We start from the raw sequence: 144,179 nt of genomic DNA, 5'->3' as shown, positions 1-144,179 counted from the left end.
ACATAAAATAAATACTTTGTAAGTTTTGATTATAAAAAATAAAACACTGAGGTTGCTAGCAGTTTTGTGGGCAAATGTAAAAGTGTGTTCATTTTCTAATGTTTTATAACAAGTCAGTGCAAAGTCAGTGAGGCAAAATGCCCATGTAATATCTGAGAGTTTCTGTGGGTCAGAAATCCAGGCACAGTGTGTTGGGATTTTCCCCTCAGTGTTTCAAAAACTCGAAACCAAGATGTCTACCTTGTTCTCATCTGGAGCTTGGAGTCTACTTCCAGGCCTATTCAGGTTATTGAAAAACCCAACTCCTTGCAGTCGTGGTGATAAGATCATTGTTTTCTTGCTGGTTGCTGGTTAGGGATCTCTCTCAAACCCCAGAGGCTATCTTAGGTTCTAGATACTTGGCATCCTTGCAATATGGGAGCTTATTTCTTGAAAACTAGCATGAATCTCCTTTCAGTCTTCTGAAATGGAGTTTTATATAACAAGAGTGACCCTCTCATCACTTTTGTCTTATAACGTAATCAAGAGAGTGACTATCTCTTCATATTCAAGGTCTTGCCCACATTCCAAGGGAAGGATGTATACACCAGTGACTAGAATCTCAGTGGTCATGTTAGAAATCTACCCACTTACAAGAAAATATATATAGTTTGCTTGGAGACTCCAATTCCTTCTGAAAGTATAGAGACTCTATTTTTAATATATTCATATATTTATTCATTCCTTCAGTAAAGATTTGAAAGTGCCTTTGCAAGACTGCAATGCACTGCCAATGCTAAGTAGCTGGAGTTAATACAGACTCCACGGGTTAAATGCACAGTCCCCAAGATCACTGCCACCACTCAGACACCAGCCATAAGTTCTGGGGTCTCTGGGACACCCACACTGCTGATCAACTGGCTGGCTACAAATCTGGGCATTTCTACAATCCCATCATGTTTGATAATTTCCTAGAATGGCTGATAGAAGTTCGGAAAGTATTGGAATTATAATTACAGTTTTATTTTAAAGGATACATATGAGAATCAGAAACATGAGGAAACACACAAGGGAAAGTCTGAAAAGATCCCACATACAGAGCTTGAAGTCCTTTCCACTGTCACCCTTCCAGAACATGAATGTACTCATCAACCAGGGAGCTCCCCCAGTATGGATTTGTATTGGGGTTCCATTACCGAGGCATGACTGATGGAATCCTTGCCCATGTGATGTGGTTGAACTCAATCTCCAGCTTCCTTCTTTTTTGAAGTTAGGCCAATATCCCATGGCTCAATTCCTCAATTTACACTCACATCATTAGTCATTAGTCCTGTGACCAGCTTCCCTGCTGAGTCCTGCTTTTAGCATAAGGTCAGGTGTGGTCCAAGATTTCAGCAGGAATAACAAAGTCATGCCAATCACCTGGAAATCCCAGGGGTTTAGAAGCCTCCTCTCAGACACCCAGAAGAAAGATCAGAAAATCATTCTTGTTATAAAACCACCTCTTCTGTGCCTCTGGCAAGCACGGCAGAGACAGCTTTTGTCCTCATGAGGCTAAGACCTAAGAAAAGAATCACAAGAATGTTAAATTGTTTTACAAAGAAATGAGATAGATAGAATATAGGAAAAAAAAGGAAACTGTGAAAACATACATTAGGGAGAGTGGAACTCTCCAAGAGGAGAGAAAAGTCTTCCTTGAGAAGTGATATATAAGCTAAGGTTAAAAATAAATGGGTAGTAAAAGAGAATATATAAAAGGAGAATATTCCAGCAAAGAAAACACCCTGTGTAAATTTTCCATATAAAATAAAGCATGAAACATAAAGGAAAAATGAAACATCAGTGTCTGTTAAAAATATAGTTTGAAAGTTAGAGTGGTTATATCACAGGAAAGCGGTCCCGATCCAGACCCCAAGAGAGGGTTCTTGGATCTTGCACAAGAAAGAATTCAGGGCGAGTCCATAGAGTAAAGTGGAAACAAGTTTATTAGAAAAGTAAAAGAATGAAAGAATGGTTACTCCATAGTCAGAGCTCGTTGCCTATTTTTATGGTTATTTATTGATGAGATGCTAAACAAGGGGTGGATTTTTTATGCTTCTACTTTTTAAACCATATAGGGTAACTTCCTGGCATTGCCACAGGATTTGCAAACTGTTATAGTGCTGGTGGGACTGTAGCAGTGACGATGACCAGAGGTCACTCTAGTCGCCTTCTTGGTTTTGGTGGGATTTAGCCAGCTTCTTTACTGCAATCTGTAACCAGCAAGGTCTTTATGACCTGTATTTTATGCTGACCTCCTATCTCATCCTATAACTTAGAATGCCTTCACTGTCTAGCAATGCAGCTCAGTAGGTTTCAGCCTTATTTTATGTAGCTCCTATTCATGATGGTGTTGCTCTGGTTCAAACACCTCTGACAGTTAGATGTAGCCTGGATAGGCTGGAGGGCAAAAGGCCATGAAGCACTCTGTAAGACATTTAAGGCAATAAGAATTTAACCCAGAAAGTGGGAAGTAACTGAAGAATTTTGAATAATGGTTCGCCTGAGTCATATTGGGATGCTTCAGCCCTGGTGAGAAAGGATGTGGGCTGTGCTCTCTACAGGACGGGCAGCACGGATGAAAAGAGGCAACTATATCTGAAAGGTAGATAAGAAACACAATTCACATCTGGCCATTTTGAGTAGAATTATAGTTGTAGAAGGAAAAGGCAAATAAATGTGACTCCACTTTTCTGACCTGAGCGCTAGGAGGCAAAGAGGAGTACTGCAGGAGAAATTTAGGGAGAGGGAATAAAAATTCAAGTGGGAAACGTCGTTTCTAAGCTCACAGCAACTCCGAAACAAAGGGATTATGAACCTCTTTGGACAGAAAAGGAAATTGATAGTAACAGAGGTTTAGTAACTTCTCAACCTGAAAAGTAATTCCTGTCTTGTTTGTTAAGTGTCTGTGAACTATTCTTTGTGTCCCACTTGGAATTTTAAATGACTATGTACACGTAATTAATATTGCATCAAAATGGGACTATTAGTGTTTTAACTAACATAAAGAGAATTGAGGGTACTACATTATTTCTGTGTGATATCACAGCTTACACTCTGTTCATGCCTAGCATGCTAGTTTGCCTCAAGGAAAAAAATATTATATTGGAAAGTGTAGCTTCCAGTACCACAGTCATCACTTGGAGAAAACCAGTGGCTGGATACATGAACCCACACCGAATGCCACAAACCCATAACCCTTTTACTTGCCATGTTTTATTTTTTAAGCGAATTGTAAAAATTATTTTTCTAGTCATTTTGTGCTCATATTATAAATATGCCTGTGGATTTTCTTTAGGATATATATTAACCTCAATCATAAACTTTGTATTGGGTGTCATAATACAGCAGGATTCTCATTCCTACTGCTTCCTATTTATTTTAATGAAAAAGCACAAACTGACAAATTATAATAGACTAGGAATTGAAGTTGAATGTGCCATCAATTGTCATCAACGTGGAGATTGGCCTCATAAATTAAGAAAAAAAAATCAACACATGCTATTATATATATATGAGATCTTATTTTTGCTCAATATCTTTGCTTTAAAATATATTAATTTAAAAAAAATCTCTCTTGTATGTGAAAATACATATACATTATTTTGTCTAAAAAAAAGTCATTGATGTAATATGTCTATGTGCCATTTATAAATGATTCACCAGAGTGCCTATTATCTTAAAGGCAGCTAGGAAGATGCCGAGGTTCTTTTCTCTCCATGGGATAGGATTTATAGCTTGGATGTCCTAAAACTGTCAGAGAGATGCTTTGAGGGACATAACAAATAAGCTAGTGTCATTGGCATTTTGCCATATTATGCATAAAATTATAAATTTATCTACCTCAAGATCCAAATTTTAGTTCTATATGAACTGATATAAAAACTGGAGAATTTAAGGAATATGCTGTATGTGTAACTTCCTATTTATTCTAGACAATTCTCATTCTTCTTATTTATGTCACTTATCTGATCAGAGATGTTAAATGACTTAGTAGTTTCATAAGCAGCTGTTTACATGGCAAGCATCTTAGTAACACCACTGGTTTGTATTCATCAGCGGCATTTCCTTGGACACTGTTTTGACCATCTGTGCATAATGCCCTAATTATGTTATTTTATTTTCATGATATTTGAAGCTGCTTAACAGCTTATAGCTAACATTTGGAAAACATCTACATTTAACTCCGGCCAGTTGGAAGCATTGACAGAGGTAGGAATTGAAAGGCTGTGGAGCATGTTTCAAACCATGTAAGCAAGGAATTACTTTAGCTTGGTCAGACATACTGTTGTTTTAAAGGGAAACCAGCTAAGCATTACCAATGACCACCAGCAAAATGAATTGGCAAGTTATTCAACTCCAAAGGCGTTTGAGTCGAGGCACAAAGGCTATGCAAATTGTAATAGATATTATTTTAAAATACGATGAGATGAATAAGGAGAATTAGTCATCAAAGCATGATAGCAGATTTGTAGCCAGTTTCATTTCCTTTTTTGAGAAAAAATATTTAGATTAGAGAGAAAAGAAAAGAGTTTCTAGTTTGTCTTTAGAAAATTAAATACAGAATCATCAATTGAGACGGGGAGTTTTAAAAACATAGTCTTGTAATAGAAGTTTGAGGAAGATAAAGAGTTTTAGAAATACAAAACATATGTGTTCTATGACATAATGAGCTCAAATAAACTGATATGAAAATATTAGTGTTATAATTTCAAAAGAATGCCTATCTCAAAATTTGCTACTTGTTTCCATAGAAAGCATGACTATATGATATTTAGTACAGTCAAGAATCTGCCCCATAGACCACCCTCTTCATATTCAGACGTCATTTCTCCAAGGCTGCTTTGAGGTGCAGTCATCTCACAGAGCGTAGGCTACAATTTTTTGGGTTAAGGACAGTACTCTTGCTTTAACATGTAATCTTTATCTGTTTTGGGTCTTCCAGCCCAAGGCCTTGAAACAAGGATGCAATTGCCGTAGTTTATTTGAGAAGTGCAGATAACACCATTTGGAAAGTAAATGAGGATGCAATACCACAATATTCCAAATAAAATATAGCAATGATATTGAAAAATTTTAATCTATTATCTACATTTTCTCTACTTTGCTAAAGGGAAACTAAGACAATAGTATATACTACCCTATATGGGGGTGGTGGAATTGTTCCTAATTCACATTTTCATTGACTAAAATTGACCTTATATGACTTTGTTACTTACTTATTTCTAGCCTGTAGTTTATTATTCAGGTCATCTTTTTTCTGAAATTTTGTATCACACATTCCATAAAAATAATATACATTCTGAAAAAAGTGTACTTCAATTTTGGTCATCACAGAATAGAAGAAAATGTATAGTAGGAATTTTGGACATGTATAATAAATTTTTACTTCACCATTTAAGGCAATAAAATAAATAACGTCAAAACAAAAATACACCTTGAAGAAGAACAATTTTCCAGAGACTGGGTAAGTTTCTGTAGCTAAATAATTTCTAAGAATATTTTCATCTTTAAATGTGACTGTTTGCTGACAAATGTCTTCTTGGACATAACTCAATCATTACAATTACATATGAATATAATAATTTTTCTAATTATTTGTGGTTGACTGTGTTTTCACCAGCTAGACAATATTGAATATGTTACTATATTTTTAAACCTAGTCGTTACCTGCCATAAAATCAGAACTCAAAGAATATTTATGAAATGATTATTCATTATTGAACTCAGGTACATAATTTAGATTAATGCTAATCATTAGTTCAAGAAAATCTGCTATCTTTAGTTTATTTGTGCTTCTGTATGTATTGATTTTTCTATTTGTTCTGCTTTTTTTATTTGTCTTTATTAAAGATAATGGCACTTTGTATCTATGCCCAACTTATAAGCAGTACTTTGAAAAAATATTTATATCAACTTGCATATTTCTATGCATTCTCATTCCACTTCTTTTTCTTATGAGGAAGAAGAGAACCATAATCATAATTTTATGTGTGTATACATACATATATGTATACACACACACACATATAGTATTATACACACACCTACAAATTTACAAATTGCATTGCAGAAATTGTGGGGAGGAGAAGGCTTACCAGCCAGACACTGAGGCCCACCACACTGCATATCCACGACACATCAAAGTGATGAGTTTCTTTTAGCTGTGGGTCAAGCAGACCTCCACAGTTTGTCTCAGGGTAAACAGGAAGGTGATCTCTTGTGAAACTATGAGGAGGCGGTGAGACCTGGTGACTCAGCAGCAAGGGAGGGGAAAGCCGCTTATCATTGGATAGAAAACTTCCAAAAGGCCATTTAGAAGAAATAAGGAAGATACATATTTAAAGGAGATTCCAACATTTGTCCAATAAAACATTTAGGATCTCGTATTAGTCTGTTCTCATGCTGCTAATAAAGACAGACCCAGGACTGGGCAGTTTATTAAGGAAAGGGATTTAATTGACTCACAGTTCCACAGGGCTGGGGAGGGCTCACAATCATGGTGAAAAGCTAAGCAGGAGCAAATTCGCATCTTACATGGCCGCAGGCAAGAGGCCATGTGCAGGGGAACCACTCTTTATAAAACCATCAGATCTCATGAGACTTATTCACTATCACAAGAATAGCATGGGAAAAGCCCATGACTCAGTTACTTCCTACTGGGTCCCTAGCAGGACATGTGGGCATTATGACAATTCAAGGTGAGATTTGGGTGGGAACACAGACCCAAACCATATCAGATCTATAAAAGGGTTACGAAATTGTCCTAGGAATTTAAAACATTGGAATAACTGTAAAAGGAGTGTAGTGAGTGTGAAAGGGAGTAAAATGTTAAGAATCCCTTCACTAGTTTAGATAGTTCGTTTTTTTTAGATTATGCAACATCCATTTTTAACTGATTACCAAGAGACTGATTTCCTTAACAGTTTTCACCTCAATAATTAATATTCTCAATTTTCTATTTTCAATTATTTGATATATAAAAATACACACATATTCACATATATATGTGCATACACACCATATGTATATATATTAATATCTATTAAGCACAACTATGTGTTTAAATAATATGTAATTTTGTTTTAATTGCATTTAATTTTTATTAAAAGAATATTGTGGGAATTTTTGTTTGTTTCTTTTCTTCTGGCCTTTTTTTTTTTCAGTTAATACCATATTGTGGAAAGTTATTTGTCAATGTTGTTGTATGAAGAAGAAGATCATTCATTTGAGATGGAATGTGTTATTCTGTTGTATTGATTCTGTAAAATATAATTTAATAACATTTTGTACTGTTAATGAGCATTTGGAATGTTCCCAGTTTTTTGCTATTTTGAGTGTTTTGATGTATGCATTGTCTTATATCTGCTGCACATGTGCAATAATTTGTTTTGGATATCCACTTAAAAATGACATTGCTGTTTTATAGAGTGTGCATATTTCAACTTTAGAAGATAATGCCAAATAATTTCAAAAAGTCATGCATAAAGGATTTTATTAGTCCTCATTCTAATACATAATTTTAATAGACATGTTCATTTTTGCCATTTTTTATGAATGCAAAAGAGTGTTACATTATGCGTTTTATTTGCATTGACCTGCTTTAAAAAAACTTTTAAAAGTTGATTTTTTCTGAATAAGTCATAAATGTTGATGCTGTAAAGAAAATAAAAATAAGCATTTGACCTAATTATAATATAGGTAGTCTTCTCCTAACTGAGCAAGAAGTTATGATATCTGACATCTAGTAATACAGGTGAAAAGTAGATTTGGATTGGTCAAAATACAAATGCAGTTATGATAAATTTGTTTAGGATTGGAAGCGAGAAAACTGGAGTTTATATCCACTTGACTTCCATGTAACCGTAAAAATATTTCTTACTCTCATTTTAAAAATAAGATATTTTGTTCTTATTGTATCCATTATATCTTTTATTTTGTGATCTAAGTATCTACCAATGTATCAGTTTATGTTGTTATACTTTATAGATCTAAGATTATATTTCTATTTTTATTCTCTTGATAAATACAAAATATATATGGTATGATATATATTATATTACGTCTATTTATTATATTTATTTGTTTTATTTTTATGGAGCAGAGATTACTTTTTAAAGCTTATTCTCCTGAGAAGCATGGAGCTCTATGTTATACAGCATTAAGCATTTTATATTTATTCAGTGGAATTCGAGATTACCTTCTGCTGGACAGATGGTGAAGGGTTTATCAAGACCCATCTCCTGTAGTGAGGTCACACTGGTAGCATCATGGTTAAACAGACAGGAGAAATGCACTCAGCCTCACTGGGTGGCAAGCCTTATGGATTATTTACAGGCACATACTGAAAACAATAAAAAGATCCTCCATCTGTTCACTACAGCAGTAACTGAAAGAACAAATTCTCTAAAATTCCTGAATGCCCAACAATGGTGGCGATGTTTAGTATAGTAGCCTTTGTTTTAGATGAGATATTATTCTGTTTTTAAACTGAATAAACAATAAATAATTGAGGACTGTGGAAAATACATGTTTTGTTATACCAAACAAAAAGTAGAGTTGTATAAACATAGCTAAAAACCACAACAAATAGAAGAGCATAAAAGAATGAGTAGAAAAAAATGCATCTTAATAATTACATTGGGACAATGAGTCCATTGTTTTAATTTAAAAATCTAAATCGATTTTTTTCTATTTAAAAATCTAAGTGTTTATAAACTTTATCAGAGTAAATGAAATATGGGGAGTCAGGCCTGTAATCTATCCTCCAAGACCTTAACTGTGCCAAGTGACCCAAAACCACATTTAAATGCACACACCCACATTAGTAATTAGCAACACAGTGAGACCCTCGCTCAAAACTGAGACTTCAGATGTCTCTCCCAGATGGCTGAAACTGGTTTAGGGAGAGTTAGAGACTGGCGGAGGGTGAGAAATGGGCGTCACAGTAGGTTTAGGATTATGGAAGATTAATAGCAGCAATTTAGAGAGAAGGCACCTTTACTCCTGCTACTAACATCCCTGAAGACACTTGATCTTCTTTATCCTTCATTTACATTGACTATCTATTTATTCTCTTATTTCCTTATTCTGCAGCAGTATCTCCATATAACTTATAAACAGTATTTGTCTGCTAGGGCTATCACTAAAAATTACTGCAGACTGTGTGGCTTCAAAAACAGAAATCTATTTTCTCACAGTTTTGGAGGCTAGAAGTCTGAGGTCAAGGTGTTAGCAGGGTAGGTTTCCTCCGGGGTCTCTCTCGTTGGCTTACAGATGTATGTCTTCTCCGAGTGTCTACATGTGGTCTTCTTTCTCAATGTTTTTGTCTTAATCTCTTCTTATGAGGCCATCAGTCATATCAGAGTAGGATCCACCCTAGTAACCTCACTTTAACTTAAATACTTCTTTAAGGTCTTATCTCCAAATACTGTCACATTCTGAGGTACTAGGGGTAGGGACTTCAACACATGGACTTTGAGCTGACACCATTCAACCCAAAACACAAACTAAGTCATTTATCTGTTATAAAGGATACATATGTAATAATCAAAAGGGGAATATATTTTTGTTTTTAAAATCTCAGTATCAAGCAAGTATTCTAAATAAACATCAGTATAACGAGTAGCATCTAACATGATACTTAAATCCAACAGGAGTAAAATTACAAGTGGGAAGAAGTGAAGGCTATGTTCAGATATGCAATTCAGAACACAAAACACACACACACACACACACACACACACACAGCACTTTTAATTAAGTAGGATAAATGCACAAAAATGGCACAGAGAAAAGCCTCTGCAGAGGTTGGCAAATATATACTTGAGACTGATGAAGCTTCTCTCCTTTTCACTGAGGTATTATCTTAACAATCTAAATCCAATGTTTTTCATATTTCAACCCTTGATTTCTAAAAAAATTGTGGATTTCAAACTGTATTCCTAAGAAATAAAAAATTACAGATAAAATTTTATATGGTATTTGCTTATTTCTTCATAAGAATCAGTACATATCATTAATATGGAGAGCAGTTTTCTGGCTGATCCCCTAAGGAATTAGGTGACACCTATCCTCTATTGCATTGGTTAAAGACACATTACATCAACTGGATATTCCCATAATAATTATGTGATGTAAATTGTCACAGAATAATGTCAACTAAAGATATATATGGCCTATTTAGTTCTCCTCTTGAGAGAAATACAATTTTCCCTCAAACACGTAAGTACCTGAATGGATGGCTGTTGGGATATATTTTACAAATTCCATATCATAGTCAGACATACCTACAAGTTGATATGGTTTAGCTGTGTCCCCACCCAAATCTCATCTTGAATTGTAGTTCCCATAATCCCCACATGCCATAGGAGGGACCTGATGGGAGGTAATTAAATCAGGGGATGGTGTCCCCCATCCTGTTCTCATGATAGTGAGTGAGTTCTCACGAGATCTGATTATTTTATAAGTGGCTTCCCCCTTCATTGGGCACTCATTCTTCTCCTTCCTGCCACCATGCGAAGAAGAACATGTTTGCATCCCCTTCCACCATGATGGTAAGTTTCCTGAGGCCTCCCCAGGCATGCGGAACTGTGAGTCAATTAAATCGCTCTTCTTTATAAATTACCCAGTTTCGGGTATTTCTTCATAGCAGCATGTGAAGGAGCTAATACACAAGTATTGTACAATCTGTAACATCATTTACAGGAGATAAAGTAAGCATTTTTGACACTTATTATTTACTGATAATATGGAATTCACAAGCATCCCATATCTCATATAAAACAAGTGTATTGGATGTATGGTTTGAACACGGTAATTGAAATTCAATATTTACCTTTTCAAATCCTGAAAACTAAGAACAAAGGAGAAAGGAAAATGCAGCTCTAGTTTTAGCAAATGGGAATAATAGAAACTTCTTACATATAAAGTAAAGCTGTAGATGGGCTCAGGTGAGACGGACCATGCAGGGAGGAGATGAGCAGGTAGATATGTCACAGAGAGGGCTAATAGTAAGAGTAGTGTGCAGAGAATGAACCATCAGTCACACTTCCTAATGGAGAGAGGTCCAGTTCAGGGCAAAGATCTGCATCTATTGTTTGCAACAGGAGGCTCTAAAGCGCATGGCCAAAAATAATAATAATAAGCAAAATTCTATGGCCTAATAGCAAACTAGCACCAGCACTCATTTTCTGTGCCAAGGAGAACTAAGTTATATTTGTAGGAAGTAAAAGAAGGAATGAGAGAAGTTTTGCTTTGTGAACACCGGACAATCTGCGATGCTATTCGTGGGTTTTCCTCACCGTCCAGAAAACTCCTCCAAAGCTGGACCAGGAAAAATCCACTGCTTTAAAAATAAGTACAGTATTTAAAAAAAGCTGAAAGAGAATCCATGTAATAATGTCAAACAAAAGCACGGAGAGGGAAGAAAAAGTACAGGCAAATCTATCAACAGAACATATTCAGAAACAATTACTGAAGCAGATGAAAATTTAATCCAACCATTGAGTCTCCAATTTAATTATCGTAAGTCAATCATTCACATCTGTGAATACAACAACTAAACAGGTACAAAAATAATCAGGGAGTAATTACAAAACATCTGTATTTATGCAGTGGAACTGGTAGAACAGAGAAAAGTAAGGGAACGTTGATCGCCTATATTATGGCAAATGGGAAAAAATATAGGAAAATAAACATTACGAAATACTTAATAAAGGCAGTAAGTATGGATATGAGAAATGTATTAAAAGGAAAAAGAAATTTAAAGAGTATAGATAAAATGAAAGTCAGGTAAATTAGAGCCGGTATAAACATTTGGATTCTGTGAAGAAAAAGCCCACATTTTAAAGAATGGAATAAATATTAAATTATGCCACATATTTTTTAAACTTAAAGACATATAAATCTCCATAATGAAAGGTATATCCTATAGTGAGAGAAACATTCCAAGATTATTCACCATTGACTTTTTTCTGACAATTTAAATATAACAACAAAAATTACGCACAACATGAATGTGCAGCTCAGTGAACATAATGAACACTTGTGGGAATAACACTTAGACTGTGAGGTGAAACAGCCAGCACAAGTTCCTTCTCAATCATTCATCCTTTTTGGCTCTGTAAAGGAAATCACTTACTTTAAAATCAACTGAACTTGAACTTAGTTTTGCCTAAGTTTGGGTTTATGTATACGGTCAAGTAATATGTATTATTTTGTGTCTTGCATCTTGTCTTAACAGTGGCCATGAGATTCATGGTTATTGTTAAAAAGTGCTCTAATTTATTCATTGTTGTTGATGTATATTAATTCTATCAGTAACTCTATTGTAATTTATTTATCCATTCTTATTGGTGACAGCCACGTGGATAATTTTCAGTTATGCTATTATAACTATTGCAGCTGTGAAAATTATTGTACATAAATTCATCTACAAGAATACACAGGTGCACCAGGTTTTTTTGGTGATTTAAGTAGAAACAGAGTTGCCAAGTCATGTGAACATGGGTGTGTTCAAAGAGACATCCAATTCTTTAGGTACATACGAATAGTTTTCCAAAGTGGTTTTTACTCCCTCCAAAATATTATGAGAGGTCCATTTACTCCACAATTGATTCAATATGTTATATCATCAACTATATCATACTTGATATTGACAAAATTTTGTCAATATTTAGTATGATTTCTTTTTACATTTTAGCCATTGTTATACATTTTATTGTTATTTACACTCGTATTTTCCTGACTGAGAGTAGGTAGGTGCCTTTTTATATGTCTTTAGTCATTTGGGCATGCTGTTTTCTGATGTTTTAGCTCAGGTCTTTCATGAATTTATTTCTATTACATTGTCTGGTTCTTATTGACTTGAATGTTTGTTCTATATTTTACATGCAAGCCCTTTGTCTCCTTCAATTCTGTAACTTACCCTTTTTTCCTCTAAATAATATTTTTAATAGCTTAATTTTGATTTATACTTCTTTGTTTTTTTTCCACCATAACATTAGTGTGTTTGTACTTAAGGAATCTTTCCCTGCATTAAAAAAATAAAATATAATATTCATTATATTAACATAATAAAATATTATATGCAGCCCAAATTCCACCATTAAGCTTAATGGGATAATTATTAATGTTTTTACACTATGGTTAAAGATACTAAACAAACGACTCTTATTATCCCTATAATCAAACATTTTTCTGGAGATATTACTCAAACAACTAAGCAAAATAATAAGATTAACATATACAAATTGGAAATAAGAAAGTAAATTTATGACTATACAAATATTATGTTGGTTTATCAAAAATATTTAAGAGAAAAAACTTAAAAAAGTATTTCATATAATAACTGAATTAATAAGCAATTTGCAAAATTAATAGAAATTAATAGAAATATTTAGTAAACCAAAGACTCTATAGGACACCAAAATAATTATAAAATGCCAGTGTATAAATTTAATGAGCTAATGAGTTTAAAACTCTCAGGAACACTCTAACAGAGACCATTGTAGTATTTGTACATGAACACAGACCAATAAAAAAACCATAGACTGTGAATAGACACAAATAAATTTATGAGTTTAGAGTACAATATAGGTGACGTCTGAATCAATGCAAACAATTACACTCTTGCATAAGTTTACATAATTAAGAAGTATTTGGGAGACAAGAAACTTTGATGCAAGCCTCCCAATTTATTGAAAAAAAGTCAAATAAAGCAAATAAATCAATTATTTAAAAAAATACAATCATAAAAATGCTAGTTATTTTAAAACTGTTGAGAAAGAGGTTTATAGTTACAACCTAAATCAAAAATTTATAAATAAAAGATTGATTAATTTCTATTACCATAATAAATCTGCATTTAAAAAGTATCATAAAGCAAGTGGAAAAAGCAGACTAATCAAAAAAAACATAGACAATGCTATTATAGATAAATAGATATTTCCTTTTACCTTTTTCGCACCACCCTGGCTAATTTTTCTATTTTTTATAAGACGGGGTTTCACGTGGTCTCGATCCTCTGACCTCATGATCCGCCCCCCTCGGCCTCCCGTGAGCCACCGCGCCCGGCTACCTTTTTCATTTTTATTTAACTTTTAAGTTCAGGGGTACATGTGTAGGTTTGCTACATGGGTAAACTTGTGTCATGAGGGTTCATTGTACAGATTATGTCATCACCCAGGTTTTAAGCATAGTACCCATTCGTTATTTTTCCTGATCCTCTCCCTCCTCCCACCCTCCACCCTTCAATAGGCCACAGTCCGGGTTGTTCCTCTCTATGTGTCCTTGTGTTCTCATCATTTAGCTTCCACTTATAAGTGAGAACATGCGGTATTTGGTTTTCTGTTCCTGCATTAATTTGCTAAAGATAATGGCCTCCAGCTCCACCCATGTTCCTGTAAAGAACATAATCTCGTTCTTTTTCCGGGGTGTATATGTACCATATTTTTGTTATCCAGTCTACCATGATGGGCATTTTTTAGGCTGATTCCATGACTTTGCTATTGTGAATAGTGCTGCAGTGAACATAAGCATGCACACGTCTTGATAAGAGAATGATTTACATCCCTTTGAGTATTACACCCAGTAATGGGATTGCTGGGTTGAATGGTAGCTCTGTTTTCAGTTATTTGGGACATCTCCACACTGTCTTCCACAATGGTCGAACTGGTTTGCACTCCCACAAACAGTGTATAAGCATTCCTTTTTTTCCACAACCTTGCCAGCAACTGTTCTTTTTTAATAGCCATTCTGACTGGTGTGAGATGGTATCTCATTGTGTTTTTGATTTCCGTTTCTCTAATGATCAGTGGTGTGGAGCTTTTTTGTAAATATGCATTTTTGTCTGCATGAGTATCTTCTTTTGAAAAGTGTCTGTTCGTATCCTTTGCCCACTTTTTAATGGGGTTGTGTTTTTGTTTTGTGCTGTTTTGAGACAGGATCTCACCCTGTCTCCCAAACTGGAGTGTAGTGGTGTGATCTAGGCTCACTGCAGCCTCGACCACCTGGGCTCAAATGACCCTCCCACCTCAGCCTCCCAAGTAGCTGGGACCAGAGGCACACACCACCTTGCACAACTAATTTATTTTTGGTAGGGACAAGGTTTCACCATGTTGCCCAGGCTGGTGTTTTCCTTTAGTACATAATTACTTCTTCTCCTTAATTTGAAAAAACAAGCAAACAATAAAAATTGATAAATATATAAACAAGAAAGAAAGTTATGTTGCTATCATTTTTCCCCAATCATTGACAGAGACCAGAAAGCCTGACAATACCCTATGTTTGGACATGAGGGAAAAAAGTTGTGAACAGCGTATGTAGATGATGAGAATACACTTGGTACAATTTGTGTGCATAGTTACTTGTGAAAAGGTGTAAAAAGTCAAACCCAATAATTAAATTTCTAAAATGTATCTTCCAGACACATATACACATTTGCAAAATTATGTTAAAAGTAATCTACCTTAAAAGTAATTCATTACAACATTGCTGATAGCACCAAAAGTGTAGGCACAGCTTAAATGCCCTTTGGCAGGGGTCCAGCTCTAAGATACGTCAATAAAAAGGTATTTTATGCCTAAGTCAGAATTAGGAATCTCATTACACATAATAAGAAAATATAGGCAAGCTATTACTCTTTAGGAAAAGAAGTAAAGTACAGAATATTGCATATGGTATGCTATCACTTTTTGTAGAAAAAGAAAACACATACTATCTCTTTGAATTTCCTTGAACATGTGTAATATGTTTCTAGAAAGATAAATTATAAACAATTAACAGCAGTGGTTATTGTGCAGAAGGAACTTGTAATTACAGATGTATAAATCTTCATATTTTTTCTCTTGGAATAATGTGATATCAAAATATTAAATAACTGGTGTTAAAATAACTATGTATGTCAGATTGCAATCCTTAGTTTGTGCTAGCCTAATAAGTAATATTTCTTTAGATTCAGCAGTTTACTCATTAAGATATTCAGTGATGGCCATTCACCTGCAGAATTCTATGATTTCAGAATATGATTCCATGACCAGACACCCCAGAAAATCCACACAGGATTATTTAATTATTAGTCATAATGCTAGAAATGGAGTCCTGGCATCAATAGTGAATAACCCCAGGGCAGAAAGAAAGCAGAAGATGTCAAACAAAATCAATTTAACTTCATACGGAGAGCGCTGGTAATTTCAGAACTGAAAGGTCATTCTCTCAAATTTTTCGGCCCTTTAGTTTACAGACATACATTCTCTCATCATCCCATTTGATCATGTACAAAAGCAGAATGAGGAGCAGTAAGTCCAAAAGGACTTAGCGTGTGGGCAAACCTATCAGTGAGGAACGCAGAAGGTGGGATTCTGGATTGATCTAAGGCTCAGAGAATGCAAGTTAAAAAAACAGTTTTCTAATGAGAAAAATTGCATGTATTAATTATAACTTAATTCAGGAAATATAGAAAGATAAACGAGAAAAATAATATTCCTAAACCCACTGCCCATGAGTATTAAGTAAAAGTAATCTATATGTCAGAACTGTAAATTTATAAATTATGATGACATATCATATGTTTCCTTTTTACTTAAAATTATAAAACAAATAGGCCGGGCACGGTGGCTCACGCCTGTAATCCCAGCACTTTGGGAGTCCAAGGTGGGTGGGTCACGAGGTTAGGAGATCAAGACCATCCTGGCTAACACGGTGAAACCCCATCTGTACTAAAAATATATATATATATATATATATAAAAACAAATATTTTCTGATGTGACTAAATATTTTAAATAATGATGTTAATATTATTTTCCCATAAATGAATATCTGTAATTGAAATAATGTGTCTCTTAATTTTGGCACTCACACACTATTTAGTTTTTCTATCAAAATAAAGCTCCTTACAGCTGCATTTATATAAATATAACTGTTCAAATATTATGTTTCTAGTAATTTTGACATAAGGAGGATAAAAATGAATTTTAAATGAATTTATTATACACTTTTTAAGAGCAGTTTCAGGTTCTCAGCAAAATTAAGCAGAAAGTACAGTGTTCCCATATATTTCTGCTCACCCCACCACCCTCTCCTATTATCAATTTCACACACTATAGTGATACATTTGTAACAATCATTGAACCAATATTAACCCATTATTATCACCCAAAGTTCATAATTTAATTAGGGTTCACTCTTGATGTTGGTCATTCTATGGGTTAGAACAAACGTATAATGATGTGTTCACCATTATAGTATCATATGGAATAGTTTCAAAAATGTCCCCTGAATCCTCTGTGCTCTGCCTATGCATCCTTCTCTATATCCTGGCATTCACTGATCTTTTTACCATCTCCATAGATTTGCCTTTCCCAGAATGTCATAGAGTTGAAATCATACACTATGTAACCTTTGCAGATGGGCTTCTTTCACTGGTAATATGCATTGAAATTTCCTCCATGTCTTTTCATGGCTTGATATCTCATTTCTTTAACAATATTTCATTGTCTGAAGGTACCACAATTTATTTGTCCACTCACTTACTGAAGGATATCTTGGCTGCCCCCAAGTTTTGGCAATTATAAATACAGCTGCTATAAACATCTGTATACAAGCCTTTGTGTGGGCACAAGTTTTCAATTCATTTGGGTAAATACTAAGAATCACAATTTCTGGGTTGTGTGGCAAGATTATGTTTAGTTTTGTAAGGACTTGTCACTCTGTCTTCCAAAGTGACTGTGGCGTTTTCCATTCCTAGCAGCGCTGAATAAGAGAAGAGAATTCCTGTCGCTCCACAAAAGCTATCAGACCTTGTCAACACTTGATGTTTGTGTTTTGGATTTTGGCAATTCTGGTATATGTGTCATGATATTTCACTGTTGTTTTAATTTTCAACTTCATCATAATGACATATGATGTTGAACATCTTTTAATATGCTTGCCATTTAAACATCTTTGGTGAAGTGTCTGTTAAAATCATTTGCTGATTATTTAATCTGGTTGTTTACTTAGTGTGGACTAGATATAAACTTTGCAAATGTTTTCCCTGTGGCTTGTATTTTTATTCTTTTGACAAGGTCTTTCACAGGCCGGAGGTTTTAACTTTAGTGATGTCCAGCTTATCAATTATTTCCATCCCGAACTGTATCTTTAGTGTTGTATCTCAAGGGTCATCACCAAACCTAGGGTCATCTACATTTTCTCATATGTTTCTTCTAGGTGTTTTATTGTTTTTACTATTACTTTTAGGTCTATAATTCATTTTGAGTTAATTTTTGTTATAGTGTAAGATCTATATCTAGATTCATTTATTTGCATGTGTATTTCCAGTTATTTTAGTACCATTTGTTGAAAAGACTCTACATTCTCCATTACATTGCATTTGTTTCATTGTCAAATATCAGATTATTATATTTGGTGTGGGTTTATTTCTGGGCTCCATATTTAGTTCTGTTGATCTAATTGTTCTTTTTTCACTAACACCACACTGTCTTGAATAGCATAGCTTTAGAGTAAGTCTTGAAGTCAGGTAGTGTCAGTCCTCTGTATTTATTCTTCTTCAATACTGTTTTGACTATCTGGGTCTTTTTTCTTCAGTTTGTCAATAGCCACAAAAAAATTTCAATTTCAATTGAAATCCCAATTATATGAATATAAAGGTTAATTTAGGAAAAACTGACATCTTGGCAATATTTAGTCTTCAAATAATCAATATGAAATATCTCTCTAGTTCTTTGAATTCATTCATCTGAATTTCATAATTTCTCCCAAATCGACCTTGTACATATTTTGTTAGATTTATTTTGGGGGATACTAATGTAAATGATATTTAGTTTTTAATTTCAAATTCCACTTTTTTGTTGCTGGAGTATAGGAAAGTGATGAATTTTTCTCATTAATCTATCCTGCATCCATGCTATAAATCACTCAGAAGTTCCAAGAGTATTATTTTGTTGATTTCTTCAGATTTTTGTATAGAAAATCATTTCATCTGTGAAGAAATACAGTTTTATTTCTTTCCTCCCAATTTGGTTACCTTTTGTTTCCTTTTTTGGGGGGTCTTATTCATTAGCTAGGACTTTCAGGTTGATATTGAAAAGGAGTGGTGAGAGGGGACATCTTGCTTTGTTTCTGAGTGAAAGGGTTTTAATTTCTCAAAATTCTTGTTTACATTTGATACTAGTTTTTTAGAAATCCCTAGTTTCAGGCATAAGCATTTTTTAATCCATTCGCATTTTCTGAGTTACCAATGAAGTTAGGCATATCCATATATTTATAATTGCATTTCAGATTATGTGTTTTTGTGAATTGCCTTTTCATTTATCTCTCTATTTTTTAACAGCAGGCATTAGGCATTTTATGAATTGCTAAAAATAATTTTGAAAGCTAATATACATCCTATTTAAGAATTTTAATAAATACAGACACTTTTAAGGAGAACATATAAAAACTATAATTTTACTGCTCAAATTAACCACTTTAATATGTTGGTATCTGTCTACATACATCTATATGCCAATTTAAAATATTTATATCATATCATATATTTCATAGAACTGAATTTTATTTAAAAATATAAGACAACTAAACAATGTCAAATATTCATGTATCATTTAAATTTTAAATCAAGCAGAAAGACTTCAGCAATGTTATTAATTATATTATGGTAAATTTAATTATAATAAAAATATATTTTGCCATTTAAATTTACTGTTATAATTGATTTCATAGTTAGACGAGGAAAAAATTAATCTAAACATGAGTCATCTTGATCGATACTCAAACATAATATTCACCATCTACAATATTTCTAATAAAAAGTCCATGATAGACATGAAGTCGAAGAACACTTTATCAATTTAATAAATAATATCAATGTCAAAGAAAAATTCAAAATAAGGATTCTTAATGGCTGATACAAAGTCTGGCACATAACAGGCATTTGACAAATTGCCAATTGTTTGAATAAGCAATGAATTAATTTATAGAATGTTGTTAAATTCTCATTAAAATCCAGGCATAAGTGGCCTCTATCACCATACTGATAGAATTTATTTTAATACTCTACTAATGTAATAGTTTGAGAAAAGGTTAAGTATAAACATCAGGTGTTAGGAAGCAACATTATCACTATTTGCTTACGTTAAAATTGTTATTTGTAAAATAACCAACTGAAAAAGTATTAGAATTAATTATAGATCTCTGGATGTGACCTATTGATGCAAATACATTGATAAATAAGAAACTAACTGAATAGAGATTATGAAGAAAAATGAAAAAAATGGAACTAATATTATTTATGAAAATATAAAATACTTAAAGTTAACAAAGAAAAGCTACAGCCAATATGAGTCTTCTTTAACAAATGACTTGTAAAGGTACAGACATGTATAGATTCCTTTCTAGATATAGAGAAAACTGTTATGTGGGATTCTTTCAGAGGATCCTATTTACATATCTCTTTAAAAAAAAAATTTATTTATTTACTTTAAGACTGAGTCTCACTCTGTCGCCCAGGCTGGTGTGCAGTGGTGCGATTTCAGTTTACTGCAACCTCTGCCTCCCGTTTTCAGGTGATTCTCGTGCCTCAGCCTCCCCTGTAGCTGGGATTACAGGTGCGCACCACAACACTCACCTAAGTTTTGTATTTTTAGCAGAGATAGGGTTTCACCATGGTGTCCAGGCTGGTCTCGAAATCCTGACCTCAAGTGATCCACCTGCCTGGGCTTCCCAAAGTGCTGGGCTTAAAGGTGTGAGCCACCATGCCCGGCCCAAATTACATATCTCTGCATCAACTAATTCTGAATTATTACTCCCCTATCTTTCTTAAGACAGAGAGAAAGAGAGAATATATATATATATATTTATATATTATATATTATACATATATTTATTTTATATTATATTGTATATATTTTATATATATATAATGTATATACAGAGAAGGCAAGGCCCTAGAAATACTCCTCACTAGTTAGAGGCTTTCGCTCACAAAACAAAGAGTCCCCTTTGGACTATCAGTTGCACCTCTTTTGCCTGCACCATAAGGTGACATAAAATTTGTATCTTACGAATGTAGTCGGGTCAACATTCTATCCATCTTTCACCACCAAACTCGTACTGCATACCCACTGGTACTCGGATCACCAGGAAGGAAAACAATTCTTACAGGAACCCTGAAAGAGTGAGAGAGAGAGAAACTAGAGACAAAGCTCCACTGTAGCCTCTGAACTATAGTAGTATACTAACAGAACATTTCACGCTTCATCTACCATTCATTTAAAAAATCCCTTTTGTCCTTTTCATTCCTGTTCTCCTAATTGTAACATTTAAACTATGCCAATCTTTAATTTACTTTCATTGCTACCAGTTAGAAATCCACCCAAAAGTGTTGCTACTAAGCTGAAATCACACAAGGAAAGGGAGGCAATAATAACCCCACTTCCCTCTACCCGCAGAAAGAAGGGGTCAGTCTTTGTCAGGAAAGTAGTTCAAAGCATGTGATCTTGAATTTTAACTCCATGAAGGTATACACTAGACATTCAATAAATACCTTTTAAATAAAAAATAAATACATAACATGTTACATTGGGCACATTCATAAGGGTCACTGGTTCATTTCTCCTCTCTAGGGTAGACAATTGCATTCACACAATATGATTAACAATGACAGCTTTAAAATGAAGACACCCACAGGACCTGTTTTACATTGTTGTCATAAGGATTAAAGCAAGTATTATTATCATTATTAAGAAGAGGAAGAGATGTCCTCCTCCATCAGGAAACTATTCCCTGCAAAGGAAACTATTTGCTGCTTCTCCTGATAAGGAGGAGCAATGTCAAAAAGGAAGGGAGAAAAGAAATTTGGCTGTCAATATAAAAAAGGCAAAGGGCTGAAAATTACATAAAACAAAGAACTTCAAACTTTTTGTTTGGATTAAGACTCCAACAAAGGAGTGGTTTTTATGCCTTCATACATATAGGGAGAACAGGGAAGAAATGGAAAGCAATTGTACAATTACATATAATTTCAAAGATAAAGAGATGTCAAGATCTTGTATTATCAGAATAGCATTATCGAGCAAAGCAGCCAGTTAAAGACTTTTTAGACAGTCAAGATAATTGTGCAGGTAATAGCAACAATAGCTGCATCTTAAGAGATTCTTTCTATAAATAAAATTCCCAAGTATAATTTTACAGACACACAGAAGTGATAAGTATAGCTGTTAGTCTGAGGACCTATCATGGTTCTAAGATTCTCTCTCTCTAACAATGTGGTAGCTTTAATCACTTAATTTTTTAAAGAAATAATTTACATTAATTATTGGGAGTTTTTTTATTTTAGATTTAAAGTGTTTACATCAATAAATTAATTAAAAATAAATTACTTTAATTTAATTAGTATAAGTTCTAATTATACTTTTTATGCCTCTCAAGAATTTATCTCTAGAGGACCTTTATATTTCTTATTAAACTTCTTTCTGACACTTTTTTCCACCTGTGATCAGCGGTATTTTTTTTTCTTTTTAAATTACTGCCTAATCTTTCTGGTCATAGAAAAACTATTGGCTTTCATATATTAACTTTTCATTTAACCTTAATCACAGAAGGTTTTATATGTTTTATTACATTAAAAAACACTTATTTAGGGGATATAAGAAGACAATACTAGGCAAATTGACAAATAATTATGTGCTCTTTTTATGTCTGAACCTTGCTCCACTCAGGGAACTTTTTCTTTTTCTGGGTTGTTGAGTAATTTTGAAAAAAATAGAGTGAATCAGATAGTTTAAAACATCATTGTCTGGATATAGATGATCTCTATACCTTCTTCGCAATTTTTCTGTGAACCTAAAACAGATTTAAAAATATAAAGTTTTTAAAAAATCAGAGTAATCTTGCTTTATTGAATTAATTTCAATACCTTATTTTTTATTTGAGTTAATTTCAACACTTCATTTTCTATTTACTGAATTATTATGAAACCATAGAAATTACCTGTATCATTAAAAATGAAATTACAACAAGGTTGTTTTTAGAAACTTTAAAAAACTCTCTCATGACTTTTGGTCATTGACATGTTTCTAATGTCATTGATATAGGGGAATTGTGTCCCCTTAAGATTCATGTGTTGAAGCCCTAACCCCAGCACTTGAGATGTGACTGCATTTGAGATTGGGTTTTTAAAGAGGTGGTAAAGTTATAATGAGGCTCTTAGGTGTGCGTTAATCCAGTGTCACTGGTGCCTTTATGAGAACAGGAAATGTGGACACGCAGAGAGGCCAGATAGACCAGCACACAGACACAAGACCATACAAGGACACAGCAAGGAGGTGACCATCTGCAAACCAGGAGAGGTCTCAGAAGAAACCAACTGCACTGACATCTAAATCTGGGATTTCCAGCCACAGGAACAGTGAGAAAATGTATTTCTGTGGTTTAAGTAACCTCTCTTGTATATAGGAACGATAACTAACGAAGTCATATAATTGTTATATGTTCTTTTAAAGGTGTATCTCATACTACCTTTTAAATAATGATTTGTTTGTTGTTAATCCCATATTATCATACCAAGATGTAAATAAGAGTTTAACAATTCTAGTAAGCATGGTGATTGTATTCATAGTAATCGAATGACTTCATAATAATCACTGCGAGGACAAAGCCACTATTTACATATTTTAGTAATGTGAATCACTGAATAGACACAGAAATGTTCTCTCTTGCAAGGGGGTTCATCTTGAAGACCTCTTCATAAGTAGGAATTATTTGCTGCCCAGGCTAGAACTTCCACCATGAAGATGCTTCAAAGCCTCTTCTTACCGTGGGGGGCTCCAGATGCTGCAGATGTAAAGCACAAGAGAGCCCAGTCCACGGGTCGCCCCGATCCTGTCTCCTAAATCAGCCTTATACCTCGAGCTTTGTAATCCAAATCACCAAGGTCAGTGGGGCCTCTAGAACTTTCTACTCCTTAGATCCTGGGCTAGACTTTATTTTGTAGGCCAGGAAAACTGTTCTTTATTTTCACTACTGATTTTCTTTTTCTATTCATAGTTTTATTTTTACCCCTAAAATGAAAATTTAGAAAGCAATGAGCCAGAGTCAAGGTTTAAGTTATGACATTTAAGAATGTAAGGCTCTTATTTGTAATATTTTCTCCAAAAGAATGTCTAGCAGTCCTAAATGATGCTAACAGCAACAACATTTCTGACATTATTTTTGAATAATATTCCCAGAGTTTTATTTTTCTTTTATGTAGATTTTGTGAAATATTTTCCTTTCCACTTTTGCTATTTCATCTGATGTATGGTCTAGTTTATTTCTAGTATTACTTATTTTTGTTTTTCTATAACCTTGTTCCAAAAAGGAGCTTCACAATACTCTTTTATTATCTTAAAAGTAATAAATAAATACTAAATTTCTCATCCATCCTCTTTAACAAAAATAAGGTCCAAATTTGGTATTTTGACAAAAACCATACTTTATGCTGAAGCTTTAGAATGTTAACTTTTATTTTCACCTTTTCTATTTCATCTGCTTTAAATAACAAATTATGTGTTGTATCACATGTATGATCTGTCTGCTGTTACTTCTTTAATAAACAGAGAAAAAAAACACCTTGGAAATCAGTCTAAGGAGAAATGGAGGTGATGTCCTCTAAGGGAAGTTCAGAAGATTGTGTCTATTGGATTTGAAAGTGCAAGTATGTTCTTTGTTCATGATAAGAGTTTATTAAAATTCTCAATGCTACCATTCTTACTCATCAAAGTGTACCTGAGGCTGAGGCTGACATCAGTATGACCGACACGTTGATTTAAAACAATCAGAAATTGCCTTAGGAACCTGAATATGTGAAGCCAGTGCTATGTTTGAATTCTTTTCTTTAGGGAGATTTGGTTATAAACCATACACAGCCCAAAATTTGAATGTTTTGCAAATAGTTTCAAAACAAGGATAGGTAGATGCCCCAATTATTTAATGACTTTCACTCTACCATTTCACAGTAGAGATAGCCTCAAACATTTGCTTTTCCTCTACAGGAAGAATTTGCACTGGGACTGGAGTCTAAAAGTCATTGTATGTTTGTATGAATGTGTGTGTGTGTGTGTGTGTGTGTGTGTGTGTGTGTGTGTTATAGGTTGACTTAAACTCATTATGAGTCCTTTCAAAAGGAGTACTAATTTTATTACTAATTTTCTAATATTATATAATTTTATTTTAATAACAGTCAAAAAATAATAAAGTATGGTAAGGCGTGGTGGCTCATACTTGTAATCCCAGCAGCTTGGGAGGCTGAAGTGGAAGAATTGCTTGAGTCCAGGAGTTCAAAACCAGCCTGGGCAACATAATGAGACACTATCTCTACAAAAATCAGTTAGGCATAGTGGTGCATGCCTGTAGTCCCCAGATATTTGGGAGGCTGAGGTGGGGCAATCTCCTAAGCCAAGGAGGTGGAGGCTGCAGAGCTATGATTACACCACTGCACTCCAGCCTGGGTGACAGACGGAGACTCTGTCTCAAGAAGAAGAAGAGGAAGAAGAAGAAGAGGAAGAAGAAGAAGAGGAGTAAGAAGAAGAAGAAAAGATGAAGCAGAAGCAGAAGCGGAAGCAGAAGAGGAAGAGGAAGAAGAAAGAAAAGAAGAAGAAGAAGAAGAAAGAAAAGAAGAAGAAGAAGAAGAAAGAAGAAAGAAGAAAGAAGAAAGAAGAGGAAGAAGAAGAAGAAGAAGAAAAAATAATAATTATGGCATATTGTTAAGACAGTTCATGAGGACACATACTATTTTTAATAAGATACACAACATAACAGCCCAGTGGATGCTGTTCCATTAGTGATTTTCATTATTTACATGTTTAAACAAAGAAAACACAACAAAAGTTCTTGCAACTGGAACATGAGAGATATAATGATTTGTTTATAGGTGTTGCTATAGCCAGGCCTGTGGAAGTAATTAGGAGTGAAATAATTTTTAAATCATAGGGTTATCTAGGTCAGTTATTGCTATGACAACTTGCTGTTAAAATATCAAAACCTACTTAAAGATTCTAACTTGGTTCCTTTCAATCTCTGATTGTATAAAATGCCATTCTTTCCAATATAGATTTAAAGCAGCTGATTACAAAGCATCAATTTAAAATGCTACAGCTTTTTAAGACACTATATCTAATTCATTACAAATAAACCTTCATCTGTCCTAGCATTCAATGTATCCTCCTCTATTCCTGTATCCTAATCCTGTCTATTATAAAAAGCAATATTAATTGAAATATATTACCTATTAATAATTACAATATAAAACAGAAATGGTCATGTGTTTAAATTGAATAGGTCAGTATATATTGTTATTCTATGTACATTTTTAAAAATAATTATGTGTGTATATGCACACATGTGTGTATTTATATTATTTTCTTGTATAAAAATGGTATAGAATAAAGTGTATGCCCTAGATTTCAGTGCTAAGATTGATGTCCATTTGTACTTCTTAGTATCTGGGCTTTAGCTCTTTAGTTTCTTAGTCTTTGAGATGGGTGTAACTGCAGCTGCCTTACATTTTTCTCTGAGCTTGAGAGGTTATTATTGAGAATGTGTTTTCGAAGTTTAAATTTTAATTCAAATGCAGATAACATAATAAAATATCAGAATATTACTAAGTCAATACCATAAATGAGACTGGCGAGGTTGAAAAGCACTCGGCAGATTATACAGCTAGTTCATAATTTAACCAGCTTTTCTCCCTTCCTTGACAGTATATGTTTGTAGGAAGCATAGCAATATGACTTATGTTTATGATTCAAACAATATGTGCTATAAAGGTTTAGAATAGATAACATTGGCCATTTTTAAAGGCTAAATGGAGGTTTTTAAAACCTATTCTTTCAATGTTAAGATTATTTTCATATGAAAAACATTTACTGATTTTGTGTATAAAATGGTATATTTATATTTGGATTCAGTGAAAATTTCTGAATGCTGCAATAACTGAATTTTATAATACTATTACATACAGATAGAGAAAAAGACAAAGATGGATGCATATAAACACTACTGGGAGTTGTAGGACTCCAGCAGAGTTAAGAAATCTTGATAATGCTTCATGTGGAATCTAACCCTTAAGTAGCCAGTAATGTTATTGCAGCTTATCCAAAATTAATCAGCAAAATCCCAGCTGATGCCTGCTGATTCCTTTATAAATATTACCCAGTAATATGGTTCTTTGAATATAAAGAAATGAAAAAAATGCACTTTTAAACTTCTTGAAAATGTGGCAATTCTGGATAATTTGAACAAAGAATGCACTGGCTTCCACTGATGTATATTCAAGAAGGAACTTACTTTTCTGAACTAACTAAAATGGCATTTTGTTTCCGTTATTCTGTTACTCACAGCCTCAGTCCTATGGTTAGATGTTGACAGGAGATTTGAACTAGAAGTTTCCTTATTCTTCGTCATATCTCTTTATACTGTGCCATGCTACCACTTAAGTATGGATTTAACTAAACTTAATCAAAAGAGAAAAAATCAATAGTTTTTATGTTACAAACCTTTCCCTTTGGAAAGCTCAAGTCATTAATCAGTGGAGGGACAGTAAAGGGCACTTATTAAAGCATAGGCTTTGAAGTAAGATAGGATCAGAAGCTCATCTTAATGTCCACACTTTCTATCTATGCTGAATCACAAAAGTTTATAGTCTATCAGCCTCCATTTTTTATCTCCTCTGGAATGAGCCTTGTATGTTAATGTTATAATGAGCATGTTAAGGACTAAAGTATATAAGCAAATGAATTAACATAAGTTCTGGTGTATGGTAAGAACTCACTAAATGGCAGCTACCATTATTTTTATTGCTTTCAACATATTTTAAATTACCAATGATATAAGTAAAACTATATATTACATCATTAATTACCAGCTGCATTCTAATAATTAATTAAACATAGTCAAGAATCTTCTATTCATTCAAGTGACATATCATTTGAATGAGTACAACAAAACATTTTTAGGCAAAGTTAGATATGGAGTAAAGAAGTCTAGCAGAATAAGCATTCTGGATTAGCAGAATAAGGACATTCAAAAATCTATTCTTCCAAAAGAGCTATGAAAACGCTTGTAAAAATTGACAAAATAAAAATTTCAAACTCTCAAAATTAACTAAAGTTATATTCAAGAAAAATGGCAGGAGCTTGGTAAGAAAAGTGAGGGTTATAGCATTATAAACTTGGCGTATTCCTGTCCATCTTTCCTCAATTGTGTGGTAGCCTTGAAAGTCGGTAGCCTCCCCATCAGGACACTCAAGAGAACCAGCCGGCTAACAAGCTCTGTAGGGGTTGAATGGGTTTGGAGTCCTTGAAAGACAATTCTCAGATAATTTTCAGCATTTCACCTGGTTGTGAGATGCCTAGAACCACCTGTCACAGGGATTGGTTTTATTTGACCTGATCAACGTAAATGGATTTATCTTGGGTTTTGCTGAAAACAAAACAAAAACCAAACAAACAAACAAAAAACATGAGTCAACTGCAGTTTCCTCAGGTGACAATGACAACTGGGGTAAACCAGAAGTTTGTGAGTAGAATTAAAAGGAAAAGTAGAGGAGATAATTCAAAGACCATAGGAGATTTTGAAAATCTCCAAAATACTCCTGAGACTTAGAAAGCCTCACAAATATACACGGCTGTGTGGATGACAAGGAAAGATCAGAGAAGGGTCTACATTCTCACAGCTTACTAACCTTGTGGCTTAGCACAAACAGAAAATGATTCATTCGAGTTTTAAATGCCTGCAAAATCACTGGAGACGTGCCCAAAACACACATGCAGCCATTTGGCAAAGACTGAGGGACATAGGTTGTAGCTATTTAGAAAATCTCTGTCCCAATAAGCTAGCTAAGCAGAGATTGCAGTGGCGATATATAACAAAGAATACAGAATTTACAGATGTCATTCAGGTACTAAACAACAAGAACATCAGCACAACAACAGCAATAGTAACGTGCGGCAACAACATACATCTGAAACGAGGGAGTAAATAACAAACATCAGGAAAGAGGGAAAAATCTGACTTTCAAAACTGCCATGTTTTGTTATTTTTAAAGTCCAGTTTTCAACATATAAACAACAAAATTATTAGACATTCACGTAAGCAGAGAAGTTTGGCCAATGACTGTTCTTAAGGAAGCCCAGACATTGCTTACTAAACACAGGCTGTTATTCATCTATTACAACAAAGATGTTGAAAACTAAAGAAAACCATGTCTAAAAACTGAAGAAAAGTATGAAAACTAAATCTCACCAAATAGAGTATGAATAATAATTTGTAAATTATACAAATTACCAAAGAGCATTTTTTAATTGAAAAGTACAATGCATGAAATTTTTTAAAAAATTATCCACAGGAGATAAATAGCAGATTTAAGTTGGCAGAATAAATAATCAACAAACTTGCAGATAGTTTTGAGATTATCTAGTCTGAAAAAGAGAAAGAGATAAAGAAATATTAGCAGAGCCAGTCACACATGGAGAAACATCAAGCACATTAAGTTACACAAAATGGGAATCCTGGAGGAGTAAAGAGAAAGGTTCAGAGAGAAAATGGAAAGAAGTAATGACCAAATTATTCAAAATTGATAAAAATCAGTAATCTACTCATCTCAGAAATTCAACATATTCCAAATAGGACAAACTCAGAGATTTGTGCTTAGAAATATCATAATCCAACTCTTTGAAGCCAAAGATAAAGATACAATCTTTAAGCAGAAAGAGAAACAACAACTAGTCATATACAAGAAATAGTCAATAAGACTAACTGCTGAATTGTCATCAATAACTATGCAGTGCAGAAGTTAGTGGGAAAATATACTCAAACTGCTGAAATTGAAGATCCTCAACAAAGAATTTTATGAACTACAAAACTATCTTTCAGAAATGAAGATTAGTTAAGCCATTCTCAGATAAACATTAACTGAAATAAATAATTGCTAGCAGACGTGCTTACAAAAAATACTGGGGTCCTTCAGTTTTAAATGAAAGAACATGAGACAGTAATTCAAATTCAGTCAGAAAAATAGAGATCACTGGTGTGTGTAACTACATAGCTAAATGTAAGAGACAGTGTAAGTGTGTATTTATTTGTAATGCTTTCCTAAACTTACCTAATTTTAAAATAGTTGTATAATGCAATAATGATGATGTATTGGTGACTTTACAATACATAAAGGAAGGAGAAGAAAAAGAATTATATAGAACAATGTCCTGTATACCTTTAAAATTAAGTATTATTATTATTTTTTACTTTCAAACTGATTTATTTTTCCCAAGATATCTATTTATTTATTTACCTATAAACACAAGAACAACAAACCAAATACTGCACGTTTTCACTCATAAGTGGGAGTTGAACAATGAGAACACATGGATGCAGGGAGAGGAACATCACATACTGGGGCCTGTTGGTGGGTGGAGGGGTGGTGTGGGATAGCATTAGGAGAAATACCTAATGTAGATGATGGGTTGACGGGTGCAGAAAACCACCATGGCACATGTGTACCTATGTACAAAGCTGCATGTTCTGCACATGTACCCCAGGACTTAAAGTATAATAATAATAAAAGTTATTAAGTTTTATATATATTTGCATTTTCATATGCCTTTGAAGATTGTTATTAATCTAAATTTGACTGGTTTAGCTTAGTATATCAGTTGTAATCCCCAAGAAAACCACTAAGAAATTGAGTAAAAGTTTGTAGAGAAAGAAATAAAATGAGAATTAAAATAGCACAAAGAAAATATCTATTAAACACAGAAGAAGGAAATAGTAGAGGGATAAAAAAAGACGTAAGATGTATCAAAAATAAGTAGTAAAATGGTAGCTATAAGTCCACTAGTATCAGCAAGTGTACCAAAAACCCACAACAAGAGAACAGTTTATATTCCCTACTATTTCTATAGTTAGAAAAGAAATGGAAAATAATATGCGTTGGTGAGGATGTGGAGATGTTAGAACCTGCATACATTACTGGTGGTAATATTAAATAGTACATCCACTGCAGAAAACAATTTAAATATTCCTCAAAAGTTAAACAAAATTACACGTGATCCTGCAATTACACACATAATTATACCCAAAAGAACAAAAATGTGTTCAAACATAAACTTTACATGAATGTTCATAGCAACAATATTCACAATAACTGAAAAGAGAAAACAACTTAATATCTGTCACCTCATGTATGGATAAGCAAAATGTGGCATATCCATAAGTTGAAATATTATCCAGTCAAAAAAAGAAATGATGTACTGATAAGTGAAACAGCATGGATGAGCCTTAAATCATTAAGCCAAGAGAATAAGCCAGGTACTCACCACCTCAAGAAAAATGCCACATAAGATGTTATTTATACAAAAAAATTCAGAACAGGCAAATCTAGAGAGACAGAAAACAAATTAGTGGTGTCCAAGGGGTAGCAGAAGGAGAAATAAGTGACTACTTCATGGGTTTGGAGTTTGTTTTTTGGTGCTGAAAATGTTCTAGAACTAAAGAGCTGTAATAATTTAACAACATTGTGAATACACTAAATGCCACTGAAATATACACTTCAAGTGTTTAAAATGGTAAGCTTTATTACACACACATATAATATTACATATATATACATATGTCAATAAATTAAAAACTCTAACCAAAAGGCAGAGATTCTCAGAATAAATTAAACGTGATACAACTATATACTGTCTAAAGGAAATGTACATTAAAAAGATACAATATGTTGAAATCAAAAGAATGAGAAAAAATACACCATGCAAACAATAATCTAAGAAGTTGCTACACTAATATCAGACAAAATAAACTTGAAAAACACTTACTAGCAAGGAAATGAAGATTTCATAATGATAAAAAGTGGCTATCAAGGAGACATAAAAATATAAATATATATGCACCTAACAAGAGAGACTTAAAATACATAAAACAAAAATTAAACGAAAAGTAGACAAGAAAATATTAATAGTTGGGGATGACAATAGCTAAACTTCAGTAATGTATATAGAAAAACTAGGCAAAATATTAACAAGGAAACAGAAAATTTAAACAATAAATCACAATATGCCAACTTGACCTAAGAGATGTTTAGAAAATTCTTGTTCTAGAACAACAGAACACACATTTTTTACAAACACACATGAAACATTCTCTGATTAGACCAATACGTTAGGCCATGTAATATGTTTTCATGAATTGGAGAAGATTGAAATTATGTAAAGTATGTATTCCCAGTACAGGAGAATGAGATAAAAATATTAATAAATGTTAAAATTTGAAAAACTAACAAATATGTATGAATTAACAAATACACTTCTAAATCACCATTGAGTCAAATAAAAAATTACAAGAAAATACTGAAAATATTTTTATATGATTAGAATAAAAAACATAACACATAAAAATATATGAGATGCAACAAAAGGAGTGCTTAGAGTAATATTTATAGTAGCTAGTGCATTGAGACAAAACAAGGAAATGAAAACTATATAGATAAGAAGGCGAAATGAAGCTGTCTGTTTTCATAGATCACAATTGTTGGTGAAGAAAATCACAATGAATCAATAAATAAATTTCTGAAACCAATAATTATAGCAAGGATGCAAAATACAAGGTTGATACACAAATGTCATTGCTTTCACATAAAATCACAGTGAACAATTAGAATTTTGAATAAAACTCAATAGCATTTACACTAGCACCAAATTAGTAAATGATTGATATAAATTCTGAAAAACTATATACATGACCAAGTTGAAGAAAATTACAAAATTCTGATGAAAAATCAAAGAATATCTAAGTAAATGGAAAGATATTGCATGATCATGAATTAGAAGGTAAAATGTTAAGATGTCGATTATTGTCAACTTTATAAAATCAATGCAATCTTAAAATTCCAGCAAGTTATTTTATAGATATTGACAAATTAATTATAAAGTCTATATGGAATGTCTATATGGAATGTCTATATAAAGTCTATATGGAATGTCAAATGTCCTAAATTAACCAACACAATGCTGAAGAAGTACAAAGCTGGCTTTCTACCTTGTGTTAAGACCTGCTGTAAAGCTACAGTATTGAACACAATGGTGTAAAGAATAAACACGTAAATCTATAAACAAAATAGGGAGCTTGGGATTAAAGCCACACAAACCACTTATCTGTGACAAATGTGCAAAGTCAGTTAATTAACGGAAGTATAGTATTTACGACAAATAGTACTGGGATAATTGGACATCCACATGCAAAAAAATATGTAAATGAACCTAGACACAGAGCTTATGCCCTTCACAAAAATTAACCGAAAATGGATCATTGAAGTAAAAATAAAATGCAAAAGCATCAAACTTCTAGAGAAAACAGGAAAATATATATATGAGACTTTGGGTTAGGTAATGAATTTCACATAAAACACTAAAAGCATTACTCATGGAATAAGAAATTTTACGTTGGTCTTTATTGTGATTAAATATTTCTACAACACAATACACTGTTAAGAGAAGGTAAAGATAAGTTGCAGACTGAAAAAAGATATTTTCAAAATACGTATCTGGTAAAGGACTTGAATCTAAACTATTTACAGAGCTTTTCAAAGTTAATAATAATAAGGCAAAGAAATTTAAAAAATAGGAACACATTCTAAGCAGACACCTCACCAAAAGAAATATACATATGTCAAAGAAACCTATGAAATGATTCTCAGCCTCATTCGTCATTAAAGTACTGCAAAATTAAACAACGAGACACCTCTAGACAGTAGAATGGCTAAAATTAAAAAAATAGTAATTTCTTGCAAATATTCAGAGTAATAGGAACTCTCATTATTTGTAGAATGCAACATGGTACATCCACTTTGGAAGACAATTTAACAGTTTCTTACAAAGCTAAACATAAACTTACTGTGTGATCTATCAATTGTATTCCTATATACTCAATTGATACAAAAATTTGTGTTTGCACAAAAACCTGCCAGTGAATGTTTATGACAACTTTATTCTTAGTCACCAAAAACTGAAAACTAAGATGTCTTTCTAATATGAATAAATTGAACTTTAACACAATAATACAATGGAATTTTATTCAACAATAAAAATAAATGAGCTATCAAGCCATAATGGATGAATCTTAAATGCATATTGTTAAGTCAAAAAAGCCAGTCTGCTAGCGGTTCAGGAAGAGGACAGAAGGGTTGAAGAGGTGAAGTACAGGAGACTTTTTATTATTGTGAAACTATTCCATGTGGTACTTTAATGATAGATGCATGACAGTATGCATGTTTCAAAAACCATAGAAGTTTATAGAACAAAGAGTGAATTTTAATATATACAAACTAAAAAAAAATCATTTAAGAGGTTGGGGGATCCAGAATGGAATGCAAAATGTGACAACAATGTAATCATTTGTAACATCCTCAATGAAAAACATGGGTAAAAAGGGTGCTGTTCTAGAAACTTTTCAAATGAGTGTAGTCTGTAAGGTCAAAAGTGCATATGATCACTGCAGTCTAGTTGACAAAGTTCGCCAGACTCCATAGGAGTATAGGGTAACAATTCTAAAAACACTATATATCTACACTGATATTGAACATTTAAATAAGTAAATGGCAGATGGTGGGGGCCAGACTTCCTAAAGTTGTAGAGGGAGGTCATAGATTAGCAAGGAGATGCAGCTAGAACGATCTCTATGGCAATGAAATAGTGTTGGAGACAGCAGTATAAACTTTTCTGTAGCTTAGTATACATACACATAGCTACGTGTGGAAATATTTATGTGTAAGTGTATGGGTTAGAATACTCACATACATCTCCTTGCTCTGTTAGCAGAGACCGCTTACAAGCAACAAAGCCCCAGCAACAATGAGAACACCTTGGGCCCAGATATTGGTATCTAAAACCATTCTCCATAAAAAGTAACCTGGGCTCCTGAAAGATATACTTGATTCTAAGACTTGTGCAGGAAATACATAAAATGAGTCTGTATCACGTTGTGGTGCAAGAAAGTACTAAAGTGATTAAAAATCTTACAGCGAGTGTTGTATGTCAGAGGCACTCAGGAGCCTTCTGAAAGAGCTGTCATGACCGAGGCTGGAGCTATTTGAGCAACAAGACATATAAAGCAGTGATGAATTATAATCTATCATATGAAAGGGAAATATCCACATGTATTACTTGGAATTCTTCTGTGAAGGAGTTCTACATTTTCCCTCATTTTTATTTATCTCATTATTTACTTACAGAGACTCTATATATAAGTAAGCAATATGTGTGGATACTCCACTTTCAAGGTAGAGGATAATTTCTCACTCTTTAAGAGTGTGCTATGAGTAGTGACTGAATACCCCCCGAAGAGTTTAATATAGACAGAGGAGAAAAGAGTCAACCTTCCCCCATGGAAGCCTCACAAACACTCTTTCAATCAGGTGAAAGTGGTTAATGCCAACAGTGATGAGTCATGTGGTAGTATGCACCTTTCCTACGATGAGAGAAAAAGGCACTTTACCTCTGTGGTCTTCCCACCAAAAAGCCAACAACCCCAGTCTAATCATAAGGTAAACAGAGAAAAATTCCTATTGAAGAATATTCTACAAGATATCTGATAAGTAATCTTTAAACTTGTCAAGTTCATCAAAGAACAGTCATCTGAGAATCTGTCACATCCAAGAATTAGGGAGAGGTCACTACTAACTGTGATGCAGTATATCGAATGAGATACTGGAACCAAAAAATTAAGGTAAAATCTAAGGATTTTATCTGAATATCTGAATAAAGTATGAACTTTATTTAACAGCAATGGTTTGATTTTTTATTAATTGTATCAAATGTGCCATATTAATATAAAATGGTACTCATAGAGAAAACTGGTGTTGAGCAACATTGATGACTCCGGCCTTTCTCATATTGATGATCCACTCCTATAGTCTATGTTTCTAGGGCACATTCTCTACATAAAACTTATCTGTACTAACTTTCCAATTTTTCTGTAAGTCTGAAACTGTACTGAAATAAACACTTATTTAGGAACACAAACATATAATCCTTACTATGTAGACTCAACAGTGAGTTAGATGTATGTGAAGCCAGAATTAGGAAACGGGATGCTCTAGGGAATCATAATGTGTTTTATTGCCTGGAAACAAATTATGAGTGGTGTGATGGACATTAGAGGCACTCTCCAGTTTTCTCTTTGAGGATAAATTAATCCAACTGCTGGGAATGTGCTCAGAAGACAGACTGCAGCTGTCATCCTTTCAGGGATTGCCTCATCAGAGACTCAAGGTCTTCCTCAGATGACTCACCCACAATGACTGAGAGGAGTTACGAAGCTCTGACCATCCCGACTCCATTCAGGAAAACCGACTGCTCACTTAAGCTCCAAACTCCTCATTGTCATTGGCCAGTGCTGCTGGCAGGACCGAATCACAGGTTAGTTTCCCTCTCTGGCTACACCTGCTCTTTTCATCCCTTCTGCAGAGACAGATCCCAAAGACACAGTCATTCAAATGTCTTGCTTCTTAACCTCTGCCTTAGAGTGTGCTTTCTAGAATAGCCAACCTGTGGCAAGGGTTATGATTCACAGAAAGAGGAAGTTATTTTGGTTTTGGAGATGTCTACTGGGAAGGTAAGAATAATAGCCTGGAGATAGAAAGGAAATTTTGCCTGTAAAATTTGGTTCATCTTAGGTAGAAAATGAAGGGATGAGAATGAGTGAGATCAAAAGACAGTACAAACAGCTGAATAAAAAAACTTCGTTAAAATAGGAATCTTGGAAATATGAACATTTAAAATAGAGGAAGAGAAAGAGCTCTCCCAAAAGAACAAGGATGAGCATTGGAGGGCAGCTTCAAGAGATTCTGAAAAAGCAAAGGAAGAGAAAGACCAAAGCAGCTGCAAGCCATGTCTCATTCATTCATTCAATAATATTAATTACATTTAGCACTCAGTACCTCCTGAACACTTCAATGAGATATAAAATCAAATAGTACATAGAAATTATTTTAATGTATTTACAATCTTATTGGTGTCTAGTTAAGATGACTCAACACAGGGATATATTGGGGGCTATTAAGATAAGAAAAGCTAACATTTTACAATTAAACTGAGGGATTCATGGGAAGATCTCTAAATTTTTTAAGAAGCAAATTTTGAAGTAGGAGATTTCAAGATATGATTGTGAAAAGCGTCAGTGGCAAGATTTCTAGGTGGACACTATCCCCATACACATATGATAATATTGAAGAGGGGAAGTGAAGAGGAGGAAGAGGAACTATGGCCTCGGAGTCAAGAAGGACTGAAGAGCTAAGTTAGTGAAATTATGGACTGGGACAGCAAAATTTTTCCTGGAGTTCCAGTTGCTAGCCTGAAAATTGTTTTCTTCAGTCTTTATCAGTCATATCAATTACATAATTCAGATTAGTCAAAACCACATAGGACTCATATTCTTGCCTCTGTAAAATTATTTTAGGAAATCACCTAACTAAGAGAGTGGAAGTTGAAATAAAAAGCATAACAGTTGAGGCCGATTTGACCACAGTGATTATTTGAATTTTTAAATTGATGACATTTTCAAGAAATAGCAATAGTATCTACGGTAAAACTTTAACATTTTATTTTTCCAAAACTACAGGCTATATTTTATAAAAGAAAATGTAATTTGTTCATCCATTTAGAATATGTCCTAATATTTTTTATCAATGTTAGGAGATATGAGATATAAATTCTGATTAATGGCTATTCATTACCTTCTATCTAATAATGAATGCAAAGTGCATTTATTTTCCAGTGCCATATTAATTTTAGTACTACTAAAATATTTTATTCTAAAATGTTAGGAATAAATTGACGAGTTCCCCATAGCATTCTAAAAGTATATGTTGTCAGTGAAAGCATAAAGCCCTTGCCAAAAAGAAATTCCTAATAACAATTTTAACCTTTTCTTTGTTCACCGTACATGATGAACATATTATGCCTTTTCATACTGGTAGTCATAATTCTATTATAAATGTGTCATTTATTCTAAACATATAAATTAATATCTTTTAAAACTATCTGTTAATAAAATTTACTTTCACAGTCATTTCTTAAGGTATAATTCATTTTAGTGGAACATGAGATTTGGGAAATAACCTAAACTCTACATAACTGAAGATTCATTACCCTTTCCTAAAATCTCCCAAATATGGTCATTCAAATTAAGCTTAACAGTCACTAATTGCAATAATTCACTGCATCCTTATCATAATAAATATTATGTTTTGGCACCTTTTGCAGCATAGAAATTTGGGTATTATATCAAATGAATTACATAATTTAGATGTCCTTTTGTGGCTTTCATATGCTAATCATTTGGAATATGTATGGGCTTCTTGGACCACATTCATTTTGGTTGACTGTTTCTATATTTAATGATATTTACTGTTGCAAAATGAACATCGGAAGTTGATCTTCTTTTTACTGCTCTGCAATTAGCTTGATTTTGATGAGAATATTCAAAAAAATGTTTGATTTTTTTTAAGGAATTTCCAGGTGGTGATTTCTGAATCTTTGCCTAGAACATATGGATTACTCTCAATGTAAAATATCAGATTTTGTATTTAGTATTTTTCCATCTAATTATTGAAATTGTTCCACTATACCACTTGTAATAAGAACCCCATCTTAATTAAAACTGAACTGTGTTCCCTGGAATATTTCAGACACATCTTGGTCTGGGAGAGTTGGGAATATGAATTGAAGTGTTCAGCCTCCACTAGTGACCAAAGCTTATGGGGAAAAGTTAATACCAATGGCAAAGGGTAGGATGTAGATGAACCCATGTATTTAAAGTCAAAGAGAAGCAGAACAAGACATTTCTGAACACTGTATTAAATGTTTGAGATTCCCTTGTGGCATAATCACATTTATTTATGCCTACATCAGAGTGAGGTGTTTGAAATACAAACCAGGTGAAAATTAAAAGAACGTTGGACTCTAATTTTCACAGCCTTTGTTGCCACAAAAATTTGTTTTCAAAGACCTTATCTGCTTAGTTGGCCCCTTGCCTAGAGCCTATGACAGGGCTGGTGAATGCTAAATAATTATGTGTTGAGTACATTGATAACTAGTTGAATTAATTCGTTAATGAGTGATTACTTTTAGTATTTGGATAAGATGAAGGCACCTTCCAGGATCATTGAGTCTTGTGATGTGGACCTCGGGGGACAGCAGGAGCAGTGGGGCACTAGCTCCCAGCAGCAGCGCACCAGCTCTCGCCAACATCCCAGTCAGTGCCGTCACGGGACTCGCGAAGCCTCATTGCCCCTTTCAGTGTTGGTACTAAGAAGCAGCAAACCACTAACGGAATCAGGAGAGGAGGCAAAGCGGCTGATGCAATGCAGCAGTGAAGAGAGAGTTCAAGGAATGTCTCAGAATTTTCAGAATTGGGGAATGTGGTGATAGAACTAGGGGTCTTGCGAGAGAAAGCCCAGTTTCATGTTATGATTACCCTGCTTTTAATACCAAAATGCAGTTTTAGCATTTAGAACGCATGCGGTAGTCACACTAGTTGTCTTTTGGATAGTCTATTTTTTAGTTACTCTAAACACTTGTAAGTTGAATACTGTTACTCTCCCCGTGACGTCTCTAAATGTCTCACTCTCATTCTGTCCATGGGTTATTCTTTGTCCACTTATTCAATGTTTTACAAGTGTATCTTCCACTTCAAGTTTTCTTTAAGTTTGTCTTCAGCACTACAGATTTAACTTTTTGCTGCATAACTGATATTATAGACAGTTTTCATTTTGTTGAAATAGGAAAATAATAAATAGGTAAAACCTAATCTACACATTTTTTAGAATTGTTATTGTTGTACTAATATTTTTTCCTTTTGATTCGAATCATTCTCTGTGAATGAAAACTAAATAATAATACAATTAAATAATTTGTGGTAAGTTTTCTCCGTTTTCTTGAAAATAATGAACTGCACAGAGAGCATTTTTGTGTATTAACTAACTTCATATAATAATTGCTTTTAATAAGAATAATGTTTCAAAATTCCAGATTACTCTATTTTCCCCCAATCTCTTACTCTGCAGTTACTACATTTTATTATTTTTAGCTTTTCCTGACCCTTTTTTTCTCACTTTCAAAATAAGCTTTATTGAGCAATCATTTTGAGTGTAATGAACACAATTTGTTGGATGTGTTTTGATGAATGTAAATAATGATATAATTACCATTCCATTCAATATCTAGAAGCTGTCCATCACCACAAATAGCACCCTTATGCTCCTTTGCAGTCAACCTATCCCTCAGCCTTCTGCTGTAAGCAGCCACAGTTCTTCATTCTCTCACTCTGTATTCACTGCTTTCTGTTCTAGTCTCACATACATGAAGTTATACACTATGTACTCTTTTCTGCCCAGCTGTAGATTTTTCATAGATGCCCTTGATGAGGATGAAGCACACTACAAGGATTTATTTTCAATGCTAAATCTCCCTTGAACTCCTGCTATGGAACCAATTGGTTGTAATGTTTTATCATTTTATATTTTGCAGTATTCTATTTCCTAAATTTTAAGAGATCTTTGAAAATATGTTCATGAGGGATATTGCTCTATAGTTTTCTTATTTTGCATTTACTTCTTCTGACTTTAGGATGAGCATAATTCTTGCCTTATAATTGAGCTAGAAACTATTTCTATGTTCTTGAATCATGTATGTAGAATTGCTATTATTTTTTTCTGCTCCTATTTCTTTATAGAAGGACATTTGTGTGTCCTTCCAAATCTGCCCCACAAAAGTCAGGCAGATATCACTAATATCTGCCTGTCTTCTGTGTCTCCCATATCCAAACTATCACCCTGCTGTTTGTATATTACCTCTCATCTATACATGAAGTGGTCCTCTTTGCTCCATAAACCCCATCCAAAGCACAAATTGTTCCTAGCAGGACTAACGCAAAGCATTCCGTTATGCTCCTCACACGCATTCTGAAAACACAAGAATCACTAAAAATATAATAACATCTCTTTTCTGATTATATTACACTGGTTTAAAGAAGACATTTCTTACCATGGTCTACAAGGGCCTGCATATTCTCATTCCTACCTCTGTCTTGTCTACCTCCACTCTCTCTCCACCGTCTGTACTCCTTCACTCTAGCCATTTCTCAATTCCTTAAAAGTGCCATGCTTCGTCTCACATCAGGGAAATGGGGTCATGCTTTTTCCTCTATGTGAAATGTGTCACCTCATTTTAACTAAATAAATTCTATCCACATTTCAAGATCTCTGTAGTGTGACTTTTTTCTCAGCATGTCTTTACCTTCCTGCAGCATTGTGCATACGCTTGTGACATACTTAGCTGCCACTCTATACTCTTTACTCATAGCAGGAATGCAGTTCATTTATTTGGTATTCCTTCATCTGACTATTTGAATAATGTTCATTTTTCAATTTGACAATAAACCTCCTGAGAGAGGGATCATATATATTTGATAACTCTTTTTTTTCCTCTTGTAAGTGCCATAGGGCCTACCTGACATATAGTTGTCTTTTCTTAATATTTCACAAATGAAAAATAAAACCTGGTGTTATATTGATGTAATCACCACAAAGAGAGAGAATCATGGCTTAGACTGCTGCAATACCTGTGCAAAAGATGAAATAACTAAAATAAAAGAGGTCAAAAATATTGAAGCAATGAGACTCGGTGAGTCATTCACTCTTGGTTTTGAAAGTGAGAGGAGAGAAACTACAAGGCTTTTTGTTTGAATGACTAGGTCATGGATGCTGTCATTTTCTACTGCTTTATTTCTAGTACCATAGGTTAGCTTCACCTGTTCTTGAGCTTCAAGAAAATGATAAAATTAAACAAACACAACACCTATTTTCTTTTGTGCCGGGCTTCCTTTATTCAAAACAATAATTTTGAGATACATTTTTATTTTTTGCTTTTAAATTCTTTAAGTTTAATTTGCTATTTCTTCACTTACTAGAGTGAAAACAATTATAATTTAATTTAAAACTTAATTATTGATTTTAAACCGTCCTTCTTTCATAATACTTGCACTTAAATATGTATATTTCTCCTCCATGGTGCTTTGAAATGTAACTAATATTTTTTAATTTTCACTGAAAATTAAACTATGATCCATGAGTTATATTTAAAACACATTATAATTTTCAGATATTTAGATACTTTCCAGGTATTCTTATTGATTTCTATTTTAATTTCATTTGTACAGAGTACACACCATATTATTTTAACCCTTTGAAAGTTACTGAGATTTTCTTTATGACTCAGACTATTGTTATTTTAGTGAATATTTCATGAGCAATTGATAAATATGTATATTCTATAGTTATAAGGGTACTTTTTTCTATAAATGTCAGTTTCTTTTGATTCACTAATTATGTTATTCAGATGTTTCATATCTTTATGAAATTTTGTTTATTTGCCCTATCAACTATTAAGAGAGGAGCATTAAAAGTTTTGACTATGTTTAAAGATTTGTATATTCTTCATTTCTTCCATCATATTTTGCTTCATTTTGAAACTATTTATATTAGTTACATAGCTCATCATCCTGATGAATTGAACCTTTCATCATAAAATATTCCTATTTAACACTATTACTGATTTTGTCTCAAAGTCTCTGTCTTGCGTTAAAATAGTCCCCTACCAGCTTTCTTATTCTTACAATTTGTACGATATGTCTTTTATTTCTAACCTTTTACTTTTAATTATATCTGTTTCTTTACATTTGAAGTGAATTTCTTTTTGTTTGTTTGTTTGTTTTTTCATTTCAATAGCTTTAGGGTACAAGTACTTTTTGGTTACATAAATGAATTGTATAGTGGTAATGTTTGGGCATTTAGTGGCTCCTATTACCCAAATAGTGTACATGGTACTCACTAGGTAATTTTTCATTCCTCACTCCCCTCATGCCTTCCCCCAGCCTGAGTCTCCAATGTCTGTATACCACTTTGTATACCTTTGTGGATCCGTAGCTTACTCCCACTTTTATGTGAGAACATGTGGTATTTGCTTTTCCATTCCTGAGTTACTTTGCTTTGAATATGGCCTCCAGTTCCATCCAAGTTGCTGCAAAAGACATATTATCATTCATTTTTATGGCTGAGTAATATTTCATGCATATATGTACAACACTTTATGTAAAACACTCATTGGCTGATGGGCACTTAGGTTGATTCTACATCTTTTGATGTGCATTCCCTCTGCTCATATTTAGATCTTTTTAAATATGAGGTTTTTTTAAATCCTTTCTGACAATCTGTCTTGTGTTTAGAGTGTTTAGTTCACTTACATTTAATGTAATCATATATTACTGTGCGATTATCTTAAGACAACTATGTATAATTGAATTTAAGTATACCACTTTACTATTTATTTTCTATGTATCCCATTTCTTTTCTTTCAGTTTCAACTTTCTTACAGTGGTAACTAAATAATGTTCCTCTACCCTGATATGTCCACTTTAATATTGCTCAGAACCTATGAATGGCAAAGGTAATTTTGGAGATGTGAATAAGTTAAAGATACTGATATGAAGATATTATTCTGGTTTAACCATGTGGACCTATTGTGATGACAATTGTCAGTATGAGATGGACGTGGGAAGAGTCAGAGTCAGACGGCAAAACTTGTGATAACGGAAGCAGATACTGGAGTGATGCACCCATAAGCCAAGGAATGCTGCAGCCTCTAGAAGTTGGAAGTCAAGTAACAGATTCCTGGAATCTCCAGGAAAAACAGCCAGATACTTCAATTTTAAAAGCTTTTTGAGACTTTTTTTAGACTTCTGACCTCCAGAACTGTAAGATAAGTCTGTTGTGCTCTCGAAGCCCCTGAGTTTGTGGTAATTTGTTATTGCGGTGCTAGGAAACTAATGGACTTATCTTTATTTTAGTATTTTAATTCAATTAATTCCAGTATTTTAGTTATAATTTTTAAAAATTATTTTTAGTGTTGCTCTAAAAATTACAGTAGTTTTATTTAAAATATCATAGTCTACTTGGAGTTCATATTGTACCATCTCATATAAAATATGAGAAATTTACTACAGTGTAATTCTTCTTATCTCTTGCCTTACTGTTGAAATATATTTTATATATACATATGTTACGGATCCCACAACGTTACAATTATTTCTTTAACCTGTCCACTGTGTCTCTTTAAACTTTTAAGAGAATTTAAAGAAACTGTTATAGTTACTAATATATTTGTCATTTCATGTTTTCTTCATTTCTTTAGATCCAAGTCTTATCATATGTCATTCTAGTTATACTTGAATTCACTTATCAGATGAATTTTCTTGAATTATATTCACACAATTGTTTCTTTTAATGTAATGTATACTTTTCTTCTCTATTGACTTTTCAATTTTTCTGCATGATTGTTTTATAGAAATTTGACTGTGGTATAACTCGTGGACTCTCCTTTTTCCTACTTAGAGTTCACTGAGTTTCTTGAGTTTTTAGGTTGGTATATTTCACCAAGAAATACTTAGCCATTACTTCTCCACGTATTTTCTTTCCTGTTTTATTTTCTCACTCTCTGTACTCTGAGACTAAAATTACAGGCATGGAAACCTTTGTGAATACCTGCATAAATTTAGAATGAAGACGATTCTAAGAAAAGGGTTATATGGGTAGAGTAGATTTGATTGTCTGAATTAGTATTAAAATATGTTCTTACTATAAATAGATATATTTGTTTTACAGTAGTCATATTCAACAAAGATAAGTGCTGCTTAATAATTAAGAATGTCTTTGAGTATTTACTTTTTTGGCTCACCTTTGTGGTTGTGGCATTTGTTATTTGAAATTATTTTTGCCTGTTTCTTGACCTTGTTTTCTCTAGTAAGATATTGGATTAAAAGTGCAAAGAACACGTGTTCTAATATAATAACCATGTTAGGTAATATACATAAGAGATGTTTTCCAATTAGCAATGACATAAGGATCACAAACTATTGCAATGGGCATGAAGCATTGAGCCCTTGGGAGCATTTTTTAAATGCCGAATTTTACTTAATGCCCTTTCTATTTTAAAACAACTGTTAAATTTTTAATGTTTATTTTGAGTACTAATATGTTTTATGTCTATTTTGAGCATAGTTTTATCCTTAACTCCTTTCCACAGGTATTAATTCCAAGAACCTCCTCTAATAAAGACAAAATTCCAGTTGTATATTGTTGATCTTTGATACTGTCCTCATGGTGCTCAACATGTTCAAATCAAACCCATCACCATCCAATCATGCAAATAGTTCCATTTATTTATTCATTTTTACAAATCTATTGAACAACTAGAATCTGCAAGGTTGTGTGATATAGAAAAATGGTTAAGAAGACATGCGTTTTATTGCTTTCATAGTCTATAATGAAAAAGCTCAAAAGCGTTAGAACTTCATAAATAAATCAAGAGCTACCTATAAAATGTAAATTGCATTATTCTAATTCCAGTTTCACCATCATTCTGTGGTTTCTCATTCTTCACCCAATGAGATAAAAATCAAATTTCTTATGGGACATACATAGCATGTTCCATATCTCTCCAATCTCATCTACTGTCTCTTACTATTGTAGTCATTGAAAGTACTGGAAATTTCCAAATATATTAAATTCTCATTTTAGTCTTGGGCCTTTCCACAAGCAGACAGGAATTTTTTCCTCCTTATTTTTCACTTGACCAGCTAATCACAGTGTGGCAGATGCTGAGATGAGCCCATCACATATTCTCGCAGGAATGAACGACTCCCTTCCCCAGGTATGTGATACTTCCAGCAGAAAGCCTGTAGCTGTCACCCCTACAGAGACTGCCTGAGTTCAGGAGTCGTGCCTCACCCAGAGTCATGCCTTCTTACAGAATGACATTCATGGCCTGACTAAGCCATGTGGGAGTATAAAGTTCTACCTCCTTTGATTCAGCTCAGGGCTTCTCTTTACGACTCTGTATGCAGTTTGTTAAGGACTGTTTATGGCAGCATCACAGATCAGTTTTATCCTTAATTCCCTTCTGCAGGTGTTAATTCTAGGAACATCCTCTATTAAGCTTCCTAATGCTAATTTTCATCTTAGAATCAGCTTCTCAGAGCACACAAATTGCAACACATTGCATTACGAAAGTGCAATGTAATTTTTTCTTTACTTATTTGTCTTAACTCTGTGCTCTTGAATCTATGTGGTTTTGAAACTTAAGGTATTTGATGTATCTAGTATTTTCCAATTATTGTTACTTTAACCTTTTCCATTTCCAGCACAGAAAGACTGTAATCGATGAGATGAGATGGGACTGGAGATATGTAATAAAAATTAAAAAAAAAACTAAACTATAAAACTCATTACTTTGTGTTTGACATTGTGTGACATTGTGCAAATGTACTTCAGAAAAGAATCTCAGCCAGGTGCAGTGGCTCACGCCTGTAATCCTAGCACTATGGAAAGTGGAAGCAGACAAATCGTTTGAGCCCAGGAGTTTGAGACCATCCTTGGCAACATGGGGAAACCCTATCTCTACAAAAAATACAAATATTAGCTGGATGTGGTGGCATGCACCTGTAGCCCAGCTATTCAAGAGGCTGAGGCAGTAGGATCACTTGAGCCCAGGAGGTTGAGGCTGCAGTGAGCCATGATCCTCCCACTGCACTCCAGCCTGAGCAACAGAGAGAGACCTTGTATCAAAAACAAAACAAAAAAAGGAAAGGAGAATCTCTACTCTACTCCCAGCTATGTACAATTTAATTTGAATTGGTTGTTTAGGTGGAGTATACAGAGAGGCAGATTTTATAGTTTTCCTGATGTGCTACAATTGGGGACTGGAATTGATGGCACTAAAGGAATAAGCAAAGTGGGGGATATTATGTAGTTTAAAAGCAAAATAATTTGAAAATAGACTAAAAGTGAAGCAATGATTATCCCAGCCTCTTTATAGATGGTGTGAAGAAACGACACATTTAACTACTTAATTTGCAGCCGGGTTATCCTCCTGTTAATTTGAAACAAAATGCATTTTATTTTAGATGCAAATGTAAGATAGTAATTGTGTACGAATAAAAAATTGGTTCATAGTCTGTAGGATTTAGCTCATCTGAGTGTCTCCCAGCTATTTCTGAGAGTTTCTCAGACTTTTTAGTCATTTGTGAACTTCATAGAAGCCTTTGCCATTTCTTTCTTCTTACTGCCTGCCTCCTCTAATGTTCAGGTTGCTCACGATATTCTCATTCTCCTGACCACCAGAATGAGCTATTAAACAGCCGAAGCATGTGGTGGCCTAGAGAGGGGGCCATTCTTCTCCTTGCATCAGTTGTCCTTGTAGTTCTCTAGTAGAACTGAAAATATGGCCAACTCCTCCACACTCCCCTTTCTTGAGCTTGAAATTAGTCACTGCTAGTGCCTCTAAATGCTGGTTTGCTTGCCCTATTTTATGCTACAGAGGTTGGTTGAATCCTGATCAGCCCCCTAGTGTTATCGATGGAGGGTGTCCAGGGTCTTAGCTCTTAAACAAAGAATTAGACAAAATACACAAACAAGCAAGGAAAAAATGAAACAATAAAAGCAGACATTTACTGAAAATGAAAGTACACTCCACAGGGTGGGAGCAGGTCTGAGCACGGGGGCTCAAGAGCCCCCTCACAGAATTTTCTGGGTTTTAAATACCCTCCAGAGGTTTCCCATTGGTTACTCAGTGTACACCCTATGTAAATGATATAGTGGCCGGCAATCAGTCTTTTGGTTGTGAAAAGCAACCAGTCAGAGATACTTTGAATTTTCCGAAGTAGCCTCAAGTCCTTTTGTTACTTAGGTGTGGAAAGTCGGAGTTTTCCTTTTGATTTAGTTCTAGGAAGTCAGCATGAATCAGCCTTAGTATCCCTGCCTCCAGACCCTATTCTCCTGCCTCACAGGCAGCCATGGGCAACCCAACTCCACCAACTGAGCCCTCCTCTCAGTCACTGCAGATTGGACATGCTTCCCACCTAGATTGAAGGGACTGTCTCATTCTCTTACAATGGAGTAACGTTCTCTGGTTCTCTGAAAATTAATATGTGAAAGATGAAGAAATCTTGGGACCCCCCCAAATCACTGAGTCAAAGGGAAGTAAGGCTGGGAACTCCCTCAAGCAAATCTGCCCTCTATTTTATTCCTAAATAAGATAGCCACAACGATTAAAAACAAACAAACAAAACAAAAACTACATACCTCCCTTGCAATTTGCCACAAGAAAATTTCTTGTGGACAAAAGACAGACAGAACTCTGCTTGTATGAGACAAATGCACATCTGATTGCTTCTTCTGCCCTACTGTTTCACTAATCCAAACTAAGACATGTGATTATGCCTCTACCCTCCTCTCATACGTAAACCATGTATTCAGTGAAAGGCTGATCAAAGACAAAAGAATGCAACCTTTTGTCTCTAATCTACCTCAACCTGAAAGCCCCCACTTGGAGTTGCAGGGGCTTTCCTTTCCAGACCAAACTAATGTACATCTTACACATATTGATTGATGTCTCATGTCTCCCTAAAATGTATAAAACCAAGCATTGACCCAACTACGTTGGACACATGTCATTAGGACCTCCTGAGACTATGTCAGAGGGATGTCTTTAACCTTGGCAAAATAAACTTTCTAAATCGATGGAAATCTGTCTCACATACTTTTGGGTGCACAAATATATCCCCTATCCAGTAAAATAAATTTCAACCCAAGACCTAGCTAAGCAATCACAAACCAGTCAGATGTAGGGTCTGGCCTCTGTCCAGTATGATACGACTTTGATATAATTTGGTGTTTGAGGAAGGAGCAGTAAATGTGATTATCTTCATCATCTCTCTTCATGAAGCACACATACACACACACAGTTAGGGTGCTGAGGAAGCTGGGAGAGCCAATTTGACCTGGCCTTTATTTTGCACAAGAATAATTGAAGCTTCAAATACAATGTGTGTTACATAGGAACCAATTACGTATGTATGATTAACAAAGGTAGGAGACCTAAGGACATTTACATGAGGGCAAGAATAGTAACCTTTTGATCCAGAGAGATAATTTAACAAATAGTAAGTTGTTAACATATATAAATAATAAAGTTGGGGCTTCAAACATTTGAATTTGAAGGCTCTGAGTCATGGGATTAGCTTTGTACCCCAGGTCACAGGTAAAGTCTACCCTTGTGCATAAGTTATTGAGGAAGCTCACTGTCAGTAGTTCCTATAAAAACCGTCATAAAACCAATGAGAAAGCAATCTGCTCTTCCTGATAACTGAGTGCTGGCCTTTCTAAATGATGTCAGTGATTATTCTTTTCCCCAAAAATTCTGTATTAAGCTAAGTTTTGAACAATTACTATGATTATTGTTGAGTTTTATTAATATTCATTAAAGCTTTAAAATACCACATTTTTATTTCTTATCCTTTAATAAACATTGTGTGGAAATTAACATGGGGACCTCCCAGTTATTCTGCTAGCTCACTATAAATGCAGACTGAGCAGCAAATTTTGTTCAAGGTAGTAAGAGGAAACTGAAATATCCAGCTTTGCCTTCAGCCCCTGTGGGTACACGTGTGTGTGTGTGTGTGTGTATTTGTGTGTGTATGTATGTACATATATATGGTACAATTAATAATGATAGCAGACTAGTTACAAATACAATCCAAAATAACTCAAATTACACCAAATGCGTCATAGTATACAAAATGACTTGGCATTTTAATTTGTGTTTAAAATGTCCCGACTACGGAGGTATATGACACCTGCAATAATCTTCCCAGTAAAAAAAAGTAATGGGCAGTATCTCCATTTCTGGAATTTGTTGTGAAATTGTACTGTGTGAGCCCTTTACAAATGTATCCTTATGTTTAATACTTTTTCTAATATTTGCATATCTGTTGTTTTATGGAAAGAAAATATTAAAAATAAAAATGAATGAATGTAAAAGTGTTAATCAGCTAAGAAATAAACAATATTGCTAATTCTGACTATACTGTGTATAGAACAAGAAAACGCAAAAAAAAAAAAAAAAAAAAAGAAATCCTCAATTTTGCTAAGCCAGTAACACATTTCCAGAAGTTAAAATTTAACAGAAGTGGTAAATGTATTTTTCACTATTGTGACAAACCAAAAAAGTAGGTACACGTGGTTACTTTGTTTAAAATGCACTAATACAATTTAAATTATCAATTTATTCACTTTTGTATTATGTTTTATTGTTTTTATATTATTTATTTTAAATGGTTTTATTATATATATAAATTTCTATGAAATGAAAGATTCATTTGCAGTTTTTCTGTCCACTTGTATTATGCATTTCAAGATTACTTAAAATAATTTTGTTAAACGAAGTAGAAAGGTGTAAATATTACCTATGTCAGATCACAAATATGTAGATATGCTACTGGATTAAACAGAATTTCTTTCTTTCTTTCTTTCTTTCTTTCTTTCTTTCTTTCTTTCTTTCTTTCTTTCTTCTTTCTTTCAGATGTAGTCTTCTTCTGTCACCCAGGCTGGAGTGCAGTTATGTGATCTCGGCTCACTGCAACCTCCACCTTCCAGATTCAAGTGATTCTTCTGCCTCGGCCTCCCAAGTAGCTGGGATTACAGGCGTGTGCCACCACACCCAGCTAATTTTTTGTATACTTAGTAGAGACGGGGTTTCACCAGGTTAGCCAGAATGGTCTCCATCTCCTGACCTCATGATCCGCCCACCTTGGCCTCCCAAAGTGCTGAGATTACAGGCACGAGAATGAGCTGATGAGTAGAGGATATAGTAGAAAATCAATTTTAATACATTGACATTAGAAATGCAAAATAGCACATTTCTCATTAAAGAAACATCGTGCAAATATCTGGCATAACATGTATGTATTTGTCCTGACAATCCTTTTCCTAAATTTCTATTCTAAACATGAACTTGAAGAAATACAACTTTGGTACATGTACAGTATGATTAATTGTGGCATTGTCTATGATAGTTAAAGATTGGGGAAAAAAGAATATTTATGTTACATATATTTAGTCATAAAAACAAACAAGGAAGCTGCCTGTACCTAATACAGAGTGACTTCCAAGTTACATAGTTAAGTGAAACTCAGTGTGCATAGTATGCTTAATCTTGTGTAAGAAGGAGGAAAATAAACTATATATATATATGCATAAAATGTAAGTATTACATAAAGAGTTGTTACACTGTGTTTTATTTGTGTTATTTTTATTGTTGTATTGTTATTTTTTTTCAAATGTTTAGGTCTGTATTTGCTTAAATTCACAGATGTGGAACCCATGGATTTCCATGATTGACTGGATATTTCTCTCAGATACCATTACATAGCAGCAACACTGGTTCCTCGTGATAATCAAGGTTTATTGCCCCTCCTATCACACTGTTGTGGCTTTTTCTCTCCCATAGCTCTGCTAGCAGGAGCGAGTGTTAGAACTCTTTGACTCCCACCACCCGTAGCTCAGCAAGCAGGAGCTTTACAGCTCTTTTGCTTCTGCAGTTCAGTGAGTTCCGGGTTCTTGGCCCACGACCAAGAGGAATAGGGTATGCGAACACTGGAGAGTGAATAAGGAAGAGTAGAATTTTCCTGAGTGACAGAAAACTCTCAGTATTGAGAGAGGACCCAAACGTGGGTTGCTCTCAGTGAGACTGAGTCCAGGGTTTTAATGGGCTTAGACTGGGGGAATGTGTGCTGATTGGTCCATAGGTAGGCTTGGAAAAGGCACCATTCGATTGGTTAAAAGGCATCATTCAGAAGGAACCAATAGAGAGAGTGGATAAGATGGGGATGGAAGCTCTCATTCCAGTCATGGACTGTGCCCAGAACTGGCCTCTCAGTTTTTAGGCTTCAGACTATCCTTGGCTTGAAGATTGATCCCCACTAGGGACACATCCTTGTCTGCCCGGGAATCTATCTGTTTCTCATTGCCATCAATACTAAGTCTTTATTTAATTAAATTAATTTTTTTTTTTCTATGCCTGCTGGTCTACCATCATGCTAATACCAAATTAATCAGATAGTGGAAAATTTTCTAATTACCTTTATGCACATTTCCTCCTCTGGAGACTAATCCAGCAGAGATTAGAGTTGTGGAGAAGGAAAGCAAAAAATATGTCTTTAAGTCAGTCACTGGGATGATGCAGAGTTGAGAGGGGTCACTCGGACTTCCACTTCTTCATTTCTGGCCCCATGTATTTTTACCATGGAGACCCACATTAGGATATGGGGGCTGGCTGAATGCATGCGCCACATCCTGGAAGCACTGTTTCAACCTGTAAGGTGTCCTGTCACCTTAACAGAGCTTTCCATAGGCCTTTCCAATGCTCTGCGAAGTCAGCTGCTTCCTGTGAATGCAGTATAATAGGGCCAGTGGGTGTCATGATTATGTATAAAACACTCCACTTCCTTCAGCATAAAACCCATCTCGTGGACACAGGCAATATTATGTGGGATACCCCATCAGTATATTAGGTATCTTGCAGGCCTTCAGATAGTGGTAAAACCAGACAAAACTCAAACAGAACAACAACCACATATGTGGGCTAGTTGTGAATTTCATTCTGTGCAAACCCAGAGTTGAAGGGCTCCAATCTGCCACTTAGTGAATGTCTAGTGTCCTCAAGAGACAGTAGTAGTCAGGAACAGGCGGCCAAGGCCAGCCTTGGTAAGAGTGAACTTTTGATATAGGATCCAAGTGTTATCTCTGTCACCCCCATAGCTACTCTCTTTAAGGCCACATATCCAAGTGCTGGCAGACCAAGGATGGAGTCTGGCTGACATCCTCTGTACGGGATGATTACTTAATGGTTAAATTCCTGTTCTGCAGTGTTCTCCTAGAGGCCTTGCCTTGTGACCTCATAACTACACACTATGGACCTACTTTTTAGGTCTGTCATCAGGGCTCTTGCCTTTATCTCAGATCTTTTGGTCTAGTTCATTCCAGGACCAACTCTTGGCCACAGCTCAGAAGTCCATGTGTATATTTATCATAATACTTTTGTTGCCCCCTACAAAGTAGACAATCACTACATACCATTCACCATTTTACCCTCTGGGATTATTATTTCTCACCTTTAAACCTCCTCTTCTTTGACTGGGGATTAGTACATCAGCCCATAATCAGATCATTCAACTTATATTGAGCTGAACCATCTCTGAGCCAGATCTGGGTTTAGTTCTCAGTGTGCCTCCAAATACCTGATGCCAAAGGTGTGGCCTTGGTGTGTCTCCGTGGTGCAACAGAGGTAGGTGACATTGGACTGTGGGTCACATATCCACATAACTTAATGGTGGCTAGAAATAATGCCTCTAAGAATTATTCACATGGCCGGGCGCGGTGGCTCACGCTTGTAATCCCAGCACTTTGGGAGGCCGAGGCGGGTGGATCACGAGGTCAGGAGATCGAGACCACGGTGAAACCCCGTCTCTACTAAAAATACAAAAAATTAGCCGGGCATGTTGGCGGGCGCCTGTAGTCCCAGCTACTCGGAGAGGCTGAGGCAGGAGAATGGCATGAACCCGGGAGGCGGAGCTTGCAGTGAGCCGAGATTGCGCCACTGTACTCCAGCCTGGGCGACAGAGCGAGACTCCGTCTCAAAAAAAAAAAAAAAAAAAAAAGAATTATTCACATGAAGAAAAGGAGAATGAAGCAGCATTGTACTCAAGAGTGTTCCCTCCTCTAATTTTCAGACTATGTTTGTATGTCAGCTGAGCATGTTTCCAAGAAGGTTGGAGATGATTATTAGGAAAGAATGACAGTGACGTGGGATGCTTTCAGTCTGAGGCTGAGTTCTAGGAAACTGTTCCCCCTAGCTGCAGCTGAACTCAGCTGAGGAGATTTGACTCAGGGATTCAAAGCATGTGACATAATTTATCATTTATTACTCCTGGAAAATCTGTTAAAATTACAGTGCCTTGATAGATTCATGTGAATGGGTGACACTTGGAGTGTGGGACATCAGAACATTAAGGATTTGGGTCAATTTTAAGAAGAAAGACATGAGTGGAGATATACTAGGGAATTTAACCAGTATAGAATAAGGTGGGCACCTGAATGTCAAGAAGGAAGTGTGAATCCCACCAATCTGTAGGAGAAGCCCTGGAAAAGTCTGAAATTGGAAAGAATGGGAGTTACTGAAAAATGAAATTGTCCAACTTATCTGAAGGATGTTTGTGAGAACTATATTAGTCCATTCTCATGCTGCTCTGAAGAAATATCCAAGACTGGGTAATTTATAAAGAAAAGAGATTTAATTGATGCACAGTTCCAAGGTGCTGGGGAAGCCTCAGGAAACTTACAATCATGGCAGAATAAGAAGCCAACATGTCCTTCTTCACATGGCAGCAGCAAGGAGAAGTGCTGAGTACAAGAAGAGAAAGACCCTTATAAAAACATCAGATCTCACAAGAACTCACTATCACAAGAACAGCATGAGGGTAACCACCCCCATGATAAAATTACCTCCCACCAGGTCCCTCTCACAAAATGTAAGGATTATGAGAACTACAATTCAAGATGAGATTTGGGTGGGGCCATGGACAAACCATATCAATAATCCTGCCCCATATTTGTGTGAAGCAGTAAAATTTGTCTAAGGATTGAAAGCAAAGAAATACTATTTAAAATAATTTACTTATCTGTGTGGAAGAGTGCAGGGTTCTCATCTTAGAAGTTGATGCCAAGATTCCACATAATGTTGGATTTTGTTACTGTTATGAAGGCTCAAGTGTCCCTTTCTATAATTTTATTATTTTAACATTTGTTATTATCTTTTAATGTATCTGCTATGTATCTTAATTACTTCTAAATTAAAAGATGATTTAGTATAGTATTATCTTTATTGAGAGTTTTGGTCAACCTATGTTTGCCTTCTCATTTCATATTTTCATACTTCTGTAGACTGTAACTTCAGAAAGGATAGTGGTATTAAAATGATAGAAGAAGTTATATCTACATGAACTAAACTGTCCCAAGTCCAGTTACCTGATCCTGATTTGGATAAAATATTTGTAACTTGTTGATTGCTGTCACAGGCAGCACTCAAAGCAGCAAATGTTTTCTGGGGAAATGAATGTCAGAATAGTATTCTGTCCAGGAAAAAATCTCGGTGGATGTCTTATCAGTCACCACAGAGCTTGGAAGTCGGATTCGGGCTACTGAAGTGTAAGAGGAGTTTTATTTCAAGCAAAATGGAAATTTGAACAAAACTTCCTGCCTGGGGCAGCACATTTGACCTTGGCCTGTAAGTTAATGTATCATTTAATTTCCATGAATTAGTCCCAAGAGGTAATGTACCAAAAAGATGGTTGGGCACTTGAAATTTAATCAGTTAGTATTTCACAGGAAGTTACTGGGATGCATCCTGTCCAGACAAATTCTGGTTTATTTGCATTCATAGGAAACACCTAAGGACCTTTCAGCCTCAAAGATGAGGGTGGGAACAACAGAGAAGAACCTATTATTGGGCCACCTATCGAGCAAAAAGAAAATACAGCAATGTGAGTTAAAGGTTATTTTTTTAAATTAATTTTTGAAACAGACTCAACAAGCTAGAGTTTATCATACTAGTCAAATTGAAGACAACAACTTCCTTTATGTACCTGAATAACCTTTTAGAGACTTGAAGTAGCAAAAGCCATGGATCCAATTACTCTGTGCATTGTGTTATTATAGGATTACAAAATTAAGAAAACATAAGCATGTTGACAGAAAGAAACAGACTAGAATCACAGTATAAAAGTACCATAGATTTCTTGAGGATGTTTGGCTATAAAAGACTTTAAAAATACATGCTTAAACTCAAGCATGAAGGTACCTCACGTTTCTGATGCTTAACTATTTCTTTCTTTATAGAATCTATCCTTGCCTTAATTTTTTCAAAATTTCCTTTTATCTTTCCAAGCTTATCTGTATGAAAATCTTTCATTAAATGTAAACACAGATAGATATATGTAGCATTTATAGAAAAAATTCACACTTCCACGGTCATTAACTTGCTCCCTTTTAAAAAGGAGCTTAGAAGCTCCTTTTTAATGAATGTGTTTGACTTCTAGACAATACTTTCTATGTAATTTGTGGGGCCCACGGCAAAATGAAAAGCCAGGACACCAGCTGAGGAAGAGGATATTAGCATCCCTTCCCAGAGCCTACCTTCCCAATCCATGGGGAACAGGTGCCACCCAAGGCATTACAACCTCCCTGTAACCTCTCTACCTGATGTGCTCAGTACCTAAATTGTGGCTGGGTGAGAGACCATTGCAGATTTGTCCAGCAAAGGCACCATGATCTTGTAAGCCAAAAATGGGATGGTCACTGATTTGATCAGCACAGAGCTGCCCCAATCCTCCCCTGAGTTCAAGTCCTCACCAAGGAGCAGAGGGTGACAGCAGAATATACTCATCCACATCCACACCCCTAAGACTTCTTGTTAACTGTTTCAGTTGGGGGGTAGTTGTGGTTATGGAGCAGTGGCAGAGGGAGGGAGCTCAGTGGGCAAGGAGGCAGTGAGAGCTGGGACTGCGTGTGGCTGAAACACCAAGCCCCTCATACGTGTGTTATTGTTCTATCAGACATATCTTGTGAAGCACAAATTCAATGATAAAACTATTAAGAGTTTCAGAACAGCAACCACAGAACATTAAGCCCCTAGCACAAGGCTCTATGTGACTGTATTAGTGGCATCCTATGAAGCAGGTCCTGCTTCTAAATTTATATGCTTCCTTATCTTAGAAACTTTACGATACCCTCAGAAACAATCCCCAGAGTATGAAGATCATAATCGAATCATGGTGTCTCTGAGATGTCTTACTGCAAGCTTAACCACATGCTTGTTCTTATCCCTACTAATGCCGTCAGACAGACTCAGAATTGGGGGTATAAATATTGGTGTAGACCAACAACAGGTGCTGACACCATTTCTCCTGCATGCAGATTAAGATCTCACCATTACCCCTGGCAAAACTGAATTCAGGTTTTGAACAATATACGTGAGTCTCAAACCTTTTCAAGTGTCTTCAAAGTATTCATAATGCAGCACATTTTTGTGGAATCCTAATAAATCTTGCTACATGAATGAATTGCCTCTACATGATTCCTCCATGGTCAGCATGCAGCCTTGGATGTGCAGGATTCCCATCCTCCTAAGCTCTGACATTCTATGGGTAGACACTGCTGACTTTTAGAATGACTTCAGGGTACTCAAATGATTTTTTCTTCTTTATAACTTCTGCTGTCTAATCACGATGCTACACTGCGAAACCGCAAGTTATTGAAGTATTTAAGAAGAGTAAAATGTCTCCTTTATGTTAACATGCTCTATATTTACTATCTGAGAAAAAACAGTCAATTTATTTTACTAACAATTATTGGGTATCTTCTCTTTATCAATTTGTAAAGATAAAAATTATATACAAGAGGTACTTATCTCGATTTCAGTGAAATTAATAATATTGCCAGTTAAACAGACAATTCTTCAAACAAAACAAGTAAGATAAATGGACCCTGGGTGGGGTACCAGGAGCTCGAGAAACAGAGTGGGAAGAAGTGTCGAATCCATGCATCTGTAAATGCTACTCAGGGAAAAATGTCTGACTGTGACCCAGAGTGACCTAGAAGAGGTCAGAGGAGGAGACAGATATAACTGTAAAAATCAATTCTAATGGCAAATTAAAACATGACTTACCTAAAAACTAAACAGATATTTTGATCTATCTGGGCAATTTAAGCAGAGGATAAAGTGATTGGAGAAAACCTATGAAATAAAATGAAGCTGGACCTTGTAGATCATTATAAAACATTTCAACAAGTATGAATTTGACTTGAAGGTTAAAGAAAATCATTAAAGTGTCTTAAAACTAACCTGCTCATGTTTTGATTCGAGAGAGATCACTCTGGATGCATGGCGAACTGTGGCAGATGGAGAAAGGGTTGGAGGCCATGGGACCAACGCCTAGAGTTTTGAAGGAATGTAGGTAAGAGATAGCAGGATTTGTTCTCAAGGAAGAGCTGAGGGGAGCAAATAAAGTGAAGGGAGATGAGCATTTTTAAGATGCATAAATTTCAGGGCATGTTGGTGCTTGTGAAAAATAGAAGGGAAGAATTAAAGACAGTAAATATCCCTGATGCTAATTTGGGCTAATCTGTAGATTGTGACGCCTTTTGTTAAAATAAGGAATCTCAGAAGAGTAGAGTTTAAGGAGAAGGTGAGTTCAATTTTGAACAGGTTAAGGTGGATGTGAGTCATCCAAATATGAAAGTCTTCTAGGCAGCTGGGATACATAGGCCAGAAGCTCCAGGGAGACAGTGACTGTAAATATGTATTGGTGTGGGGGGAATTACTTACGGATAGTAATTGAAGCTGAAGACATTGGAGACACTGATTAAGGAGAAAACCAGTAAGAAAAGAAAAGCGCATTTGCCAGAGAGTGGAGGAACTGCTAAAATTTAAGGGACAAGTTGAAGAGAGTGGTGAAAAGAAGTTAGCACCAAAAATGTGTTGCAACAAGAGCTGGGGCTTCAGTCCACTTAGGAAGGTGTTAAATCCAGTCTAAAGACGGAAAGGATTAGTCTTGCATAAGAGATATGTCTATCAGTAACATAGGAGAAGGAGACATTTAAACATGCATTTGTAGGTGATAATGTAGTTTTGGAAGCTTGTGTGTGTGCGCGCGTGTCTGTGTGAGACAGGGTCTCCAGGCTGGAAGCTGGAGTGCAGTGGCACAATCACGGCTCACTGCAACCTTGACTTCCCTCGGCTAAAGCAATTTTCTTGCCTCAGGCTCCAAGTAGCTGGGACCACAGACGAGCACTACCACCTCCAGCTAATTTTTGTATTTTTTGTGAAGATGGGGTTTCTCCATTTTGCCCAGGCTGGTCTTGAACTCCTGGGCTCAAGTGATCCATCCACCTCAGGCTCCCAGAGTGCTAGAATTATAGGTGTGAACCACCATGCCTGGCCTAGTTTTAAAAGCTTTTGCTTAAAGATTCTGTTTTCATTGCAGAGAAATGAAGGTTATTGCCAAGTATAAAGAGGAAATGTTTCAATGTGAGGAATATAGAAGGTGTGTAGCACAGGGAGAAGACAGGAAGAAAACTGACTCCCAAAATAAAGGTTATTGAGTAACGGAGTGGCCCAGCTGAAATTGTCATCATAAATTTATAGTTGCATAACTATAGGCTTTTAAGTGAAATTCTCCCCAAAAAATCAGTGTCTTTGAGGAATACAGTCATATGCACCAGAATGGAAGTTTTGTCAAAACTCTACAGGAAAAATGATCAAAGGTCTTAAGTTAAAGAAAAAGATGAATCAGAAGTTTGGAATTTCCATGATTATTTGAATGGGGCAAAAAAATGAAACTATATGTCTGTATGTATATCTATCTATATCATGCTGTGCTAAGATTAGAGAATCTGAGTTTTATTTTTATTTGAGAATCAGAACGGTTCTGGTGAGTAAGAGATGTAGGGTGTATCCATGGTAGTGAGCAATTAAGGTGAAGTGCTGGTAATTAGGTTGCTAGGGTTTCAGGGGAAATTGATTATTGGGGAATAAATAATTGTTTCTATAGTCATTCACCAATGAGGCGATATAGCAACATGATCTGATTTTTTAATTAACAATATTTCTCTGTTTGTGGTGCTGAGGATAGATCGAAAGAGGTGAACAGATAGACAAATCCTCCCCCTGAGGGCTCGGTCTTAACTGGAGTAAGAAATGTTCAACCACCAATAACAAGAGAGAAGCTGGAATATGTGGGAACCCATCTAGGAAAATATAAGAAACAGCAATTTCCCAGTGAAACAGAAAGTAAGGGTTTCAACTGAGTATAAATGGGCAAAGCAGTCTTGTAGGTTAGAGAAAAATAGAAAAGATACAAAGTTTTGAGAAAGGGGTAGAGAAAGGTAGAATAATTGCTGGAGAGAATGAATGACTCCATTCAACACAGGGACTGGGAACTGAAAAGGGTATCTTTTAGCATGGTTACACATTTTTCTTTAGTCACAGTAGCTTCCAGGGCACAGGAAATGAGGTTGTCACGGTAGGAATTTAACCAGCGTTTTTACTGCCCTTTGAAGAGGTAAAGGTAGTCTTGATCACGAGCAAGGGAAAGGGTATAAGGAATGACCAGCTAATTTAAACTGGATAAACTAAGTGGAACGTACAAAATAAATAGGGTTGTTGTTGGTAAATTGTGGCAAGATTAGTACATCGAGGACTATGTATTTGGAGCCAAACTTTTGATAGATTTTCAGTACGTGAGAAGGTGATATGAAAAGGCAGGATTCACTAAGAAGACCATGAAATTTTAGAAATAATATTCGGGGAGGGGGACTTGAGTAGGTAATGATAAAGTCTCAGGGTGTAACTGCTGGAATGGGTGGCTAAAGCAGGGAGGAAGACAAGTTCCTTGGAGATGAGCTGAAGAACCTGGTAGGCTAGACCTCAAAATAATCCATCTGTATAGATACATAGATGATCAGCTGAGAACTGTGACTGGCATAATTTTAAAGAGAATAAGAGTGAGCCAGAAGGGGAAAACTCTTCTCTATGTTCATTTGAAAGCTGTGGAACTTTGAGTAAGGTATCCAGTTCTTAGAAATTACATATTTGCTGGATTGACAATTTGATTTAGAATGGGGTATGTTGGTTAATACAGGCCAAATCACACAATTTCCAACTCTAAGATGCATTCTCATTTACTGAGAACTCTGAGATTGAGACAGTGCACTCTCTAAATTTGAGATGCTAATCAGATGTGACTACCTATTGATTGTGAGTTACTGCTGTGCACTGAAAGTGCACGATTATAAAGAGACTGGCTGCTCATGTTGCTTGGAATTTCTTTCTGCACCAAAGACTGTAAATTAATTGTGTGTGATTAGTTGAGAAATCCACTAAATGAATTATCGCCAATGCAAACTAAGTTTCTAGAGGTCAGCTTCAAATTAGCATCAAATACTACATGCATTTTAGTTCATCAGTAAAACATAAACACCTGGAATGAAAGAACTCCTGACCCAAACACTCAATAAAGATGTAAAAGCTTGACCCAAGTTCTACTTAATAGGAGGTGTGTTTCAAGATTTCTAATTTAAAGCTAAAAGTAACCAACACATCGACTTAAATATGATAATTCAGAGCTATCACAGGTTACAAAAATATTGGAAATATAGAATTCAGAAAACTAGTTTCCTATCTGAAAATATTATGAAAATGTATGTCAAAGGAAAGAAGCGATAAGTGTTTGAGGTGATGAATATGCCAATTGCCCTGAATTGATCACTATTGATTGCATACGTGTATAGAAATATAATACTGTACCTTATTATGTATAATTATTATGTCAAAATTAATAATACAAAGACTGATTTTTATTCTATAAAAGTTGGTTGTGTCAAACAAAAACTTAGAAATATAACTGAAAAAAGGTATGAAAAATAGAAAACAATAATGTCCAAAAATTAACACGATTATAAATAAAGAGATTTAAATTTATTCTATTTGTATTTATTTCCTTTTAATATTATTATTCTTTCAATAGTTTTGCAGGAACAGGTTGTGTTTGGTTATATGCATAAGTTCTTTAGGTGTGATTTCTGAGATTTTGGTGCACCCATCACACAAGCAGTGTACACTGTACCCAATTTGTAGTCTTTTGTCCCTCGACCCTGAAGTCCCCATAGTCCATTATATCATTCTTATGTCTTTGCATACTCATAGCTTAGCTCTCACTTACAAGTGAGAACATGCAATGTTTGGTTTTCCATTCCTGAGTTACTTCATTTGGAATAATGGTGTCCAACTCCATCCAGGTTGCTGTGAATGCCATTATTTCATTTATTTTTATGACTGAGTAATATTCCATGGTATATCAAGCCACATGTAGGAGAATGAAACTGGATTTTCATATCTCACCTTATACGAAAGTCAACTCACGATGGATCAAAGGCTTAAATCTAAGACCTGAAACCATACAAATTCCATATGATAACATCAGAAAAATTTTTCTAGACATTGGCCTTGGCAAAGAGTTCATGACCACGAAGCCAAAAGCAAATGCAACAAAAACAAAAATAAATACATAGGACCTAATTAAACTAAAAAACTCTGCACAACACAAGAAATAATCAGCAGAGTAAATAGTCAAACCACAGAATGGGAGGAAATATTTACAAACTATGCATCTGACAAAGGACTAATATCCAGAATCTACAAGAAACTCAAACAAATCAGCATGATAAAAGCAAATAATTCCATCAAGGGTGCCGTGGCTCATGTCTGTAATCCCAGCACTTTGGGAGGCCAAGGCGGGCAGATCACAAGGTCAGGAGATCGAGACCATCCCGGCTAACAAGGTGAAACCCCGTCTCTACTAAAACTACAAAAAATTAGCCGGGCATGGTAGCGGGCGCCTGTAGTCCCAGCTATTTGGGAGGCTGAGGCAGAAGAATGGCTTGAACCTGGGAGGTGGAGCTTGCAGTGAGCCGAGATTGCACCACTGCACTCCAGCCTGGGTGAGAGCGAGAATCCATCTCAAAAAAAAAAAAACAAGAAGTGGGTAAAGGACATGAATAGACAATTGTTAAGAGAAGATATACGGATGGCCAACAAACATATGAAAAAGTTATCACTAATTATCAGGGAAATGCAAATTAAAACCACAATGAGATACTACCTTATTCCTGCATGAATTCCCATAATTAAAAAGTCAAAAAATAATAGATGTTGGTATGGATGTGGTAAAAAGGGATCACTTTCACACTGCTGGTGGGAATGTAAGCTAGTACAACCACTATGAAAAACAGTATGGCAATTCCTTAAAGAATTAAAAGTGGAACTACCATTTGATCCAGCCATGCCACTATTGGGCATCTACCCAGAGAAAAATAAGTCATTATATGAAAAAGACACTTGCAGACGCATGTTTATAGCAGCACAATTTGCAATTGTAAAAGTACAGAACCAGCCTAGATCTAAGTTCAATATTAATAATATTATTATCAAATTGGCAAAACGTTTTACAGACAGGATCTTATGCAGCTTTCAGCTGGTGCATGGGTATTGCTATCTCACTCACTATGCAACAAAGCAAATTAAGTTTCATTTAGAAAACAATAATATAATATTTACTATAAGTAAATATTGGAACACTAAAAAATAAGTAAAGTTGAGGAAACTGAAAAAACATATCAAGGGAAATAAACACAGAGAAATACATAGAGAGAAATGTCTATATTTCATATACTTTATTTATTTCATAATTTTTTGTTTCATATTTAAATCTAATATATACTCAATATAGAAAAGTTGTAAAATTAAAAATGGTCTTGAAAAATGTGTGTATGATCACTCAAACATCACTGCAATTTTTATCTAAATGCATTTTACTGACACTTGTGGCCATTCTCATTGTTATGACTGAGATAAAAGTGCACGTGTACTCACCTATCCTGCTGTATCCATTTAACATAAAATTACAAAGAGAAATTATATATACGTATTCAATATATGCACACACATATGCACATACATACATGTATATGTGCATCAAAAACAGATTTCTAGGCAGACATTTAAAAAGAATTATGTGTCTGGCATGGTGGTACATGCCTGTAGCCCCAGGTGCTCAAGAGGCTGAGGCAGGAGAATTGCTTGAGCCCAGAAGTTTAAAGCTATAGCACACTATGATCACAAAGTGAACAGCTACTGTATTCCAGCCTGAGCAACACCGTGAGACCCCATCTCTAAAATAGAAATAAATAAAATAATTTTTAAACAGTTATAAAGAATACATTGGATTTTGACAATGATACATTGCAAAGAAAAAATTCAGAAGAGTATGTATACATTATTTTGATAATAAAAATACAAATCACAATGTTCAACTAGGTTCACCATGACAAGTATGCTGTCCTTGAACAAAATAGGACAGGAAACCTGATTGATTAAATTTGGAAATAAATGGAATATGAAAGTAAGGCAAAAGACACTACATAGGCATTGTGTTTCCAATGATAAAGTTATTTCCAGGTCTATGGTTAGCAATTTTATTATTCCAATACATATATCCTGGAATTTTACAATGAAGTTAATAGGTGGCAAATAATGGTGTGGTTTCTCATTGTTGGAGAGGGATTTCATAGAGAAGAAGACAATGGAGATTAGAATGATCCTAGTGATAATCAATTAGTTAGAACTGATGACATCAGTATGAATTTATACTTAATCAAATATAGATACAGGTATTTACATACAAACATATGTATAGGTACATGTAAATGTGCAGGTTAGTGTACACTCAAACATTTTTTTTGCTCTGTCACCTGAGAGGGCTTAGCAGTTATGAAACCCCAGCAATGATGAGCTTATGCATCTAGGTCTCAGATCTAAAACCATTCTCCAATAAATAGAAATCAGTGTCCTCGGAGAAATGGTAGATTCTAGGGCTGAATAAGAAATATACAAGATAAGCCTGGAGCAGCCTATTCTGGCAGGGAGTAAAGAAGTGCTGGGTGCACACAGACATGCATACACAATAACAGAATATGTCAAATGGACACAAGAGCCCACTAAAAGTCCTAATGGTCAAAGCTGAAGCAACCCAAGCAATAACATGAAAAAAGTGCTAATGGGTTATTACTAAAGTTTGAAATAAATATTCATGAATTCACACTGACAGAAATAGAACATTGAATAAATTTTGAAAATGGGGAAAAAACAAAGAATCTCCCATGCAGAATAATTTTAAGTAATTTGTTTGGATACTTCATCTCAAGAAGGTGAAGCATAACTCTCCACGCCTTAAGTTCAGGCTGTGCAGACTGACTTCCTTCCAAGGAGTATACCATCCAAAAGCAAGTGGATTTTGGTGGAAAATAGGGCAAACATTACCTTCGCCATGTGATCAAGGTCAATATCAACCATGGAAGTCACATTGATAATTTGTGTATCTTTGATATCATGTGATCAAAATTGTACTTAATCTGTTATCTTCCTCCCCAAAACACATGACTAAATGGAATGTGGTGTCCCGAAATAGAAAAAAAGGGGGATGAAAAGGAAGGAAATCCCAATACAGAATGAATTTTAGTTACTAATGTATCAATTAAAAAAAAAATGAATGTCCAATACTAATGTACTCTTTTCATAATAGAGGGAACTGGGTGCAAGTTATAGGGAAACTATACGTTCTTTGCAAATATTCTATAAATCTAAAACTATTCTCAAAATAAAGTTTATTAAAATCTCGATTACCTACTTATCCATCTCAAAAGGTAAAAAAATAAACTAAAAACAAATAATAAATGTAAGAGCAAAAAGTGAGATTAAACAAGCATAATATAGAAAGTCACTATGTCCTGGGTTTGTCTTTTGAAATAAGAATAGGGAAATGGGAAAACTTATGGTGAAATTAGACAAATAACTAAACAAATAGAAAAAATAGTGAAACAATAATAAAAATAATAATGGGGACATAATCACAGACCATGTAGATATTCTGTAAATTATAAAAGTACAATGAACTACTTTATGTCAATAAACTTCAAAAATCACACAAATAGAAAAACAAACAAAAGGGATTTCTTAAGAAAGTTCAAAAACTGGTTAAAAAAAAATTTAAGGAAGCAAGTGATACCGAGGTAAGATAACAATGCGGAAAATATCATTAGGAACACATATTCAAGCTGTTGAAAAATATAAAATGAGAAAAATCTTGACAAGGACAAAAATTCTAAGTGAAATGACAATAGTATCAACAGCTCACTTCTCAAAAATAGAATGTTGTAAAAAAAATACATTGAATAATATCTTTAATGGAGATAAATAAACTGTTAATTTAGAGTCAATGTCCAGTAAAAACACCTCCCCCTGGAACTAACTAAAAACACATATTATAAAAATAAAAATATTTTTCAGATATTGGACATTCGGCAACTCTAGACAGTGATCCTTGAGATAAAGGGAAGAGACTGAGCTAAGATTTTCCCAGCTAACTTCTGGGAAAGTTTCAGGTCACTGACCATTAAGGACACACTCAAGTAGAGGCTGGTAGTCTCCCAGAATTGAAAGAATGGAGCCAGGAGGCCAGGAAAGTCAAGGCAGCTACAATTCACAGGGTTAATACCAGAGAGGGGTGAACTGCACAGTGATCAAGCTTCAGAGCTCTGGAGGGGCCCCATAAGCATCTAACCATGGGACAGATCAATCCATGTGCTGGCTTCCTGAGACCGGGGAAGGAACCACTCACAAGGAGGCAGAAGGAACACATCTGGGAGCTCATACAAATGTCATTGGTACTCCCTCAGCAGCATGGAAAGCTTTGTAAATAAAGCACACTCAGATAGATACTCAGAAGTGTATGGCCTTGAGATTGGTGAAAAATTATCCCTAGATGAAAGGTATCCCTTGTTCTGCCTAAATAGCTCCCAACAACTAAAATCCACAAGATCTGGAAACTGATTAAAAAATAAAGTCACTCAATAATGGCATAAAATATGACTCAGAATAAGAAGAAAAGTCAATCAACAGAAGCAGATACAGAATGACACAAATGATAGAAATAATAGAAAATGACTTTAAATATTTTGTATAATTTAATCCATACCTTCAAGAAGATAAAGATTGGGCATCTTAAGTAAAGATATGGAAAATATTTTAAAAGACCCTATATGGAAATTTTAGAAGTAAACAAATACAGTAGCCGAGATGAAAAATAAACTGCAGAAGAAAAACATGTATAGATATGAAGTCCTCACATCAGTGAGCTGTGCGAAAACTTCAAGTGGCCTAATATATGTGTCACTGGAGTCCTTAAAGAAGAGTCAGAGATAGAAAAAAAGTTGAAGAATAATTACCATTCAAAAAGGAATTGAGGTCAGGTGCAGTGGCTCACATCTGTAATCCCAGTGCTTTGGGAGACTGAGGCGGGAGGATCACTTGAAGTCGAGTTTGAGACCAGCCTGAGCAACACAGAGAGACCCTATACTTACAAAAAAATTTTTTTTTAAATTAGCTACATTCATGCCTGTAGTACCAGTTACTCAGGAGGCTGAAGCTGGAGGATTATTTGAGCCCTGGAGTTTGAGGTAAGAGTGAGCTCTTATCATGCCACCGCACCACAGCCCAGGTGACAGAGTGAAATCTTGTCTCTTAAAAAACAAACAAAAAACTTTTGAAAATTATGAACCCACAGATTCCAGATTCCAGAAGTTCCATGAACATCAGGCAAAAGAAACTACACCATGTGATACTGTACTCAAAATTCTTAAAACTATTGACAAAAAGAAAACTAAAAATCAGTCATATTTGAGAGAAGACAAATTCATTGTGTATTAGCAAACATGTTTCTCATCAGAAAAAAAAATGTAAACCAGAAAGATTATAGATAGTGGTTTAGGTATATTATAGGTAAACTAAGAAGAGTAAAATCTTTAACAAAGTGAAAGAAGGACCAAAAGCACCCTAGAATTGCATACAATAAAGTATAATACTTTGTTGAATATCTTTCAGAAACAGGCAAAAATAAGGACTATTTTAGCTTCACAGAAGCTGAAAGACATCATCAACAGCAAACCCACACTATAAGAAACTAAAGGAAGTCTTTGGGGGGAAGGAAAAATGTAATAGACATAAACCTAGATCTACAAAAAGAATAATGAACCCCAGAAATGGAACATGGGCAGGTGACATAATATTACTTGAAGGTTGATTGTTGTAGACTAAAGCTGTATATTATAAATCATAAGATAATCACTGTCTTAGGCCATCTGTGCCACTATAAAGACATTCCAGAGTGGGTGATTTATAAATGGTAGAAATTCATTTCTCACAGTTCTGGAGCTGGGAAGTCCATGGTCAAGCTGCCTGCTGGTTCAGTGTCCTGTGAGGGCTGCCTTCTGGTTTTAAGATACTGCATTACTGTTGTACCCTCTGGACAGGGGGAGCACTGTGTCATAACATGGCAGAAAGGAGGGATGGGCAGAAAGGGCAAATGCTTCTTCCCTCCAGCCCTTTTATAAGACTGCTAATCCCATTCATGAAGCCTTTGCCCCCATAATCTAATCACCTCCCAAAGGCCTTACTTCTTAATACAATCACAATGGCAATTAAATTTCAACAAATGAATTTTAGGGAACATATTTGGACTATATCAATTACTAAGTAAACAAGAAGGAGTTCAGCTAATATGTTTTGAAGAAGATAAAATGAAAATTAAAACTACTCAGTTTTTTATTAAATCTACAAAAATGCGTAGGCTTCTTTTCTAATTTGTGCAGCACTACTTATAGTATATAGGTTCGGACATAACTAAAATGTTCATAGACAGCAGATTTGTTGAATAAGCCCCCAACTGGGCCTATTAAACAGCTCTGAAATGCTAAGAAGAAACTATACACTGTTTTGGATTGAACTCAACAAATAAAAACAAATTGGACAGAAATGTATAGGTTATGTTACTTTTCATCGAAAAAGTAAAGAATATATGCATATACATACACGTTCATATTTAAACATGGAAGAATCAACCAAAATATTTTGAATAGTTATGAAAAGAGGAAGGGAACAGTATTGAGCAGTAAGGAACAGAAGTTCATCCTTTTCTAACATACCTTATTGAAATATAAAAAAAAAATACATATTTTTAAATCAAGCTATTAAAAACAAGTAAAAAATGAACTAAAAATGAACTAAAGTATATCTATTGGTGACAAAAACTTGCAGAGTGGAACTATTCCAAGTACTTTTAAAATACAACACATGGCTGGGCGCGGTGGCTCACGCTTGTAATCCCAGCGCTTTGGGAGGCCAAGGCAGGCGGATCACGAGGTCAGGAGATTGAGACCACGGTGAAACCCCGTCTCTACTAAAAATACAAAAAAAATTAGCCGGGCGTGGTGGCGGGCGCCTGTATTCCCAGCTACTCGGAGAGGCTGAGGCAGGAGAATGGCGTGAACCTGGGAGGCGGAGCTTGCAGTGAGCCGAGATTGCGCCACTGCACTCCAGCCTGGGCGACAGAGCGAGACTCCGTCTCAAAAAAATATATATATATTTATAAATAAAATAAAAAATAAAAATGAATAAAAAAATAAAGAAAAAATAAAAAAATAAAATGCAACACACGAAACGACAACTCAAACAATATGCAAGCTGAAAATAAAAGAACTACGAGAAAATCTAAAATTACCTCCTTTCAGTGATCATATTGGTGGTGGCACTTTTCATATAGTTGTTTTAATATTCTTAGATATAGGATAGATAATTATGTCGTGAACCAGAATTTTCAGTATGAGAGTGGAATTTATCAATCTAAGTTTGATTATTGGAAAAGTAAATGTATGCTGATACTCATTGGTGATGTATTTGGAAGAATCTATTTCATCTTATGTTGCGATTTTCAAATGTTCTTATTTTATCTTCATTTTTTCTTATCTTTACATCTTTTTATTTATTAGTGACTTTAAAATATATTGTTCTATTTCTCAAAATGCTTTTCTTCCTTAAGATTAGAAGCTATCCATCTTATATATGGCCAGTGAATGGTTGTTTTAGAATTTTTGCATGCCTTTTTAACATAACAAGTTATTGAATTCCTAATTTTCTTTTTTAATCCCTTATACAATAAATACTTTCTCATTTCTAATCTTATAAGTTATTATTGTTCAAACTTTAATTTTTATCTTGTTTTATATTAGCCAAATAAGGCCTTATTGATATTGTTTTTTATTCAAAGATTTTATTAAATTTTATGCTTTTGGGATTCAGATTTTATATGTCTGAATTGTGTTGATCATGATGTGATAAGAAATACTATACACACAGGCTTGTTCCTCAACAATAATATTTTGGTTATAGTCTGCCGAAAATAATGATACCAATTGACCAAGTCTCTTTAAACCAACTGTGCCCAGAGTGTTCCATTGGGAGCCACATATTGTCTCATTTAGTAAGAAACAGGGCAGAAGCCCAGGCAAACTATTATATAAATGATAATTAGAGAGGCAAGAGTTATAGACCTTTACTATGAAATGTGAGTGAGGTGCAAATAGAGTATCACTGATTAGCAACAACTTACTTAATCATCAAAACAGCCCACATATATATAATATATAATATATATATATATAATATATAATATATATATATTTTTTTCCCATTTTTTCCAAGGACGCCCAGGCCCTAGTCTGCATGGGCTACCATCACAAAGTACTACCTAGGTGTCTTAGACAACAGAATTATACCTTCTCACAGTCCCGGCGGCTGGAAGTTTGAGGTCAACGTGTTGGCTGGGTTGGTTCTTGGAGGCCTCTCTTCTGAACTTGCAGATGGCCACCTTCTTCCCGTTTACTCACATGGTCTTCCCTCTCTGTGTGTGTGTGTCCTTATCTCTTCTTATAAGGACACTAGTTGTATTGAATTAGGGCCTGCCCAAAGACTTCATTTTAAAGTAATCACTTCTTTAAGTACTCCATCTCCAAATACAGTCATATTATAAGGTACTGGGCATTAGAACTTCCACATATGAATTTGGTTGACACAGTTCAGCTGACAACAACTCATCTCAGGCTTATTGAAATAAGTAGCTTTCTAAAGTTGGACAAGCCTCAGTAAACTAGGTAGCCAGAATTCAAACCAAGCCTGTCATCAGAACCCGTGTATGTGTGATGAAAACTACCTACCAGTCAGGACTCTAAAATCTTAGAAAACCATTAGTAGTAAGCAGGTAGGATAGTATCATTAGAATACATTTTCATCTAAAATTCTAACCATTTCTTTGTATGTTTATGCTCTGAAATAAAAAGATATCATATTACTTCCAATGGCAAAATACTTACTAAAGTAAATATAAAAATAAAGGCAGAAAAGATTTTCCCAATATTCATTTTTTTTTTTTTTTTTTTTTTTTTGAGACGGAGTCTGGCTCTGTAGCCCAGGCTGGAGTGCAGTGGCGCGCTCTCGGCTCACTGCAAGCTCCGCCTCCTGGGTTCATGCCATTCTCCTGCCACCGTGTTAGCCAAGATGGTCTCGATCTCCTGACCTCGTGATCCGCCCGCCTCGGCCTCCCAAAGTGCTGGGATTACAGGCTTGAGCCACCGCGCCCGGCCCCAATATTCATTTTGTAGAAAAGATTGTTCTGTAGCTATTTCGTTTTCATATATGAAGTACACATTTGTACATATTACATAGCAAGTCAGAGACAAATTTGTTTTGAGAAACTAAATTTACCTAAAATCAAAATGGTTTGCATTTATGGGCATAATTTATTGCCACTAAGCATCACTTTGATGTGTCCTTATCCTTATTGATCAAAAATATATACATTTAATTTCCTCATTTAGGAATTTTTATGTAGCAGTTTTTCATGTCAACCCATTTATGGGCAAGCCTTCCTACAAGTCAAATCTGAACACACCAGGCTTACCTGCTGATACCTGTCATGCTTTCCATGACAGGTAAGAATATGGATTTAATGCTTTTCCTTTGCTTCAATTTCCAAGGCAGCAGACTTGCTCCATGTGCACTCTCACAGAGACAGCAGTATTGCCTTTAAATTTGTATCTATATATGTAGCAGGTTACTATTACACAGTCCAGAAATACACTAACATTATCTTAATTATCTTCTCAAATGAGGAATTCACATCAGATTTTATTCATTCTGATACTTCCATTACGAGTTTCATAAAATAATAGTATTGAGAAGATAGATTATTGAGGACATTGAAATTAAGAACCATTGATAAAATTAAAAATTGATATTTTTACAGAAACTCATATTCAAAATGGATAGACATTTATAAAACAGTGAAATAATCCTTTATTAAAACCGTTGCTATCTCAAAAAATAAAAAATAAAGCTCCCTTGAAAGTTGTCAGTGTTGGTGATAAGATTAACTTAGAAGGTAAGAAAATAGAGGCCATGGCTCAGGTTGAAAGATAAGATGGTTTCCCAAGTACTTTTATTCTTGCTGCTAGTGTTTTTGTTTGTCCCTGAGGAAAGCGTACAGACTTAGATTGTTGCCCTCTGAGTCTCTACGGAACAATTAAGAATACATGAACATGGATTGGCAACCTGTAGAGTCAATGCATTGAACTTCAAGGTCCTAATGGGTGAATATTGTTTATCCCTTATGCATTCCAGGTCTATCTAGTTGAGACAGGAGCTCTTAAACTCAGATAAGACTATCATTTATGAATGTTTTGGGCTTCATATCAGTAAATTTTTGTACATTTGAAAGGGTTGCCCAATTATAATTCAATTCCTTTTGAAAAAAAGTATTCTTCTACTAACAGTTTCTAGCAGGTTTTATTTAAAACAAATAAGAGAGGGGAGTGTGAATATTACTTCCAAAAGCTTATTGGATTCCTGAATCCAAGATATTCCTAGTTGTATTTTCCTTTAAATGTATATGAATTTTTACTCTAACTCTCTTCCATTTTCAAACTATCTCAACATATCTAGCACAATGCTCAGAGTATTGTTGCAAAATTTAAACTTTGTACATGTCATAAAGAGCATTTTAAGAATTACACAGTACAGGCAGGGCATGGTGGCTCACGCCTGTAATCCCAGCACTTTGAGAGGCCGAGGCAGACGGATAATGAGGTCAGGAGATGGAAACCATCCTGGCTAACATGGTGAAACCCTGTCTCTACTAAAAATACAAAAAATTAGCTGGCCGTGGTGGTGGGTGCCTGTAGTCCGAGCTACTCGGGAGGCTGAGGCAGGAGAATGGCGTGAACCCAGGAGGCAGAGCTTGCAGTGAGCTGAGATCGCACCACTGCACTCCAGCCTGGGCGATAGTGCAAGACTCTGTCTCAAAAAAAAAAAAGAAAAAAAAATTACACATTACAATGGAAGACTTCTAAATATTGGTTGAATGTATGTTTTTAAATGAATTCTGTCAATCATGGATATTTAGTGTGTTTCTCAATCAAAACTAAAATGCTTATATAGCAGAGCATTTCTTTTGTAAGTTTTTATTGATCTAACAAATAAATAAAGGACCTAAGATATTTCACCCAAATAAAATTTTCATAGGATACTGTGGAACTCCAGTTACGGGATAAGTCCTATGCATAGTCACAGGAAGACCCTTTGCCTGTAACCACCAATTTGGAGAAAGATCTTAGATGCCTAGACAATGCATAGGAACTACAATGGAGTCTGACATGTAGGGTAATATGTGACTATGACATATTCACTGGGGATAAATAGACTTCTAAGCGGCCCTGGATGATTTTCTAAATGATCCTAGACAATGTTTTATAAATGGACCTAAATGATTGTTGTAGTGTTATTTTAGTTTGAAACAACCAAGACACTACGACCTATGGATGAGATGAGTGATACTAAGCAATGAACAATATTTACTGGAATTCTACCAAATTACAGAAAGCTGTTGTAGCAAACACCCAAATCTCATGTTGAATCACAGTTTCCACAATTCCTACATCTCATGAGAGGGACTTGGTGGAAGGTAATTGAATCATGGGGGTGGATCTTTTCTATGCTGTTCTCATGATAGTGACTAAGCCTCAGGAAATCTGATGGTTTCAAAGGGGAGTGTCCCAGCAGAGGTTCTGTTATTCTCTCTTGTCTGCTGCCATGTAAGATGTACCTTTTGCCTTCTGCCACGATTGTGAGGCCTCCTCAGCCACGTGGAACTGTGAGTGCATTAAACCTCTTTTTCTTTATAAATTACACCGTCTCCTGTATGTCTTTATCAGCAGTGTGAAATGGACTAGTACATTAGTATACACCTCTGTGCACATGCCAGCACCCCTCATTTGTGTTAGTAGCTGCAGGTTATAAACAGGAAGGAGGAAGCCTCAACAACAATCCTGACACTGAACCAAATGATAGAGTGTATCCTTATCCAGAAGTGCACTGGAAACAGGAAAGAAAACAAGAACTCTCAGAAATACTAGTCTGAACCAAGTGGTAGAATGGGAGAACGTGATGTGGATGACTAGGAAGTCTTACACCCAGATGCTTCAGGAGCTAAAAGCTGGGGAGGGCCAGGCATGGTGGCTCATGCCTGTAATTCCAGCACATTGGGAGGCCAAGGCGGCTGGATGCCGTGAGGTCAGGAGTTTGAGATTAGCCTGACCAAAATGGTGAAACCCCGTCTCTACTAAAAAATTTAAAAAATTAGCCAGGTGTGGTGGTGTGGGCCTGTAGTCCCAGCTACTTGGGAGGCTTGAGGCACGAGAATCAATTGAACTCAGGAGGTGGAGGTTGCAGTGACCAAAGATCATGCCACTGCACTCTAGCCTGGGCGACAGAGAGAGATTCTGTCACAAAAATAAAAATAAATGAATAAATAAATAAATAAATAAATAAAAGCTGGGGAGCACAGTTGTCTCCACCCACTTCCAAGCGTCCAAGTCACTGAAATATAGATCACCTTTTCCAGCACGTAACAGGTTTTCACCTTTTCACCTTTTTCAAGTTCTTCATATTTTGTTCGTATTACTAAATACTTATCAAAGGACAACTTAAAAGATAGTATTCCCTTTTCAAGACAGTGAGGTAAGAGTGCATGCTGGTTACAAAAATTGCCAATTCACAAAAGTCATATTTTCTTAGTGTGTTCAATAAACTGACATACATTTATTATTCATCCTACTCTCATCGATTTTTTCTTTGTAAATGGTATTTCACCAAATGTTATTGCATATTTTGTAGACTGTTTTCTCATCACTCTCAGTTTTAAGGTATGCTAGATAGTCTTACAGTTACTGCATCACTATGATTCTGAGGCAGCTACATCCTTGGAAGGATATACTGTACATACTTAACAGTTTAGCCATATTCAAGAAATAAGGTCAAACTAAATTTTTAAAAGACACTGAATAAAATAAAGCATAAATTGAAATTTTAAAAGATTTGTTCCCCTTTTACACTGTTGGTGGGAGTGTAAACTAGTTCAACCATTGTGGAAGACAGTGTGGCGATTCCTCAAGGGTCTAGAACTAGAAATACCATTACCCAGCCATCCCATTACTGGGTATATACCCAAAGGATTATAAATCATACTGCTATAAAGACACATGCACATGTATGTTTATTGTGGTACTATTCACAATAGCAAAGACTTGGAGCCAACCCAAATGTCCATCAGTGATAGACTGGATTAAGAAAATGTGGCACATATACACCATGGAATACTATGCAGCCATGAAAAAGGATGAGTTCATGTCCTTTTTAGGGATATGGATGAAGCTGGAAACCATCATTCTCAGCAAACTATTGCAAGGACAAAAAACCAAACACTGCATGTTCTCACTCATAGGTGGGAATTGAACAATGAGAACACTTGGACACAGGAAGGGGAACATCACACACTGAGGCCTGTCGTGGGATGGGGGGAGAGGGGAGGGATAGCATTAGGAGATATACCTAATGTAAATGACGAGTTAATGGGTGCAGCACACCAACATGGCACATGTATACATATGTAACAAACCTGCAGGTTGTGCACATGTACCCTAGAACTTAAAGTATAATTTTAAAAAATGTGTTCCCAATATAATTTTTCCAGGAATAGTAAAAAGAAATATATTAACTACTTTTTCATTTGTACATTAATATACTTATTTCTATAATGAGACTGTGTTTCAAAGACACTTATTAGCAAAGTCTGCTGAAAGCATCAATTATCTTGGGAAATGTCGTCTCCAGATTTGAGTCATGTTTTAGTGTAATGTTTAATCTTATGTGAGGAGGTTGGAGAAACTACATCAGGACACTAAAGAATGAAGGTCAAAACCACAAATGCAGGGAGCAAGATGTGTCATATATTTAACTTTTTAAATATACTGAGTTATAAGGTCAAAAAATTACAGACAGAACTTCCAGCTTCTGCTGATGGTGTAGACATCTAGAAAATGTGTCTTTATTAAAATTACATTTAAAAACGAGTGATATTCAGGGTCATGACTTTCTGAACCCATCAGAGAGCTGAATTGCAGGGCAATTAAATAGTTTGAAATGAAGGAAAGAGAGGTGCCTCCTGCAATAACAGAGACGGGCTGCAAACACTGGATGACCTGTGGCAGAGCACAGAAAGAAGGCAAGGATGACAGCTCCATGCAGGTAGGAAGAATGTAGCTAAAAGAGTTGGTGGGTTCCTAAAGAGCAAATATAGCTTAGGATGAAAATAGAGTAATTCTAGCAGCCACAGATACAGAGGAAATTGCTCGGTTTTGTAGAGCTTTTAATCTCCAGGCTATGCCATTTGCATAAAATTAACTGAAGCATTATATTCCCAATAAATTGTCAATCCTTTCCTTGGCCACAAATGAAAGTAGTACTTCAAATTTCATTGTTTTATTTGTATTGTTCAAATCTGACTACATAAATTGTTATGTTTTTATTTTCAGCATATTTATTTTATGAATAAATGACCTCATTAATAACAATAGTATTAATTTAAATGAACTTTGTCAGAGGAATCATTCTTTTAAAGCCAGAATAATCATTTTTAATTAATTTATTTATATTCCCTGGAACTCTCTTTTTTGTTTTCTTATTTCCATTTAATGACTTCACTTAGGTTTCCCTTCTGGGAGGAAATTTAGATGTTCAAGAGATTATATTTACCAGGAAAAAATAATTTAGGGTACTTTGAACTTAAAAAAAGACTACGAGTTTTATAAAACGAATAGATTAGAAGTAAACCTAGACTCTTGCTTTCCTACTAATTTACACCTGGGCAAGTCCATAATTTTGATAAACGATGTCTTTGGAATAGCCAAGTTATCAGAAGAGAAAGGACAGCTTGGCGGTGTTAGGATTCGCTGAGCTGGAGAGGGCTGAGCCCGCAGCGGCAGGTGGTCAGTTACAGCAACAGGACAAACATAGGCACACCTTTCCTCCGTCGATGGGCCCAGGAAGCCAGAGCCCGAGCCGAGGAAGCAGTGACTCCTTGCTCCCCGCTTCTCATGGAGTGGAGTTCTAGTCCAGGGTCAGGCAGCTCTGCACAGATGTGGAGGTCTTCTCACCATCGAGGGAGCACCAAACAAAAGGTTCTTGCAGTTTTCTGGGCCCTGGAATACAGGAGAAGGGTGAGGGAAGAGGGTTAAGAATGGAAAATGCTGGGTGAGGGCTCAGAGTGGGAAAAGCGTCTCCAGTTTTTCTCCTTCCTTGTGGCAAAAGGAGGTCTCAGCAGAGGAACTTGAAGAAGATTTTTGCCCAAAACCTCAGCTAAAAAGACTTAGAAATGAAGGGTTGGGAATGTAAATGTGCAAAGAGCACAGCCAGCCTGGTCCGGAAGCCTTGGCTGCAGCTTCCTTCAGACAGTGATGCTGGCCTGCTCTCAGCCAGGTGCCCAGGTGCCTCAGGTGAGGCCGGCAGTGGAGGCCACGCAGGTGAGGCCATGCAGATGAGGCCAGCAGGTGAGGCTTCCGTTGACCAAGGGCAGGCCCAGACACCATGCATAGGTTTCCAGCCAGGAGCCAGGCTCCGCAGGTGGAGGCAGTTTTGCAGAAAGCTCTCGGTGTTGATTTGACTACTCACTAAGATCTTCTGAGTAACACTGTACACAACTGTTTTTATGTTTTCTATTAATGTGCTGTGATTTTATTCCCTCCAGTTGTGAATATTAAGCCAGTGAAACATGGAAAAGGAAGGACTCTCTGTATCCATATGTTCACTTAGAATATTTGAATGAACTTTAAATGTTCTGCAGGTTTATTAATGGGAAAATGTAGAAATAGAAATGTGGGCAATTTGGCCTCACTCAGCCAGAGGAAAATCAATTCTGCTATACATATCGATATCTTAAATTCAGAAGAAATAGGAGTTGAATATTAAAGGGTTTCTGCTGATGGCTTCCTATCAGCCATACGATTCTGATTCCAATCCTCGTTATGATGACAAATGGTGCCACTGGGCATTGGAACTTGGACAATAACATTGATGGAAAGGACAGAGAAAAGCTGGTCTTGGGGATGACGAAATGTTAGAAGTTGAATGGAACCAGTCAGTAGGACCTGTTAAAGCAAACTAAATATGGCCTGAGAAGGACTCCATACTTCTATATTTTAGTCCTTGTGGATGAACTGTAACCTAACTTAATAGTCAGACAAAGTTGAAAACCTAATTTAGTAGTATATGCACCTGTAACAATTGGCTGAGTGTTGGCCAATCCCACTCATAGACTGCTGAATGTTCAAACTGCCTTCAAATAAGGCCACTGCAGAGCTGTAACCAGTCTCACTGTTTCTGTACCTCATTTCCGATTCCTATATGCCACTTTACCTTTTTGTCTATAAATTTGTTCCGGTCACGAGGCACCCCTGGAGTCTTTGTGAATCTACTGTGATTCTGGGGGCTGCCTGATTCAAAAATTGTTCATTGCTCGATTAAACTCCTTTAAATTTAATTCGGTGGAAGTTTTTCTTTTATCAGACCCAATGGCTCCATCGTGCCTTCACTGCTCCACCAGAGACCTGTCCCTTTCCTCACTGGGACCACAGTCAGACAGGGAGGGACTTGTATATTCTATGTACATTTTGAGAAGTGCGTATTTTGGGTTGGGGCAGAAAGGTCAGCCCCAGTCTGGGTCTGATTCATGGCCCAGTCAGACCACAGGGCTGGAGCAGGGAAGAAGTGGGCATCCTAATCAGAGCAGTGAAGGGCGTCTTGGCAAGCAAGCCAGTCACAGGGGAGCCTAGTTCTAGCGAGGCCCACAAAGTCTGCTATTTTGGAGGTCTTCTTAAGTAGAAGATGAACTATGAACATGGAATTGTGTGCAGAGATGGGAAAGGGGCCCCTGCCTGTTACCAGAAAGGGGTCCAGATCCAGACCCCAAGACAGGGTTCTTGAATCTCGCAGAGGAAAGAATTCAGGGCGAGTCCATGGAGTAAAGTGAAAGCAAGCTTGTTAAGAAAGTAAACGAATAAAAGAATGGCTACTCCATAGGCAGAGCAGCCCAGAGGGCTGCTGGTTGCCCATTTCTATGGTTACTTCTTGATTATATGCTAAATAAGAGGTGGGTTATTTATGCCTCCCCTTTTAGACCACATAAGGTAACTTCCGAACGTTGCCATGGCATTTGTAAACTGTGATGGCGCTGGTGGGAATGTAGCAGTGAGGATGACTAGAGGTCACTCTCATAGTCATCTTGGTTTTGGTGGGTTTTTGCTGGCTTCTTTACTGCTACCTGTTTTATCAGCAGGGTCTTTATGACCTGTATCTTGTGCCAACCTCCTATCTCATCCTATGACTTAGAATGCCTAACCATCTGGGAATGCAGCCCATTAGATTTCAGGCTTATTTTACCCAGTCTCTATTTAAGATGGAGTTGCTTTGGTTCCAACGCCTCTGCCGGGCCCACAGGGAAAGGCTGATGAAGGTCATGCTTTATTGACTTCATGGTGAATCTGCCCCGAAGCATAAAAGACACAGCTGAGCTTCTAATCCCTGACTGTGAAATTGCTTGTACATCACCCATTAATGTCTTACCCAAACCACATTTTAAAATTATATATACAAATAACACAAATTAAGAGGTACACCAGAAGAACTTTCTAAATTGATACTTGTTTTCATTTGAGAAGAGAGGAAGAAACATGAGTAGTAGGAAATTAATCTAAACCAGGTTCTTCCTGTGCACAGCAACAGGGCAAGACGCCTTTTATATTAACTCACTTTAATTCTCACCAAAGCCTAGGGGGTTTTATTTTCCCTTTCATACAGATGACCATTAAGCTGAAAGATGTTAAGAAATCCTAAAAGACTTACCAGAGGTTATATAAGAGTGATGGAGAATGACTAGAATTAACCTCAAGGCTTTCTGGGTCAGAAGCAAGTCAATGAAAAATGGGGTCCTTCGGGAAGGAGATTCTTGGTCAAAAAAAAAAACCTTCAAAGTCTGGGAAATAATACGGTAAAGGAAATCCAGGAACCAGAAAGGGGAATTTGAAAAAATGTGGATTCCATGTTTTCTAAGGAATAAACTGTTCCATGGCCAGCAAAGCAAGGGAAACCTGATTAAGACTATAGGCCACTGCCTATGGCTCCCTGAAGATGGGCATAGTTTTCACTAAGAGTGCTTTAGAATCCTTTGATTCCATCCATCATTAAGTAGTCCTTGTGTCTTTACATCACATTAAAAACATCTATTTGTCTAAGTTCACTAAGTGAACAAACCTATAATTATAATAATGGATTGAATTCCAACAGCCACTTGAATAGCTAAATCCAACATTTGGTCTTTGTGAAGTTAGTTTCTTTCTTGAGGCTGTTTTTTGGTACACACATATACACACATACACATACACACAAACACACTCACGTATATATACATATATGCATATAAAATATAAGGGTAGAAAAAAACAAGCACAGTGTTTCTGGTAATTTATGAACTAGACAATTGCCACTGGTGTACATTATATAATCACGCCTAGTTTGGCTCTGATTAGATCCTGGCTCTAAGTAAAAAATATATACAACATTATATAAATATAAAAAAATATATTTTTGGTAAAATCTTTTTTAAGCTTCTATATTGCACTACATGCTGTAATATATTTTTCAGTGTTGTCAAAGCCTTTTGAAGACAAGTGCTATCACTCCTTTTATAGAGGAAGAAACAGGGCTTAGAGAGACGAAATACCATGTCTAAGTTCACACAATTATAGGAGCAGGGAAGGTGATAACTATTCCAGAAACTCTGAGACAAATATTTGTACTAGAATTGAATTTGTTTTAATGTAGATAAAGCCAAGCAGAGCCAAGGCATTCTAGGAACATCTTTATAAAAGTAAAAATGGGGTCGGGCTGTAGATCACGCCTGCAAGCCCACTACTTTGGGAGGCCAAGGTCTGAGGATGGCTTGAGCCTAAGAGTTTGAGACCAACCTAGGCAACATACTGAGATCCTGTTTCTACTACAGGTGGGGCGCCTATAGTCCCAGCTACTGGGGAGGCTAAGATGGAAGGATTGTTTGAGCCTTGGAGTTTGAGGCTGCAGTGAGCTATGAGCACAACACTGCACTCCAGCCTGGGTGACAGAGCAAGACGCTGTCTCAAAAAAATAAATAAATAAAATAAAAATAAATTTTATTTTTTCTTTCATTTTTTTTAACTTTTATTTTAGTTTTGGGAGTACATGTAGAGATTTGTTACATAGTGAACATGTGTCACAGGTGTTTGTTGTACAGATTATTTCATAACCCAGGTATTAAGTCCAGTACCCAATGGTTATCTTTCCTGCTCCTCTCCCTCCTCCCACCCTCCACAAGTAGACCTCAGTGTCTCTTGTTTCCTTCTTTGTGTTTATAAGTTCTTATTATTTAGCTCTATAAGTGAGAATATATGGTATTTGGTCTTCTGTTCCTGTGTTGGCTTGCTAATAGCCTCCAGCTCTATCTATGTTCCTGCAAAAGACATGATCTCCTTTTTATATGGCTGCATAGTACTCCATGCACCACATTTTCTTTATCTAGTCTGTCGTTGGTGGGCATTTAGGTTGATTCCACACTTTGCTTTTGTGAATAGTGCTGCGATAAACGTTCGCACCCATGTATCTTTATGGTAGAATGATTAATATTCCTCTGGGCATATACCCAGTAATGCGATAGCTGGATTGAATGGTAGTTCTCATTTTAGCTCTTTGAGGAATGCCAGCTTCATATGAATTATGTATATCCCAGAGAGAATTTCATAATGTATATTCCATTATTGAAAAAAATGACCACTGTACTATTTTTCATTTAAAAACAATTATAAAGATAAACATAAATAATGTAATAATTTCCAAAAATTTTCACATCAGTAGTTCTTACAGTTAATATTCACCACTGTAATTCATATGACAAGGTTTGTCACAGGAACAAGATTTTTGTTTTTGTTTTTTAATGAATTATTAAGATTTTTGTGTTTTTTTTTAGTCTTAGTCTAGCAAGCTTCCCATAGATGAAAATTATAACCAAATAGTCTTGGATGAGTAATATTTATTCTACTTGCTAGGGCTATTAATAATTTTCTTAGTGTTTAACTGTGAATGCTTATGTTTACTAAAATAAGTCTGTTTTTATACATACACCAAAAACAAATGTTTGAGGCAAAACTAATCTCTGTTCTCAGATAGCAGGTTAATGGGTGCTTTTGGTGAGCTGTGGTGACTGGGGGCATAAACAAGAAAGCTCCCAGGTTGCTAGGCATGTCTTGTTTCCTGACTTGCTGCTGGTTATATAAATTCAGTTTGAAAAAATTCATCAAGAATACTACTGGTATGTTGAGATATATAATGATATGTGACTTTTCTGTATTTACATTAAACTTCAATTTAAAAGTTTTAAAAAATCCACAAATGTTGGAAAGTGTTCTTTAAAAGTTATTTTGTAAATGATAAATTTTGATGTATTTTGAAGAAAAGTATGGGGCTCAGTGAAACGGAGATCTACAGCTCTTTCGGCACATAGCACTCCATAATTCACTCAAGTTTTAAATATTATTGGTTTCTAAATATAAATAGAGTGTCTTCACGACTTGATATAATTTTCCCAAATTTATTTATTTGACCCCAGACCTTGCCGACCTCTAATCGTCTCATTTTCAAAATGAAATCAATAGGCCTACAACTGGAATGATTTTAGGATATTAAAATTATGTTTCAAAGTCTTTAATGAGAAGTGATTGATAATAGCTGCAATTTCCCCATAGTACTGATAGGCCCCGCAGACGGAGCCCATGCTCATACTGTCTCCAGTTGAGGGACTGAGTTCCTCCTGTCATCGTGGTATCTATGCTACCGCCACAGTGTCTCCAGTGTAGACTTCTCTTCTGAGATCCAAAGCCCTGTGTCTAATTGCCTCCCTGATCACTGTACTTGAATATGTAGCAGCTAAAGAAAGATGAGACCTGATATTCCAATCTTGTCCTGCCAAAGCCCTACAAACCTATTCTTTTTTTCCTAATTTCAACAGACACCGCGGACATCCAACCAGTGCTAGTTCCGGATGCCTCTAGCCATTCCTTTCCTATCTCTCACCCTCATGTCACCACATCCTGTGTATTCACCAGGCAGTGGATTCCCTCTCCTTTTTCGTGGGAACTCATTACCTTCTTTTCATTCCTTGAACACGCCAAGCTCTTTATTACCTTAGGATTTACAGGTACAAAAGTATCCCTGGAAGTATTTTTTTTCCCATTCTCTGCACAGTTGAGTTGTTCTCATTTGTAAAACTCAGGAAGTATTTTTAAAGAGGTATTTTAGTCTACCAAGGGAAAAGCTCATTCATCTTTTTTCCTCTAACATCATTACTCTTTCTCCTAACAGTCTGTTATTTTTCCCTGTAGCAATTAGCACAATTAAATTATAAATATATTTGTTTACTTGCCAGGCCACAAAATTGCACAAGTCAATGCATGAGCCATTTCCTTAAAATAATATATATACTCCATATCTGTATTTTGTAGGCTATATATTATATATGTGTATATAGCTAGTTATATTATATGAATCAATTATATACATAATTATTATTATGTATATAATAATATATATGTATATAATTATTATTATATTCTTTCTGTTTCTCTAGAAGCTAATCCTTGACTAATTCAATTACCATGTTCAGAAATTGGCTGATTTTGAGTTTCAAGTAGGGAACCAAGGCTTTTACTCAGACTGTAAAAGCTGTGGAGAGAAGCTTCCGTTCCTTGAGACGGGAAAGACAAGAGTCCTATTTTGGCTGAAAGAAAGTGAACATTGTGCCAGTGCTCACTTTCTTTTGTGTTCACTGGTGTTTCATGTTCGTTTCAGTGTTCGCTGAACACTTTCGTGTTCGTTTCAGTGTTCACTGGTTCACAGTGAAATGAACCAGCCTTGGAGGCTGTTTAGAGTTCACCAAACGTTGTTCACAGTCCAACAAATCATTGGAAGAGCAATGCACTGTCCTAATTCTGGAAACGAGGCCAAGCGAAACAGACTCGGTGAATGAGAACAAGGGTAAAGCTAAACCTGTGGGCCTGGACTCAAAGAACACTCCATGTGCTCTGTGTGCTTGTATGTGCTTTCACATAGTCTGGCCCTGAACACTGATTCCTTTGACAAACGTGAAAATGAATTTAAGTCTGGGTGTGGTGGCTCATGCCTGTAATCCCAGCACTTTGAGAGGCCGAGGCGGGTGAATCAAGAGGTCAGGAGTTCGAGACCAGCCTGGCCAACATAGTGAACTCCCGTCTCAACTGAAAATACAAAAAATTAGCCGGGCATGGTGGTGGGCACCTGTAATCCCAGCTACTGAGGAGGCTGAGACAGGAGTATCACTTGAACCTGGAGGTGGAGGTTGCAGCAAGCCGAGATCGCACCATTCCACTCCAGCCTGGGTGACAGAGTGAGACTCTGTCTCAAAAAAAAAAAAAAAAAACTTAAAAATCCAGAGCACACACATATCAGGGGAGTAGCAATGGCATATCAAACTCAAATTGAATATTTTCTGTGATCTGACTATTAGAGTGCTGGGAATATTTAATAATTCTATTCATGAAATGGATTATAAAGATATAGTAGTACGTATATATTGCATTATTTAAGGAGTTCTAACAATTTTATAGCCATTTTTGAAGTACTTAATATTCAGTTTTAGAAGTAAGAAAAGGTGACAAAGAATTGCTAGTAGAGACTTTAGTCCCATGGGGAAAATCTTAAAGTGCCAATATTAAAATTTCATTTATATGTCATACCTTGTAATGCAAATGGCAAAGATGAATACTTTCATCTGACAAATAAAGATATAAAGCACTGAGAAGTTCCAGTTCCTTATCTAATGTGAACCAACTTGTCAGTGCAGAAGCTGAGGGAAAAAGGACACAGTTTTTCCTGCAAGTGGTGTTAGCATTCCCCGTGCTGAATTCCAGTTATGAGAACAGGAAGCAGTGACGGCAGCAGGCTGAGGGAAATCCAGGAGCAGGGACTGTTACGAAGAGTGTTGGTCTTTGTCAGATTTCCTGAGCATATCTTTTTTGTTTGCTTGTTTGTTTTTTGAGACAGAGTCTCGCTCTGTCACCTAGCCTGGAGTGCAGTGGCCAGATCTCAACTGCCTCCGCCTCCCGGGTTCAAGCGCTTCTCCTGTCTCAGCCTCCTGAGTAGCTGGGACTACAGGCACACACCACTACACCTGGCTAATTTTTGTATTTTTAGTAGAGATGGGATTTCATCATGTTAGCCAGGACTCCTGAACTCATTATTTGCCTGCCTCAGCCTCCCAAAGTCCTGGGATTACAGGCATGAGCCACCATGCCCAGCCACATATCACTTTTATAGAAGTACTTCAACTAGTGAGTGGGAGGCTTCACACAGACAGGCAATGTCTGTTCCACAATAATTCCATAATATCTATGCAGGTGAATTAAGCAATTGTCCCTTTTATTATTTGATTGGTCAAAGTCTAAGTTCCACTTGGACAATTATTTGTTAGGAAAGACCAAAATGTCATCTCTACATCATTCTTTTGCAGGCACTAATTCCATCTATTCTATAGGAAAATAGATGTGCATCTTACAATAATTCACAGTGGCAGTTAAAGGACCTACAAAAGTAAGAACCTACAAAAGTAAGCTAGGGTGTATTAAATGCATCAGACATTTCATCTAATTTGACTCCTTTTCTTTTGTTTCCTAGACAAGGTCTCCGGACTTGCCACCCAGGCTGAGTGCAGTGGTGTGATCATGGCTTACTTCAACCTCGACCTCCCCTGCTCAAGCGATCCTCCTGCCTCAGCCTCTGGAGTAGCTGGGACTACAGGCACACACCACCACACCCGGACATAACTTGTAACTTGCCTCTTGCTGTAACTAAAAGGTCACAAAAAGAAAGAATTCTAAAAAATCTTCTGCTTAAGTAGTACGTTTAGTATTTATCATGATGACAATGTTCTAAATTGCACCTGCCTCCACTAGCAGAATGCCAGGATTACTGCCAGACAGAGAATTCGGACTGTTGGTCCAGGGACATGGCTATGAAATATAACAAGGACAGCAGAGTGTGTTTTGGAGAAAGCCAGGTAGCTCTTGATGGGGCCGATATGAGTACTTATTCCTACTGATACAAAAAAACTAATTAGAAAAATCTCATTTCTTTATTCATTCCTACTCTGAGAGCTTTTTACTTCTAGAAACACGGTCTTAGTTTTCTGTGTTATTATTTTTTTTGAAACTGATTAAATTTCACAATTAATTTACATTCATCCAACTGTTTAACAATTATACCTTGAATTCGTCTTATAATTAATATTTTCTTGTTATTTTCAACGGGAGGTAGTGTGCAGGAAAAGGGACTAGATCAGGTTCAGAGAGCCAGGGGAGTTCAGTTAATCAGGCAGAATACAGGACACTGAAAAGGGTGAGTAAGAGGCAGCCAGAGTCCCCACCCCCAGAGAGGAGGGTCCAAAGGACAGCTTTTCATGATCCAGGGATGAAATCTCCATCAATAACATCTCTCCTTCAAGAAGCTGGGGGTGTCACCAGGATTCAGGGTAGGGATTCCAGTCTTAGATTGGGGGAAGGAAGGGAGGCGAAAGGAAGGAAGCCTCACATCCTCATGCGAGGAAGGCAGCTTGCAGAAATTAGGCTCAAAATGATCCCTACAGTACAAGCAGTACAGGGCATATGGACTCCTGCCGGGCTGGGGCCAGGACAAGAGAAGAAAGTCTGATACAGGCCTGAGGCTCGGGAGTCCTGCACTGGGTGTGCGACTCTACAACCATCCCAGAGTCAGCCCAGGTACTAGGTCTTCTGGCTCAGATAAAGATCACACATGACTCGCCTGAAAACTTGAGGCAGAGGTGTGCCATTGTCACAAAAGGCGCTGTCAGGGCAGAGGCTCAGGGAATGATAGAGGAGCTCTTCAATCACCCTGGAGAAATTTTACCTAGGTCAGACAGCTACAGAGCCGACTTAATATTTTGATTTAAAATCTAGATTATTTGGGGGCTGGTTTGGAAACTGGGGAGATTTGTGTGTCCAGGCATCGTAGCAGGAAGCGAAGAGGCTTCCTTGTAACCCTACCGACCCTTCCTCTCATTTGTCCCGAAAGCACAGGGTGAGTGACAAGAACATTGGTACAGTGCGTTCAGGAACCTTTTCAACTTTTTATGTGTAGTGTACTAAAATATTTCTTCACACATACAAAGACAGTGGTCAGGGACTATTCTGGCTGGTTAGAAAAAAGGATGTGAGGTTTTCCAGTCCCTGGGTGGGTCTCAGTTCTCTTAGAGGCTCTGCCTCTCACTCACACCTCTGCTAGAGGAATCTGAGGAGGGTCTGATAAGACTGTGATCTGGGGACACGTTTGCCACCTCAGTGCCAAGGCTGACATGAGGACATAGGCTACTCAGTGAACGCACTTTACCCAGGGTACCAAAGGCACTTAATGATACCGACAGTTCTGTTTACATCCTTCTCCACTGCCTCCAGCATCATTCAAGGCGTAATCACTTGGAAAAGTTTGATTAGAATGAGTTCTAGTTTAGTGTAGGTTATTATGCACCTAAATTGGCTAAACTTAGCTTCATAGATCAAACATAGGATATACATCTCTAGGGATGAGTCTGTGGAGACCTCCGTAGGCACCAGTATATATTACTCCAAGTTTTACCTCTTTTCTTGTGGATTACTACCTTTGTGGTTCTCCCTTGATTAGGTTTACATGCAATTCTAACTTTATCTTATCGAGGATATAAGTGCAGATAAAGTAGATACAGACGAGCATTTAATTTTTTTTTTCAGTGCTGTGATTATGGAGTCAGGGTAGTATTTCTACTGTGTACGGTAAACTCTATAGGATCTCATTTATTCATGGTTAAAGGCTTTCCCAGGGAAACCAGTATGCTAACTTTAGGCAGATAATAAAACCTGAGGTATATGGAGAGTGTCTATTTTGACAGATTTCAGGGCTAGCCCTCTCCTGCTGGTGCAGTTCAATGTGAGTTTAGTCATTTGTGGACACTTAACAGCAAAGAGATCTTTCTACAGAGTCCAGCTGTGCTGATTATCAAACTGGGGAAAACTGATGGCCATTTGTTATGGCTAATAACACAGGTGCTTGTCAACTTTATAAAAATGTAGAAAAGTCTTTGCTGTGAAAATTATCCTAACCATTGTGGAAAAATGCCCATCCCATTTCAATTCATACCTGAATACATATAGAGACTACAGTTCTCAGACCTGCAGTGAGTTCTGACCAAGGGAATTCAAGTGGGATGATAGATGCTGCCTTTGAAGCCACCCCATCAACTGACTCATCTCCTCCCGTCTCAGCTCTTTCTCCTTCTGCATCCTGATGCAGGACCACTGCACAACCTCACAAACCTTATGTGGAAAGTGGTGGAACCACCAGATGTTATGGGTATCCTTTAATGGAGAACTTTACACTTCTTTGAAATGACAGTTTTATACTTTTCATAAGAAAGAAATAAACTTCTATTATACTAAGCCACTGTGTTTTGGGCTTTGTTGGTTAAATGGTGAGCAATATCCTAATGAATGCACTGGAACACCACTTCTCCACCATGGGAGCAGTGGAACTTCGAATTGTAGAGTGAACAAGGGGGATGACAAGGAAAATAATGGGAGCAGGCATTTGATATATATAATTATGGAAAGCACACCAGAGTCTTCTTTCTTTTAATGTAGCTGCTATGCTCCTTGGATCTTCCAGTTAGAAATGTGTTCTGGAAGATACTCAGAAGTGATCTTCGAGGTAGATTGACTCTAGGTGGGTAAGGTCTGTGACTACTGTGTTCTCTCAGCATGCTGGGACTCTGAGACAGAATTAAATAAAAGTAATGACCATTACTCCTAGATGGCATCTCTAATGTGCCTAAATTTAGGATAAATGGCTAACTGTAGATACACACACACACACACACACACACACACACACACGCACACTTATGTAGCATGTAAGTTATATAATACAAGATATTTCACTAACCAGAAAATAAGCAAAAGAAGCCAAAATATCACTCATTCGTGGTGGTTCCCGGGATGGCTTTATAGTTATGACCCAGACTGGGTAACCTTTTGTCAGCAATCAGAATGTGGTATTCTGATTAGAAGTACTAAGCTGGGGGATTACCAGCCCCCGGGCCAGGAGCAGAATATATAATATTTAAACAACAATATGTGAGTAGTGTAAGTATTAGCTCAAAACTCATTTGTTTTTAGAAAAAGGGAATTAAGAATTGCCTGCCTGTGTTATAATTTTAATGTCGCGATTCCTTTTGTCCAGCTGATGCTGTGTCTGCTGATGTGGCAGCACCTTGCCTGGGCTGTTGTGATGGCGCATTCGTTACTCAGCAATTTCAAAGTGGCTAATGAAATTCGGGCAACCTCCCCTCAGAGTTTCTTGGTCCACCAGTTCTTCTAGTTTTTGTTGTTTTGTTTTATTTTGCTTTGCTTTTACATTTCCTTACATTTATTATGGATGCGTAACAATTAAGATCTTCAAGGACAGAGTGGGAAAAATAAAATTTATTGTTTTCCTAATGTTCAAGGATTTTAAATAAATTGTTTTCGGAACTGTAAAATGAGAATTTTAATAATCCTATTGTCGTTGTAATGCTAAAGATAATTTAAACTTGTACAATAGATAAATATTTAGCACTTTCTAATACATTATTACTGTATCATCATAGATTGATTTCTAGTGTAAATAAAATGTAATTCTGTTTAGGTATGGAACAAATTACTTCCTCCATAATGGTATAAATAATTGTGAGATAAATTGATTTATAAGAAAGAAGTGTGATCCTAGAATCTAAATATATTAGTGCAAGAATTTACAGGTATTCTAAAATAGTTTCTTTATAGGTGAAATCTCAAATTGGTTTGTGATTCCTCAACAATGTTCCTTGATCTTATCTATGCAGAAATACATCATTAGTTACCAGCACTTCTTTTCCATTCTAGTCCCTTATTCTCAGGGAGCATTTCAGGACTATTTTCAAATTTTAATTTAATTTTCTTCCACCAACCATAAAATATCCTTACTCCTATCAATTAATCTTCCTAGCCCCTTCTTACCTCTGTTTATTCTTATAAAACATGTATAGCTGCAACCACATAAATACAACAACAAAAAAATGCGGACATTTATTTTAGCAAAATTTACATATAAATAGTTAACATAAAATGTGATTTAGACAGAAAAAGACCACCCAATTTTTTTCTTTGATCCTATTGGCATTATGGATTAAGATTTATAGTGAAATTTACACTGAATGAAAATGATTTAAGTTCTGAAAATGTCAGATGAAAAAATAATAACCTATTCATTGAACATGAATAGTAGGTACTATTGTATATGTATATGTATACGTATACGTTTATGTATATGAGCCTGTGTGAATATTTGTAGCAACTTGATTCATAATTACTAAAAAAAAAGATATCCTTCTTACCTTTTTAATATCTGTGGGATATGTAGTTATATTTTCTTTTTCAATCCTGGTATTGGTAATTTGTGTTTTCTCCTTTTGTTTTTCTTGTTCTGCCTCACTAAAATTATTGGTTTAATTAATTTTTAAGAAAATCACTTTTAGCTTTGTTTTTCTTTCTATGTTTAACAGCTTTATTGAGATATAATTCTTATACTATAAAACTCACGCATTGTAAGTCTACCACTTGTCTTAGTCCACTTGGGCTGCTATAACAATTCCAGAAACTGCCTGGCTTGTAAAGAACATAATTTATTTATTACAGTTCTAGAAGCTGGGAAGTTCAAGACAAAATGAATTAACAGCCTGTCATATACCCATACAATGGAATACGTAGTATTCAAAAAGAAAAAGAAAAAAACTATCAATTTACACAACAATTTGAATGAATTTTAAATGCATTTTGTTAGGTGAAATAATCTAAATCCAGAAGGCTACATATGGCATGATTTCATTTGTATGACAACAAGAAAAAAATCAAAATGATAGAAGCAGAATATATAGTTCAGTGGTTAGTGAGAATAAAGGGATTAATTTTAAAGAAAATGTTTATAGTAAAAACACTGTTCTGTATGATATAATGGTGCTTGATAAAAACTATATTTGCTTGTCAAAACCAATAGAAATGTACAATATAAATTTTACTGTGTACAGTTTTTTAAAAAGCAGGATGTCAGTGGATCCAAGAATAAAATGTACTCTGCAAGAAATTAGCCTAAATGCATTAAATATGTCAGTTAAGGGGGCGTAGAAAAGGGAAGTGACCTAAGTTCCTTTGGAAAACAGTATCTTGAGTGGACACCAGGAAGCTAAGAATAAAATAAACTGTACAAAAACATTGTACCCTAGTTGGCAAACTTTCATCTTACAGGGATATATGTTGCCAATTCTGAAACTATTTTACACATAGAGTTGAAGAAATAGGGAAATAAATCATAAATAACAGGGGCTAGGATTCTCACTTTCAGAAAAAGAAGTTACTAATAAACATCATAGACAAATAAAATCAATCCTGTGGTGCTGAATTAGCTTTGGAAGTATCAGCATAAGCTCATCTATCTTAATGTATATTTAGATAATACACAAATACAAATATGAATATACACCTGGGTTACTATACATACCTATATCTCTTAGCTCTGTTTGCCAAGAGTGCCTAGAAGCACTGAGCTCTCAGCAGCAATGAACACATCGAGTGCCCAGATTTTGGTTTCTAAATGCCACCCTCCAATGAAAAGAAACAGGAATTTTGGAAGAAGAGCTGATTTTAGGGTTGGGATGATAAATACACAATGAGCTTGTAGTATCTTGTTATGTCAGAAAGTAAGATGTGCTTTGTTGCCACCAAAGAAAGAAAGAAAGAAAAAAGATAGAGGCATATCTAAAGGACACAGAAGATAACCGAAAAAAATCCCTCAATGTACAAATCTAGAATTTGAATTTGAATAATAATAACAATGGTATTGTTGTAGAGATCTCAAAGAATGAAATAAATATCCACAAGTTCATATTGCTGTAAACAAGTTTTTTACAGGAAAATTCAAAAAACATATGAAAATAACTTCCCTCCAAACACCATGAGGTGTAGCTTAATTCCTCTTTCCTGGAGTGTGAGTTTGACTTAGCAATTCTCTTTTCAAGGACACAGTCTGGAAAGTTAGAATAGTAACTTTATGCCAGACAACACCTTAATCAAGTGACCAAGGTGAATGCTGTGTGATAAGTCATGCTGTGTTGGTGTCACATATTCTCACATTTTATGTGATAGAGACACTTCATCTCTATGATACTCTTAAAAACAACATATAGCTCCAATCTAGCCATGATAAAACTTCAGAGACTCAAACCGAGGGACATTCTATAAAATGCCTGAACCATACTCTTCAAAATTCTCAAGGTTATGTAAACAGGAAGATTGAGAAATTTTCACAGACTGGAAACTAAGGAGACATGATGACTGAATTCAATGCATTCTCTTAAGTCAGATCCTGGAGAAATAGAAGGATATTAATCGGGGAGCTCATAAAATCTAATGATGCTGTTTAGGTAATAGTATTATGCCAATGATAATTTTTTAATTTTGCATTAATTTAATAATTTTGGATTACGGTTGTGTAAAATGTTAACATTAGGGGAAGCTAAGGGAAGGTCCCTGGGAGCTCTTCACACTATCTTTGCAATTCTTCAGTGAATCTAGCATTATTCAAAAATTTTTTAAAAGTTTAAAATGTCTGAAAAGTATAGTTCTTATATATCAAGTACAACATGTTTATAATTTGAGAAACTTTAAATATATGTCATGGAAATGACCTGAGATGATTATCACCCTGAATGTTCAGGGCTTCAATGTGAGTTTAGTTTATGCATTAAGTCCTCTAAAGAAAGCAACTATAAATATTAACCAAAAATCTTCTCTGACCTATATCATAATTTAATATAACATTCTACCTTTAGAAGAGAACTTAAATGCAATCTTTTCAAATTCCTTGTACAATATTGTAAAGATCTCTTTCAATGTTTACAGACACAGGCATGTGTCATTATCAGACACTCGGTTCAGAAAATCTTTTTATTGAGCTAACGCAAATATCAATTTCATTTTTATCCACTATGTCACTCTAAGCTTCTTATTTTGACAGAAAATAAATCTAATTAAGTAGCTGTAGCACTTGTGTGTGCACATCACAAGGGTAAGTAATCCCAAGCCTTTTTTGTTTGTTTCAAGAACGCTTGTCACTCTTTAAACTGCATTTAAAAATCTTTATGTATTCCTCATAGTGTCTTACAACTGGAACGAAATGTACTATACCCATTGTCATTTGATTGATCAAGATTTAAGAGGAACCAGAGATCTCTTATCTACATATTTTGATTCTGTACCATAACCTAAATTACCATAAGCTCATCACACTATTGAAAAATATTGATGTTGTATCCTCAAATTACTTTCACCTGTATTTCCTATAAGTATTTTGATCCCACACTTTTGAATTAGTTTTTCTAGAATGAATAAAGCTTTCTAGTTATTGTCATTATACGATTCATCTTATTGTTTTGCCTTTCACAATTATTTTGAATAATTATATTCCATTTGTTTCATAATCTTAATAGAATGTTATCAATACCCTCAGCTGAATCATAGATAATAATAACTGTGGGTGAAGGACAGAATTACAAAATACGACTTGTGCAATTCTCCTCCATGTTAAAGTCTACTGTCTTAGAGTTTACTAAGAATGAACCAGTCTAGCAGTGTATGTAGCCTTCCATTTTGTTCATTAATTTAAGAGAAATAGTATTCAATCATTTGGTGAAACTCAGTATGTCTACCAAATGTGTGTCTGTCTAGTACTGATTACAAGATTATAAAAATATAAGTTAAATGTATTTGTGTTAGAGAATAGATGTTTGTCTCTAGTGATGGAAAATGCTTGTGTGTGAGTGTGTGTGTGTGTGTGTGTGTAAATATATTTTAATAACCAAAGCTAGATACTGGGCATGATTACATCAAAGTGACTGGTATAGACCTATAGAATCTATGCAATCTACTTTCTATCTTTCCAAAGATATAATAACTAATTTTGTCATTTTTAGACTAAAACTTTATTTCACATAATCTATTATTTTTCAAGATCATTGACATTGTTTTAGAAATATATTTTTGTGTCATTATTTTCTTATAAACTTTATACAACACACTGAAGAGTCAGATTATTTTCAAAATGAACATGTATGCATCTTAAAGACAATAAAATTTATAAATATCGATGTATATAAATTAGAATATATGGATATATTTGTTATATACAATTATTATGTCTGTTATATACAGATTATTGTTATGATCTGAGTTGTCTTGCCAAAGTTTATATGTTGAAGACCTAAAGCTTAGTATCTCTCAGTGAAACTGTATTTGGACATAAGATGTTTAAAGACATAGGTAAGTTAAAATGGAGTCATTAAATGGGGTTACAATGGGACCCTAATCCAATATGACTTTTAACAAGAGAAGATTAGGACATAGACACACACAGAGAGGGAAGATCATATGAAGATACCGAAAGATGATTCCCATGTTCAAGCAAAGGACAGAGGCCTCTGGTTGAATAATAATAATCATCATCTCAGAGTTCCAGCCTCCGGAATTGTGAGAAAACTAATTTCTTTTGTTAAAGCCGCACAATCTGTTGTTTGGGCATAACTTTGTTATGGGCAGCCCTAGTAAACTCACAAATACACAACTAAAGATCATTTAGTTCTCATTTTACAAAGATGGCAATTTTTTTTCAACTTTTATTTTAGGTTTGGGGTACACGTGCAAGGTTTGTTACATGGGCATATTGTGTCTCACTAAGGTTTGGTGTACAAATGATCCTGTCACCCAGGTAGTGAGGATAGTAACTGATAGGCAGTTTTTCAACCATCCCCTCCTCCATGTGAGTGTTTCCCAGCGTCTATCATTCCCATCTTGTTGCCATGAGTACTCAATGTTTAGCTCCCACTTACAATTGAGAACAAGCAGTATTTGGTTTTCTGTTCCTACTTACATTCACTTGGGATAATACGCTCCAGCTGCGTCCATGTTGTGCAAAGACATGATCTTGTTCTTTTTTATGGCTGCATAATATTTCATGGTGTATATGTACTACATTTTCTTTATCCAGTCCACTGTTAATGGGCATCTAGGCTTATTTCATGTCTTTACTACTGTGAATGTCTTTACTACTATGATGAACATATGCACACAGGTGTCTTTTTGGTAGAATGATTTATTTTCCTTTGGGTATATACCCAGTAATGGGATTGCTGGGTTGAATGGTAGTTCAGTTTTAAGTTCTTTGAGAAATCTCCAAACTACTTTCCGCAGTGGTTGAACTAATTTACATTCCCACCAACAATGTGTAAGTATTCCCTTTTCTCCACAGCCTCATCAGCACCTGCTGATTTTTGACTTTTTAGTAATAGCTATTCTGACTGGTGTGAGATGGTATCTCATGGTGCTTTTGATTTCAAAGAAGGCAAAAGTTTTGTTGAGAATTACCATGCATATGTTGCATACACATTTTAGTAAAATAGCAAGCACATATGCATACACATAATAGCCTATGGAGGCTGCTCAGACTACGTCTAATACAAATTTTCAGTTTTGCTTCGATAAGGGTGAGATCACCAACCACCCAGTGATATCAGGAAAGAGCCCCTGCACTGCATCCAGCTGGGTCAGCACTCCTGCCCTGACTGCTCTCAGTTTGCACCAGTGGCACCCTGCTGGAGGTCCCTATTACTAATCAGAGGCATGAGCATTTGAAAGCACTTTCTCAATGTAGCTTTTAACAATGGATTTTTTTTATTGGCTTTATTTCCTACACATTTTGCAAAATGCTGGCTATATACTGTTTCCTCATTTTACGTGATAAAAGTAAGAGAATGATTTTCTTGTTTTCTCTAACCTCTGTATTTTGATTTTGTATTTAACTCTTCCTCATTTCCCACCTTCATTCTCTGTCTTTATCAATGTTTTAATGCTGCAGTGGTGCAACGATTATTTAATACCACTTTTGTGCAATAATTTTGTGTTTGAAGTCATCAATATCAAGACATATCATTGTGACATCAATGGTCAGTCAAAGATTCCTAAGAACTTGACTACCCAACCTTGTGACAACTTTTTGACTACCTCTCCTTTTCAAATATTGCCTAATACTGATAAACATTTTGTTATTTTGTTTATGTCAAAGGTGGACATAAAATAACAAGCATGTCTGCTATTTTCATTTACAGATTCTTTTCCTTGTAGATGAAAAGAGATGGTTGGTTCCTCAGACTAGCGTAAGCCTGTCTTCTGATCACCCACAAATACTAAGCACCAACTTTTTATTACCCTGAGTCACCTTTGAATAGTATCTTGGCCATAATCATGAACTAGATGCTATTTCAACGTAAAGCTCAAGTAAAAAACACTTATTTAAAAATCTATAGGTGATGTACTGTGGAGTGCATAGTTGTTTAAAGGAGTATAGTAAAAAAGAGCTCTTTTATCTGCTAACAGGTAAAAAAAAAAAATGGGTTGCTGAAGGTTGCTCTAGCATCCCTGGAAACAAGTAGTTCTTGATGCCAGAAACAAAGCATTAACTTTTAACATAAACTATTTTGGAGTCCTTTGAGAACTCTAAGAACTGCTATATAGCCGTTGCACTATATATATGGCAGTTCTTGGAGATATCAAAGAGAGAGAGAGAGTGTGTGTGTGTGTGTGTGTGTGTGTGTGTGTATGTGTATAGCAGTTCTTTGAGAGCTCAAATATATATATATATATATAGAATATATATATGTAGAATATATATATAACAGTTGGATATATATACACACATAGAATATATATATTCTATATAGAGCGAATTACATTATCTTATGTAAGCATAAGCACATATTATATATAATTACATAAGTTATAGACATATATACATATAATTACATATTCTATAGTTATATATTATATTATAATATATAAAACTTTCATTAGAATCATTACTATAACTTACCTGAACAAATATGACATGTGTGACTGAAAATGGTTCACCTCCATGGCAAATGTGGCACACATGATGGACAGGGGGAGAACAGAACTCTACTGTCTTTCACCTGTGATCTATCCTGCCTCTTTGTAATCTTGACATTAACGTTACTTGCTAAATTGGGGGAAAAAACAAATGGCAGTTGAGTTTATCCTCTCTTTGGGAGTCTTCTACCCAAAAAGGAGGCTTCAAATATCAATTGGCTGATACACTCTAATGGCTGCTATTTCCTAAGCAGATGCCACTGAATTTCATATAATTACCCTGACTCTACATCTGAGTCGCCTATCCATAACGATTTTGAAGCCACTGATTTTGAACTATCCATTTTGATTTTGATGGAAGTGAGCTCATCTTGAAAGGGATGTCGACAAGCAATAGAATAGGAGAGCTCTTTTATCCACATATACTAAATAAATCACTGGAGTTGAACTTGAGCTGAACTCTAATGAATGTTCATCTGATTCTGAAATGAACTATGTTGAAACATGATGCCACAGAATCACAACTTCTACAAGAATATCAGGTCCCTGAGGTCAGTGTGTTGTCACGCAGCTCTAGGCACCTGCTGAGGTAGGCTTGGGAAGGAGGACTAGTGCAGAATCATGGACCCTTTTCACCCACTACGTGAAGCCATCCCAATGAGAATAACATTCCTGAAAGCAACCCTCTTGGATGTATCCGAGCCAGGCACTGGAATGATGTTTTGAATAATTATGATAATGCTATTTTATTTTTTTCTAAAAGAGTTGTTTCTAATCCTTTTTTGTATTTAAGTTAGTAAACATAAAATTTATATCTGCGTTTTCTATTCTCTTAGATATTAAATTCATTGGTGGCAGAAATCATACTATTTCAAAGAAAAAGTGCCCCCCGAGGCAAGGCTCTTGTGGCAGAGGAGTGGCTGGGCATGGTAGTTGGGTTCTTCCTGCAAGCCAGGGTTGCATGCTGAAATTTGTAGACAAAACTCAAATGTCTGTCAGGCATGCTCATAATTATATTTTAAGGTATAGTTCTGAGGTTTTCATATCACATTTTTAGGGCTGCCTATTAATCCTTCTGCTTCATAATGCTACTGACACAGTTTGTATAATTTTAGTTTGAATAGTTAGACTTTGAAATTCTCTTTCTTTTAGTTCTGCAACAAAAAACCCTTTTGCCATTGTGTAGAAAAATATAATCTAGTCAGGTGATAGCTGTATCAGTTTATAAATCTTAACAGAACACCCAGGAATACCATATTCAAAGAAGGGCCTCTGCATGTCTCCCCAGCATCACATCCTATTTAAGTGAAGCAATGGACAAAACTTCCTTTCAATTCCCTGCGACATTAGCCCTGGCCACTCTGGGCCATTTGGAAGAATCTTCTTTTCTCCCCACTGATGAAGGCCTATTATGGTTTTCTGGACAAGCGCAACTTTGTTTATACTACTCAAAATGTTGCCTTTGTACAAATCTCTACTTCTTTACCCAAGTCCCCAGCCTGCCCAAGTGGCTTCACACAGAGGGCTGTCTCACCCTGCCCTGCTCTTCCCCACACCCACCCAGCTGCAAGAAAGACATGGATTCACCCTCCACTCCCTTTCCGAGTTCAGGCAGCCGAGTCCTTACACTGCCCTGGTGCCTCCTCAGTGTTTTTTCTAAGAGCACAGCTACAAAGACCCATCAAACTCGTCAACATCAGGGCATTCCCAACAAAAAGATAAAACCTGTTGCAGATTTTTTCATTCTGGGTATTACAGTCTTATATAAAATTCAAGGTTAATGTTCGAAAATTTGTTTGAACCAAAATAAAAATAGAAAATTAAAAAAATAATTTTTAAATAGATATTCAGTTGTACTATTTTTTTCAGCTTTAAGAACCCAAGTATGGGCCCAATGAAAGGTAATTAACATAAGTTTGAGATGAGTTTTAGGGAAAAACATCTACCCGCATTTAGGGAACATGTGCACTGACTGGGTATTTGGTTATGCTGAGGAATTATTGTTAGACTTTTGGGAATGATAATGATATGACAGTAATGTTCAGCAAAAAGAACCTATCTTTCAGATACACATAATGTAATGCCTACAGAAAACTAGAAGCACATGTGCAGAGTTGTAGAGTTCTCTGCAAAATAATCAAAGGATGGGAATAGGACCAGGATTTAGACAAAACCAACAGGACAATGTGTGGTTAAATTTTTCTAAATGTAAATAGATTTTTAAAATTCAAAATTTCTTTTAGACATGACTAGCCAAAGAGAGTATTAGAAGGAAAAATTACAGGCTTATTTCATGGATGAACTAAAACTTTTGTACTCTAATCAATTAAATATAAACTAATAGCAAACATTATTAATCAATGTGTAAAAAGCTTAGTATGTCATCCATTATCTGCATTTTATGATTCTAGGTTTCTATTTGTTTCTAGGCATAAAATCCTCCCACCCCTTCTTCTATGTGATGATTTGACCTGAAGTTAACTTTCTAACTCTTCTCCCTGGTAAATTGATATAGTTTTATGTCAGATACGCAGCTAGGCCACATGACTCCTAGTCACTATCACCTTTGAACAGTAGATTGAACCTGGACAGGGAGAACCATGATGGCAGCTGTGTCCCTGGGCCTCCCTAAGGGCAGCGACTCTTGGAACTGGCTGATCCCTTCTGAGAACACTGGTAATTATACCTATGGACCTATAAGCCTGTGCACAAGAGCTACTGCCACTTTGGGGAATGAGAGTTTTAGCCAAGGTGACTCCCACATCTCTTTTCCCATCTGAATCTCATTTTCTTGGCCCTAAACTATACTGCTCTGTGTACTGTGCAAGGTCTTCTCATAACAACTATGACTTCTATCTTATTTGGCCTAAGAAAACAGAGCATGTTGGACTTATAAATTATATGTGTGCATTTTTTTTTTTTTTTTAGCAAATGCAGTGCCCCACTACCACAAATTATGCAGTCAAGTTTCCCATATTTGGGGACATCACAGAGGTCAGCACGTCCAGAGTGCAATGGATAAGCCTTGCCCTGGGAAAACCACCTTTGTGATCATGGTTATCTCCCCTGCCAGATAAGTATGCTTCACCGTTTTCTTAATTTAGTAAAAATATTGTTCTACCATGATGTTTATTCTTGAACTTTTTAAGTAAATTTCACAAAATATCTTATATTGTACCTTTGACTGAAAGAATTTCCAAAATAGTTCTTTTATTTCATAAATTAGATAAAAAATCTTTGAACTAATTTTGAAACTAACTGAGCTTATTTTCTGTTTGAAGCAACTGATGACACTAATTTACACCTGGCAGCATTTAACTATTAGCGAAAGTTTTCTCTTATAACAGAATGAAGACAATACAGAAAGTGACAATGTCAAGTCAGACCTATAGGACTCAGAGATTTTACTCAATAGCAACGTTTACTAATTCAAGGAAAAATATAACTGTAAGACACAGGTGAAGCTCTGTGACCCACTCAGGTCCTCACTTTGCTTCTTGACTGTGTGCCAGAAATAAGAGTCTCTCCGTGAGCTCTTGCCCTCAGCCTTTAACTGCTTGCCGATGGTCACCAGCTGCTGGTGGTGAGCTCCCTGCTGATGTACTGTTTCTTTGTTAAGCATAGGAGATGACTTCAGGGTCATGAAAAATCTTTGCACGAGGCATGAGTGCATTTAAGGAAATTGTGACCAGCTACTGACATCCACAAGTCTGGTTGCTCAAGGTGCTATCTGAGACTGAGCAAACACAGACTTTTCCTCTTTCAGGAGTTCCCTGAAACTCCTCCAACTTACTCTCTAGCTGTACAAAAAATCTGCGCTGCTTCTTTCTGTTAAGGCAGATTTGTGAGATCTTGCCCCGTCCCACCATCTTCTTGCTTTGGCCAAATTGAATAAATCTTTTTTTTCCAAGCACCTGTATGTCGGTGTGTTTGCATCAGCTGTACATTGGCTACACAAGCTTGAACTTGGGGTTTTACAGCACCACCTGGATAGATTCTCCTGAGGACACTGAGTTTACAAATGCCTACCCTCTTTCTTGCAGCCTATTCTTCCCTGGTGAAAGCTAGGACCACCTTCAAGCTGGAGGTCATGGCTGCAGAGGTCTCTACCCCACTAAGCATTAGATGTGCTCCTGGAGAATGGCCCACTTCTTCCCAAAGCTGACAAGACCATAGCTAGAGGTAACACCCAGCATCAGCCGATGCAGAGAATGACGGACTTGAAATTGACTGTATGTCAAAGGGGAAACTTACTGCTACAGTGGACTTTAGAAGAGACGGCCACGATAGATTCGCGTGGAAATGCTCCACTTCCTTGGAAAATGTTAGAAGAAAGGCTGACAATTAAGAAATATGGAAATTCTGGAATGGGCATATTGCATAAGACCAGAAAACTCACCTAAGTTTTGTGTTGTCTGGGAATGCCCAGTGGGCACATTATTCCCCAAGGCCATTCAGAATGCTTTGGAGAGGCAGGCACCGGAATTACTAACAAATTCGGTCATAACTGTCCTCTGTGTGCCACAACTGATAGTAAAAAAGGGAGTCACAGTTTTGGGCTCAAATACACATAAAGACGCCCCAAAGCATTGGAGGCTAGGTGCAGCTCTTAACTGCTGGAATCCAGAAACTGGCAATTACCACAGTGACCAGCAGGTCCTTTGCTTAGTTTTTAATGCCATATATATATATATTTCTGTTGAGTGTTTTGGGTTCCTTGCATGCTGGATATTAGTCCCTTGTCAGATAAATAGTTTGCAAATATTTTCTCCCATTCATGTTTTCTCTTCACTCTGCTAATTATTTCCTTTGCTTTGCAGAAGCTTTTTCATTTAATATAGTCCCAGCCAGGTGCAGTGGCTCACGCCTGTAATCCCAGCACTTTGGGAGGCTGAGATGGGTGGATCACCTGAGGTCAGGAGTTCAAGACCAGCTTGACCAGCAAGGTGAAACCCCATCTCTACTAAAAATACAAAAATTAGCCGGGCATGGTGGCAAGCACCTGTAATCCCAGCTACTTGAGAGGCTGAGATGGGAAAATTGCTTGAACCCGGGAGGCAGAGGTTGCAGTGAGCTGAGATCGATCGTGCCATTGCTCTCCAGCCTGGGCAAGGGCGTAAGCCTGGATCTCGGAAAAACACCCCATCTAAAAAAAAAAAAAAAATATATATATATATATATATGTGTGTGTGTAGTCCCATTTGCCTTTATAGATCAAGAAATTGTTTCTATACACAGAAACATGGAGAAATCTTAGGAAAAAAATAGAGCTGAGTGAAAAAAGTTGGGAATAGACAAAGGTCAATACTACTTACATAAATTTGGAATACACATAAAAAGCAGTACATGTTTTATTGGAAAGGCTGAAATGAAATAGTAACCTCAGACACCTTAGGAGGTTTGCATGGCAAAGGAAAGGGATGCAGCTGAGAGAACAGAGGAAAAGGGAAAATGCAAATTAAGGAAATGGAGAGAAGTTCTTCATAGACAAGTGGTGGGTGCTGCCTCTTCAGACTGAACAATGTGATCATTGATCCTGTGTTTTAAGACAGAACAAAACACAATTTGACTAAGTGGTGTGGTGAGGAGCTACTCTAGCTCATTAGGTAGCTTGAAATTCATAGTAAAATTCATGATGATATATCATTCCACATCTGCCCAATTAGGGGAAAGGAAATAGTCTTACATTATCAAGTGGTGGTGAATATGTGGTAAACTGGCACTCACATACTCTGTTTATAGTAAACAAATTTTATTTAATGGATACTTTTAATTTATTTTAACTTAATAAGAAATTTCATTTTGAAAACAGTTTTGAGTAGAACAATTTTCTAGTTTCACCAACAAAATAAACATGTTTTCAATAAATATATTCAGAAATATGCATAATCTTAGTCATTTTAACATTCGTTTTTACTGTCAAAATCTTCCCAGTGGGAAGATAAAGTATGTGGTCAGTTTCACCTTGAGTTCTTAGGAAGGCATATGTGAGTTATTAGCCTCGGTTTTTTTGTTTTGTTTTGTTTTTTGTTTTTTGTGGGTTTTGTTTGGTGGTTATCAAGGCATCGAAGGCAAACTAGGAACACGTAGGAAAAAGTTGCAAAGGAGTTTGCAATTTACTTCATGTATTAGTCAGGCTTCTTCAGGGAAAGGCTCACCTCATGAAGGCTTGAAAATCCAGAGGTCTACAGTAGCAAGCTAGAGACCCGAGAAAGCTAGTGGTGTAGTTCCAGTCTGAGTCCAAAGGCCTGAGAAATAAAAAGAATTAAAGGTGTAAGTTCCAGTCTGAGGGCAAGAGAAGACTAATGTCTCAGCAAAGCATTCAGGCTGGCAAAGTTCTCTGTTATCCAGGCTTTTGTTCTAATCAAGCCTTCAATTGATTGGATGAGGCCCACACACTTTAGCTGCTATGTCAAATTTATCTACTGATTCAAATGTTAATTTCATCCAGAAACACCCTCTGAGACACACTCTCTGTTTGACCAAATATCTGGACACCCTGTGGACCAGTCAAGTTGCCGCATAAAATTAAACATTACAATGTCAAGTATTTGAAAATATACATATTTTATGACACAGAAAGTCTACTACTAGATTTATAACCTAGAATAACTCTCCCATATGTGCACCAAACAATTCAACTCCTCATCAACAGAAGAACAGATAACTACATTGAGGATATTAACATACAATGGAATATTGTAGGCAGTGGAAATGAATAAATAGATGACCTCAACCAGCATGGTTGAATCTCAAGTACTAAATACTGGGAGAGAAGTCACAATACAAGGCATACAGAGTGTTTCCAAATTAAAAAAACATATATCAAAACAGGCGAAATTTTCCACACAAAGAGAGAAAGGGAATAATAATATAAAGAGATTTATTAGCAAAGATATTTCAGGAACAAGATCTCACCCATGGTGAGAAAGGGAGAAAGATGGCAGGAGTCAGGACAGGCTTAGGACCATGTGTAGAGCAGAGGCATGAGATGTTTTTCAGCCTGAGGGACAGCAACATGATGTTCTTTTATTATTCTTTAAAATATGCATCTGTTTTATGAGCCCTAATGAGCCTGTGCTACGTTATATAAAACTTTTACAAAATGGAACTTGGAATACCACGTTAGATTATTTGTGGGGCTTTTTAAGAATCAAAACTTGTTAAAATCTTCATGTAATACTGTTCTGCTTATCTTTAAGGAAATTTATATCTAAGTGCCACTGCAAGCAGGCTATTTACTAACAAGAAAAAAATTAAGGCTCAGTGTGGGAGGTGTCTGTTACTCAGTTCTATGATGAAAATCCCCAGGTAACTCTGATCCTGGCCTCTAATCTTCTGCAGGAGAAAAAATCTAGAATGATGAGATCTTCAGTACTGCTTCCTCCAGTGCAAACACTATGCACTGAAATTGCATTACTCTTCTCATTCTAACTACTTCAACATATGGTCTCTTCCCACATCTATGATGTTAAAACATGAAATCTCACACAAAAGAATGGGAATGGACCCTACATAACATTCATCTAAGAGGCCAGAACAAGCTGTGGCCCACCAGTGACAAAATGGCAAAGGTGCCTTGTTGTCGAAGAGAGAAAGAAGTCCTTTCACTTCGTCAATATTCTCAACTTCGTATAAACTATGTCTTTGCACAAGGACTTAGTTATTTTAAGCGACATTATTAGAGATTTCTTAGGCATGGTGGGAGTGGTATCAATTAAAATGGAAACGCATGTTTAGAAATGTAGACCTTTTTAAAACCAGAGGTCATTTGAAAGACATGGAATAATATGTTATAATACACAAAAATATATATGTAAAACAGTTAAATTCCATATTTCCTATATTTTATTATGCACTCTCTAGAATCTGTTGCAATAGAAATATATTGGATAACTCTCTAGAATATATTTTATAAAAGCCATTTTAGGAAGATAAACACATCTGAGGCCACAGGATACATTTTAGAAATTCTAAGTAAGTGTAAATATAAAAGTCTACTATGGGCTTATCACCTGAACATTTAATCATGAGAAACAACTGTGTGTTTACTTGGCAGTTCTAAATTATATCCACGGATGTTTTGGCCCTTTTCCCATTGAGAGGCAGGGTCTAGGTTATTGGACCAATAGAACAAGGAAGTGACATTGATATTTTCCAGTCCTGGCCCTGAAGACCTGACAGCTTCCACTTTCACTCTATGTATGCTTCTTTGACTCCCAGCCGCCTTGCCAAGGGCAGCCCCATGTGCCTGGGAAGAGACCAGACCAGGATTCACTGCTGCGTCTTTCCGGCTCCACATGTGCCTTTACTTCCTAGTCCTACTCCTTCTTCTGAGCTACAGTTCCTCTGCTTGAATCAAAACTCAAAATGGCTAAAATTGGACTCATTAACTTGTTTTATTCTGTCCCTTGTAGGATCTAACATTGTGATCGACACCATCATCCAGCCCATCTTTCAAATCTGAAACTTTGGAGATGTTGTCAACAACTTCTCATTCAGTTTCACCATCCAGTCATGGAATCCTGAAGATCTTTAACTTCCTCCACATGGCCCAAATATCTCCTTTCCTCTCTCTTCCAATTTTGTCTTTATTCTCATTGTTCTGTAATTATACATTTTTCCTACTGATTTCTAGAATGAAAAACTGCTGGATTCATATCCATTATTAACATTCGTCCATGTTTGTGTGTCTTTTGGGATAACAACCAAGTCTTCTCAGTACAGCACTATAAAGCAGTATAATGTCAAAGGGATCTGAGATCAAAGCTTTGTTCTAGATAACAGACAAGATTAGATCTTGGCACTGTTAACACAAACAGAGGCTGATGAAAGAGAAATAATCTGAGGAGGGCATAAGATTGCAAAGAAGGAAAAACAATGCTAAAACGTTAAAGTATAAATAGCAGTGCTAACAAAGCCTACGAGGTGGTGACCTAGCTCCAGATAGTCTTTTGTTTAGCAGAATACTTTGATGGACCAGTTCTTTGAGGGAAATTATATCGCAGAGCCTAATCCAAAGATGAATAAATATATTACTTTCTGGAAGCCAAGTTTTGAATAGCTGGCCTTTGAGGGTGAGTGGTAAGCAGAGTAGAGAGGTTAAATGGTGAGGTGAATGCCAGGTGTGATCCTGGGAGATGATTCATGGACTCATCCTGCAGGACCTGGAGAACACAGCCCTGTGAATGTCCACTAAAAGGTACATGTAAGCACCTGGATCTGGCAATATGATTTTTCCCTACACACATTGACTTAGACCCTAAGAAGTATGTTGCAGCACCATTCAAACAATAGTTTTAGCTCTTTCATTTATCAACCCCCAAAATAATTATTGGGCAGCTGAAGTGTGTGCAGTTCTGTGCTGGAAGCTTTGAGAAATGCCCAAAACAATACGTTCATGGAATTTATGGACTTGCTGACCAGGAGTTCTCTATAACTTTTGTTAAAACCAACAGTCTACGTTTCTACGTATTTTCAGCCATTCCCATATTTGATTGACAACAGATATTATTCCTAGATGGTCATGAGTTAGGTGTCACATGGAAGAAAAACGGATTTGCATGAATATGAGTGTATTTCATTAATAAATAATATTTATTAATGATAATATTAAAGTGACAAATATAGTTTTACTACATAAATTGCCTGTACATACAAGTAAAATACATGCATTAATACTTTTCAGTATATTGTGTGAAATATGCTTCTTTTGCACAAATGTTTTAATCAATTTGGTTAATTTGACAAGTCTCAAAATATCAAGGAATGGACAATTTAGTTGAAAATACCTTTAGAAATTCATAAAAACCAGCAAGATGCTTTTGCCTAGTGTGCTAGATTTTTCCAGTGCTGAATTTTAAAAGGTTGTTAAGGTTGCTATTAGATGAAGTTTCCTCACACTGTCTAAAAATAGATTATCTACATTGCCTCTTCAAGTTCCGAACATATTTTTCCCCCAAGAACTTAGAGGACAATCAAATTCAAATAAAAATTTAAAAAGCACATCAAAAACCATCTTGTTCACTGGTTCTCTTTGTTCTGAATAAAGGACATTCTTGTCTATTACTTTGGCAGGGATTTTGAGAATAGCCTCTGAAATACTTCTTTTCAGAGAGAAACACACACACACACACACACCTAGTATACTCACCTGCCTTTTTGCAATATATCTTGTCTTTTGTTTATCCATAGAGCTTTTCATTTTAACATCTCTGAAATAGAAATAGGACACACAGCCAACGGTGCCTGGCAATCACTCTTGGCAGGGGCACATTTTCCATGTATGCTTACAACCTCTGAGACCCATGACCCAGGCTGTCCTTTTCCACGCTGTACTGCTAGGTAGGAACTGAGAAATCTATGTGGAGAATAAGCAGGGCCAGTCCGGATGGGCAGGCTGTCCTGTGCAAGAAGCCTGGCCTATGGGGAGCACTGCTTTGCATGGACCTCACTACACTCTGGGGCTCAGCCACAGACGGGCAGTATACCTGTTCTTCCCTCTAATACATACAACACAGCCTATTGGAGCATTTCCATACTAGCCCCAAATGTCAAAAAACATCCTTTAATCTCTTTAATCTCTGAGCTTAAATTTTGGTTTTACTTTAACTCTGTGATCTTGGCAAGTTACGTAACCTTTTAGTCCAAATGACTGCTTATCCATAGAATGGCAGTAGTCATCCACTGTATGGACTTTTGTAAGATTTTTGGTACAATTCAGATTAAAATTCTTGCATAGTGTCTGGACCATAGTTGGGGATAATATAAGCCAACTATTGTTATCATTTTTGTTGTTAGTTACCACTATAAAATCTATTTTTATAATTTCAAAAATTATATTGAACATTGTCTTGATAACGTCTGCATTCAACACTTCAGATATGCTTCAAACTCACTAATCATAAAAGATTTAACATTCCAGAAGCCCATCAGCCAGATATATAAGTCTCTAAAATATACTTAAAATAATCTCCCCTCTAATGAGCTAGGTAAGAGTATTAGGAGTATTGTGATAAAGAATTGGCAAAAAGATTGATATCAAAGTTGAAGTTTTTATTTGACTGCTCAAATACAATGAACAAGTGATTTATTTCTTTGATTTAATATGAAAAGTGGCCAGAGCCCTTTGAGGACAATGAAGAACAATGACCTCACCGATGTACATGCAGCCTATTCCCCAGTAATTAGACAAATCATCCATTTTCGTTTACTTTGCCTCATTTTTTCTGCTTTGAAATCAGAACTTGTTCCATGTCCAAGTTTCCATATTTTTTTTCAAACTTTCGAAACTGAACATTCAATATGTTCCTCCTGCCGTCTGTCCTAGCTGTCGTAGAGCACTTTATTCATCACATCAGCTGAAGAAGATCACACCATTGGTGAAAGCAATCGTACAACCAACATTGTGCCATAGAAATATTAATCTGACTTCTGTTTATTAGATATGCCAGAAGGCAGAGATAATGGAAACAAGTATATAAATTGGAATGCTATTTCAATAGTTTAGCTAATATATATTGGACTTGCTACCATAATGAATATGATTGTTGAGAGATGGGCACAGGTATAAGAACTGCTCTCAGGAATAATAACTGATATTAATTGATCTGATGATGGAAAAGTATAAAATCTAGTAGTGAAGTTTGGAAAATGATACAGTTAATATAAAACAATTTAAAATTGGGAACAGGTTTAATAGGTCTGGAACATTCTGGATTTATGATCAGGTTATCATAGAAATGAATAGGAAGTGATTAATATTGAGACTAGTACTTGAAAGAGAGAACAAATATGTAAGTTACTGGTAAAGAATTTTCCACATAGAGAGTGGTTCAGAAAAAGTAGACAGCATAGCATCAAAGAAAGAAGGCTGAAAATGTACTTTCTACGAAGTCTGGTGAAGGAGCTAAAAGGAATACTCAAAAAGTGACAGAAACCTGACTGTCCCATGTCCCATGTCATGTAAATCAAAGAAAGGGCAGAGTTCAAAAGAAATATTCTGGCACTGGAGGCTGTCATGTAATGAAGATACAATGCAGTAAACTGAGGAATGGAAAAAGCCACTGGATGTATCTAACATGTTTACTACAGGTTTTCAAGAGAACAGTTTTTGTAGCCAGGATCAAGCAAAAGCCTGGCTGAAAGGACGAAAGGTGTAAAACTGGAGAAGGAGGTGGAAAATTAAAAGTCAGAATTTGAAGGGGTTACAAAAATGCCACCCTAAAATATGATGCTTTGTTGTGCTGATTACTTGGAACTGAGGGCACCTGGGAAACAGCAAACACACGCAGTGCAGGCAGAGGCTTTCTCTGGGCTCCGCTCATCTGTCCAAAGAAGGGTCCTCCCAAAGGAACTCAACTCTCATGAATACCCTCCCTGGGCATTCGAGTAGGAAAGATTAAAGCATCACAGGAGAGAACATTAGAATTTCACCCCATGCCCATACAATTATTTATTCCCCCTAAAGCTGCAAAGACTTTGTGTCTGCATAACAGGACAACCTTTGTGCCCCATACCTTTCCTCCCTTCACCCTTCTGTAACTTGTGTCACCACCACCCCCCAAGAACCCCACAATTCTATGCCTCTCAGCTCAGGATGCTATATAAGCTTCAATCATCTGACCATTCTTTGACTCTCATATATCATGGGATTCTCATGTGTACATAATTAAAATATTTTCCCTATTAATGTGTCCCCTGTCAATTTAATTTTAGTCCAGCCAAAGAACCTAGGAAGGTAGAAGGAAGCCATTTTTTGCTCCCTTGCATACCTCCATAATAGTAAAAGTAATATATATTATAGAGCAAAATACAGTAGAAAGAAATCTAGACAAAAAATAAAGGCCAGAATAAGAGCAAAAGTCATGTTTTACAAAAGGAAATACATGATAAAGTAAGATCTACAGAGGTTGGAGAGAATGCTATTTAGTAAATACATTGTAGGTAACTTCTCAAAATGGAATCCTTAGATAAAAATGTAAAAATTAAATAATCAAATAGACAAGTTTTGTCATTTAAATTAAATACAATTATTGATATAGTTACATTTAAACCCATCATCTTACTATATATTTATTTCCTATTTTTTCATTTTACTTCCATTGTCCCACATGTTCTGGGTTTTTATTTTCTATTTTCTTCCTTCTTTTGATTAATTGCTTTTTGTAATTCAGTTAAAATGTGTTGGTTTATTAACTGCAACTCTTCGCCATTTTAGTATTTACTGTAGTGTCTAGAGCATACATCTTTAACTTATCACAGTCTACCACAGTCTTTCATGTTATATCCCAACAATTCCTGTAGTATAAGAAACTTACAATCATGTACTTCCCATTTTTTAATCTACATTCTTTGTGCTATTTTTTATGGATTATACTTTTACCCAACATATACACACATATATACACTTATATCTATATATATTTATGCATCATATACATTTACATGTGGTATAAAGGTTACAATGTATTATTAATTATACTTACATTCAATTTTATCTTAAAAAATTTAAATTTGGCAAATCGTGTATATTTGCTCAAGTAGTTCATATTGCCAGTGTTTTTCATTGTTTTTTTCTGTATTCTTATTTCAATTTTATACATTTTCCTTCTCTCTACAAGACTTTCTTTCATACTTCAGATATGCAAGTCCATTTGTGACTAAGTCTTTCAAACACTGGCCAAAAAAGTACATATTTTACTTTTAGTTTGGAAAGATATTTTTGCTAAGTATAAAACTTGAGGTTTATGGATTTATTTTTTTTCCTTTCAGTACATTAAAAATGCTTTTCCATTTTTTTCTCTCTTGTATTTTTAACAGTGAGAAATCAGGCATTATCTTTTATCATTACTCTATACATAGCAACAGCAGGTTTTATTTTTCCTGATAACATTTAATACTGGTTTTTTTATCCCTGGTTTTGAGCAATTTGATTGTGATTTAAGTTGCTTTCATTTTCTTCATATTGCTTTTTCTTTGAGTTTATTCAGTGTCTGTGATCTGTGGATTTATCATTTTCATCAAATTTAGAAAATTGTCAGTATCTTTTACAAATATTTTATGTATCAATATTTTCCTTCATTTTGGGGGCTCTGTTGATACAAATTGATCAAGTAATTACACTGCTTAATTTCTCACAGCCCTCTGTTGTCCTCTTTTTTATTTTTATTTTTATTGTTAACTTTGAGTTGAGTTGTTTTGTTCTCCTTGTGTGTCATTTTGGATAGGTTCTATTGCTATATTTTTAACTTGATTAGTTTTCTGCAATGTCTAATCTACTGTTAATACCAGAAGTGCATTATATTTTTAAAAATCTCAGACGTGATAATTTTCTTCTCTTTGTCTTCATTTGGGTCTTTTTATATGTCTGACAGTTCTACTTATCATTTTCAATATTTGCAGCACAGCTATTTTAACTGTATTAAGATCCTTCTGTGTTAATTTTAAAATCTATCCCAGTTTTGAGTCATATTGATTAATTTTCATTATTCTTATGAATAATAATTTTACTTTTTTGTATATCTGTTAACTTTTAGTTGAAAACAAGATATGGTGAGGTTTATATTTCTATATGCTACATATGTTTGCATTCAAATAATTTTTCCTATGGTTTGTAGTGAGATAAAGATACATTGCTTGAGAGCAGTTTGATTCTTTCAGGTTTTACTTTTATGACTTGGTAGATAAGTCCAGGACAGTTCTCGGCCAAGGGCTGATCGAGTCCCATTTCTGGAGCAAGGCTTCCTGCATGCTATACCGCAGGCTCCATGACTGATGAAGTTTCCACCTGGCTGAAGAACTGTCACCTCTCAGGTTTGGGGGTAGTTCTTTCTCTGGCTTCAAATAGTCTTCTCACAAGCATGTGCTTATCAGAACTTTGCTAAATAATCGCAGGTACCATCTTTAGTTCTCTGGTGTTCTGTCCTTGAGCAGTTTGTTCTTCTCCGGCACTGTGCCCAGCAAACCCTAACTGCATGGTCTTTCTAGCCTCTCAGCTCTAACTCCTCAACCTCAGGAGTCCACCAAGCTATGCATGGGTTCCCCAATGGTGATTTTAATTTTATGGGTCAACTCAACTAGACCATAGTGCCCAGTTGTTTGGTCAAAATCTAGTGTAGATATTCTTGTGAAAATATTCTGTAGATGTGATTAACATTTACAAACACTTGACTTAAAGCAAGGGAGATTACTGTTGATAATGTGGGTGGGCATCATCCAATCAGATGAAGGACTGAAGATGAAAATTGAAGTTTTGAAAGAAGGAATTCTGCCTCAAGGTTGTAACATAAGAAATCCTTCCTGAGCTTCTAGCTTGCTAGCCTGTCCTACAGATTTCAGACTTGCCAGTTGTCCTCCCCAACGACTGTTTAAGCTACTACCTTAACACACACACACACACACACACACACACACACACACACACACACACAGTCTTCATCCTATTGGCTCTGTCTCTCTGTAGAAGCCTAAGTAATACACTGATACACTATACTTACATTTTGCCCTGGAAGCTCTTTTAAAAATCAGACTTACCTCATTGTTTCTCACCTGTCAGGATTTCTATCAATGTTGCCTTATTAATGTTATATGTCTTAAAACCCATTGTTTCATAGACACTGCCATATTTTGTTTGTTTCATGTGAGAAGGTAAATCTGGTTTCTATTACTCCTTCTCCTGGAAGTGGAAGTGTTTAGTAACATTCTTAGGTATCAGTTTCTCTAAGATGGCTTCACTCTCTTTGGGCCAAGCAGCTACTTAAATCTGGTTGACCTCTTTCCCTTTTACACCCTTTTATGCGTCTTCTGGATACTTCTTGCGCGGTACTATTGTCTTCCCTTTCATGGATAGGATTCTACTTCACCCTTAACTTCAGCCTGCACTAGCCAACCTCCATAACCTCTTAATCCTAGTGTCCATTCGCCTCCTCACTGGGGTAGGCTATTCTCCTGGAAAAACATATATTTTATAAGAATGATAAGCCCACATCTCCAAATGAGTTTGTGATCTGATTACCAGGACTTACATATTTGGATTACCAGATAAAACCCTCTTCATTTTTACATACATCTGCCAGAAATAAGTAGCATTTACTTATCTCAGGGTGCACGTCAAGGTGCAAAAAGAGTGACTAGAATAGTGCTATGGTTTGAATGTTCATCCACTCTGAAGCTCGTCTTGCAACATTGTTCTCAATTCTGCAGCATTGAGAGGTGGGGCCATTGAGAGGTGATTGGGTCATGAGGGCTGCCCTCATGAATGGATTAATCTATCCCTGTATTAATGGATTAATGAATTAATGGGTTATCATGGGAGTGGAAATAGTGACTTTATAAGAAGAGGAAGACAGACCTGAGCGAACATGCTCAGCTCCCTCACCATGTGATTCTCTGCATGGCCTTGGTATTCTGCAGAGGGGCCCCACCAGCAAGAAGGCCCTCATCAGATGTGATCCCTTGATCTTGGACTTCCCTACCTTTGGGAAATAAATTTTGTTTCTTATAAGTTACCCAGTTTCAGGTATTACATTATAAGCAACAGAAAACAGACTATTATGAATACCGTTTGTTTTTTCTGGCATTAATTTGCAATGTCAGTTCAGGTTGTTCATTTTAGTCTTCTGTGTCTTAGTGTCCACCTATCTTCTTTACCCTTATGGACTTTTATAAAAAGGCTATCTAACCATCAGTCATCTATCTAGTACCTAAATATCTATCTTTCCACATTTAAATATCTAAAGGAAAAATTGTAGATTCCATTTGAAAAAGTCATCCACTTACATTTCAGCAGAGAGTTTTGGGAGGAACTCAAGAACACCTAAACAAAAAGAAACCTGAAGACCAGAGAGTAGCATGTTATAGTCAAATTCTGATTAAAATGTGTTCTTTGACATTTTGAGAGGCCTTTTGATTTCTAAGTAAATGTGTTTTGATTGACTTAGGTAGTCCTGTTGAACCTGTCAGGTAGATCGGTCCCATGTCCCATCTATTAAAGCTTCAATTCTCTTTGATATTTAAGAGTTAATGGAGTAGTAATTTGTGCCATGACTAACAAGGCTGAATTACTTGTCAACACTGTGGCAGGTACCTCTTTCCTAGTAACTCTTCATGGGTCAGATACTGAGGTCAGTTCTGAAGAACTTGAGGAAATGAGAGTAAGTAAGGAGAGAAATGCTGGGTCAGACCTTACATTTAGAATTTTTTTTTCATGAAGAGAAACATGATCTTTATGAAGATGGAAGCAACTGTAAGCATTTATGGAATGTCTAGAAAATTACTATGAGGTAATCCTAAGGTCAATGGAATGCATTAGAGTATCTCTGCCTCTAGAGAAAAAATAAAATAAAATAATTGCTTAGCCAGAAAAAGAAAACATGAGATCAAACTTCTGCACGTAATATTTTAAAGAGATATGATTCATTTAAATAATTTTCCAAGCCTCTGTTATTTACAAGGCAAAAAAAGAGATCATTTGATTAAATTTAAATGGAAGTTTATTTTGCCTTTCATGTACATTTCATACCGAATGTACGATGGTATTCAACATATTTTATGTGTTTTCTATACCCCCCGTTTGCAATACAAGGTGTCTTAAATATGATCAATAGATTCAGTATATTGATATCTTTTGAATGATACTGAGAGCACAGTTTTGTGTTTCTTTTCTGCGCTAATCATTTTCAGAATCTGCTATAATGACACATACGGCAGAATGTACGATAAAGCAATTGTGTGTATACAGACAGAAATGAACCTAAAATATAACTTTGTATTAATGAAAAAAATTGATATTTGATGGTGAATATTGTTAATTGCAATAATAAGTAGAACACTGAATGTATACGTAGAGGGCTGAGCAGTGTCCTCCCAAAATAAATACCCATGTGGAATTTTATAATGTGACCTCATTTAGAAACAGGGTCTCTGCAGAAGTAATTAGTTAAGGTGAGGTCATGCTGATTTAGAGTGGGCCTTAAATCTAAAGAATGGTATCCTTCTCATAAGAAGGAGAAGGATATACAGGGAAACACAGGGAAGGCCAGATGACCACAGAGGTACGGAACAGACACTCTCCCAGAGCCTGCAAAAGGAACCAATTCTGCCGACACCGTGATTTCAGACTCCTGGCCCTCTGAGTTGTGAGAGTACATTTCTGCTATTTTAAGTTTGTAGCCATTTGTTACGGCAACCCTAGGAAACTAATACAGCATATTCTGATTACACTTAAAAATTCATTAAGTTAACTCTGCCTCCATATTTCCCCATACACTTTGTATGATCTAATTTTTAAATCAAGACAACATGATAGACTAAAAAATAATCTTCCCAAGCTACCTAATTAATTTTCTTCCAATAACATTACTCAGCATTTTTTTATTTCTAATGAAAAATATACAGCAGAGGATATTTATAACGTGATGGTTAACATCAGTGTCTTGCTAAGAGTGTCTCACTCTTAAGACAAGAGACCTGTCTTTCCAATGCAGTTTCAGTGCAGTGCACGTGGTGGTGCGCCTCCCACCGCCCCCTGGAGGACAAAGCGCTCGTAGCCCAATTGCCCAGAAGGGTGATCACAGGCAGCTCTCAGCTGAGACCCTCTCTGCAACTTCCCTTTGCTAAAGACAGCCAGTTTGCCCCAAGACCATGCCTCCTTTTTGGGGCAGCACACACAGGATGCCAAACAACATTGGGGATAAAGGCCAGTCCCTTTGTTTTCATTAGGCAGTGCTCTAGTGCCTTTCCAGTTAGACAGAGCTTACTGGGGTGGGTCGGTGTGACTGCTGAGGTCTTGTGAGAGTGTGAAAGCTTTCTACTTCCTCCTTTGCCCAATCCTCCTTGTTCCTTCATTACCCAAGATGTGTTCAGCCCAAAAGCACCCCCAATACATTTCTTGCACACAAACATCAGTCTCACAGTTTTGCTTTCCCAGAAACCCTGAGTCACAGGAGAAATATCTTTACGTCCAATCTAAGCCACCAGTTCAATCATATTAGAAAAAGTTGATAGAGTATTCTGCCACAGTTTTCTCCTCAACAAAAATAAGTCTGTACTCCTTGGTTATTTGGTTTAGGTCTCCTATAGGTCTAAACTACTGAGCAATTCTATAGCTATTCCATATATTTTCTCCCAAATAATACAAGCCCAATATAATGGCATATGTTGGTTATGAAATATGGAAGAGGTTGAGCTGCAGATGTGAAAATAGCACAGAAATACATATTTTCTGACCCACAGTCTGTTCAATATTTAGGATTTTGCAAAATGAAAAGAGATAATAAACATAAGAGACATGAAAAGGAGAGAAAGAGGGAAATGAAGAGACTGTGTTTTGAAAGAAAAAAACTAATTTTAATTAACTTTGAATATTAATGCTATGGTCAACTTTAGCAGTCAGTGTTAGCACATGGTAGGTATAACTCACCTGAAACAAAGCTTACCTTTTCTTCCCAGTCTTCTCACTCTAATCTAAAAATTATGAAAAAAAATGGACAAGGAAAGAAACATAAGAGGCTTCTTATTTCTTGCATGTTCACTTTTATACTGTGACTAGAAGACTCCAAACAAATACTGATTGCAAATTATATAAGGGATGCTGCATTTTGAAAGAAGTTATAACTTCAACCCTTTTTTCCTATTTAATACAAGTTTTGCAGGCTTAATTTGGCCTCTGAGTAGATTGTTGAACAGGCAAGTGAAGTAATTTGCTTGGTGTAATCTTGGTGCTGAGGGAGATAACTCCCTCTGTATGATATTTATATAACGAGTCTTATACCCACAATTAGCTTTAGGGTGCCATCTTAAAGGTGACCTTGATTTATTTAGCTGGTTAGTCAGTAGATACTTTATGGAGTTCAATATTCTAAAGATTGATCAGAAAAAGAAACTTTTAATGTCCTTAATGGGGTCATTAGTGATATTACGGAGTGAAATTAAACTGAAGGACAATCTCAACAAACCTCTTTTTAGTTCTAATAGCATACCCCTGGGAAAGTTAATAGCTAGTATAAATTGGTGCCTATTTCCTTTATCTCATTTTCTTTATCTGGCTTAAATAGATAACAGATGATTACGTTGAATATAAATTAGAAGCATCGCCTGTTTTCTAAACTTGACTCCTATAAAAATAAATGCATAAACCTTTATAAAGTCAAGGAGAATTTTTATGGAGATTCAATGGTACTTTCCAAAAGTTGGTACTTTTTTATGGTCAATAATAGAACTGTTAACATTTTTCACTGTGGACTGACAGCAGTGGATGCGTGACTCAGCCATTGATTTCAATTTTGATTTGTGAATAATTACTCCAGATGATGAAGTGTGGGTTGCAACTCTCATCAGGAAGGAAAGTATCAGCCAGAGAGACAGTTTTCCACATCCTAGGACAGAATACAGTTTCATGTGCTGCACCCCAGTGAGGACTCTGTGATACCTGGAGTGAACTCTGGATAGAGGTGAAAGAGTGCTGGTTTCCACCCAGGTTTTGCCAAGTTCTCAAGACCACTGTCTACGGAGTCTTTTCCTGCCATTCTTTGGGTTGGAGAATAAGTAGGCATGCCTTGTTTTCTGCTGTATGGTTTATGCAAGAATCAAATCAGATAATATGTGTGAAAGCAAGCTAAAAACTATAAAACAATACATGGACAAAAGGCATTTGAAAGATATTACTATTCCTTATTCAAATCTGACTTTATCTTGCTTTTCTTTTTTTTTTTTTTTAAATAGAAAGATATTTAAAAGAACACCTGAAGGGAGACAGGAAGAGAAACAGAATATGAAGAGGATTCAACCAAACAGAGCCAATGAAGGAGACAGATCAACTTAAATAATAAAAGCAATTTTTAAAAATGGGACAAAAAGGAAAGGATACTCAGTGCGTAGTTGGTGGCTTAAGAAAATAAGATTTTTTAATATTATACTTTAAGTTCTAGGGTACATGTACACAACATGCAGGTTTGTTACATATGTATACATGTGCCATGTTGGTGTGCTGCACCCATTAACTCGTCATTTACATTAGGTATATGTCCTAATGCTATCCCTCCCACTTCCCCCACCCCACGACAGGCCCTGGTGTGTGATGTCCCCCATCCTGTGTCCAAGTCTTATTGTTCAGTTCCCACCTATGAGTGACAACATGTGGTGTTTGATTTTCTGTCCTTGCAATAGTTTGCTCACAATGATGGTTTCCAGCTTCATCCATATCCCTACAAAGTAGGACATGAACTCATCCTTTTTATGGCTGCATAGTATTCCATGGTGTATATGTGCCACATTTTCTTAATCCAGCCTATCGTTGATGGACTTTTGGGTTGGTTCCAAGTCTTTGCTATTGTGAATAGTGCTGCAATAAACGTACATGAACAAAAATAGTGCTTTTTTCATGATGTTCTCTTGTTTCTTGCTGAAATAAATGAAAAAATTCAGTATGTCCAAGTATCCTTTATAGCTAGGACCAGTGGTATAGGAAGCCAGCTTCAAACTGTTTATAATAAATATGCAGGGAAATCTGTATATTAGAAAGTCCAATGATAAATCCAGTATAAATTTATCATAATACATATTAAATGGTAAAGCAAATAAAAGCACCAAAAAACCTACTAGAGCTAATAAACAAGTTTTTGAGATCACAGAATACAAAATGAACATATAAAAATAAATAAAACCCATTCACAATATTATCAAAGACAATAAAATACTTAAGAAAAAATTTAACGAAAGAAGTGTAACATTTGTATGCTGAAAACTACAAAATAATGATGAGAGAAATTAAAAATCTAAATGAACCAAGACACATGCTATATTTATGGTTGGAAGTCACAATATTGTTAAAATACCATTTCTACCTAAATTTATCTATCAATTTCGAAAGAATCCATTTCAAAATCCCTGTGAGCTTTTTTTGTAGAAATTAAATGTTGATCCAACAAATTTATACAGAAATGAAAGTACTTGAAGCTTAAACAGTTTTTGAAAAGATGAACAATGCTGTAGGACTCATACTGCCTGATTTAAAAAATTACTATAAGGTTGTAATCAAGACATTATGATATACATAAAGGAATAGGTTAGATCAGTGAAACAGTGTCAGAGTCAAGAAATTTACCCCTACATTCATGGTCAATTGCTTTCTGATAAAAGTGCCAATTCAATTCAGTTTGGAAAAGATTGTCTTTTTACCAAATGGTGTCAGGACAATTTAATATGCACATAAAAAAATAAGAAGAAGAAGGAGAAGGAGGATGAGGAGGAGGGGATGGAGGAAAAGCTTCATCCTTACCTCCTCATGCCATACGCAGAAAATAACTCAAAATGTATTACAGGCCTAAATGTAAAATCCAATAATAGAAAGCTTCTAAAAGAAAACACAGGAGAAAATCTATATGACCTTGAGTTAAACAAAGAGTTTTAGATGTGACAGCAAACACACAATCTATAAAAGAAAAAGAAAAAATAAATTATATTTCAATAAAGTTAAAACATTTTGTACTTCAAAAGATACCATTCAGAAAATAAAAAGACCAGTTACACACCAGGCAAAAACATTTCCAAATCGTATATCTGATAAAATACTTGCAGCTTAAATGTATTAAGAACTCTTATATCTCAGTAACACAGACAACTCTATATTAAAATGGACAAAAGCGTTTTTTTAACAAAGAAGACATATTCATGGTTAATAAGCACATAAAAAGGTGTTCAACATCATTAATCATTTTGGCAGTTTCTTAAAAAGTAAACTATGAGCTTATCATAGATTCCTACATTTTTCTCCTAGGAATCTACTCAGTAGAATATGTGTATCCACATGAGGACTTGGACATAAGCACATTTTGCAGAATTATTCGTAATAGCCCACAATGGCAACATTCCAAATGTCTATCAACTGATGAATGAATAAACAAAATGTGGTATATCTATGCAGTGAAATGGTAACCATGATAAATGACATGAATGAACTGCTGACATATTCCATGACATGGATAAAGCTAAACTATACTAAGCCAGGTATTGGCAAACTTTTTTCTTAAAGGGCCAAATAGTAAATGCTTTAGGCTTTTCAGGTCCTCTGGTCTCTGTCAATAACTCAGTTCTATTGTTCCACAAAAGCAGCCATAGACACATGAGCATGGCGTGTACCATGAAAACTTTACAAAAAGAGGCAGCATGCCCACAACCCATAGTTTGTCCCAATCTGTGCTAAGTAAAAGAAAGCAAATGCAAAAGTCTACATATTGTATTATTCCATTTACATTAAATGTCCAGAAAAGGCATATTACAAGAATAGAAAATGGTGGATTCCTGGGTCTGGATGAGAGAACTGGGATTCACTGGAAATGGACTTGGGGAAAGTTTTAGGGGGAATATAGTAATGTTGTAATCATAGATTACGGTGATTGCAGCACCGCTATATAAATTTACTAAATATCATTAAATTTTCCACTTACAATGAGCAAATTTTGTGGTATGTAATTTAAACCTCAATATAGCTGTAATGAATAAACAAAAAGAAAAATCAAGACTAAATAAAATAAGTAATTGTTCAACTCCTATCATTGGAAAGTGGAAAAGTAAAAAATAATTACAGAAAATAACTTAAATGCCCTTCTTGTTACTGTTGTAAGAAAAAGCAAATATTGGCAGTTAATTATGAAAATATTTCTCATGAACTCATGACCAAAAGTGAAGAGAAATTTCAGAAAATTTGCCTGCTCTGTGATTGATTTGTCGGCTTCTAAACGATCCTCTCCAGTCTCTTGATAACTAGCAAGATTTACAAGCTCTGCCAATGTCAATTGTCACCCATGTTGCAGAATATTCAGCATAGTCTGAAGACCCTGGTCAAAAGGGAAAATATAATAGATTTTCAATAAGTTGGTGACAACTAGTAAAATGACTATAATTTTAAAATTTAATTAATATATGCAAAAGTAGTAGTGGCTGAACTGTCATATTCTGTCTTGAAAGCATACATGGAAATATGATTATAAAACATGCCTGTGATATAAATTTGAAAAATCCCAAAAAATAAAATAGGACTGAGAGAAGTTGGTAGTTAGTATATATATTTCAGATCAAAATATGAATTTCAAAAAAGCTGTCAACAGTTTTAGGACATCATAGACTCATTCTGTCATGGTATGGAAAGAATAAAGGATCTACCTACACTTCCATGAGCTGACAAAACTAAACCTCATCCAAGCTATTTTGTTCTTTGTACCCTATTTAAGAAAAATATTTTTTAAAATTTCACAGAATTAAAGCACATAGTCAGAGTGAATTACAAGTGCTCATGATGGACAGTGTGGTGATGAGTTCAGGAAACTTATTATATAAAGAAAGGGAAAGTTGAAGAACTAATCTAAGCTTTGACCAAATATGAGATATCATTAGAAACATCTAATGATGAAATGGTTTGGCTCTAAATGTAATGAGTTTTCTAACATGGGATGTGTGTAATTAATAATTTATTCAGGATTGCAGCACTGTATTAGAGAAACAGCAATAAATGCCACTCATCAACTCAAAGGAGCTCCAAGTCTAGTGCTGAAGGAGGCAGGTTAAAGGACAATTATAATGAGTAATGACACAAGTTCAGGACAATGGGTGTCCTTGAAATCCTTTACAAGACTGAGACCTGGAGGACAGGAAAAGCTTCTTAGAACAGGTTACAACTGAGTTGATATTTTAAGGAAGGAATAGGACGTACCCAGACAAAGAAAGGAGGATGGGATGTTACAGACAAAGGGATGTGCAAAAGCATAGAGACATTCGAACTCACAAACATTTATTATTCACAAACATTATTATGCCCGATGCACCAAGCATTGTAGGTGCTGGAAATACAATAGTCAATAAAAAATACATATGTTAAGTTATAAGTACGGTTTATTTGAAAATAAATACTACATGAGAAATACAGCAGGACACTTCATGTTGTGTCCTGAGGGGAAGGGTCACAGTTTTCAGTGGAGCAAACTGGAAAGTTCTCACTGAGAAGGCGATGTTGAGTAAAGACCTAAAGGAAATGCAGGAGCAGAGCTCTCAGGCGGAAATGACCACAGCAATGCAAGGCCCTGAGCAGGAGTGTGCCTGGTTTACCCAGGGTGAGCGGTCCCGGGGGTTGGATGAGAGTTGAAGGAATGTATCTTAGATGAGACCAAAGAAGTAATTATTTGCTCTAAGAGGACACATTGTTTCAGCCTCATTTAAGGTCTGATAAAATGAGAGAAAATAGCTGTGAACTCCAAATATTTGAGACAGGTCTCAGATAATTTAGAAAGTTTGTTTTGCCAAGGTTGAGAATGTTCAGCCAGGACACAGCCTCAGGAAGTCCTGATGACATGTGCCCAAGGTGGTCAGAGCATAGCTTTGTTTTATGCATTTTAGGGGGACATGAGACATCAATCAATATATGTAAGATGTACATTGGTTCCATCTGGAAAGGCTGGACAACTTGAAGCAAAGACTGGTTTCCAGATCACTGGTAGGCAAGAGACAAACAGTTGCATTCTTTTGAGTTTCTGATTAGCCTCTCCAAAGGAGGCAATCAGATATACATTTATCTCAGTGATCAGAGGAGTGACTTTGAATAGAATGGGAGGCAGGTTTGCCCTGAGCAGTTCCCAGCTTGACTTTTCCCTTTAGCTTAGTGGTTATGAGGCCCTAAGATTTATTTTCCTTTCACATTTCCCCCAAGATTTATTTTCCTTTCACATTTCCCCCTCTTTCTTTTTAAAATTTTTTGAAGAAAGCATTTTAGAATAAAATGAATCTCTTGTCTGAGGCTTCTTCTGATCTCTCATGGCTAGGGTGGTCTATATTTGGATGGATAGGTCCCCAAGTTATTAGGAAAGCTCACTTTTAGCATGTTGTAAGTCTCATGACCTACAAAGAGAAAATAGGGGGAGGAAGGGAGAAAAACAACAATGAAAAGGAACAATCCTGGAAAATCAATATAGTCCACATTACTCTGAAGTCCATAATATATCAGTAGGCAGGTAGGAAAGTGGCTTATATGTATAGATAGGTCTTTGTTATTTTCTTCTGAAGCTGAAGTTGTCCAGTTTCAGTTCACAGAGCTTTAAGAAAGTACAGCTTAGTTTTCAGTAATTTCAAACTAGGAAAAATGACGGGAAAAGGAAAAGAAAGAAGAAAAAAATTGAAAACTTTATTTTGGAGACTTGTAGCCAGGAAAAATTAAAATTCAATCCAAACTGTAGAAAATAATAAAAATTGTAAAACATTAGGCAAGACTAGAATTTAACAGCAGGTGTGTTACAGTTTTTGAAACAGAATTTTTCTCTCTCCAATTTCCCATTTTTACTATGACAAATCATGGTAGGACTGATTTGCTTTATTACACCTGGCCTGATTATTTGTATAAAATGAGGTAAGAAAAATTATGTTTTATGTAAGCTTTTTAAATTGGCTTTCATGGAACTTTGTTCCATAGAAGGAATCTCAGATAAAACTTTTTTAAAGCTGAGGCCAACCATGGCTTTGTACCATTAAATACCTATGAGTTGGCTAAATTCCTCTCCTCTTGAGGTCCCAAGATAACCTGGGGCTCCTGGACCTGTCAGAAAGTGATATTCTTTGCTTACCACAGGTCAGGAACCCTGTACATAGACTGTGCAGAAAAGGTATGAGGCCAGTTTTCCCAAGGAGCTTTTATTGACTCTGTAAGTCAAGTTCGATTCCTTAAAGGAAAGCACATCAATCCAGTTAAAGCCTTACAAAATGATCAGTTTCTCTAATGGTGTTCTGTTGCAAAAGAAAACATTCTTATTGCACTTATGCAAATAACTATATTGCCATAAGTTAAGAATACTCACAAATAGTTAACAAATTCTGGAGAAATCAGAAAGAGAGAAACAAATATGCTCCAAATTCTGTTCACAGGAGTATATTTTACTCAGTTGCTACATGCAGTAAATAGCTCAAAAGTTTTCTTGACTCTGAAAAACAAAACAAAGAATTAGCAATGTCTTAAGCAAAAAACTCAAAAGATTACTTTAGTCTTTAATTAGTTCAGTCCATGCAGTTAACTCTTGTTCTTCATGATATTCATGGACATTCCAACTCTCCATGAGAGTTCTGAAAGTTGTTCTCTATTCTAACTTCACAATCTCCAAAGTTATCAGAACCCTGCATTCAAGAACACCTGTTAGAATTTATAGCTGATTATAAAACCACCTTCTAAAGAAGAACAAAACAAGGCAACAATTGTCTGTAGATGACAAAAAGTTTCAGGACAGCCATTGTCAAAGACACAATTGACAAGGAAATTTGTTACCTATGTGGCATGCATTAATTTAACATAACAATTATAATTATTACTGATAATGTACACTAAGTCATATCAGAATTGTAGTAGTTTCCCATAATTTTGGAACACATACCAATAACATATTTATACAAATACAGCTCAAAGAAAGTCAAACACCATTTCCTATTTGGCAATGCTTCCTTTATAATTTTTATACCAAATAAGCCAAATATATCATTTTTGGACTTTAGAGAACCTAATATCTTAAAGGATTAATTAGGTCAGAAGAAGATGTAACTTGTAATTTGATTTTGGAAAGTTTGTCAAATATCAAAGGTTTATAACACTTGATATCACAAAATAGAATCGCAGGTTATTGTAAAATAAGTCATATATTCAACCAAAGTAATAACTCAAAGACTTCATAAAAAGGCAAAAACATTCTTTTTTTGAGAGGAGACTTAATTTTCCAAACAATAAGCCTTAATAAGAACAGCATAAAACCACTTAAATTTGTTTTTCAAAATTATATAACAATATATACAATTTTAATTAACTTGGCCATAAGAGAAAATTTCCATAAGTCTTTTTTAAACTTTATTAAGGAGTTGGTTAATTTTTCAAGAAAACCTTGTTATTCTGACACAGGGGCCCATATGCTGGTTTTGCATCAATGTATGTTTGACATTAATGGCTAATTTATAGAGAAACTGAACTTATTTATGTCTCAAAATCGGTCCTTACAATCTCATGCACCCATCTGTTCCACAATTGTCCCAAGACCTTGAGGAGTTAAATAGCTTTAATTTCTGGCCCTGTGTCTCAGAAACACAGTTTACTTGGATGGGCATCTCCTATAGGGACTGAAGATGAGGCTTTGACTTCTATCAGTGTAAAAATTAGCAGTACTTGGTGTCCTTTTAGACCCAGGCATCAAAACCCTGTAACTTAATGTCACAAGGACTTTAAAAGCACATACAGAAAGTTACATGAGTGTAATAACCTAAAGAAAAAAAATTAATTTTTTCCTAACGAAACCAAAACTTTATAATAATGGCATAGAAATTATTTCAATAAAACATTAAATCTGTTATAATTTATTAAATAAATCCCTTAAGAAAATTTTATTTTTCTAGCCAATTATTTAATTTACAAGTGGATTTTTTACATTAAATCAAATTTCTAGAAAGACCACTATAATTTCCATTTAATTATAGACAACTTGGTTATAGAACAACTTTGGTTTTTTTAATAACTCCCTTTATTGTGACTTACGCAGACCATCCATTACATGCTTGGACTTTGTGGTTTGACCCAAACATCCCTCCTTCTTAAACAACCAGTAATTTTATTCTAAGACTAAATTTCCCATATAAGATTCTTTCTCACATAAACATTTCTGTTTAAGCTTCTCACCAAAAAATACCCCTTTATTTTTATAACTGTTTTAATCTCTCTCTTATTTCCTGGTTACTTTTACCTTGTTTTATATACAACCTTTAAATAAGCTTTGAATTAGACAAAAATTATTCATCTTTTTAAAAAGGATGCTTTGTTTTTAGAAAGAATGTTTTCCTACAATATAGTTTTATTGGAAAATACTCCAATAATGAAATATCTATTAGTTAATTTAACATAACTTTAGATTCTAAATTATGAAAAGTTTGTCTACAAGTATTTACTCAATATATTTACCAAATTATTTTAATTATTTACTTAGATTATTTATGAAAACTGTGATGATTGTTACAGTTATGAAACCACCATTGCAAACTTGTAACTGAGTCAGTGAAAAAGAGCTGAACTAACTGACCTCATCTTGCTTCTAACCTCCAAGCTGTCCTTGTTAATTCCTAGGTGTAGGCCGAACTAACTTTGGGAAGAAATTATAGTTTAACTTTGAAACAAAGAAGATAACAGTCCTTTCCCAAAACAAACCCCCTTCCTGACTGGGAACTAGAATGTCTAAAGCCACAAGATTAGCAGTTATGATTATTTTACTAAATAATCCAAGATTTAGCTTTTTTTTTAGATTTAGCTATTTTTATTAAGCCAATATCAATGTATTATTTATCAAAAATTACACAAGCAAAGATCATTATGTTTGGGGCTGGGTTTTATAGTTTTGTAACCCCTATGCCAAATTTTGACACCTGTGATATTTGGCAGGGATATGTATGAAATTGCTTGATTAATAAATGCAAATAAAAATGTATGCTGACAATACTTAGTACATCACTAATATTAGTTTACCAATAATTTTAAAGCTAGCTTATTTATTAAAGATTTTACTTAGGTTATGTAAACTTGGAAAAGCATTTGACTAGTCTTTCCTTTTCTCTGAGAAAGTATTTAAGTGTTTTTATTTTTCTTCAAGCCAATTAATTAGAACTCTTTTACATAATTTTAGTAGTGAAACACTGTGTACACAACACATAAATACATAGATGTTTTAGGCATACTGATAGAAGTACATCTTATAGATTCATAAGACCTTTTTTTTTTTTTCCTGATCTTAGACTAGCAAACTCTTGGTAACTTGTTTCATTACCCTGGCAGTTGTCAGCTAATAGCCCTAAATCTGCATATTGAAGGCAGCAGCTCTTAGGTGAAAAATCAAATAGCAAAATTTACATCTCAAGATACAGAGAGAAAAAGTGTAGTGATGCTAGAGGGAGATTAAAGATGGATGCCAAATCAAACATAAAATTATTAGAAATCTATCATAGAATTATATAACCAGATCAATTTATTTAGATAGGGACTACCTATCTTTTAACTGGATATCTGAGCTCTGGGCAGAGCACACACTGAATCCTAGGTCTCCAAAAGGGAAGAATTATTATGAGGCTAGACCATGTGATGCTTTTACAGTGCACTTAAATTTTTTTTTAAACAAAGACATTTCTAAGTGTCTAAACTACACTCTCCCTTAGAAACCCAAGAGTAGCCTCTGTTACAATAACTGTTTTAGTCAAAGATTCAAGCAGTTTAAGAGCTGAGATGAACTTTTCTGTTTATACTCATGGGGTCCCATAAGAAACAACAGAGATTTCTCCCTTAAAGGGAGTCTGGCACCTTCTCCATTTTCTTTAAGAAATCTCAGGCTACTTTAAACTATTTTAGTTCCCTCATGCAGCAGAGGGTGCAAGAGAAAAGAGAGACAGCAGAAGTAAATGAAGAAAATGGAATTTAGTCAACTGAGAAGAAAAAAAAAAATTGCTCAAAAAAGACAAAGTCCTAGGAGAAAAAAACAAAAACAAAAACACAAACATAAAGGCCTTTTAAATACAAACATGCACACGTAGACACACGCATTTTGGATGTTAGCTTTTAATTAATCTGACTTTTAACCATTGAGCTTCTCTAAAAAAATGTTTTATCTCATTACCATATGTCAGCTAGGACAAATTGCTGCTATTTCAGGATTATCAATATGAAACCAGAAAGGGCTTAATTTAGGAATCAAACCCAGGCTGTCATGATGAAAAAAAAAGGAAGGCAGAACTTTAGGTAGGGAACTGCAGTGTGGGTGATAGTTGTTGCTCTTTCAGTTAGACATGGCTAGCAAAAAGGTAAAAAGCTGGCCTTGTTACATAAATAAAGCCTCTTAAATTGTCAAAATCGAAAATTGTTTTTATTTTTTTCCCTTTTGCTGGTTGTTTTTATCCCCCCACCACACCACCTTTTTGTGTGCATGTGGTGGGAATTTAGCCACTTCAGAGGGCTTCTTCCCTATTATTTGGAACTTCCCTTCGGATTTGATTGAATCGAACATATTGGTCAAACCCAATGGGAAAAAGATTGAAACAACTACAAAATCGGAAAAAAACAACAACAAACAGTTAAGCAAAACAAACAATCGCACAAGTTATACGGTTACTGAGCACTCTAATTGTAAGGAGAAATGAAGACCAGCTGGTTGTTAATCTTTAGCCAAGATAAACCCCAATTCTTATCTAGGGATGGGTCTCAGGCTGAAGACTACTCTCTACCATCTGAGGGACAGGAAAACAAAAACAAAAACAAAACAAAACAACAACATCGTCATGGAGGCAGGAAAACTTGTCTTTCTTGTGTTGGAAGCAAGTAAATCTCCAAAAAAAAGGAGTTGTACAGCAAAATAAACTTTAGATATCAATAAAATTTGGGGAGATCAGGGATTCTCTGGAGGGCTTGCCTTCAGGCCTTAGCAAATTATCTTATTGGTTTGAGCCATAAAGATAGCTCAAGCTGGTACCAAGCACAGATATGAGATTTGTCAAAGGTCAGGGGCACCTCCACTGAGAATCCCGTCGTGGTTGCCAAAATGTGAACCCTCAATATCTGGGACAGGTCTCAGTTATTCTAGAAAGTTTATTTTGCCAATGTTGAGGAGGCATGTCCATGACACAGCCTCAGCGGGTCCTGACAACATGTATCCAAAGTGGTCAGGACACAGCTTGGTATTATACATTTTAGGGAGACATGAGACTTCAACCAGTATATGTAAGAGGTACATTGATTCTGTCTCGAAAGGCCGAACAACTCGAAGCAGGGCAGGGGCTTCCAGGTCACAGGTAGGTGAGAGATAAGCGGTTGCATTCTTTCAGTTTCTGATTAGTTTCTCCAAAGCAGGCAATTATGCATTTATCTCGGTGAGCAGAAGAATGACTCTGAATAGAATAGGAGGCAGGTTTGCCCTAAGCAGTTCCCAGCTTGACTTTTCCCCTCACCTTAGTAATTTTGGGGCCCCAAGAGACATTTTCCTTTCAAGTAGTTCTTTCACAGAACTTGAGTGTGTCCAGAACACTCATGGGAAAATGACCAGGAGCTGCAAGAAGTAAAGATAAAATTGGGCAAGCAGGCACAATTCTGTCCTGGAACGCCCCACGTAAGATGACCACTGACCAGATTTGCTCACAACAGCCTAGCGTGCTCCTGTTGTCCTGGAGCGATTTTTAGTAGTACCCTATTTTACTCTCAGTGGTGTCCTGATTTAGAGACTACATGTTATGGTGCCTAAATTTTAATCTGTATGATCCCACTACATGAAGGAGCATGCTTTTGGTCTTACAAGAAAAGTGAAGTTCTGGAGGCTGGCAGCACATAAGCTCAACATGGAGGCAATGTGATCAAAACCAGGCTGGAGGCCAGAGACCTGTGCCACAGTGCAGGCGAGACCTGCTCAAGGCTGCAGCCAGTGCAGCGCTGGCACTGAGGGCAACTCCAGCCACAGAGAAGCCTGTGCTCATTTAGTGACTCCATTCTCCATCTTAGCTTGCACTCCTCCAGGGGGTATCCTGGAAGAGCTGGAAGAGAGTCTGCTGTCACACGTGCCGGTGAGTCTTTAACTGGGCTGTGTGTGTGTGTGTGTGTGTTTCCTTAAGAGGGGATTGTTTGTTCTCTGTAGAGTGCAGTAAAGGTCTGTGCCTTAGTATCCCCTTCATGCTTCATGAGCAGTTGTTCTGACCCCAAAATTAACAAGTTCAGAAATCTTTAGATGATTTGGTTGAATATTCAGGAATGCTATCAAGTACAAAACACCCTACTCAAAAGTGCTTATATCTGCTGAATGCATCTGAAATGGAGCATAATTCACCATTAGCATTACAGTTTTATGCCACAGCGTCTGTTATGTAAGTAAGTTCAATCTCATAAAAAATTTACAAGCAATAATGCTACTCTAATTCTAAGGAACTCCACCAGACAACTGAATCAACTAAAGAGCCAGAGACTGGCTTCTTAAGCAATTTTAAAATCAAATAAATTCTAATTTTTGTTTTCAATAAACTTCACACATAAGAAGACTATTGATCTTGTGAATGATGGGGGAAGAAATTAGCATTAAGTAAGTAACCATAATATGTTAGACAATATTTAAGTATTATCTAATTGTTGATTTTTTATTTTTAATTATTATGAATGCATAATAGTTATACATATTTATGGAGTAAATATGATATTCTGATACAAGCATACAAAATGTATGATAAAATCAGGGCAATTGGGTATCCATTTCCTCAAGCATTTATTATTTCTTTGTGTTAGGAAGATTTCAATTCTAGTTATTTGAAATAAACAATTATTATTGTTAACTCTAGTCACCAAACATCTAAGTTTTATTTTATCTCTCTTTTTTTACATCTTATTCTTTCTATTTAATTGTAATTTCATATCCATTAACCATCCCATCTTTATCCCTGTCTCCCACCATGCTTCCCAGCCTCTGGTGACCATCATTCTACTCTCTACCTCTTATATCCTGAGGTCATTATCATGGTAAAATTAGATAATATCATAATGGCCTCAGAATGTAAGTCTTATATAATTTAAAGATTAAAAAACTGAGACTCACAATGGTTCACTAACTTGCCCAAAGACATTTGAGTAGTAGGTGGCACAAACTGCATGCAAAGCTAGTCCCTTGAACTTTAAAGCCCCACTCATTTCACTAAAATGCAGTCTCTGTTACTGTTTACAACAAATATTCTATTGTATGGTTGATAGATCAACAGTTTCATTGTCTTTAAATATAGAAAATACATTCCATTAAATGTACTGGTATTTGTATCCATTTTATGTGTAAACTGACTGGGTCATTTCCTGGGATGATTGATATGTTTCACAGAATAAATTGGTAATAATCCTAATGGACACAGATAGACTTCACTACATTCAAGGAACTGTTCTGCCTGCTTTGTATATGAACTCATATAATCTTTTCAACAATGCTGTAAGGTTACTGGCACCATTCTAACGATGAAGAAAATGAAGTGTCGTGATGCAAACAGGGAAGCTATCTGAACCTGGTTTTGTTGATCACCTGGGCTGCCTAGAAGCTGATGAGCTGGGACCCTTCCCCTCAGGGGCTGGCACTGCCAATTAATTGACTTGAGTCAAAGGTGGTGAGACTAATTTTTCACTTAGTCTTGCAAATAAGTGGTTATTATTATTTTACTATAAATAATTTTTTAACAAATTAAAAAAATAGAAGGCAGCTTTTGAGTGCATAGGCAGAAACAAATAACAGTACAGCCAGAATAACATAACATTTAAAAACAAAGAAATAAGTGACTTAGACATTGTTTCATTTAACAAAATTCAGAAGAAAATACAGTTCAAAATATATGCCATAAATATTGCAAAACTTAAGATCTGCCTCAAAGTACAGATTGGATTGATTATTTCTGGCAAATTCCTGAGGTGTCTCTCACAGGAAGAGCCCATGTGGCTTCATTTCTCAGGTTATGCTTTCACTAATAATGGTTTCAGTTAGATGTAACTTTCTACTACATTGAGAAACAAATGTTTCACCTCTGCAAATTAAAAGCCTTGTCCTGTCCTATACTGTGATATGAAAAATTATTTCAAAGGGAAGGGCACATCTAAACATGAATGACCTTGGAAGTGAAAATTGGAAATTTCACTTTCTGCTCTAGATAAATCAACACTCCCGATAAGATATAGAAAATAGACACCATATTAATGCATTGTTTTAGATTCTTTTCATATATTAGACAGTTTTGTGTACCACAATAAAGAGAGTATTCAATTTTGCTTTGGAACAAAAGATATTTATTTGTAACTTCTATAGTGTTAGAGGTATTAACAGGCTGCCCTTCTATTTACTTTTATAATTGATTGTATTCAAAGTGCTCTATGGATTCCACTGAAATGGAAGTCGATGAGAACAAAACATTAAGCAAATTGTTTTATTTTGGTTATTACTATATTGGAAAATTGTCTTCTTATCTCATAGATTTTTTTAGATAGAAATGTATGATTTATTGCACATAAAAATTTATATGAGTATGGATTTTCTTTAGTGTTGGTCCTCAAATGCAATGAACACAGTGTTTCAAATAAAAGATTTTATACATAGAAAAGATTACACATTTATCACATATAAAAGTCTTACAAATTTAATTTTTATGGATCTGAAAATGCTGAGAAATTATAGTGCTATTATCAATTGCATAAGTAGAACCAGAGAGGAAGAACATAAGAACTATCAGTGTATGTGGTGGAAATAGCAAAGAAAGACCTTTAACACCTAAAATGGATATGCTTTGTCATTGACACTATAGTGTTTTGTTACTACTTCCATAATATTAAAAAATTCTACTTTCATATCCCTTTATAGAAATGGGAATTTTATTCAAAACACTATGCCTTTTAAACTACAATTTTCTAATCACTAAATATATAAATAAAATGTTTTTATTTTAATAATTTGTTCTGATTTCCAATTTTTTTTTAAGTTTACTTTAAGTTCTGGTATACGTGTGCAGGACGTACAGGTTTGTTACATAGGTATACATGTGCCATGGTGGTTTGCTGCACCTATCAACCCGTTCTCTAGGTTTCAAGCTCTGCATGCATTAGGTATTTGTCCTAATGCTCTCCCTCCCCTTGCCTCATCCCCCTACAGGCTCTGGTAGGTGATGTTCCCCTCCCTCTGTCCAGTGTTCTTATTGTTCAATTCCCACTTATGAGTGAGAACATGCGGTGTTTGGTTTCCTGTTCAATTTTTTAAACTGTAGAAAAATTCTAAATAAACTGTAAAGATCAATACTATGAATACTGGCAAAGTATTAGTCACAGCACTGCTTTCCATTTCACTCTTCTAAAAATTTATCGTGAATTATATTTGATTTCTCCAATCAAATTATATGAGGAGCTTACCCACATACAAGAGGGTTGAGCATTTTCAATGAGCATTTTCATGATCCATTCAATTATATCAACATGGCAGTCTCCACTGGTTCATTTTCTGTAGCCGCACACACTAAGCCAACACTACTGAAAAATTTGGTCAGTTTCCTAGGCACTTCAAATCATGAACATTTTGTTTCAACATCTTTACTAATGCTGTTGTTTTTCTGAATGATAGTGCACTGCTCTGCTCTATATTGTAAATTTAAATGGAGGCACATTCCCAGTTCAATTAACCAGTGTGCAGCATGGGCAAGCCAGCTATTTGGCTACTCTAATGGGCAGATCAGGGCACTACAAGACCCAGCTTCATGGCTGTGAAATAGGAAGATGTGTGGAGTAGCTGAAAGTGCTCAAGAGTTGGCAACAAAAGCTGTAGTTCTTTCGTAAGTTCTTGTGCTTATGTTTCATTGTTTACTTCTTCATTATCTCTTTCACCTGTTAGACTGTAAGATCTATGAGGGCACAACTTGATTTTATTTACTCACTGTTACTTTATTAACTATCGTATTTTCTGCCACATGGGACAAACTTAAAAATTAATTTTTGGTTTAACAGATTAGGTCATTTTTGCTATACTGCAGCCTTAATTTAGCATTTCCATATATATATATATGAACATATACTATGAAGATTAAATATAATTTGCATTTGCATTGGAAAATTGCTTCTGTTAAAAGAATAAATAATGTAATTATAAACATAAAAATTTGCAGATCTTTTAAAATAAAACCATAAAATTTTATATAGAGACATAAAAGAAGACTAAAAATGCACAGAATTTCTTATGTAACCAGACTCAATGGTGAATAGGTATCTACTCTAGAAATTTTCTACACATGTCACAAAATTAAATTAAAATATAATATAGTTAAGGAAAGACTAAAATCAAGAGTTATGATGAGAAAATGTCCCTATCCAATACTGAAATGAATTATGAAATAATAATGATTAAAACCTTATGGAGCAGACATCGTATTAGAATAGGCAAGAAAATTTAAAGATAGCTTCAAATCACAAAGGAATTTTTTGTAATTTGATATCTAATAAGTAGGAAAATTTGCTTATTTGGTAAAAAACTGCAGGATACTGGCAACCATCATGAAAACTAATCTAAATATTATAAACCGAAAATGAAATCCTAAGCTCCCTACCAACTGAACTAATCCCCTCCTGGCAAAGGGGACCCTGGAGAAACCTGAAAAACGTCATTCTTGGCCATGACCAGAAGGGAAGTTGGACATACCTTGTTATATTCCCTCTCTTCTGGAGTTTAGGCACAACTGACTAGGTTAAAAATAGAAATCATGAAACTAACAGAACAGACTCTCTATGGCATAAGATAGCAAATTGTCAACAAGACCTAAGGCCATGCCAGGCAAGGCTTCAGTTATTCCCTAAAAAACATAAAATCTCATTAAAAGGATTTTCTATTAACCTGGTTATAATGTGGCTGACTTTCCATCTTAATGCTGGTACAGCATCACACGGCAGATAAAAGCCTGTGAAGGATATCAAAATATTTTATCCCAAATACATGTCTTTGACATAGTTTGAAATGGCTCTGCAAAGCTGTCTTTTTCGGGGGGGAATTTGCATCTGTAGGGAACCTCCATTAATGCAACTAGGCCTTTCCCAGATCTAGGAGTGACTAACTGAAAGTCTAATGTCATTAATGTCTGAAAAGTGACGTCTACCATCACTGCTCTTTGGGACTGCTACTTATGAGGCTTCATCTATGTAACAAGAACCTTGGCTCCCACAATCCTCTTATCTTAACCCAAGCATTTTTTTCTACTGGCTTCAAGTCCTTAGACAATACCTTAATTCTCTCAGCCGGTTGTCAAATAAATAATCCCTAAAACCACCTATGACTTGTGAGCCCTTGCTTCAAGATGTCCCACCTTTTCATGCTGAACCAATGTATATCTTCCATGTATTGTTTGATGTCTTTGACTGTAACCCTTGTCTCCTCAAAATGTATCAAACCAAACTGCAACCCGACCACCTTGAGCAGGTTTTCTCAGGACCTCTTGGGACTCTGCCCCAGGTCCTGGTCAGTCATATTATCTCGGAATAAACCTCTCTAAAGGAATGGTACCACATCCTCCTTGTACCTCTGGTAGAATTTGGGTGTTAATCCATCTGGTCCTGGACATTTTTTGGTTGGTAGGCTCTTAATTATTGCCTCAATTTCAGTCTGTTATTGATCTATCCAGGGATTCAAATTCTTCCTGGTTTAGTCTTGGGAAGGTGTATGTGTCCAGGAATTTATGCATTTCTTCCAGATTTTCTAGTTTATTTGCATAGAGGTGTTTATAGTATTCTCTGATGGTAGTTTGTATTTCTGTGGGATCAGAGGAGCTGGTACCTTTCCCTCTGAAACTATTCCAATCAATAGAAAAAGAGGGAATCCTCCCTAACTCATTTTATGAGGCCAGCATCACCTTGATACCAAAGCCTGGCAGAGACACAACAAAAAAAGAGAATTTTAGACCAATAACCCTGATGAACATTGATGCAAAAATCCTCAGTAAAATACTGGCAAAATGAATCCAGCAGCACATCAAAAAGCTTATCCACCATGGTCAAATGGGCTTCATCCCTGGGATGCAAGGCTGGTTCAAGATACACAAATCAATAAATGTAATCCAGCATATAAACAGAACCAAAAACAAAAACCACATGGTTATCTCAATAGATGCAGAGAAAGCCTTTGACAAAATTCAACAGCCCTTCATGCTAAAAACTCTAAATAAATTAAGTATTGATGGGACGTATCTCAAAATAATAAGAGCTATTTATGACAAACCCACAGCCAATATCATACTGAATGGGCAAAAACTGGAAGCATTCCCTTTGAAAACTGGCACAAGACAGGGATGCCCTCTCTCACCACTCCTATTCAACATAGTGTTGGAAGCTCTGGCCAGGGCAATTAGGCAGGAGAAGAAAATAAAGAGTATTCAATTAGGAAAAGAGGAAGTCAAATTGTCCCTGTTTGCAAGTGACACAATTGTATATTAAGAAAACCCCATCGTCTCAGCCCAAAATCTCCTTAAGCTCATAAGCAACTTCAGCAAAATCTCAGGAAATGAAATCAATGTGCAAAAATCACAAGCATTCTTATACACCAATGACAGACAAACAGCCAAATCATGCGTGAACTCCCATTCACAATTGCTTCAAAGAGAATAAAATATCTAGGAATTCGACTTACAAGGGATGTGAAGGGCCTCTTCAAGGAGAACTACAAAGCACTGCTCAACGAAATAAAAGAGGACACAATCAAATGGAAGAATGTTCCATGCTCATGGATAGGAAGAATCAATATCATGAAAATGGCCATACTGCCCACAGTAATTTACAGATTCAATGCCATCCCCATCAAGCTACCAATGACTTTCTTCACAGAATTGGAAAAAACTACTTTAAAGTCCATATGGAAGCAAAAAAGAGACCACATTGTCAAGTCAATCCTAAGCCAAAAGATCAAAGCTGGAGGCATCACGCTACCTGACTTCAAACTGTACTACAAGGCTACAGTAACCAAAACAGCATGGTACTGGTACCAAAACAGAGATATAGACAAATGTAACAGAACAGAGCCCTCAGAAATAATACCACACATCTACAACTATCTGATCTTTGACAAACCTGACAAAAACAAGAAATGGGGAAAGGATTCCCTATTTAATAAATGGTGCTGGGAGAACTGGCTAGCCATAGATAGAAAGCTGAAACTGGAACCCTACCTTACACCTTATACAAAAATTAATTCAAGATGGATTAAACACTTAAATGTTAGACTTAAAACCATAAAAACTCTAGAAGAAAACCCAGGCAATACCATTCAGGACATAGGCATGGGCAAGGACTTCATGTCTGAAACACCAAAAGCAATGGCAAGAAAAGCCAAAATTGACAAATGTGATCTAATTAAACTAAAGCACTTCTGCATAGCAAAAGAAACTACCATCAGAGTGAACAGGCAATCTATAGAATGGGAAAAAAACTTTTGCAATCTACTTATCTGACAAGGGGGTAATATCCAGAATCTACAAAGAACTTAGACAAACTTACAAGAAAAAAACAAACAACTCCATCGGACAAATGGCTAATATCCAGAATTTACAAAGAACTTAAACAAACTTACAAGAAAAAAACAACCCCATCAGAAAGTGGGCAAAGAATATGAACAGACACTTCTCAGAAGACATTTATGCAGCCAACAGACACATGAAAAAATGCTCATCATCACTGATAATCAGAGAAATGCAAATCAAAACCACAATGAGCTACCATCTCACACCAGTTAGAATGGCAATCATTAAAAAGTCAGGAAACAGCAGGTGCTGGAAAGGACGTGGAGAAATAGGAACACTTTTACATTGTTGGTGGGACTGTAAACTAGTTCAACCATTGTGGAAGACAGTGTGGCGATTCCTCAGGGATCTAGAACTAGAAATACCATTTGACCCAGCCATCCCATTACTGGGTACATACCCAAAGGATTATAAATCATGCTGCTATAAAGACACATGCACACATATGTTTATTGCAGCATTATTCACAATAGCAAAGACTTGGAACCAACCCAAATGTCCATCAATGATAGACTGGATTAAGAAAATGTGGCACATGTACACCATGGAATACTACACAGCCATAAAAGAGGATGAGTTCATGTCCTTTGTAGGGACATAGATGAAGCTGGAAACCATCATTCTCAGCAAACTATCCCAAGGACAAAAAACCAAACACCACATGTTCTCACTCATAGGTGGGAATTGAACAATGAGAACACTTGGACACAGGAAGGGGAACATCACACACTGGGGCCTGTTGTGGGGTGGGGGGATGGGGGAGGGATAGCATTAGGAGATATACCTAATGTAAATGACGAGTTAATAGGTGCAGCACATCAACATGGCACATGTATACATATGTAACAAATCTGCATGTTGTGCACATGTACCCTAGAACTTAAAGTATAATAATAAAATAAACTCTCTAAATACTTTATTTTCTGTTAACAATATACAACTCCCTCATTAATCTATTTCAAAGTAAATTCCAGAGGTCCAGTGATTTAAGCATAATAAAATGAAGACATAAAAGCAACCAGACAAAACAGAAAAAATTTGACAATTCCAGGGCTGGGCACAGTGGCTCATGCCTATAATCCCAGCACTCTGGGAGGCTGAGGTGGGCAGATCTCTTCAGCCCAGAAGTTCAAGACCAGCCTGGCCAATATGGTGAAAGCCCATCTCTAATAATAATATAAAAATCAGCCAGCACGCACCACTAGTCCCAGCTACTTGGGAGGCTGAGGTGGGAGGATTGCTTGAGCTGGGGAGGTAGACGCTCAGTGAGCCAAGATTGAGCCACTAAGCTCCAGCCTAGGTGACAGAGTAAAACCTTGTCTATTAAAAAAAAAAAAAAGACACTTTTTGTAGTATAAAATATTGTTAAAATGTTTAAATTTTTTTGCTAATAAAGATACTCCATCTTTCATAAAAACAAATTTTGGATAATTATTTTTCATGCATTGAGATAAGAAAGATTAATTATCACTTTCAGTGGTAAATGAGGAAAGAGAAACTGGTACTGTCATGCATAGTTCCTAGGAGTATAAAATCGTGTGAGCTTTTTGGAGGACAATACAATGCCCTGTATAAGATTAAGAAATACACACATCTCTTTACTGCACAGGTCTATTTCTGATAGTCTATCTCCATATTTATTCTACAAATGTCTGTTGATGCTATAGAGGCCAATGAGAACTTCCCCTTTGCCTTCTGAGTGTTTTCTGAAAAATCAACTGACAGAAGGCAGGTTAATAGGAGAAAAGGTCTACAATTTTTTTTTTTTACATGCACGGGAGTCATACACAATATAAGAACTCAAAGAAAGGCAAGATGGTTGACACTTTTATACCACTCTGAGGTTACAGGAAGAATGTGGGCTCCAAGCATGACACAAAAGAGGTTATAGTGCTAAATCTATTTTACTGGCAAGACAGGTTAAGGGATGGAGAGGCGGTCTTGTTATGTAGATGTAACTCCATAGGTATCAGCCCTCTGACAGAATAGATGGTCATTGTTTCTTTCAGATGCTTAAAGCTGGCAGCCTTTCCGTTAATCTTTCTAGATCTGTAAAAGGTAGGACCTCAGAAAGCTTGACTGCATCAGCAAAACTCATACACAAAAAACAGCTTTGCAGAGATACTTCTGTTTGCAGGCCGCCTCAACAGCCATCTCAAAATATCAGAAGTATTATATTTTGGAGTGAAATCGTTTAGTTTCCTTCAATGCAAATACAAAAATTATACTTGAGGCATTATATGAATAAAAAAAAAAAAAAAACCCTGAAAGTCCAACAACGGATTCTGGGAAGGTAACTGGTAGCACATCTATACCAGGGAATTCTATATGAGAATTAAAAACTCAATGCATTTGGAATGTGGTCATGATAACAAATAATTGATGTTTTCTAAATTTCTGTGTGATATATTCCAAAAATATTATTAAATGATTGAATATGTAGGAGAAATGTTTCACAATTTATTATGCAAGATTATAGTACAAATTCACCCTTGCTAGAGATAGGAAAAGAATTAATACTTAAAAAATTCTACATCTTAAACTTTCTATTTTTCTTGTAATTCATTTCCAGTAAGTTAAAATTTGTTCATAATTCATTTGCTGGTGATAAATTGTCTTACATAATTCAAACATTTTTTAGATATTTTAACAGATGTTCCTTAAACATTGCAATAAAGAGAGAAGTACTTTTTGAAAAGTACTATTTTGTGGAATTAAATAGCACTCATGAGAACAGCAAATCACCCAATTATTTTTCACAACATGGAAAAACGATTATCATCTGGGTTTAGTTGGTCTGGGCACTTTTATGTGTTTGGAAATTTCAGAGCTGTGTGTTGGATGAACTTTTTAGATTTAGTTTTGAAGGAATCTAGTAACTCTGCGAGTTTAATGATTTAATATTTCCAATTTTTCAGAGATCTTGATTGTTTAATCCAACATTAGTATGTGCAAATCAGAGGAATGGAAGAAGACAATGTGGCTATTTTCCAAACCCTTTCTATAACTTAGCTGAGTATTTAACCACTCAAGAAGTGTTTACCAAGCCTATTGTTAAAAGTATAATTTCTGAATATTTCTAACACTTTAGAAAAATAACCGATATTCCTTAAAAAATGACATGAAGAAATTGAATTTTGTTCTTTGAGGGAAGAGCTTTTATAATTCCCGAGAAAATAAGTTAAGGTATTGCATTATACAAAATTTAGTCAAGTGGAGTCTGTTAAAATGTTCATTTTCTAATTTTAAGATACAATATTTGGAATACATGTATATATAATTATTATTTAGTATTGTGAAATTAAATAATTCCAACTTAAAGTTGTTGGAACTTTATTCTGAGCTCTGAGGGGAATGTGGCTGTGCAGCCTGAGTCATGCAGCATGCAGCTCCAACTTTTGCCTTTTTTTTTTTTTTTTTTTTTTGCTGTAAACGATAAGGAAAACCAAATGGTGTCAGAGATAAGACCTCTTCAGATTACTCCTCAGATTACCTCTCCTTAACAAGTAATACAGTCATCTTCCTTGGAATGCAGCCTGTAACAGATCAAATGTCTATCAAATCTCTGTAACATATGCACTGGTCTTGCATGGGAAATATCATTATCCTGTTAAAATATCTCTGTCTCTACCTTTATAAGTGAAACTTTAACTGCACTTTGTAACACTGTGTACTAGTCCATTCTCACACTGCTATAAAGAAATACCCGAGGCTGGGTAATTTATAAAGGAATGATGTTTAATTCACTCAGAGTTCAGCATGGTTGGGGAGGCCTCATGAAACTTACAATCATGGCAAAAGGGGAAGCAAACATGTCCATCTTTACATGGTGGCAGCAAGGAGAAGTGCTGAGCAAAAGGGGAAAAATCCCCTTATAAAACCATCAGACCTCATGAGAATGCACTCACTATCATGAGACTAGCATGAGGGTAACAGCCCCATGATTCAATTACCTCCCACCAAGTCCCTCCCATGATGTGGGGGAATTATGGGAACTACAATTCAAGATGAGATTTGAGTGGGGACACAGTAAAACCATATCATACTGCCCATTCATTTGGAGCCAGTGTTCCCGAATGACATTCCTCAAGTTTTATGTTCAAATAAACTCTACTTTATCCTACTTTCTGGTTGACAGTATACTCGTATATGCACAAGTTGAACATTTTTATCATAGTGCTCGTGTCACACCTCCTCCTCTCCTCTTTTGAGTTTTCTTCATATAACTCATCCAATGTATTAAGTGAGTCTATTTGTTTATTGTCTGTCTCCCCAACTAAATTATAAATTCCATAAGAGCAGAGATTTTTGCCTCTACAGATAAATATTTGTTTCATAGATGAATATCTAAAACTAACAATCTGAGGCCAGGCACGTTGGTTCATGCTTGTAATCCCAGCACTTTGGGAGACCAAGGTGGTTGGATCACTCCTAACACCTAAGGTTAGGAGTTCAAGAGCAGCCTGGCCAACGTGGTGAAACCCCATCTCTACCAAAAATACAAGAATTAGCCAGGTCTGGTGGAGCACACCTGTAGTAACAGCTACTTGGGAGGCTGAGGCAGGAGAATCACTTTAACCCCAGAGGCAGAGGTTGCAGTGAGCTGAGATTGTGCCACTGCACTCCAGCCTGAGCAACAGAGCAAGAGTCCATCTGAAAAATAAATAAATAAATAAATAAATAAATAAATAAATAAATAAATAAATAAAAAACTAACAGTCTGGTTAATAAATACATCTTTAGTCATAACAATATTCCCTTGATGTCCAACTTCTACAATTCTCTTATGAATGGAAAATAAACCGTTTCCAATTTCTAAATGTTTTTTTCTGCTGAAGATTTTAGATAACATTTATACAAATGTTTTCCTGAATATACTACAGATAACATTTTTAATTTTCTCACGGAGATATTATGAGGATTAATAAAATAATGCACTTTATGTTTCAAATCTAAGCAACCATAAAAACAAATTACTTTCACCACTATGTGGGAAGTGCATTTAGAATTTGCATAGTATAATGCAGAGGAGTTCAATATAATAATGACTCCTTAACAGAGTTATTGAAGGCAAACAGGTTTATTTGTAGATAGGTTCTAAGATAGAGCAACATTAGCTTCAGTGTGACACAAAACTGTAGGAAATTATTTGGAATGGCAATAAGACCATTATAGATCATCTGCCAGACAAAATAATCCACCATTTTGATTGTTTATTAAAGTCGTTTATAAACATCTTTGCTTAATTATCATGTTACATCTCTAGCTACTAGTTCCATCCCTGCTCACTGTGTAATTTTGTCAAGTTATTTAACCTCTCTGTCCTTAGTAGCCTCATTTGTAAAGGGGGATAAAGGTATCCTCACTGAGTACAGTTTTGAGAAGGATCATCTGTATCAATTTTGTAAGGGGTCTGCTATATAGGAAACACTGTGAAGGTATTATTATTGTTATTGTTATTGTCATGAGGAGGAGTGGTTATAAAAATTAAAATATGAAGTTTATTACTAATTCAAAATATTAATATATATTAAAACCACAAGGTGACAGGCATTAAATAAATCCTACTCCAATGTGTATAGTAGGACACTATTTGTTACCTTTACAAAATCATAAGAATATCAATAAATTTAAGAAGAAAGATAAAACACAAATATGAAGCAACAATATGTATCAACCAACAATTATGGAATATATTGAAAGGAAATAAGTAGTTTTTATTAACTTGTGTGGCCTAGATAATTATTTTCCAGTTTTATTTGTTTCAGTATAACATTGCCTGAATATGCTGCAATTTTTTCAACCCTTTTGCTATTGAGAGGTGAAGCCAGCTGAGCTTCTGGGTTGGGTGGGGAGTTGGAGAATTTTTGTGTCTAGCCAAACCATTGTAAACTCACCAATCAACACTTTGTGTCTAGCTAAAGGATTGTAAACGCACCAATCTGCAGTCTGTAAAAACGCACCAATCAGCACTCTGTAAAATGGACCAAACAGCACTCTGTAAAATGGACCAATCAGCAGGATGTGGGTGGGGCCAAATAAGGGAATAAAAGCTGGCTACCAAAGCCAGCAGCAGAAACCCACTGGGTCCTCTTCCAGGTTGTGGAAGGTTTGTTCTTTTGCTCTTCACAATAAATCTTGCTGCTGCTCACTCTTTGGGTCTGCGCTACCTTTATGAGCTGTAACACTCACCGTGAGGGTCTGAGGGTCTGTGGCTTCACTCCTGAAGTCAGCGAGACCATGAACCCACCAGGAGAAACAAACAACTCCAGATGAACCACCTTTAAGAGCTGTAACACTCACCGTGAAGGTCTGTGGCTTCACTCCTGAAGTCAGCAAGACCATTAACCCACCAGAAGGAAGAAACTCTGGACACACCTGAACATCTGAAGGAACAAACTTAGGACATACCACCTTTAAGAGCTGTAACACTCACCACAAGGGTCTGCAGCTTCATTCTTGAAGTCAGCAAGACCAAGAACCCATTGGAAGGAATAAATTCCGGACACACTATCAGCTGGTGTTCCTATTATTTCCAATGTTCAGCTATTATGAAGAGGTTGCTAAAAACATATGTATATGTTGTGGCTCAGAAAACAGTACTCAAAATGCAGGCCTTAGCCGCAGTCACAAGCAAAAATTTTTCTCTGCCTTCCTGCCTCCTATTCCTTAGCTCCATTCTCCCCTAAGGCAAGCCCTAGAAACCAGAATTCCTTCCCCCAAAGCCAATCATAAAACCTAAAAATATTACTCTAAGATTTCCTCTGTCCTATCTGTGTAAAAACTGTCCATCAAGAAATTATCTCACCCACGATATTTGACTGTACATCATAAGATCCCCACATTGCAGAGAGTGCCTTACCCTATGTCCAGAAGAAAGGAGTACATACTCTGGAGCCTCAAAGAACCCAGGCAGCCTTGCTGGGTCTCCCCACTCTGTCTACAAGTATCAAATTATACCGTTTTTTGTCCAGTCACATTTCTACACAGCTCTCCACAGTTTGTTAAACCTAAGCATAAACGTGGATGATTTCCCCTGTGCCTTTGTACCTTCATTC

General features: G+C 35.8%; 1 long non-coding RNA gene and 1 other non-coding gene across 3 annotated transcripts; one reads left to right on the top strand and one right to left on the bottom strand.

Moving 5' to 3' along the window:
* Positions 1 to 23,747: 23,747 nt before the first annotated feature.
* LOC131381969 (uncharacterized) lies at positions 23,748 to 85,820 on the top strand. Of its 2 annotated transcripts, XR_009211083.1 has the most exons (5): positions 23,748 to 23,949; positions 24,614 to 24,711; positions 55,436 to 55,535; positions 57,917 to 58,007; positions 85,676 to 85,820. It is a non-coding gene; the product is annotated as an uncharacterized LOC131381969 (long non-coding RNA). The 2 variants fall into 2 exon arrangements; XR_009211086.1 differs by lacking the exons at positions 23,748 to 23,949; positions 24,614 to 24,711 and adding an exon at positions 45,735 to 45,811.
* Positions 85,821 to 99,974: 14,154 nt separating this feature from the next.
* Positions 99,975 to 100,131, bottom strand: LOC116809957 (U1 spliceosomal RNA). Its single transcript, XR_004370115.2, has one exon. It is a non-coding gene; the product is annotated as a U1 spliceosomal RNA (small nuclear RNA).
* Between the last annotated feature and the right edge of the window lie 44,048 nt (positions 100,132 to 144,179).

Source organism: Hylobates moloch, unplaced genomic scaffold (assembly GCF_009828535.3).
Source record: "Hylobates moloch isolate HMO894 unplaced genomic scaffold, HMol_V3 SCAFFOLD_1, whole genome shotgun sequence".
Classification (NCBI taxonomy): Eukaryota; Metazoa; Chordata; class Mammalia; order Primates; family Hylobatidae; genus Hylobates; species Hylobates moloch.
This window is presented reverse-complemented; position numbering and strand designations above follow the sequence as displayed.